Below are 144,179 nucleotides of genomic sequence, written 5' to 3'. Positions count from 1 at the left end.
CCAATGGAGCCTTGGCTGCGGGAGGGGAAGAGAGAGACAGAGAGGAAGGAGGGGGTGGGGTGGAAAAGCAAATGGGCGCTTCTCCTGTGTGCCCTGGCCGGGAATCGAACCCGGGTCCCCCACACGCCAGGCCGACGCTCTACCGCTGAGCCAACCGGCCAGGAAATGTATATTTTTTAAATATCCATAATAAAAAGACTGGAAGGCAAGACACCAAATCATTTACAGGGATAGTTTCCAAGTGTTGAGATTGTAAATACGTTTTTTGTTTTGAATTGTCTGATTATCCACATTTTCTAAAATGGGTACATATTATTTTTATTATAAAGATTAAAATAAACCTTTAAAAACAAAAATCAAGGTTTGATCTCTAAAAATCCAATTTGCACAAAGCTTTTCAGAATTGTCTCTATTGGGGTATACCTGTGGGAGAAGGAGAAAAGTTCCAGAACAACTGTTTATCAAGTCGTTACCTATTTCTTTCATTTGCTTAAGAATAGATTTATAATAATCCGGAGCTAAGGTAGAAGAGTGGGGGGGGGAGACCCTGATGACCACTTTAAGAAAATGTGAGGCAGTTGCTTCCCTGGGGAATGAGAGAGGAGACTGTGTCAAGTGATTATTTAAAACCTCTATATCATTTTGCAGGCTGAAAATGAATTTAAAGGGTGACTTATTTGTTATTTTTATGGAATGGGAGAATTCTGCTTAAATGTTCAAAACTGTTAACCAGGGCTATACAAGAAAAGGTGAAGGCGGTGATGACAAACCAAGAAAATAAAGGAGGCCAATTGAGAAATCGCTGAGTCATGAGTTGGTCAATCACGTAAAGTTTTTAATAAAAATGAAACTTAACCTGAAGTAGTTGGCTGTCCCTCTTCTTTCTACCCTTCCTTGGTTTTGTTACTGGAGCCCAGAGCATCGGTTCAATCTATCCTTTGGATCCTGGACTGGGCGGACCCCGGGAGGACTAGAGCGAATGGGGTGGCGGAAGGAGGGGGATCTGGGACGGCTGGCGCGCCATTGGACTTGTGGGTCAGCGTTTCGAGAACACGAACACAACGATGTGGGCAAAACATTAGCTTTTTGTGTCTCCTGCGTTTGGTACTTTTGGAGGGCCAGCTGCAGCTGTGGGAGACCGCGCTCGCTGTCAGCGGTCAAGGCGACCTTTCTCTGCAAAGCGCTTACTGTATTGTACTTTGAGCGAGTGACTCCGGAGGCTTTGCCGCTGTCTAGGCATTCCTCCAGGACCTTTCTCCCCCTGGAGGCCTGGCCTGTAAATGCAGTTTGTTTTTGCAGTGTGATGCTGCTTTATTCTTGGCGTTGGCTCCAGGAGTAGCATGTAATCCTTACCAGTTAATGATGGATGGCCTCTTGGAGAAAAGAACAATAAAACTCTGTCCTTTATGTCTAAAGTTGGTGCTTCTGAGTTCACTGGCAGTAGTTGTTTTGAAGTTTTACTCCAACGTACTGACTTACCTCGTGTCCTTTATGACCGAAAGAACCTGCACCAAAAGCCTGTGGGATTCTGACATACGGACATCTGAAACACTTTAGCATTTAGAGCTTAGATAGAGGTGGGGGAACATCAGAGCGAAAATCAAAACTCCCCAGAATCCACGAGAGGGAGGGACACTTTAAAGTAATTATATTAATTACTCTATGATACTGGTTAGGAGCATGTGGAGTTAGTTATTAAAGGGGACCCAGTTTAAGAAATAATAATCTGGCCCTGGCCGGTTGGCTCAGTGATAGAGTGTCGGCCTGGCGTGCAGGAGTCCCGGTTTCGATTCCGGCCAGGGCACACAGGAGAAGCGCCCATCTGCTTCTCCACGCCTCCCCCTCTCCTTCCTCCCTGTCTCTCTCTTCCCCTCCCGCAGCCAAGGCTCCATTGGAGCAAAGTTGGCCCAGGCTCTGGGGATGGCTCCACGGCCTCTGCCTCAGGCGCTCGAGTGGCTCTGGTCGTAGCAGAGCGACGCCCGGGATGGGCAGAGCATCGCCCCCTGGTGGGCGTGCCGGGTGGATCCCAATCGGGCACATGCAGGAGTCTGTCTGACTGCCTCCCTGTTTCCAGCTTCATAAAAATACAAAAAAAAAAAAAAAAAAAAAAAAAAAAGAAAAGAAAAGAAATAATAATCCAGTGAGAAGTAGTGTAACTGGGATGAGTATGCATTCTTGGTTTGTCAGGCCAGCCTTAATCTACACTACTGTCTAATTCAGTATTTGTCTCTATTTATTTATTTATTTACTTATTTATTTATTTAGTGAGAGGAGGGGAGATAGACTCCCACATGTGCCTCAACTGGGATCTATCGGCAATCCCCATCTGGGGCCTATGCTGGAACCAATCAAGCCACTGGCCATGGGAGGAAAAGAGAGAGAGAAGGGAGAAGGAAGAAAGGGAGAGGAAGAGAAGCAGATGATCATTTCACATATGTGCCCTGACCAGAAATGGAACCTGGGGTATCTTCAAGCAAAGCCAACACTCTATCCACTGACCCAACTGGCAAGGGTCAACTCATATTTTTTTTAAAACTATGTATTATAATTGATAGTTGTGCTACAATAATTTGGTTTGAGTTTAATAGATCTCCTTGAACTTCTAGTTTCTACAGAGTTCTTTCCTTTGGTTCTTATATGATTAAATCCAGAAGACAATCTGTGCGAATTCATCGCTTTTTCTAACCCTTTTCAGATATAATTAGCCTCCTCATCAGGGAAAACAGGCAGGAAGCTCACTGATAAAAGCAAAGGTTCCCAGATAACAGTGGCTAAGGACAGCTAACAACCTCAGTGCTCAGGTAGTGGTGGAGCAATTATTTGACACTATCTGGCTGCCACTTGGAATACTGGCCTGTGAGTTCCAGATGTGAGTTGTAGAGGCTGTTGGGTTGCCAGTTAGCAGGGTCAATTGGACATGTGGAAAACTACAGGTGAAGTACCTAAAATAAGTGCAGGAAATAGGGGTTAAGCAGTCCTGCCTACAGTATATAGAGAGCATACTGAACATGCTTGCAACAGCGGTTGCGTAATTTATGCATGGTGTAAATCCACAAATACTTGCTTTATTGTTTGATAATGCTTTTTTATTTTGCAGTAAATCCTCTTAGGTACTGAATGTGATGATGTATATCAACTTATGAAAATGTTCATTGCCGTTTATCACCCATGGGAGCCACAGTGATATAACTGACCACACAAAAACCAGGAGACACCTATTTGCTGAAAAAGCATCAGCATATATATCTCAAAATTTGCTATCTTAATGTGTTCAGGGATTACACATACACGTAGCTACAGAAGGTTTACATATAACAATGTGAAGCATACCTTTTCATGTAAGTCAAATGGTTTTTCTAAATTCATTTTGCTCATTTTTTATTCAAAATTTCCTTGTACATGTATGAAAAGTGAAGCAGTAGCTCTTAAAGTGTTTTCTGAATTAGCCAAAGAAATGTTTCCATGACACTGACTTTATGTCAGTGTTTTCAGGTGCTTCAAATAGACAAGAAGTGAAATTAATAATGGTTCAGCCCTGACCAGGTAGTTCAATTGGTTAGAGTATCATCCCAGTATGCCAAGGTTCAGGTTCGGTCCCCGGTCAGGGCACATACAGGAATCAACCAATGAATGCCTAAATAAGTGGAACAATAAATCAATGTTTCTTTCTTTTCCTCCCCCTTTCCTCGTTAACTCTAAAATAAATAAATTTTAAAAATCTATATATGGCCTGACCTGTGGTGGTGCAGTAGATAAAACATTGACCTGGAATGCTGAGGTCGCTGGCTCAAAACCCTGGGCTTGCCCGGTCAAGGCACGTATGGGAGTTGATGCTTCCTGCTCCCCACGCCTGCTCTCTCTCTCTCTCTCTCTTCTTTCTAAAATGAATAAAGTTTTAAAAATAATGGTTCAATTATTTCATCCAAAATATGCAATAAAAATAACAATTTTGAAAGTTAATTCTGATGAAGGTAAAACAAAAATGCTATTTAATAAGTTCAGTAAAAAGTTCATCATTGAAGATAAAAATATTTGGGTTTTTTTCATATAAACACAAATAATATAAACACAAAATTTAGCATAGGAAATGTTTTATATAAAAATAATATTCTCACTTATTTAAGAAATTCATACAGCAGGAACGTCATTGAGATTGATTACAGTGCACATATAACACTGGGGAACATTTTTTTTTCTATTTTCTGTTGCATGAGGTTTAAGAACTGTTTCTATATATTTCTGCATCGCTGATTCCAAATCTGAAATCCATTTTTTGGTGCATGCTCCAGTTTTTATGCAATTTTAATTTATTTTTGTTACAGTTAATGGCATGCATTGGTTTTTAAATTGGAGTTAAAGGGCAACAACTCTTGGATTGAACATAACCACAAGGCAATTAATATTTTACAAACATCACTTTTACATAATTGTACTTGTTTTTAAATGTAAAAAATTATTATCTGATAAAAACATCCTCTTATTTTGTTTTAAGATTGAATCATGGCTTCGTCAACCAGGCGTAAATGTAAGAATAGTCCTGACATCTTCTGTTATATATGTGGCTGTTGCACACTTCAACGTCAAAGGCTCAATATTTCATCATTTGTGACACATGCATATATTGGTTATTTTCAAGTTCCCCTTGGTGATCAAGACAGGAATTGGGCTCCTCATGCTGTGTGTTATAATTGTGAGTAAATGCTTCATGACTGGACAAAAGAAAATGCAAAGGAATGCCTTTTGGTATTCTCATGATTTGGCGTGAACCTAAGGACCACAGCAGTGACTGTTATTTCTGTCTGATCCATACAAAGGGCGTCGGCAAGAAAAAATGACAGATGAACGCATATCCTAATATTCCTTCAGCAATACGACCTATCCCACACTCTTAAACACTCCCGGTTCCAGTTTTCAATAATTTTATTTCTTCTAAGGACGAAGAAAGTGAACATGGTGATCAAATGTATTTTGATAAGATGCATGAGGAAATGGTTGTAGAATATGAAGGATTTTCTTCTGATGCTAAGCAACCATTAACCCTTCAGCAGTTTAGCCAACCCGAACTGAATGACTTAGTAAGAATGACAAAAAAATTGTCCTAGACTTTTTGAAGTATGAGGAGCATAACTGGATCATTTGTGTGGATCTTAAAATGGTAAATTTCCTGCTTGGACAACAGAGAGGTTTCATGAAGTATCCTTGCTTTCTGTGTTTGTGGGACAGCCGAGCTCGGGAGAAACACTGGACACAGAAGGAGTGGCCGAAACGTGAAGCTCTGGAAGTAGGGATGCAAAATATTGTGAATGAACCTGTAGTTAATTGAGACAGGATCATTTTCCCCCACTTCACATCAAACTTGGCTTAATGAAGCAGTTTGTTCAGGCTTTGAATAGAGAACATGAATGCTTTCAACATATTCTGCTTTTCCTGCTTTGTCTTTCGAGAAGATAAAAGCAGGTGTATTCGATGGACCTCAAGTTCAAACCCTCATACGTGAAGAAGAATTTGCCAGGAAGATGAATAAGGAGGGGAAAGCAGCATGACAGTCTTTTGTGGCAGTTACAAAGAACTTCCTTGGCAACAAAAAGGCAGAAAACTATGAACTTCTGGTTCAAAGGATGTTGTTGGCTTTCCACGACATTGGATGTAACATGAGCATTAAGATTCACTTCCTGAACAGTCACCTTGATAAGTTTCCCAAAAATCTTGGAGCTGTTAGTGATGAGCAGACTACTGCTGGAGCATCAGACAAGATTGTCCTCAACAAGTACACAAATGCAAGAGCTACAAACGCAAATTTTTGCCTAAATAGAATTTAAATAAGTTTTGCGCAAATTTTATGATTAAAATAACTGTTTTAATATGTTCTATTTTGAAATTGTAGACAAATTCTGATGCAATTATATCTTTTAGTGTATTAGTGTATTTACTGCATTATATAAATTATTATATTTTCACAAAGATGATGCCCAAGAAGACATTCTACTTCATTATGTTAAACTAAATGTTGCAAATTTTACAATAAGATGAAAACCTAAAATCTTGAATTGCAAAAAAACCTGTAGCTTACAGAGAAAAACTAATTTCAGATTTGAGATCAGCTCACTCGAATTAGGTTAGAACAAGTGTTTTTGTGAATGCAACAAAAATGTTGTTCCCTACTGTAATTGAAAACTGCACCAAACCAACTGCAATATTACCCCAATTGTGAAAGGATCTACAGTGTCAATTTCAACAATACATTTTTCGCCTGACCAGGTGGTGGCTCAGTGGATAAAGCATCACACAGGGAGACAGTTGACCCAGGTTCAAAACCCCAAAGTCGCTGGCTTGAGTGCAGGCTCATACAGCTTGAGCGTGGGCTCACCAGTTTGAGCGCAGGGTTGCTGGTTGAGCGTGGGATCATAAACATGACCCCATGGTCGCTGGCTTGAGCCCAAGGTCACTGGCTTGAAACCCAAGGTTGTTGGCTTGAGCAAGGGTTCACTTGCTCTGCTGCAGCCCCCTGGTCAAGGCACACATGAGAAACCAATCAATGAACAACTATGGAGACTAAGGAGCTGCAACAAAGAATTGATGCTTCTCATCTTTCTCCCTCCCTGTTTGTCCCTATCTGTTCTTCTCTTTGTCTCTATCTGTCTCTCTCTCTGTCACAGACAAATAAATAAAAATACATTGTTCTATAGACACAATTAGTAACTGAACTACATTTTTTGATGTGACAAAGTTTATACAGAATATCCTAAAGATAATAAATAAAAACTTAGCATGCAGCATGTGCTTTCTCTTCTTGATGTTCATTATCAGACTCTAGAAATAGTTGAGCCTTTGAAGAACTATTTTATTAGTCCACCTATGTGTCCTACAGTAGTACTGGACTTTTTTTTTTAGTTCTTTAAATTTTGGGTTATTCTGCCCTACATCAGTTGAAAATATTTAATCAAAATATTCAACAAATAGAGTGCAAATATTTCTTTGGCTTTTAAAGCTTTAAGCAAGTTATATTTAATGAAAACAGGAAGGCATTAAAATGTATCCTTAAAACAGTTTAAATTATGGTGAGCAATTAATGGGATTTAATTGTGAAATTTTGTAATTGTGCTTTGAGATAGCTTGACTTGTGAGAAAACATTTGACATTTAGATAAAACTACTATTTTTTAATTAGATAAAATTTTAATTGGGTACATTTCTATTCTGCATCTTAATGGAATGAATTTGAAAAGGCTTATGATTTTCAGCATCCACATTCAGTGAAAAATTTTTAATTGAATTTATTGAGGTAACATTGGTTAATAAAAGTACATATGTTTCAGGTGTAAAATTTTATAACATTCTCTGTACACTGCACCATACATTCACTACCAGTCAAGTTTCCTCCTATTCAAAAGGAACATAGACACAACTTTTAAATTTTTAATTTTTTTAAATTAAATTTATTTCCTGATCTGTGGTGGCAGAGTGGATGGAGCATCAATCTGGAATGCTGAGATTGCCGGTTTAAAACCCTGGGCTTGCCTGGTCAAGGCACATATGGGAGTTGATGCTTCCTACCACCCCCCTTCTCTCTTTCTCTCTCTCTCCACTCTAAAATGAATGAATTAAGTCTTAAAAACTTAAATTTATTGAGTGACATTGGTTAATAACATTATATAAGTTTCAAGTGCACAATTCTATACATCAGTGGTCCCCAACCCCTGGGCCACAGACCAGTACTGGTCCGTGGGCCATTTGGTACCAGTCCACAGAGAAAGAATAAATATCTTACATTATTTCCGTTTTATTAATATATATTTAAGTCTGAACTTGAATATAAATAAAAATGACCAGATTCCCTCTGTTACATCCGTCTAGGACTCACTCTTGATGCTTGTCTTGGTCACATGATACATTTATCCATCCCACCCTAAAGGCCGGTCCGTGAAAATATTTTCTGACATTAAACTGGTCCATGGCCCAAAAAAGGTTGGGGACCACTGCATTACATCATCTGTATATTGCATTGTGTGCTTACCACCCATTGACTAGTTTCCATCAATCACCAAATATCTGACTGCTTTTACCCTCTCATCCTGTTCCCCATTCCTCTTCCTTTTGGTAACCTTCATAATATTGTCTGCATCTATGAGTTTGTTTGTTTACTTGTTAATTTATGTTTTATACCCCACATATGAGTGAGATCATATAGTTCTTGTCCTTCTCCATCTGACTTATTTCACTTAGCATAATAATCTCAATATCCATCTATATTGTTGTAAATGGCACTATTTCATCATTTCTTATGACTGAGTAGTATTCCATTGTACATATTTACCACATCTTCTTTATTTAATCAGCCACAGAAGGACACATGTTGTTTCCATATCTTAGTTATTATGAACAAGGCTGCAAAGAATATAGGGGTACATATATCTTTACATATATATGTTTTCAAATTTGGGGGGCAGATACCCGGAAGAGGGATTGCTGGGTAATATGGTAGCTCTAATCTTATTTTTTTGAGTAACCTCCATACTGTTTCCCATAGTGGCTGTACCAGTTTAACATTCCCATAGCGTATATGAGGATTCCTTTTAGAGAGAAATTTTTGAATGAGTTTTGTTTTCTGAAAATATTTGTTGAAGAATGTTATGTTAAATAGACAATTTCTATAAGAAGATTTGAGATTAAATATTTACACATTTCAATACTTTAAAAATATAATTTTAAATGTCCTCTATTTAGTAGACTTGATGATGTGCAGGGTACTTCAGCACCTGCAGATGTAGTATTTTCTCAATTAAAAATAGTTTGATTGCTGACCAGGTGGTGGCACAGTAGATAGAACATCAAGCTGGGACACTGAAAACCCAGGTTCAAACCTCCAAGGTTGCTGGCTTGAGTGCGGGCTCATCTGGCTTGAATGCCGGCTCACCAGCTGCAGTGTGGGATCATAGACATGACCCCATGGTCGCTGGCTTGAGCCCAAAGGTCACTGGCTTGAGCAAGGGGTCACTGGTTCAGCTGTAGCTTCCCGGTTAAGGCACACATGAGAAGGCAATCAATGAACAACTAAAGTGCCACAACTAGGAGTTGATGTTTGTTAACTCTCTCCCTTCTAGTCTTTCCCTATCTGCCCCTGCCTCACTCTCAAACCTCCCTAAAAAGTATGATTTACAGATATGAACCAATGGAAAGGGTTAACAATTTCAAATTTATTATCCTTAAAATGAAAGCTTGAAAATTACTACAGATAGTTTTATTTTTAAAAATAAAAAAAAAGACAGATGGTGATGGAGGGAGACTTTACTTGGGGTGGTGAACACACAATGCAACTTACAGATGATGTATTATAAAATTGTACACCTAAAACCTGAAGAAAAAAATAAAACCATATTGGAAAAAATACATTCTTTACAAAAGTACTAGTGATTATTATAAAATGCAGGACTAAGAAACTGATCCGAGTATGCGAATATGTACCAATAATAATTTACTTATGTTATTTTAAGTGTTCAGACAATCAATATAAAGAATTTATCTCTTTAATATATACAGATAGATTTTTAAATGATGGATATTACTTTTGACAATGGTTTTTGCACACCAATATAATAAAATCAATTTTAGTTGAAAAAAATATTTAAAGACTACCTTCATGTAGGGCCTGACCTGTGGTGGCACAGTGGATAAAGCATTGACCTGGGAACACTGAGGTCACCGGTTTGAAATCCCAAGCTTGCCAGGTCAAGGCACATATCAGAGTTGATGCTTCCTGCTCCCCCCTCCTTCTCTCTCTCTCTCTCTGTCTCTCTCTCTCCTCTAAAATAAATAGTCTTAAAATGTATTAAAAAATAAAGACTATGTAGTATTTTTATTTTTTTAAACAAAACTATGTAGTATTTTTTAGAGCCCTCTTCACTCTTAAAATCGCCTCAATTTGGACAATTATTACTCTAACTGTGACATACTTAGCACATTAACTTTGGCAGCAGCCAGTCAGGGCTTTAATTCCACCTCTGCAATTTAGTAGTTATGTAACCTTAAGTATGTTAATAAATCTCTCTCAAACTCAGTTTCTTCATCTTAAAATAGGCATGATAATAATGGCAACTTGTTCATTGGGTTGTGAAGATAAAATGAGGTAATGTGTATAAAGGCACTTAGAACAATGTTTTGGCAATAACCCTCTCAATAAATATGAAGTGTTATTATCACTGTTGTCACTATTATTATAAGAAGTTTTGGTCATGATTGCTGTCAGATTTTTTCTTTTCCTTTCTTTCTTTCTTTTTTTTTTATAACTCAAAAAATTTTATATTCCAATGATTGACTACCAGGACCTGTTTTTATTCCCTCTGAAAGAGCTCACATCATACTACACACAGCATTTATTCCCTCTCTGGTGACATGGCCTTGGGTCCAGTGTGGGGCGAGGGAACATACAATCAATGACTCTAGGTCACCCTCAAGTTTGAGTTCAAGTTTTTCTACAACTGTGGTATCATCTGAGGCCCTCCCACAATAACATTTTAGTACTGTGAAAGAGTATCCTTCCAAAAATGTATAATACAAAATTTGACTGAGCCCTGTACCCCTTCTTACCAAGCACATTTTCTGCAGTATCAAATTATCCATAAGTTTAATTAATAACAAGTGTGAATTCTTCTTCTGCAGCTGCTATCACAACCTGTCCATCACTACTACCAATGTCCACCAGAAGTCCTCTTCTGCTTTGTAACATTTGCACGTTTTTCAATCTGCTTTGTAGTTGCAGATACAAATGGAAAACAAATTTTTCAGAGGGCTTCTGTTATAAATAGAGTGGCCACAGGCACACACATCCATCAGTGTTCCACCAAATCCCAGCAAATAAGAAGCTCCAACTGCTCTTCTTCAGACTGTTGGCTTTGGACTTGTAAGTAGTACATATTCTGACTGAATTTCTTTTTTTAAGTGTTTCCAGAGGTGTAGACCCTCTTCTGCTGTCACGGTTTCTTTATCACTGACTTAGTGTCCTAACTAACATTAGCAGATTGGTTGTCTGATCTTGACTTTATCTAGAAAAGAGACCCAGTGATCAGGAAGATTCACCAAATTTTATTATGGCATAGATCAGCATTCTCAAGACTATTTTCCTGAGAATCCAAGATGGCTACAGAGTAAGTGAAAGCTACACTCACATGCTTCCGACCCCAAACCAGATTTGCAGCTAAAATGTAGAGCAATCTACCTGAATAACAAAATGAAAAACAGCTGGACTGAAATATTACTACCATCGACTTACAGAAGAAGCTACATAGAAACTGGTAAACACAGAGACACAAAAAAGAGTAGCTGCTGCACCCACATGCAGTAGCTGAAAAGCCAGAGGGATATCACAGCCATAGAACTCCATCTTCTCAGGAGAGCAGGGTCTCAAATTCACACAGGGATCCCCAACCAAGAACAACAGAGATGAAAAGAAGAGACTGCATAGCATCTGTTGGTAAAACTCAGAGACCTAGATGACACCTTCCCAGGTACTATCATTCTGATTATTGCAGCCAGGGGAGTACATAGCCCATCACCAACTGGCTGCAGGGCCGCTCCATTGCTCTTAGTGCTAGCAGTTCCTCTTGTGGCACCCTTATTCTGGGGAGGGGGTTTGCCAGAGATTCAGACAGTGACTGAACTGTCTTGGAAAGAGGAGATATCTCCACTACCTCCAGTGCACAGCTGTCTCCACAGAAGCTTTTATCCAGGAATCAGATGGGTGGGAGCTGGGGTGTGTAGCTGCACTCTTGGAGTAAAACTCCTATCTCCTGTGTCAGCACAGACCCTGCTACCCCAGGAAAAGGAAGAGGTCTCAGCCCCACTTCTACAGGCTTGTGGGCAACATCCCCAAGGGGGTCTGGTTGTGGGTCTTTGGGAAGAGGGCATGGTGGGCTAGAAGAGCAGAGTGCCACGCAGAAAGCCAAGACTTTAGGACCAGGCCTCACCCGTTTTGAGTGCACAGAGCACTGGAGAGCAGAGTGCCATTGAAGAGTCAATACTTTCTGAGGCTATTGCCCAGGGAAGTTTTGGTCTGGGAGCCAGATGGGTGGGGGTTGTAGAGTGTTTCTTCATTGTTGTGGGAGGTAACTCTGGCCTCCTTTGTTAGCTCAGCCTGAGTTACCACAGGAAGGAGAAGAAGTGCCTGTTCCCCTTCTACAGGCTTTCAGGCACCATCCACAAATGGGAGCTGATTGTGAGGCCTTGGAAAGAGGGCACAGTGCACTGGTAGAGCAGAGCACAGTGGAGAGAGCCAGGATTTTAGGACTGTGTCATTGGTGGAAGCTTTGGTACAGGAGCCAAATGGGCAGGGGCTTGGAAGTATGGCTCCTTTTCAGTGTGTGTGTGTGTGTGTGTGTGTGTGTGTGTGTGTGTGTGTCCAGCCTGCCCTGTGAGCTCAGCCCTCACTGACCTGGGAGGAGGAAGAAGCGCCCCCACTCTATAGATACACAGTCACCAACCTCAAGAGTAGGCTGTGTCCCTGCCAAGTTCTGGATTCCCCACCCCCTCCTGTGTGTTGTGCTGTCATCGTCTCCATGAGAGACTCTTTTAATCTGTCCCCCTGAGTCCAGTGGCTCCTCAGATCAAAGTACTCCACAGAGAGGAGCACCAGCCACCCATCCGAACGTGTGGCTCACATCCTTCTGGGAGAACTAGAGTTGGAGACTCTGGCAATGACTACGTGATTTGGCTCTGGAGTAGGGACACTTCCCCTCATTGACTGCCTGACCGAGTAACCGCCAAGTAGGGAATTCACTACCCTTGTCCTCCCAACCCTGGTTGCCCATCCTACCAAGCTTGTAACCTGCAGAAGGGTCTGTGGGGTGAGGCCAGTCTGGGCCCACTCTACAGTCTTTCTTCAAAAGGCTCTGTAGGAAGAACAGGCAATCACAAGGGGAGGTGAAGCAGCTGACAACTAGAGATGAACTTGAAGGAGTTTGGGTCCTTTCCCACAGCTGCCTTCAGCTCTAAGTGGGAGGAAGTCGACCCTTATACACAGATTGACCTCTCCCACTCATACTGAGACATAGTAAACACAACCACAAACAGTAAACAAAGTGGTAGCTCTAGACAGGTAACCCACACCTGGTTACAAACAATATCTGATATTGAACTGTACTTGAACCCTTTCCAAGGGGACCTAGAACCAACACAGTCAGTGGTGAACTTCAGACTGAACCAGAGATAGATCCAATTAGCCACACAAGGAGTTCATTACCACCAAACCAGCATTACAAGAAATGTTTAAGGGACTGCTTTAAAAAGAGGAAAGGAAAAAATAAATCAAGAGAGAGAAGATTATGCTTGTAAAAAATAAAATGGAAAAAATAAATACACATTGATAATAGCCTTAAATGTAAATGAATTAAATGCTCCAATCAAAAGACATAGGGTAGCTAAATGGATATGAAAGCAAGATATATATATGCTGTGTACAAAAACCCCAGCTCAGAACAAAAGACACACACAGATTGAAAGTGAAGGAGTGGAAAAAAATATTCAATGCAAAGATATATCCATGAACATAGCAATATTTATATCTGACAAAATAGACTTTAAAACAAAGGCTATAGGAAGAGACCAAGAAAGACAATACATAATGATAAAGGGAGCAATCAAACAAGAGAATATAAACATTGTAAACAATTATGTATTCAATATAGGAGCACCTAAATATCTTAAGCAGATTTTGATGGACATGAAGAGAGAGATCAACAGCAATGCAGTCATAGTAGGGGATTTTAACACCCCATTGACATCAATGGATAGATCTTCCAGAGAGAAAATCAACAAGGAAACAGCAGCCTTAAATAACATAACAGATCAGCTGAATTTAATCAATATCATCAGAACACTTCACCCAAAAGCAGCAGAATATACATTCTTTTTAAGTGAACATGGAATATTTTCTAGGATAGACAACATGTTAGGAAACAAAACAAGTTTCAATAAATTTCAAATTGAAATCATATCAAGTATCTTCTCTAGCCACAATGGTATGAAATCAGAAATCAATAAAAAAAAATGAAGAAACACTCAAACACATGGAGGCTAAACGGAATGTTATTAAACAATTAATAGGGTTAACAATGAGAGCAAGGAAGAAATCAAAATTTACCTGGGAAAATATGAAAATGAATGCACAACAACCCAAAATATAGGGGACACAGCAAAAACAATCCTGAGAGAGAAATCCATAACATTACAGGAATACATTAAGAAGCAAGAAAAATCTCAAATAAACAATCTCTCCCTACATTTAAAAGAACTAAAAAAAAAAAAAAATCCAGAGTAGATTGAAGGAAGGAAATAATAAAGATCAAAGTGTAAATAAATGACATAGAGACTAAAAACCATACAAAAGATCAATGAAATTAAGAGCTGGTTCTTCACAATGGTAAACAAGACTGATGAACAACCTTTCAGCAGACTCATCAAGAAGAAAGAGGACTCAAATAAATAAAATCAGAAATGAAAAAGAAGTAAAAACTGACATCACAGAAATACAAAGGATTGTAAGAAAATACTATGAAAAACTGTATGCCAACAAATTGGATAACCTGGGGGAAATGGATAAATTTCTAGAAACATACAACCTTTCAAAAACTGAATCAGGAAGAATCAGAAAACCTGAATAGATTGATTACAACTAATAAAACTGAAGCAGTAATTGAAAAAAATAATAATCTCCCAGCAGGCCCTGGCCAGTTGGCTCAGTGCATAGAGCGTCAGCCTGATGTATGACTATCCCAGGTTTGATTCCCAGTTAAGCATGCAGGAGAGGTAACTATCTATTTCTCTCTTCTCCCTCTCTCCCTTTCATTCCTCTTCCCCTCACTCAGCCAGTGGCTCGATTGGTTTGAGTGTTGGTCCCAGGCACTGCGGATAGCTTGGATGGTCGGAGCATGTCAGCCTCAGGTGCTAAAAATAGCTCGGTTGATTTAAGCATTGGCCCCAGATGAAGGTTGCCAGGTGGACCTTAGTTGGGGTGCATGTGGGATTTCTCACTGAAAGAGAGAGAAAGAAAGAAAGAAAGAAAGAAAGAAAGAAAGAAGAAAGAAAGAAAGAAAGAAAGAAAGAAAGAAAGAAAGAAAGAAAGAAAGAAACTTCCAGCAAACAAAAGTCCAGGACCAAATGACTTCACAGATGAAATTTTCCAAACAGTTAAACAGTTAAAGAAGAACTAAAATTTATTCATCTCAGCTATTCTAAGAAGTTCAAGGAGAGGGAAGACTTCCACCCTTATGGTATGACACAAGCATTATCCTAATTCCAAACCAGAAGACACCGCAAAGAAAGAAAACTATAGGTAAATATCCCTGATGAACATAGATGCCAAAATCTTTAACAAAAGACCTGACCTGTGGTGGCACAGTGGATAAAGCATTGACCTGGAATGCTGAGGTCACCGGTCCAAAACCCTGCATTTTTCTGGTCAAGGCACATATAGGAGTTGATGCTTCCTGCTCCTCTCTCTCTCTCTCTCTCTCTCTCTCTCTCTCACACACACACACACACACACACTCCCCTCTCTAAAATGAATAAATAAAAAAAGAAAAAAATCCTTAACAAAATATTAGAAAACTGGATTCAATAATACATTAAAAAGATCATACCCCATGATCAAGTGGGATTTATTCTGAGATGTTAGGTTGATGCAATATTCTCAGATCAATAAACGTGGTACATCACCTAAGCAAAATAAAGGATAAAATAACATGATCATATCAACAGATACAGAAAAAGCATTTGATAAAATCCAGCATCCATTCACGATTAAAAAAAGAAATCTCTCAGCAAAGTGGGATTAGAAAGAACATACCTCAACATAACGAAGGCCATACATATGACAAACCTACAGCCAACATCACATTCAATGTGCAAAAACTAAAAGTGTTTCCCTTAAGATCAGGAACAAGACAGGGTTATTTATACACTTTCACCACTCTTTTTAAAATTTTTATTTTTGTATTTTTCTGTAGTGAGAAGCAGAGAGGCAGAGAGACAGACTCCTGCATGTACCCAACCGGGATCCACCCGGCAAGCCCACCAGGGGGTGATGCTCTGCCCATCTGGGGTGCCGCTCCAGTGCAACTGGAGCCATTCCAACCCCTGAAGTAGAGGCCAGGGAGCCATCTGCAGCACCCTGGCCAACTTTGCTCCAGTGGAGCCTTGGCTGCAGGAGGGGAAGAGAGAGACAGAGATAAGGGAGAGGGGAAAGGGTGGAGAAGCAGATGGGTGTCTCTCCTGTGTGTCCTGGCTGGGAATCGAACCTGGGACTTCCACACACCGGGCCGATGCTCTACCACTGAGCCAACTGGCCAGGGCCTCACTTTCACCACTCTTATTCAACATAGTACTGGAAGTCCTGGCCATAGCAATCTGACAAAAAAAAGAAATAAAAGATATCCAAATTGGAAAGGAGGAAGTAAAACTATTATTAAATACTGATTAGTGGCACTTTTATATACCAATAATGAACTATCTGAAAGAGAAGCTAAGGAAACTATCCTGTTTACTATTGCAAAAAACAACTGAATAAAGTACCTAAGAATACATTTCACCAAGGAGGTAAAAGACTTGTATTTGGAAAATTATAAGAAATCTAAGAAAGAAATTGAAGAAGATACAATAAGTGGAAGCATATACCATGTTCATGAATTAAAAAAATTAACATCCTAAAAATGCCCATACTTCCCAAATTAATCTATAGATTCAATGCAATTCCTATTAAAATATCAATGCCATATTTCACAGATCTAGAACAAATATTCCAAAAATTTATATGGAAACAAAAAAGAACCCAAATAGCCACAGCAATCTTGAGAAAGAACAAAGTGGAAAATATCACACCACCTCATATCAAACTATACTACAAGGCTATAGTAATCAAAACAGCCTGGTACTGGAATAAGTACAGGCATATAGATCAATGGAACAAGACAGAGCCCAGAAATATACCCATAATTTTATGGTCAACTAATATTTAACAAAGGAGGCAAAAGCATACAATGGAGTAAAGCCAGTCTCTTCAATACATAGTGTTGTAGAAATTGGACAGGTAGATGCAAAAAAAAGTGAAACTAGACACCATCTTATATCACACACAAAAATAAACTCAAAATGGATAAAATATTTAAATGTAAGTTGTGAAAACATAAAAATCCTAGAAGAAAACATAGGTAGTAAGATCTCAGGCCTCTTTAATAGCAATATTTTTGCTGGTATATATCCTTAAACAAGGGAAACAAAGGATAAAATAAACAAATAGGACTACATCAAACTAAAAAGCTTTTGCACAGCTAAATAAACCATCAACAAAGTGAAAAGATAACCTACTGAATGGGAGACTGTATTGACTGATACATCTCATAAGGTGTTAATATCCAAAATGTTTAAATAGTTTATAAAATTGAATATTAGGAAGACAAAAAATCCAATTAAAAAATGGGCAAAGGTCCTGAATAGACACTTCTCCAAAGAGGACATACAGATGGCCAATATGCATATGGAAAAATGCTCAACATCACTAATCATCAGAAAGGTGCAAATTAAAACCACAATGAGATATCACCTCACACCAGTCAGAATGGCGCTCATCAACAAAACAACACAGAATAAGTGCTGGCGAGGATGTGGAGAAAAGGGAACCCTCCTGCACTGCTGGTGGGAATGCAGACTGGTGCAGCCACTGTGGAAAACAGTATGGAGATTCCTCAAAAAATTAAAAATGAAACTGCCTTTTGACCCAGCCATCCCAAGAATATATCCCAAGAATCCCAAAACACTAATTCAAAAGAATATATGTACCCTATGTTCATTGCAATGTTATTTAAAATATCCAAAATCTGGAAGCAGCCCAGGTCCTTCAGTAGATAAATGGATGCACAATGGAATACTGTGCAGCCATGAAAAAGAAGGAAATCTTACCGTTTGTAACCGCATGTATCTGGAGATTATTATACTGAGTGAAATAAGCCAGTCAGGGAAAGACAAATATCATATGATCTCACTTATATGTGGAATTTAATGAATACAACAAACTGAGGGATAAAATAGAAACGGAGACATGGACACAGGGAACAGATTGACAGCAGTCGGGGTAGGGGACAAAAAGACTAGTTGAAACAAAGTGAAGGGATTATCCAAAAATATATACACATAACACATAAACACAGATAACAAATGGTGATGGACAAAGGCTTGACTTTGGGAGTGGTGAGCACACGAGATGGTGTTCAGAGATGTGTTGTAGAATTGGGCACCTGAAACCTGTATAATTATGTTAACCAGAGTTACTCCAGTGAAATTCAACTTAAATATATATATATTTATACGTAACCATAGACACAGGCAACAGGGTGGCAATAGCCAGAGGGAAAAGTAGATGAGGGTAGGTAATGGTGAGCAAAGGGGTGGGGGGAATTGGGCTGGAAAGAGACTTTGCTTGGGATGGAGGGTGCACAATGCAGGGTGCAGATGGTGTTTTAATGAGGTGCACACTTGAAAATGTGTGGTTTTGCAAACCAATGTCACCCCAATGAATTCAAATTTTAAAAAAGAGAATATCTTCCTTAGAATATTGGCACTGTGAGATGCTCTGCCAGAAAAGGTTCCACAGCCAACTGATAATGAAAAGCCATAGCCATGTATTGCAAATTCGTAACACTGTATTAGCACTGCATAAGCTCTGAGAGATCATGTAGTGAAAAAAATATTTTATTGTGTTTAACCCTCAGTTTCCAAATTTACTTTATAATCTAGCCTCTCCTCTCTCATCTGTATATATGTGATGCCTCAACATTAAAAGAATATTCTACAAAACATACTTTGTAACACGGATCTAACTTTTTCATTTCAGAAATAAGAGGTCCAATTGAGAGGACGACTTTCCTTAGGCCACACAGTAATAGTGGGTACGTCGGCCTTGATTCCAGGTCTTCAAGTACTTGCACCTTTTCTTCTAGGAAAGTCTGTTAGCATATGATAATCTTTGTGCACAGATACATTTTTATGGGCTATATATTAATTAGTAGCTGTATGATACCTTTGAAAGATCAAAGACAAGGACATTTTACAATTGCCAGAGGTTTTGTATTGTGAAACCTACAGTTTGTTTTGTTTTGCTGTTTTTTTGTTTCGTTTTGGGTTTTTTTTTAAAGGGCAGGGGACAAGAGGGAAGCAACTCATAGTAATTGCGTCTCTTATGTGCCTTGACCAGGTAAGCCTAGGGTTTGGCGATCTCAGCATTCCAGGTTTACACTTTATCCAGTGCACCACCCCAAGCCAGGCAAAACCTACAGTTTTCATTATTATTATTTTCTAAATCTTTATTCCTCTGAAGCTGGAAACGGGGAGAGACAGTCAGACAAACTCCCGCATGCGCCCGACCAGGATCCACCCAGCACGCCCACCAGGGGCAACGCTCTGCCCACCAGGGGGCGATGCTCTGCCCCTCCGGGGCGTCGCTCCGGGGCAGAGGCCAAGGAGCCATCCCCAGCGCCCGGGCCATCCCGGCTCCAATGGAGGGACGAGAGAGGAGGGAAGAGAGAGATAGAGAGGAAGGGGGGGGGTGGAGAAGCAAATGGGCGCCCCTCCCATGTGCCCCGGCCGGGAATCGAACCCGGGTTCCCCGCACGCCAGGCCGACGCTCTACCGCTGAGCCAACCAGCCAGGGCCCCACACCCTCTTCTTCACTGAGGGTCACTGTTCATAAGCAATAGACAGGGACCAAACCCCACAATTAATGGGGACACTGTCTCCTGAACTGATAAAACTTGAACACCAGAGGGCGCTCCTTCCTCAGGATATCAATTTAGATTCAAGGAGCAGGAAGGCACAGAAGCGGCAAGTTTCAAGTAGACCACCAAACTTACACCATATACAAGAATAAACTAAAAATACATTGACGACTTAAATGTAAGTCATGAAAACATATAAATCCTAGAAGAAAACCATTAAAAAAAGTAAAATAATCTGCCTAAATTCACACTACTCAGTAAAAAAGACAGCTGATACTCTAAGTGTCTCCCTCCAGACTACCCAACTACTCACTTCCTCCTCATGGCTTATAAGGCCCAGTGAAGCCTGGCTTTCACTTACCTATCCAGTCTTCCTCATTATAATTTGTACTCAGCAGGACAGAAGTATCTTCAGTTCCTTGAACAGGTCATGTTCCCTGCATAGGATACCCTTCTCTCCATCTTTACCTGAGTCAATCCTGCTTGTCTTTCTGGTTTTAGCTTAGACATCACTTCCTCTGCTTTTCAAGTCCAGATTAGGTGACCTGCTTTTGTGCTTCTATACCTCCCATCATCTCAGTGCACTGAATGGTAAGTGCCTATTTCCTGATCCATGCCCTCTGTTACACTGAAAACTTGGGCAGAGCAGAGACTAGGTGTGTCTTGTCCCCACTACATTCTGGCTCCTTGCACAATGTCTGGCAGAGTGGCATAGGATAAGTTCACCACACATATCTCAAGGTACCACTGTAGTGCCCTGGCCAGATAGCTTGGTTGGTTAGAGTGTCGTCCTGATATACCAAGGTTGTGGGTTTGTTCCTGGTCAGGGCACACTGTGGAACAGATTGATGTTCCTGTCTCTCTCTCTCTTTCTCTCTTCCTCTCTCAAATCAATAAATAATTTTTTAAATTTAAAAAGTAGTAAATTCCTCCCATTATGCACAACTTTGGTCTATTTAAATAGGATTTTAAAAAACATTATCATCTCAATTTAGTAATGTTAAAACTACTGCTTGAGTGCTTATTAGAGGTCAGGCACTTTTTTTTTAATTCAGTGAGAGGAGAGGCAGAGACAGACTCCCTCATGCTCCTTGACCAGGATCCACCCAGCAAGCCCACTAGGGGGCGATGCTCTGCCAATCTGGGATGTTGTTCCGTTGCTCAACAACTTAACTCTTTTTAGTGCCTGAGGCAGAGGCCATGGAGTAATCCTCAGTGCCCGGGGCCAGTTTGCTCCAGTCGAGCCATGGCTGTGGGAGGGGGAGAGAGAAGAGAAATGGGGAGGGGTGAAGAGGCAGATGAGTGCTTCTCCTATGTGCCGTGACTGGGAATCGAACCTGGAATATCTACATGCCAGGCCGATGCTCTACTGCTGAGCCAACTGGCCAGGGGACAGGCACTACTTAACACTATCTTCTTTAACCCTCACAATGTCCCTGTGAGACACATATTATTTATCCAATTCTACAGGCTAGGAAACAAGGGTTCTGAAAGGTTAAGTATCTTGCCCCAAATCACACAACTCTGAAGTGTTGTTGGAATTGGAAGCATCATTTTGTTGGGTCCAACATGCTTATTACACTACACTAGTGTGCCTCCTCTATTATCTAACCTTATCCCAACAACAATCATGTGAATGAAGATAAGAAAATTATTTTCCCTGTTCTCAGATGAAAACACTGAAGCCCAGAAATGCTCAAGGTCCCACTACCAGGTACTAATAAGATAGAAGTTAAACTAAGCTCTTTTGTCTCTAAGTTCAATGCTCTGTTCCTACCACCATATCTTTAAGTAAAGGTATGATTTCTTAAAGGATAGTGGTTGGAGACTTTACAAGGGTTGGACCTTCTTATTGGCCAAGGTGTGTGTGCTTGGGGGGAGGTAAAGAAAAGGCTGGATTACTCTGTTGGTGGAATGAGGAAGGGAAGCTATAGCCATTGGATTTTGTCCGCCAGCTAGTAGGCATTTCTCACTGCCCTGGCCTTTAGTTACATTCCTAATTTGTCCAGTGGAAATTGCCCATTGCTGACCTTTAGTTTTGAAATGTAATTCATGGAATATTATTCAGTGATGAGTAAGAAGAAAATCTTGCCATTTCTGACAACAGTGATGGGCCTTCAGAGCATTTTTTAAATGAAAGAAGCCAAACAGAAAAATAGAAACTTTCAGCTATAAAAAGAATAAGATCTGAGGATCTAATGTAAAACCTGGTGACTATAGTTGATAACACTGTTTTATAATTGAAATTTGCTAAGAGAATTTAAACGTTCTCATAGGAAAAAAAGGTAAATATATGAGGTGATAGATGCATTAATTAACTAGATGATGAGAGTCCTTTCACAATGTATACATATATCAAATCACCACAATGTACACTTTAAATGTTATACAATTTTGTGCCCTGGCCAGTTGTCTCAGTGGATAGAATGTTGGCCTGGTGTATGGACATACCAGGTTCGATTCCTGGTCAGGGCACACAAGAGAAGTGACCATCTCATCTGCTTCTCTCCCCATGGACCCTGGACGCTGAGGATAGCTTGGTTGATTTTAGCATCAACCCCAGATGGAAGTTGCCAGGTGGATCCCACTTGGGGCGCCCATGGGAGCCTATCTCACTATCTCCCCTTTTCTCACTTAAAAATAAAGTTATACAATTTTGTCATTTATATTTCTTTAAAGCTGAAATTTTAAAATTTAGTTGTTAAGAGGATGTCACATGAGAGCATGTATGCTTTAATTTGACTGAAGACTAATCAGAATATGAAGCATCAACATGTGTAGTGTTCAAGTAAACAATTTGGGGCTGATTGTACAGCATTTAAAACTTTTCATCTTATTTGTAATATACAATACACAAAGAGGAAAAGAAGCCCTGGTTGGATAGCTGGGTTGCTTAGAACATCATCCGGAAGCACAGAGGTTGCCGGTTCAATTCCCCAGTCAGGGCACATATAGAAACAGATTAATGTTCCTCTGTCTCTGTCTCTGTCTCTCTCTCTCTACCTCCCTTCTTCTTTCACTAAAATCAATCAATAAAAATTATTTTAAAAAGAAAGAGGGTTAGAATTCTTTTTTTACAGAGACAGAGAGAGAGAGTCAGAGAGAGGGATAGACAGGGATAGACAGACAGGAATGGAGAGAGACAAGAAGCATCAATCATCAGTTTTTCGTTGCAACACCTTAGTTGTTCATTGATTGCTTTCTCATATGTGCCTTGACCATGGGCTTTCAGCAGACCGAGTGACCCCTTGCTCGAGCCAGAGACCTTGGGTCCAAGCTGGTGAGCTTTATTCAAACCAGATGAGCCCGCACTCAAGCTGGCAACCTCGGGGTCTCAAACCTGGGTCCTCCACATCCCAGTCCGACGCTCTATCCACTGCACCACCGCCTGGTCAGGCAGAATATTTCTGAAGAATTCTTTGGAAAGTATGTGGCCATGCTATGTATCATGGGAGGAGAGAACTAGGTTAGGAAGGAGAGTGCTTTTAATTTTGATAGCCACATATTTATTGTTACTATATAGAAATGCATTTGATTTTTACTTATCTGGTATCTTGAAACTTACCTCAACTCATCTATTAGTTCTAGGAGAATTTTTTGTAGATTCCTTGGGATTTTCTGTATAGACAAGCATGTTATCTTCAAATAAGGACAGTTTTATTTCTTCCTTTTCAATGTATATTCCTTTTATTTCTTTTTGTTTTAATGTGTTGTACTTTCAGCACTATGTTGAATAATAGTGGTGAGCATGAACATCTGTGGATTATTCACAGACTAGAAGAAAAGCATTCTTTTAAAGTTAATTGTGATGTAAGCTGTCATCTTTTTTGTAGATATTTTCTATCAAGTTGAAGTATTTCCCTTAGCAACTACTTCCTGAGTTATTATTATTAGTTCTATTATAAATGGATGTTGGATTCTCTCAAATGTTTTCTGTCAATAATATAATCATAAGATTTTTCTTCTTGAATCTATTGATATGGTGAATGTCATTAATTGATTTTTGAGTGTTGAACCAGTCTTGAATACTTGGAATAAACCCCAGTTGGTAATGGTGTATAACTGGTTTTATAAATTATTGTATTTAATTTGCTAATATTTTGTTGAATAATTTTTGTGCCTAAGTTCCTTAGAGATACTGGCCTGTGGTCTTTTTTTTTCTTTCTCTCATTTTCTTCTTCTTTCTTTTTTCCCTCTCTCTTTTTTTTTACTGTCTTTAGGTTTTATATCACAGTAACAGTGGCCTTATAAAACGAGCTGGAAAGAGTTCTCCCTTATTTTCTGGAAGAGACTGTATAATTTGGTGTATCATCTTTCTTGAATTTTTGGTAGAATTCTCCAGTAAAACTTTATGAATTTGGAGATTTATTTTTAGGGATTATTATAATTATGGAATCAATTTATTTAATGGTTATAGGACTATTCAGAATATCTATTTCATCGTAGTTTAGTTTTGATAGTTTGTGGTTTTATGGTTTGTCATTTGTAGCTTGAGGAATTGGTCTGTTTCTCCTATGTTGTTGAATTTATGAGGGTAAAATTGTTCATCGTATTCAGTTGTTACACTTTAAATGGCTGCAGGATTTGTAGTGATATCTCTTATTTCATTCTTGATATTACTGACTTGTGTCTTTTCTTTTTATTTTTGTCAGTCTTGACAGAAATGTATTGAGTTTACTGACTTTTTGTGAAGAACTGAGTTTTGTTTCATTGACTTTTTTCTGTTTTCCTATTTTAAATTTAATTGATCTCTGATCTTTCTTATTTCTTTTTTGTGCTTAATTTGGGTTTACTTTGCTCTTCCATTTCTACTTTTTGAAATAGTTACTAAGATTATTGATTTGAGATATTTCCTTCCTTTTCATATTTTCTGGCTGATGGCGCCTCTATGTGGAAGAGGGGTTTCAGACCCGGTGGGGAAAAGAGTGCTTCTCAGGCAGGTTCAACTTGTTTTGGTGAGATCTTCTAGTTTACTTCCCTAGAATGCAATTTCTCTAAGAGGGGAAGCCAAGTTTGAGGCCTAGCAGGAAAGGAGAGGCTTCTACTGACTGCTTATTGTCAGTGGGGTTTCTAATCATCTCCCTTCTGGTTCTGCTGGGCTTGCTTGGTGGTGTCAGTGGGACTCCCTTTCAATCCAGAGGAGAAATAAACCTAATTGCACCACCTTCTCTCACTAGGTTAATGGTTAGAAAAGATTAGGCCTGTATCACCCTCTTCTTTGTGGGGGGTGGTTATAAGATGCTTTGCTAATGTTTGTTCTTTCATTCCTGGGGTTCCAAACCAGTTCAACTTCTTCTTAGTACCTTTAGTGGTTCAACTCTGGTAGCTTCTTGTGTTATTTTCAGGGGTTATCACTTCATTTAGTCCAGACAAAATTACTTTTGTAATTAAGAAATGATGTTATTTTAATTCTTAAGAATAATTGTAGTCCTGGGTGGGTGGCTCAGTGGATCAAGTGTTGACCTGGTGCACCAGGGAGGTCACAGGTTTGATCCTCTGTGAGGTCACATACAAGAAGCAATCAATGAGTTCACAACTAAATTGAATAATTAAGTGGAACAAGGAGTCAATGCTCCTCTCTCTCTCTCTCTCTCTCTCTCCCTCCTTATACCCCCCAAACCAATAGAAAAATTGAAAAGAATATATAGTTGCCTATTAGTCTGTGAGAAGTAACAAGAGTCCTAGAGAATGTCAAAATATAAAGGAATTAGAAATAGTTTATATCATAATAACTGTAGTGTAGGACTTTGTATAATGGCAAGTATAATTATGATAGAAGCATTATTCTGTATAGGAATGACAGAAAAAACAAGCCTTCTTTTTGAGCTCAAGAATAAGACAAGGAGTCCAATTATCACCACTTTCATTACACATTGTACTACAAATCCTAGCCTGGAGTATAAGATAGGAAAAAGGTGTAAGAGCTGTAATGCTTGGAAAGGAAGAAACAAAACTTTATTTTTTCTCAAATAATATGATTTCATGACTAGAACATCTAAAAAATGGAGGATAAAATTTTGAGTAAAGTTTGGCAAAGTTACTATATGTAAAATTAATACACAAAAATTAATTGTATTTCTCTATACAGCAACCACAGATAGAAACATTACATACAAATCCCTTTACAATAGCATAAAAATGAAACATTTAAGTTTAAATCTAAGAAAAGGTGCGTAAAATATTCATGGAAAATATAAGAATTTATTAAAAGTCACTTTAAAACATCTTAGCTTAAAGTACAAAAGCAGATGGCTGGCCATATTTGACCTGCAAGTCATAGCTTCTTGATCCCTGTTCCAGAACACTGGCTTTCAAACTTCAGGGCGCATCACAAGTGCCGGGAAGACTTTTTAAAACAGAAGTTTCTTAGCTCCACCCTCAGACTCTCAAATTTAGTAGGTCTAAAAGGTAGCTTGAAATCTGCACTTCTAATGTTTCCCATTGATATTGATACCATACTCTGAGGCCCACTTCTGTAGAAGAACAAAGTGAGAGGCTTTTCTTTAGCCAACATCAAGATATACCATAAATGTGGTAGGCAGTTAGACAGACAATGAGCGGTAAAAGGACCATAGCCCAGGCTTAAAAGGTCACCAGGACAGAAAGCCCCAGGTGCTTAGCAACATGCAAAACTGAATAAACAAGGACTCTCCTCCAGGGTGACCTTTCCTCCCCTAGCTGGCAATCTGGTTTAAATCTCCTGATGTCACGTCACTGTTCATGGAATTTGGACCTTCCCCTCCCTGACCTTTCCTCCCGTAGCATATCGCTAGTCATATGGCTTTAGGCCCCCTTAGAGGGAAAACAAACAAGGGGCCTAGAATAGTACTTAAGCATTAACTCCTAGAGACAACATCTAGGCCTCTGCTGTGTTTCAGCTTCAGGCCCAGAAAGTCAGCAAAACCAGAAAAAAGGAAGCCATGGTTGTCCTCAGGACCAAATATATTTGACTAATGACAATGTGCTCTGGCATTGATCAATCACTGGAGACCATGACCCTAAAAGAACACCTGAATAAGTAATAAATATTATATCGAGATACTCCCCTGGGACCTCCCTTAAGATCCTTACCCTTAAAATCCTGTCTTAAGACAGAGGACCCAGGCACTCTCTCCCTTCCAGGAGCATACCCAGGCCTATTTTCTCCTCCCCTTCCTCCTCTTCTCCCAAGAGGCTGCTTCTCTTGCCTCTCTTTCTCCTAAGGTCTATGAGATCCCACAAGACTTGCAACCAGGGGAGCAGTGTACAGCAGCAGCTAGTCCTAGGCTAACCTCCTGAACCTATCTCCAAGGTCCCCCTTTCTCTTTCTTCCTGTATGGCCAATAAATTATCCCTTTACTTGCTGCACTTTGTCTCTTGATTAAGTTCTTTCTCTCAAGAGTACAGGAATTGAGGTCTCATCACTCCTCCTATAACAAAGCTATAGTAACTAAGATAGTATTGGTTTATTGATAGCAAATATACCAATGGAACAAATTGAGCATCCAGAAACAGACTCAAATGTATATGGATGCTTGAAATATGACTGAGTTGGCCTTGTATATTGGGAGACAAACACCTTTTTGCCCAATAAATGGTGCTCAACTAAATTTCAATATTGAAAAAAGAAAGAAACCTGACCCTAACCTCATTCTATTCCCCAAAAATCTATTCCAAGTGGATTATAAATATAAATGTGAATGTTAAAATAACAAAAGTTCTGGTCCTGGCCGGTTGGCTCAGTGGTAGAGTGTCAGCCTGGCGTGCAGGAGTCCTGGGTTCAATTCCCGGCCAGGGCACACAGGAGAAGCACCCATCTGTTTCTCCACCCCTCCCCCTCTCCTTCCTCTCTGTCTCTCTCTGCCCCTCCTGCAGCCAAGGCTCCATTGGAGCAAAGTTGGCCCGGGCACTGAGGATGGCTCCATGGCCTCTGCCTCAGGCACTAGAATGGCTCTGGTTGCAACAGAGAGACACCCCAGATGGCGAGGAAAGGAGAGAGAGGCAGAGATGTAGAGAGAGACAGGAAGGGAGAGAGAAGGAGGAGAGAGATGAGGAGCATCAATTCATAGTTCCTTCACTTTAGTTTTTCATTGATTGCTTCTCGTATATGCTTTGACCAGGGGAACAAGCTGAGCTATCAATGCTTTGTTCAAGCCAGCGACCTTGGGCTCAAGCCAGTGGCCATGGGATCATGTCGATGATCCTGCAATCAAGCCAGTGACTCTGTACTCAAGCTGATGAGCCAGCACTTAAGCCAATGAGCCCACACTCAAGCCAGTGACCTTGGAGCTTTGAACCAGCAACCTCAATGTTCTGGGTTGACAATCAATCCACCATGCCACCACAATTCAGGCACTGGGGGAAAAACTTTAAGATCTTGGAGTAGGGGAATATTTCTTAATAAACAGAAAGTGTTAACCATCAAGGAAAAGGTGCATAAATTGGACGAAAGTGAATTAAGAATTTCTGTTCAATAAGAGACATCATTAAGACTGTGAAAAGGAAAGCTACCATGTATAATACACTAGCCACATATAGTTACTGAACACAAGAAATGTGATTCATCCAAATGGAGATTGGCCATATATGTAAAATACACTCTGGGTTTTAAGAACCTAGTATAAAAATGTAAAATATGTCATTAATAATCTTTATGTTGATTATATGTTGAAATGAGAATATTTTGAGTATATTGGGTGTGATGGTTAATTTTATGTGTGAACTTAACTTGATCATGGGGTGCCCAGGTATTTCGTCAAACATTATTCTGGGTGTGTCTATGAGGGAGGTTTTTTTGGATAGGGTTAACATTTGTTGTTTTTTGTTTGTTTGTTTGTTTTTGTATTTTTCTGAAGCTGGAAACAGGGAGAGACAGTCAGACAGACTCCCGCATGCACCCGACCGGGATCCACCCAGCACACCCACCAGGGGCCACACTCTGCCCACCAGGGGGCGATGCTCTGCCCCTCCAGGGCATTGCTCTGCCGCGACCAGAGCCACTCTAGCACCTGGGGCAGAGGCCAAGGAGCCATCCCCAGCGCCCGGGCCATCTTTGCTCCAATGGAGCCTTGGCTGTGGGAGGGGAAGAGAGAGACAGAGAGGAAGGAGGGTGGGGGTGGAGAAGCAAATGGGCGCTTCTCCTATGTGCCCTGGCCGGGAATCGAACCCGGGTCCCCGGCACGCCAGGCCGACGTTCTACCGCTGAGCCAACTGGCCAGGGCCAGGGTTAACATTTGAATAGGGAGACTGAGTCAAGGAGATTGTCCTTCCTAATGTGGATTGGTCTCCAACCAGTTGAATGCCTGAGTAAAAGAAAAAGGCTGACTCTCCTGAGAGTAAGTGAGAATTTTTTCCTGTCTGACTACTGAGGTAGTATACCAGTCTTTTCCTGCCTTGGGACTCTATCTGAAATATCAGCTCATTTTGGGTCTCAAGTCTGCTGGTTTTATGGACTGGAACTGCAGCATCAGCTCTCGTGAGTCTTCAGTTTGTTAACTGAAGATCTTGGGACTTCTCAGTGTCCACCATCATTTGAACCAATTCCTTATATAAATCTCCTTCTTTCTCTCTCTTTCTATATATATCTATATATCTTTCTCTATATATATGTGTGTGTGTGTGTGCATGCATGCATACACACACGCATGTGTGCATGTGTATTTCTGTCCGTTTCTCTGAAGAACCCTGAGTAATAATATGTTGGGTTAAATAAAATATATTAAAATAAATTTCACCTGTTTACTTTACGCTTTTAAAATATGGCTATCAGAAATTTTAAAATTACTCATATGGCTCATAATATATTTATATTGTTAGAACTAATCTAAAATATATAAAGAACCCCTCTAACAGAATGAGAAAAAGACAGACTACCCATAAGATAAATGGCAAAAATTAAAATAGGACCAGAAAAGAGGAAATCCAAATGGCTAAATTAAAATATAAAAAAAGATGCTCAATTTTAGTTATCAAAGAAATGGAAATTAGACTTACAATGAGGATGACAGAAATTAACAAGTACACAAAGAAACAAACCACCATGAATGAGTCAGCAGAAATAAGAAAGAACAAATTATATCTCCCAAATCCTTCAGATATTAGAATTGTCTGATACAGGATACAAAGTTACTAATATAAGAAAAATATTTAATTAAAAGAAAGAGCTACAGAAATGAACAAGAAACAAGAGACAATCAAATGACCAGGTAGATCTATATAAGAAGCAAGTAAGACTTTCAGAAATAAAAAAATTTATCAATTATTAGAATTAAAAATTCATTGAAATCTATTAAACAAAGGAACTAAACAGAAAATTGGGCACTGAAAATAGAATTGGATTATTGGAAAACATATGTAAAGAAATTATCCAGAATACAAGCTTAGAGATAGAAAACATAAGAGAGATAAGAGACCTAGAGGATACATTTAGAAGCTCTATATAACATGTAAAATTTAGCTCCACAGCAGAGAAGAGAAGAAATGGAAGAAAGTCAATATTTGAAGAACAAATAATGGCTGAGAATTTTCCAGAACTAATGAAAGACAAATGAACATGCAAATGAGGCACTACTGTATACCAAACAGGATAAATAAAAACAAATCCACACTTTTCTATATTGAAACTGCAGAATACCTGCTGCAAAGAGCCAATCTTACACATAAATCATAGTGATAAATCAAATCATCTGTAATGGGAGAAAAATAAAGCTAACAGCAGCTTCTTTACTGTAATAATGAAAGCTGGAAGACTGTGCAATGATATCTTTGAAATATTGAGAAAAAATAACCAAGCAACTAAGAATTGTGACTAGAAAAATATTTCAAGACAGTTGAAACAAAAACATTCTCAGTTAAGAAAAAACAAATTTGCCTGACCAGGTGGTGGTGCAGTGGATAGAACATTGGACTGGGACACAGAGAACCCAGGTTCGAGACCCCAAGGCCTCTGGCTCGAGCAAGGGGTCATTTGGTCTGCTGTAGCCCCCCCCCCCCCGGTCAAGGCACATATGAGAAAGTAATCAATGAACAACTAAGGTGCCGCAACGAAGAATTGGTGCTTCTAATCTCTCTCCCTTCCTGTCTGTCACTATCTGTCCCTCTCTCTGTCTCTCTGTCTCACACACACAAAAAGGAAAAACAAATTTACACCAATAGACTTACACCAAATAAATTTCTAAAAGATGTACTTCAGAAGGAAAGTATATTAACTGAGAAGCTCTGAGATGCCAGAAAGAACAGTGAGGGGGGGAAAACTGGCAAATACGTAAATTAAGCTATATGTTGTATAAAGTAATTTGTTCATTTATTCAGCATGTATTTAGCACCTGTTGTAGGAGGGTGAACAATGTATACCCAGAGATACTATAACCTAATCCCTGAAACCTGTAAAATGTCATTTAATTTGAAAAGAAAGGTGGGGGGGGGCTTTGCAGATATGATTAAAGATTTTGAGATGAAATTATATTCAATTATCTGGGTGGGCCCAAAATGCCATTATAAGTGTTGTTACAGAAGAGAGGCAGAGGGAAGTTACAGATAGAAGAGAGAAAAACCATATGATGGAAGCAGAGTCAGAGAGAAGGTGCTACTTTTCTGGCTTCAAAGATGAAGGAAGAAGACAGGAGCCAAAGAATGCAAGAAACGCAGGTCTGGACATTGGTAAATATAAAGAACCAGTTCTCCCCTAGAGCTCTAGAGGGCATGTGGCCCTGTCAATATGTTTATTTCAACCCCAGCCCTGTGAAATTGATTTCTGACATCTGGCCTCTAGAACTGTGAGAAAAATTTCTGCAGTTTAAGCTACTAAATTTGTCCTAATGTTACAGTAGCCACAGGAAACTAATGCACCTACTATGCCTGGACATGGCTCTAAGTGTTTAAGATACATAAATGAACAAAACAAAGGCTTCTGCCCTAATGGAGCCTAAGCTCCATTATTGATTCTGGCTTATACATTTATTGCCCATTTTTGTTTCCTATTCTGTGAACTGCCTATTCAAAATTTTTGCTTTTTATTTTTTTTCATTCAGTGAGAGGAGGGGAGGCAGAGACAGACTCCCGCACACACCCTGACTGGGATCCACCCGGCAAGCCCACTGGAGGACGATGCTTTGCCCATCTGGGATGTGGCTCTGTTGCTCAGCAACCGAGCTCTTCTTAGCACCTGAAGCCATAAAGCCACTCTCAGCATCTGGGGCCAGCTTGCTGCAATCAAGCCATAGCTGTCAGAGGTTTAGAGAAAGAGAGAAAGAAGGTGCATGTTGTTCACCATTAGACCTCATGTCCCAAATAACAATTCTTTGTTGTCTCCAAGTAAACCCACTTTTTCTGGAGAAACATTTGAGGTCAGAAACTTATAAAATTTATTTATATTTTCTGATTATTAACCTTTTGTTGGTTTTGTGCACTATGAATATCTTCTCTTAGTCTATGGATTGTCATTTCAAGTTTTTCCTTTTTATTTAATTTACTGGGGTGACACTGGTTCACAAAAGTATACAGGTTTCAGATGCACAATTCCAAAACACATCATCTGTACACCGTACTGTGTATTCATCACCCCAAATCTCTTTCCTTCACCATTTATCTCCTCTATACCCTCTTCCACCTCCCCCAACCCACCTCCCTCATGGCAGTTACCACACTGTCATCTGTGTTGATTTTTGTTTTGAGGCCTTTTGGTTAGTTATATTGGAATTATTTCTACCTTATTATTTTGTATTAACTTTTGTTTTCTAAGCTTCTTTTCCACCCCCTTTTTCTGATTCTATTGTATTGATAACATTTCCCCTTCTACTGGTTTAACTGTTTTACATTCTATTTCTTTTATTTTTGTGCGTGTATGTGTATGTGACAGAGACAGAGAGAGGGACAGATAGGGACAGAGAGAAAGAGAGAGAGATGAGAAACATCAATTCTTTGTTGCGGCACCTTAGTTGTTCATTGATTGCTTTCTCATATGTGCCTTGATTGGGGGGCTACAGCAGACCGAGTGACCCCTTCCTCAAGCCAGCGACCTTGGGCTCAAGCTGGTGAGCTTTGCTCAAACCAGATGAGCCCAGGCTCAAGCTGGTGACCTTGAGGTTTCGAACCTGAGTCCTCCACATCCCAGTCTAACGCTTTATCCACTGTGCCACTGCCTGGTCAGGCACATTCTGTTTCATATCTGGTTACCCTTAAAAGATTTAATTTGTAAAATATTTATATATAGTAAAATTAATTTTTTGGTTTATACTTGTAAATTTTGACAAATGCATAGTGTAACCACCACAATTAAAACAGAGTAGTTCCTTTGCTCCCCCAAATTTACTCCTACAGTCCCCTTTTAGTAAGCCCCTCCACAACCAACCCCTGCTAGTCATTCATCCCTTTTCTGTTCCTGGTTTTGCCCTTTGCATAATATAATGTAAATGGAATTATACCAAACACAGCCTTTTGCTTCTGGCTTCTTTTACTTAGCATAATGCATAGAAGATTTATTCATGTTGTTGAAAAGTATCAATAGTTCATTCCTTTATGTTGCCAAGTAGTAATATTCCACTGCACAGACATACCACTGTTTAGCTATTCACCAGCTGAAGGACATTTTGGTTGTTTCAAGTTTCTGGCAATTATAAATAAAACTGCTATAAACATTCACATATAGGCTTTTGTGTGAACATAAGTTTTCATTCCACTTGGGTAAATTAGGAGTGGAATTTCTAGTTATTCTTGAATTTTCATATGCATTTTATCTTTATCCTCCTTCTGAACAAAACAAAGACCTTAATACATTTAAATTCCAAACTCTCCTTTTCCATCTTCCATGTTAGCTTGATTAGTATTTAAGTGTCAATTTAATTTTTACCTTCTCCAACAAAATGACAATTACTTTGATCACCGTTGCTTCTTGCAGCCCACTCCTTTCATCTAAGTAGCACATTTTGATGGTCTGCTTTGGATCAATAAATTAGAAATTAAAGGAACAGAATGTTCTAGTATTATAATAAAACTTGATAGCCCTAAAATACACATTCTCAGATGAAAGAATCTAATGATCTGTTCTATGTGGCGATTATACATATTGGTTTAGAACAATTTTTTTTTTTTGGTGAGTGGAGGGGAGACAGTGAGGTAGATTCCCACAAGCACCACAACTGGGATTCACCCAGCAACCCCATCTTGGGCCAATGCTTGAGTATTGAGCTATTTGTACTGCCTGAGGCTGATGTGCTCCAGTGGAGCCATCCTCAGTGCCTGGAGCCACACTCAAACCAACAGAGCCACTGGCTGTGTGAGAGGAAGAGAAAGAAGGGGGAATTGGAGGGGGGAAGAAGCAGATAGTCGCTTCTGTATGCCATTACTGGGAATCGAACCCAGGATGTTCATATGATGGGCCGATGCTCATTCCACTGAACCACCACCTAGGGCCTAGAACAACTTTTCTAGCTCACTTCAATTGTGAAGGAAATGGCCTTCTGTTTATTACTGTCTACGGAAGAGTGGTGCGAGGCTAATATAGGCCCCGTGCGTCTGATTAAAACATCCACCCTATTTATACCTAATTTCCTCTTAAAATAATCAAATTCAAAACCATGTTAATCGAGACACTCAATATTCTTAAACATTTTATAAATTATATTGATAATTTAATATTTTTGAAAGTTAATAAAAGGGAAAAGTGTTTCTGCAATATCTTTCTGCCTCATAATCAGAGCTCCTTAACAGAAAGGTGAATTAGAAACAAATCTTTGGCATGACCAGGCGGTGGCACAGTGGACAGAGCATTGGCCTGGGGTGCTGAGGACCCAGATTTGAAGCCCCGAGGTTGCCAGTTGAGCACAGGCTCATCTGGCTTCAGTGCAGGCTCACCAGCTTGAGCACGGGGTCGCTGGCTTGAGCGTGGGATCAAAGACATGACTCCATGGTCACTGGGTTGAGCCCAAACGTTGCTGGCTCAAGCAAGGGATCACTGGCTCAGGTGCAGCACCCCACACCTCGGTCAAGGGACATGTGAGAAAGCAATCAATGAACAACTAAAGTGTTACAAGTACAAGTTAATACTTCTCATCTCTTTCCCTTCCAGTGTGTCCCTCTATCTCTCTATCTCTCTATATATAAAGAAAAAATTTTTAAAAAGAAACAATCTTTGAAAATTGCCAACTCCAAGACTATATTACAGTTATTATTTTAGGACAGAAGCTTCATTCATCATGTAATTCTAAGAAAAAATGCCTTTGCTTTTGTGTTGTCTTAAAAAATCTAGCAGTTTTCATATTTGCAGTTTTCATATTGTCCTTTTAAGTATAATGTTAACCATCACGAAAAATTTTCAGACAACTAATTATCTTTAAAAAAATATTTTCACAAGACATAATGATTTAAAGAAATTAACAATGGAATAGATAGATGTCTTTGTACTTAATCAAAACTTTCTGTCTGCAAAATTTTTTAAAAATACCCTCTGACATATAGTGATAGAAAAAAACTAAAATATATTCAGAAAAGGGAATAAAAAGGAAATCAAAATGGTATACAACAAAAAAATAAACACAAAAGAAGGCATTAATAAGGGTACTAAGGAAAAAAAAAGGGCATAAGATATACAGCAAACAAAGAGCAAAAAGTCAGTTTTTCCTTATCAATACAGTGGTACCTTGAGATACAAACAGACCAACATTCTTTTTTTTAAGATACGAGCTGCAACTCGGTCCGTATTTTTTTGTTCAAGATCCAAGCGAAATTCCAAGATATGAGTCATGATTCAGGAAGCTGCCACTAGTTGGCGTGTTGGCGACGGGTCCAGTATTGGCAGTTTGATATACGAGTTGACTGACTTATGAGCTCGGTTACAGAACGAATTAAATTTGTATCTCAAAGTATCACTGTAATTATTTTAAATGTTAACAGATTAAAGTCTCCAGTTTTAAAGGCAGAGGTTGAAATAATGGATTTTAAAAACATTAACTATAGGCTATCAGAGATTCACTTTAGATCCCAGGACACAAATAGGTTGAAAGAGAATAAATGGAAAAAGTTATTTTATGCAAATAGTACCCAAAAGAGAGGTAGGGTAGTTCTACTGATATCAGACAAAACAGACTTTTAAGTAAAAAAACTATTATTACAAGAGACAAAGAACAATATACAGGGTGAGCAAAAGTAGGTTTACAGTATGAGTATGTGAAAGACTTTATTCTTGTATTATTTATAAATTATTGTATCACTTAACATACAAAAAACTGTAAACCTACTTTTGACCATCCCTGTATATTAAAGGCCAATCCATCAAGAAGCTATAACAATCTTATACATATACACACCTAACAGAGTCCCAACATGTATGAAGCAAAAATGAACAGAATTGAAGGAAGGAATATATAGTTCTACAATAATAGTTGGAAATTCAATATTCCATCTTTCAATAACGGGTAGAATAACTAGACAGAATATCAGTAAGGAAATAGAGAACTGAACACTATAACCTGCTTTATTTAGCAAACATATAGAGTACACTCCACCCAAAATAGCAGAATACACATTATTCTTTTTATTTTTTTATTTTTTTATTTTTCTGAAGCTGGAAACGGGGAGAGACAGTCAGACTCCCGCATGCGCCTGACCGGGATCCACCCGGCACGCCCACCAGGGGCGATGCTCTGCCCCTCCGGGGCGTCACTCTGCCGCAACCAGAGCCACTCTAGCACCTGGGGCAGAGGCCAAGGAGCCATCCCCAGCGCCCGGGCCATCTTTGCTCCAATGGAGCCTTGGCTGCAGGAGGGGAAGAGAGAGACAGAGAGGAAGGAGCAGGTGGGAGTGGAGAAGCAAATGGGTGCTTCTCCTATGTGCCCTGGCCGGGAATCGAACCCGGGTACCCCGCACGCCAGGCCGACGCTCTACTGCTGTACACATTATTCTTAAGTACACATTAAATATTCTCCAGGATAAATCATATGTTAGGCCACAAAACAAGTCTCAATGATTTTAAAAGACTGAAAAAATATACAGTATAATATCTTCTCTGACCATAATGGAACATAATTAGAAATCAACAGAAAAAAAAATCTACAAATTTCATATGTGGAAATTAAACATCAAACTGTTAATCAATGGATTAAAGGGGGGGACACAATGGAGATTAGAAAATACTTTGAGATTAATTAAAGTGAAAACTACATGCCAAAACTTATGGAATGCAGCAAAAGTAGTGCCCAAAGGGAAATGTATGGCTATAAATGTCTAGACTACAAAGAAAGATTTCACACTTAATAAATTAACTTTACACCTTAGGGAACTACAAAAAGAAGAGAAAAATAAACCAAGAGCTGAGTGAAGTGAATAATAAAGATCAGAGTGGAAAGAAATGAAATAGAGAATAAAAATTTTTAAAAAGTCAACAAAGTCAAAAGTTGTTTTTTTTTTTTTTAAAGATCAATAATCTATCACCAAAAAATCCACAAATGGCTTGACCAGGAAGTGGCGCAGTGGATAGAGCATCGGACTGGGACGCAGATGAAGCCTGTTTGAGTGTGGGCTCATCTGGCTTGAGCGCAGGGTCACTGGCTTGCGGGTGGGATCATAGAAATGATCCCATGGTCACTGGCTTGAGCCCAGAGGTCGCTGGCTTGAAGCCCAAAGTTGCTGGCTTGAGCAAGGGGTTACACGGTCTGCTGTAGCCCCATGGTCAAGGAACATAAGAGAAAGCAATCAATGAACAACTAAGGTGTCGCAACGAAAAACTGATGTTTCTCATATCTCTCCCTTCCTGCCTGTCTGTCCCTATCTGTCCTTCTCTCTGACTCTGTCTCTGTCACACACACACACACACACACACACACACACACACACACACCCCAAAACAGCTTAGGAATACAGTCAATATTGTAATGACTATGTATGGTGCCAGGTGGGTACTAGCAATATCAGAGGGAAGACTTTGTAAAGTATATGATTGTCTATCTAACCACTATGTTGTATACCAGAAACTAACACAAAATAACATTGGATGGAAACTGTAATTGAAAAATAAACAATAAATAAAAAATATAAATGCAACTGACAAATCTTTAGCTAGACTAAGAAAAAAAGAGGGGGCTTAAATGAGTAAAGTCAGAAATGAGTGGGACATTACTATCAATCTTAAATAGGGAAAGGACTATAAAATAATGCTATAAACAATTGTATACTAACAAACTAGGTAACAAAGGTGAAATTGACAAATTCCTAGAAGGGAATGAAATACTAAAACTTATTCAAGAAGAAATAGAAAATCTGAACAGATCTATAAGAGATTAAATCAGGCTGGCCAGGAGGTGGTGCAGTGGATAGAGCATTGGCCTGGGATGCAGAGGACTCAAGTTTGAAACCCCAGGGTCATCAGCTTGAATGCGGGCTCAGCTGGCTTGAGTGCTGACTGCGAGGTCACCAGCTTGAGTGCGGGATTGCTGGCTTAAGCATGAGATCATAGACATGACCCCATGGTTACTGGCTTGAGCCCAAAGGTTGCTGGCTTGAAGCCCAAGATCACTGGCTTGAGTCCAAGGTCACTGGCTTGAGCAAGGGGTCACTCGCTCTGCTGTAGCCCTCTGGTCAAGGCACATATGAGAAAGCAATCAATGAACTAAGGTGCCACAATGAAGAATTGATGCTTCTCATCTCTCTTCCTGTCTGTCTGTCCCTCTCTGTCTCTCTCGCTAGGAAAAAAAAAAAAGATGAGACTGAATCAATAATCATAACCTTCGTATAAAGTCCAAGACCATGTGGCTTTCACTGGTGAATTCTATTAAATATTTAAAGAAGAATCACTATGGCTAGTTCATTTGGTTAGAGCATTGTCCCAATATGCCATAATTGTGGGTTTGATGCCCAGTCAGGGCACACACAAGAATCTATCAATGAATGCATAAATAAGTGGAGCAACATAATTGGTGTTTCTCTCTCTTCTTCCTCTAAAATCAATAAATAATAATAAAAAAAGAACACCAATTCTTCTCAAAGTTTTTCAAAAATTATTAGAGGAAGTAATACTTTGCTTCTAGGAGGCCAACATTACCCTGATAGCAAAGCTAAAAATACCACAAAAATACTATACACCAATATCCCTTAGGAAAATAGATGCATAAATCCTCAACAAAATACCAGCAAACCAAAGCCAGCAAATATCAAAAGGACTAAGTGAGATTTATGTGAGGAATGCAAGGATGGTTTGACATATGAAAACTAATCAATGTAATACAGTAGGGCCCCTTTTGCATGGGGAATAAGTTCAAGACCCCAGTAGATGCTTAAATTTGATAGCACCAAACTCCATGTATACTATGGGTTTTTTTCCTATACAAACATACCTTTTCCCTTAAGGGAAGCACTTCATAGCTGCTCTTGGCATATTTGAATTGCTAGTATCACTACTCATGCACTTAGGGACCATTATTAAGGAAAAATAAGGATTACTTGAACAGAAGCATTGCAATACCATTACAGTGGATCTCATAACATTCATGGCTACTGAATGACCAATAGGCAAGTATTGTACACAGTGTGGGTACACCAGACAAAGGGATGATTCATGTCCTGGGCGGGGGGCTGAGGGCTGGGATGGTACAAGATTTCATCATGGTACTCATATACCATTTTTTTTTTACAGAGACAGAGACTCAGAGAGAGGGATAGATAGGGAAAGACAGACAGGAATGAAGAGAGATGAGAAGCATCAATCATTAGTTTTTCGTTGCAACACCTTAGTTGTTCATTGATTGCTTTCTCATATGTGCCTTGACCGTGGGGCTACAGCAGACCGAGTAACCCCTTGCTCGAGCCAGCAACCTTGGGTCCAAGCTGGTGAGCTTTGCTCAAACCAGATGAGCCCGTGCTCAAGCTGGCGACCTTGGGGTCTCGAACCTGGGTCCTCCGCATCCCAGTCCGACGCTCTATGCACTGCACCACTGCCTGGTCAGGCGGTACACATATATCACTCATATACCATTTAAAACTTATAAATTATTCCTGAAATTTTCCATTTAAAATTTTTAAACCACGATTGATTGGATAACTGAAACTATGGAAAGTGAGACCACAGATAAGGAAGGAGGAGACTACAGTACACTAATTTAATAGAACAAAGGGGAGAAAAGAAGTATATGATTATCTCAATTAATGTGGAAAATGCATTTGACAAAATGCTACATTCTTTGGTGATAGAAACATTCAAGCCCTGGGTAGCTTACTCAATGGATAGAACATTGGCCCAGTGTATGCTTTTCTTCCCCTCCCTCTCCCTCTTCTCTTTGTTCCCCTTGGTTGGTCTGAGCATAGGCCCTGGTGCTGAGGATAGCTTGGTTGACTCGAGCATCAGCCCCAGACAGGGGTTGCCGGGTGGATCCCGGCTGGGGCTCATGCAAGAGTCTATTTTATTTTTTTTTAAAAAAGGGAGAAAATAAGGAAGGAAGGAAGGAAAGAAGGCAGGCAGGCAGGCTGGCTGGCTCTGGCTGGATAGCTGGGTTGGTAAAATGCGTCATCCCAAAGCACAGAGGTTGCTGGTTCGATCCCTGGTCAGGGCATATACAGGAACAGATTGATGCTCTCTCTCTCTCTTCCTGCCTCTCTCTCTCTCTCTCTCTCTTCAAGATCAGTCAATAATAAAGTTAAAAAGAAATACTCAAGAAAACTACGAACAGAAGGAATCCTCCTCAACATGATAAAAGGCATTTATGAAACACCCACAGCTAATAACACAGTCAATAGGAAAAGACTGAAATCTTTATCCCCAAGATGCAGAACAAGTCAAGGGTGTCTGCTTTAGTCACTTGTATTTGATACTGCATTGGAAGCTCCTGCCAGATAAATTAGACCTAAATAAAAATAAATAAATAAAACATACCCAAACTGGAACGAAAAAAGAAATATCTCTAGTCATAGATCAGCAATTATCAACTTTTTTTTTTTTTTTTTTTTTTTTACCTCATGACACGCATAAACTAATTACTAAGGAGAAAGAGATCAGTGCCTCTTTTCCCTTAGCAATTGCATACTTCAAAATTTGGGGTGTGCTGAAGCACACTAGTTGAAAATAACTGTCACAGACCACAAAGATGCTATATATAGAAAATCCTTAAAAATTGACAGGAATACATTAGAACTAGTAAATGAATTCAGCAAACTTTCAGGGTACAAGATTAACAAAGAAAAATATACATTAGCAATGAACAACACAAAAAGCAAATGAATAAAGCAAATTCCATTTACAATAGCATCAAAAAGAACAAATAGTCCTGGCTGGTTGGCTCAGCGGTAGAGCGTCGGCCTAGTGTGTGGAGGACCCGGGTTCGATTCCCGGCCAGGGCACATAGGAGAAGCGCCCATTTGCTTCTCCACCCCTCCGCTGCGCCTTCCTCTCTGTCTCTCTCTTCCCCTCCCGCAGCCAAGGCTCCATTGGAGCAAAGATGGCCCGGGCGCTGGGGATGGCTCTGTGGCCTCTGCCCCAGGCGCTAGAGTGGCTCTGGTCGCAACATGGCGACACCCAGGAGGGTCGCAACATGGCGACGCCCAGGATGGGCAGAGCATCGCCCTTTGGTGGGCAGAGCGTCGCCCCCTGGTGGGCGTGCCGGGTGGATCCCGGTCGGGCGCATGCGGGAGTCTGTCTGACTGTCTCTCCCTGTTTCCAGCTTCAGAAAAAAAATGCAAAAAAAAAAAAAAAAAAAAAAAAGAACAAATACATAGGAATGTATGTAACCAGGGAGATGCAAGACTTGTAAAGTAAAAGCAATAAATGTTATTGAAACAATTTTTAAAGAACTAAAACAAATGGTTTTAAAAATGGAAAGGCATATTTGTTCATGATCTGAAAGATTTAACATAGTTAAAATGGTAATATTCCCAAAGTGATCTATAGATTTAATGCAATCTCTATCAAAGTCCCAATGGCCTTTTTTTGCAAAAATGGAAAAGTTGGTCTTAAAATCCGTATGAAATAGCAAGTGACCTGAATAGCTAAAACAATATTAAAAAATAAGTGGAAGTCTCACATATTACAATTTTAAAACTTACTAAACATCAACAGTAATCAAAAGTGTAATATTGGCATAACAATCAATGTATAAATTGATGGAATAGACTTGAGAGACCAGATGTAAATCCACAGAAATATGGTCAACTGACTTTCAACAGGGTGACAAGACCATTCAATGGGGGGAACAAGTCTTTTCAACAAATGGTACGAGGACAAGTGGACAGCCACATACAAAAGAATAAATTGGATGCTTACTTGATACTATATGCAAAAACTAAATCAAATGAGATTAAAGAGCTAAATGTAAAAAATAAAACCAAAAAACTCTCACAAGAAGATATAGGGGTAAATCATCATGAGTTCAGATTTTGTGATGGTTTTTGTAGCTATAACATCAAAAGCACAAAACACAAATGAAAAAAAAAAAGGTTAATTGGACTTCATTAAAATGAAAACTTTTCAACTATAATTGAAAAATAAATTTTAATAAAGGTATATCAAGTGAATGAAAAGACAACCCACAAAACAGGAGAAACTACTGGCAAATCATTGTATCTGCTAAGGGTCTAGGATCCCTAATATATAAAGAACTCCTCCAACTAAAGAACATAAAGACAAATCACTTAAAACATAGCAAAGGACTTGAATAGACACTTCTCCAAAGATAATGTTCTCATGGCAGACAAGTACATGAAAAGCTGTTCAACATCATTAGTCACTAAGGAAATGAAATTCAAAAATCACTGTATACTCAGTAGGATAACTATAATAGGAGAAATAAAACATAACAAGTGTTGATGAGGGTGTGGAAGAAATCCTTGTACATTGCTGGTGGGAATGTAAAGTGGTATAGCTACTATGGAAATTTTTGATCATTTCTCAATAAGTGAAACATAGAATTACCATCTAACCCAGCAACGCACCCCTGGGTATAGACCCCAAAGACCTGAAAACAGGGAATTGAACAGATATGTATATACAAATCTTCATAACAGCACTATTCACAAATGCCAAAAGGAGGAACCAACCCAAATGTCCATCAACAGATAAAAAAATGTGGTATATACATTTTAAATGAAGTACTGAAACATGGCAGGTACATCATGGAGAAACGGCACGTGCAAGGCAAAAGAAAGCAGAAACAAAAGGTCACATATGGTATGATTCTGTCAATATGAAATATCCAGACTTGGCAAAACCATTGAGATAAAAAGCAGATCATTGTCTTCCAGAGGTCGGGTAGAGGAGTAATGGGAGCTACTGCTTCATGAGTCAAAGTTTTCCTTTAGGGATGATGAAAATATTCGGGAGAATTGTGATGGTTCCATGAAATGGTGAATGTACTAAATGTCACTGAATTGTACACTTTAAAATGGTTAAAATGATGAATTTTATGTTATTTATGCATTTTACAATAAAAGTATTTTTAAAATTTAAAGATCTTAAAATATTTTATTACAAGAATGAGAGGATATGAGAAGAATCTTTTTACAGTTTGCAAAACTATTAAATTCTAATGTGTCACTGTAGCATACTTATACATCAAAAAAGGTTCTACAAAGGAAAGGTTCGGTTTAATTTTTTACTATGCTAGACAAAAATTCTAAGGATTGTTAAATATAGCACCTTTCCAAAAAAAGAGAAATAACTGTGTTTTAATAGCAAGAAAGATAATTGAACAAAGTACTCAATCTGAATCAAGTGTTTCCAGGTGAACAAACCTCTTCATTATTCAAACATAAAGAGATTTTGTAGAAAACTGAAAAATGCTGATTAATGAAGCATTAGCATTGGTACCATATACAGCAGAATTATCCAAATTCCCATTAGTAATGCTCTTTTCTTTTTAATAAACAATTTGTTTTGGCAATTTTATGAAGATGAGAGAACAGAACAGGTTTATAACTCTCCTGCCATTCACAGTGTTACACAGAATGGCCTTCAAAACAAGCAAACAACATACACACGCGCACATGTACGCATAAAACCAGCCCATGTAAAAAAAAAAAAAAAGACTTCTGAATGTGAAGATTAAAACACATTTTCTGAAAATCTTGAGACGCAGATGCCTAAGTAAACAAATTTCCTGAACTTTACACACATGTACAAGACAAGAATTTCAGGAGTATGCCAAGACGTCATGTTGAGACCTTCCAGCAGACTCAGGAACCGGGCTCAAAGAAGCTTCTTGATCTCTGGTTTGGTCAAGTTCTCGAGGAGCATCTTACTGTGAGGGTACTGGTATACTGCTCAGGCTTGTAAGAACAGAAAAGGCACATCAAGCCATAACTAAACAGAAGTATTTAATCTTTCATTCTCCCTCAGTGTAAATCTAGACTAGTTTCATGTTGATTTTATGCAACTTTTTGACTTTGAGGATTTGAATGAAGCAATGTTTATACTTCGTCTTGATTTTTCTAAAATGCCATTTAAGAATCTGTAGCTACCCTGAGGATTCCGGGGAATTTTACTCACCCTTACCACACCCTCCTCCCTCTTCTACTTTCCTATGGCATTATCACTAAACCAGCGCAAAAATAAAACCAGTGTAAAAATAACCAAATTGACAAATGTGAATCCAGTTAAAGAAATCACTAGGAAGATTTTAAGGTCTGTGCTTTTATAACTTTCTTATAACATTTGAATTTTAAAGGTCTTCTCTAGAAACTTTTTTTAAATAAAAGTTTTATTGGAGAAAAATAGAACCACCACGTACACAGGGAAAAGAGCACAAAAATTCAACTGATACAGAACTGAAAAGTCACAATTATCCAAAGTTTGCAATTACTTTTCGATTTCTTAAACATCTCCTCTCAACTTGTTTTTTAATAGTTTTGCTAATTTTTTAGCTGAACCAGTATCAAGTTTTAAAAAAATCAAGAGCCTCAGGGCAGTGACCAACTTTCAAGATGAAGGTGACACAAAGAGTCTCCTCCTAACAGAACCAATGTACTGAAAAATTCCCTAAGGGCAACTACTGAGTCTCGTGGAAACAGTCTGCATATCTCAGAGCCCATCAGGGATGAGTTAGAACACTGACGCAGATGGCCCAGTATGGACAAAGGGCAAACAAAATAGCAGCATTTCCTTGTCAGATGAGCTCATATAAGGAAATGCCAGGAGAGCTGAGAATAGGTAATGGCTGTTCAAAACGAAATCAGGAAGGCATTCCAAATACCACATATTGTTACACAACAGTGTGCAATGAACATTAATGCAATTAGACACAGGCAACTTTGTTTAAATAGCTGTTCACAGGTCTTTGAGAACTCAAGTTAATCAACAGCAGACACAAAAACCAAGTCTCCAGGTAGGGCCTAAGTATTCTTCCTAATGGCTCCAAGTAGTCAAGGAAATGGACTGCTACAAAAAAGCATTAAAGCAGTTCTGATTTTAAAAAACCTAATCAATATTTTCTGCTTTTCCTTCATGACCAATTCGTTTCAAAGCTTCAAGGAAAAACAAATAAGAAAGAAAAAAAATAAACCCAAAACAAACACCCTCCCTCCCAACACACAAAAAAAATGGTGGTAAAGAGAAGCCTTTTACTCACATTATCAATTCAAAGAAGAATACTTTTGCTATTTTCTATGTCTGATTGATCCTAGGACATTCCCCTGAAAAGTAGTGTCCAGTCGTTATGAGGGCTCCTCAAACAATTTTGAAAGGAGTAAGATCAGCATAATATAGAATTAGAAATTCCTAACTAGGGGATGTGTGGAGAAAATGAGAAAGGACCTTTACATCTAGGGTGTTAGGAACTTAGAATAAAAATGATAGGAAAGGCTTATTTACCAACAAAGAGTTGGGGTGCTTCCAAAAAAAAAAACTTTGGTAGAAAAAAAAACAGGAATGCTAAATCCTAAAAAGCCTGTAACAATCCATAATTGGTCCAAGTTAAAGACAAAACTGTTCAAACAACATTAAAGTCTAAAGGAAGCTGAAGACTAGTTGATGAGTTTTGAGTTGTGTACAAATTTACAAAATATGTGGGTTCTGGTCTCTTTTGAAATGTTCATATTGAATTCCTTTTTAATATGAAGGAGTTGGATTTTTCTTTCCTACCGTGTTCTTCTAGTACAAATGATCAGAGATTTTCTATTTCAGCTATTTTTATAAGTACTTATTACTCGGCACAATAAACTCAGGGCTAAGCCATAAACACACATCCCATAATCTTAAATGGAACATTTGAGGATGTGTCTATACAAGAGAGTATATAAGCAACTGTCCCTCTACTTGAAAATTTGTTTACAAATAATTTTTGTGAAAACATCCCTTTGAGTGTAAGAGAACATTACTTAGTAAAATATCAATAGCTATGACAACTCATTTTTCTTTGCAAGGGAAATCACAAAACAGGTGAACAACCAAGTCCAGGGTGGTTTTTCTATTTGATAAATACATCCAGAACTCTGTACAGTAAATAAAGTTTGCATGCAGTTTAGGTATCTTTAAATGACATTTTAAGCAAATAAACCTTTGCTTCATAATTAACGGTGTACAAGAACCCTTCTTTTTTAATAGCCATAGGGACCTCTTCCCCAGTTCCAAAGAGGAATCATGAAGACCAAGTACTTCCTTAAGATTTTTCTGCACATCATACTAAGTAACATGCAAAGAGTTCAACAACATTCTTCTTAACGTAAGTATTACTCTTTTAATGGGCATGTTAACCACTGAAAAGGTCCACTCAACTATTCCCATTACACTGCTTCATTTGGTCATCGGTAGTATAAAAGAAGTCAAACAATATAGGATCAACAAGTTAAGTTTATCCACTGGCTACAGCATGAGACACAAAATGCTTCAAGGCCAAAATTTTATGCAATGTAGTTGTACTGATTTGGGTTTTCTTTATCTCTTTCCATGTAGTCCCGGTCAATTAAGGATTCTATTCTCTTCTTAAGATCAGCAGGCTGTAAGAAAAGGCAAATTCTCAGTGCAAAGCTCATATTCATTGGCTCAAGCCCATTTACCAACACCCCACGAAAAAAAGAAATGTTTTGCCCCTGGTTGGTTAGCCCAATCAGTTAGAGCATAGGTAGTCCCAAAACACCAAGGTTGCAGGTTCGATTCCTGGTCAGGGCACGCACAGGAAGCGGCCAGTGAATGCACAACTAAGTAGACCAAAAAAAATGAATGCTTCTCTCTCTCTCTCTCTTTGTTCTCTCCCCCTTCCTCTCTAAAATCAATCAATTAAAAAAAGTTTTAGCTCATTGATAATGTATTTAATCTCATCTTTGTGTGTGAGAGACAGAGAAAGGGACAGACAGGAAAGGAGAGAGATGAGAAGCATCAGTTCTTCGTTGTGGCAGGCACTTTAGTTGTTCACTTATTGCTCTCTCATATGTGCCTTGACGGGGGGAGGGGGCTACAGCAGAGCGACTAACCCCTTGCTCAAACCAGTGACCTTGGGCTTCAAGCCAGCGAGTGACCTTTGGACTCAACCCAGTGACCATGAGGTCATGTCTACAATACCAAGCTCACGCTGGATGAGCCTGTGCTCAAGCCGGTGACCTCGTGGTTTTGAACCTGGGTCCTCTGCATCCCAGTCTGATGCTCTATCCACTGTGCTACCATCTGGTCAGGCTATTTAATCTCAGTTTAAAATTTTTTAAGTTTCAAAATCCCAATTTTAAAAGATAAAGTATAATAAAAATAAATTAGGTGAAGAAATGTTTTAAACTATACACAAACTATTATGCATTATATTATTTTATTATACTTTCTATCACTTTTCTCTTTTAGAGAGGTCTTTTTAAAATTATTTTTATTTTATTTATTCATTTCAGAGAAGAGAGAGAGAGAGAGAGAGAGAGAGAGAGAGAGAGAGAGAGAAGGGTGAGGAGGAACAGGAAGCATCAACTCCCATATGTGCCTTGACCAGGCAAGCCCAGGGTTTTGAACCAGCAACCTCAGCGTTCCAGGTCGAGGCTTTATCCACGGCACCACCACAGGTCAGGCATAGAGAAGCAGATATTCACTGCACAAATACAAAAGACTATCTCAACCACATGAGAAACACATTATCAGTTTAGGGAGATAGGATGCTATTTAATTTTGGCAAGAGAGTTTGAGAAAACAGGTAGACTTTAAGTCTGGGCAAAAGCTAGTTCTTAAAATCACGTTGTATTTTTGTTAAATAAAAAAAATGTACTAAAGAACAAAAAATGTACTGCAGATATCACTATTTGTAAGAATACTACAACAAATGGTTTGATAAGTGAAGTGTCATCTAATAATTCAAATCTTTGTATTTCAGGTTTAATATAAGATATTACCTACTATAAATGATAATGATTTAGATTTTTGAATCCTTTTGGTTAAAAACTTGAGAAAGCTTTTAAGTTTATTTTCATGGTTGTATTCTGAGCTCTGAGACGACAAAATTCCACTGGATTTGTATCTAGCCTATAAAAAATGTAATCATGCTTGCTAACAGAGAGCTTTTCAGACTGAGAAAAGTAGCCACTTGATCAAGTTAAAGAGGGAGAGTTGTCTGATGGAGCAGCCAAAATGTCAGCCATAATACTCCGCAGTAATTCTAAGGTTTGAAAATCAAAATGGCTTTCTCTTTCTTACGGTGAATCTAAAATACCAGCACAATATTTATTATAGTGATCCTCTTACCTTCTGCAGCGTGAGTGATCTCTCTGGCTGGAGGTGAAATGGTTGTTAGGCAGAGCATGCGGGTGAGAGTATGGTAATGAGGACAGTGTTAGGTTTGGAGAAGACAGAAAGTCTACCTTACTAGCATTGAATAGCTAATGAGCACTTATTATGTGCCAGGTCCAGTGCTAAGCTTTTTCATATATCATCTCATTTAAGCCTCACAATAATCCTACAAGGTAAATACTGTTATTTTCCCCATTTGACAAAAGAAAAAAAAAAAGCTCATGAGAACCTCAATAGCCAAATTGTATCAAGTGTTTAACACCACAAGGGTTTGGAAATCTTATAAAACTTGGAAAACAGTGCAGTGCACCACCACATTGGCTACGCCTCATTATCACTGGGCATTTACAGTGGAACATCCATTTAATAAAAGATTCCAATTTGCCAGAATTGCTGCTAAACTTTTCAAACAGATGGCTAGTTATCTATATATATAGAGTTTCTAATTGACACTCAAGATAATCCAACTAAACAAAAGATTTAACCAAATCTGTCAAATACCAAGCTATTTGTATACGTGCATGTATTTTTACATTATACAGCTGGCATTCAGTATTATTTTATATTAGTTTCAGGTGTACAGCACAGTGGTTAGACATTTATATAATTTATGAGGTGATCTCCCTGATAATTCTAGCACCCACCTGGGAACATACAGTTATTACAATATTATTGACTATGTTCCCTGTGCTGTAACAAAGTATCCCAAGGAGAAAAAAAAAAAAGAAAGAAACAAAAGAAATACAGTGAATAAACTTGAAAATTTCAAAGACTCATTTAACTTTCAAGTATAAGAGCTTTTATAAATTGTTTTCTCTCTTTTGTCACAGCCGCCCACATATGGAATCATATATATGAACAGGGGTCCCCAAACTTTTTACACAGGGGGCCAGTTCACTGTCCCTCAGACCGTTGGAGGGCCAGACTATAAAAAAAACTATGAACAAATCCCTAAGCACACTGCACATATCTTATTTTAAAGTGAAAAAACAAAACGGGAACAAATACAATATTTAAAATAAAGAACAAGTAAATTTAAATCAACAAGCTGACCAGTATTTCAATGGGAACTATGCTCCTCTCACTGACCACCAATGAAAGAGGTGCCCCTTCCGGAAGTGCAGTGGGGGCCGGATAAATGGCCTCAGGGGACTGCATGCGGCCCATGGGGACTATAGTTTGGGGACCCTTGTATATGAACATGATAAATTAAAACTTTGGTCCCTCCAAATGATCTTGAGGCTTTAGTCTACATTTGTCAGATCCATGTTTGAAAATCCAATATTAGCTCTTTTATATATAACAAGTTCAACACAAAAACACAGAGGTACTTACCTTTACTGGAAATTTCAACTGGTTGTACACTTCTGAAACCAGGAGATTGTGGCTAAGTGTCTTCCTCATCTTCATAATTCGAACAATTGCAGCATCAATTTGATACTGTCTGTCTTGAAATACTCTTTCTGTAGTGCTTGCTTGTTCTTCAACCTAACAAAAAAGTTTCAACTGAGGAACTTTATCTTAAGTAAAATGTGATAACTTACACAAATTGTGTATTTTAGTAACATGGCATATTGTTAATGCATTAGATATGCTGAATTATCTAAAGGAACTTTATAAATACAGAAAATGACAGAAAAAAATAATTATATTGCCTTGTACCTATGAAGTAATTGCAATATTAGTTAATAGAAAAATGCCATCTTTGAGTTGCTTTTATAGAAGTAGAGACTAGCTGATACATAATTTATCACTTTCTTTCACTGAATCCTTAAAATCTAAGTGTGTCACAAGGGGTTGTTGACTAGATTTCTGTATGACATTAGCTTCTCCATAAAAATCATTGACTCCAACGCAAAGTATGGCACTAACTAGCTAATCTAATAGAGTCAAACTTTTTCAAAAATAATTTTTGTAATATATAAATCAGAAATACACACTGTCAGGACTTATATTCATTCAAGACTAACAATTTTAGGAGTTCTAGAGTCAGTTTACCAATTTTAATGCTAAAGCAAAAATGTTCATCTTTAACACCTAAATCAAAAGAATAGTTTGGGCTTTTGCCAGCAGTTTCTTTCTGATACAGCTAAAATGTTTTAAAAGGACACAGTAATCTTTCAAGGAAATACACACTACCTTTGATGTGAAGACGAACTCATTTGAGATACTGACCTCTGTCCTACATGAAAACATTTTCTCAAGTCCTGCATTAAACCAATTGGAAAATTGGAACTAAAACCAACTGGTTTCATAAAATGTTATACTTGTTGGTTTTCTTTTTTCTTTCTTTTTTTTTTAAACATTATTTTTTTATTTATTCATTTTTTAGAGAGGAGAGAGACAGAGAGGGAGAGAGAGGGGAGAGAGACAGAGAGAGAGAAGGAGGGAGGAGCTGGAAGCATCAACTCCCATATGTGCCTTGACCAGGCAAGCCCAGGGTTTCGATCCGGCGACCTCAGCATTATTAGGTCGATGCTTTATCCACTGCACCACCACAGGTCAGGCCTGGTTTTCTTAATAACTCATACAAACTGAAAAGGCAAAATCCAACAAACTATTCACTGTTAATGGAAGAAATACTAAATCATTGAGATTTTTCATCAAGCAAGTTGGCAAAGCTTTAAAAAAAAAGGACAATCTTTAGTAATGGCGAGGGTAAAGTTAAAGCAGGCAGGCTGCTAGATAGAGTGTAAATTGGTACAGCCTTTCTAGGACACAGAATGACATAATGTATTAAGACTCTTAAAACAGCCCTGGCTGGGTGTCTCAGTGGATAAGTATTGACCTTGCACACCAGAGGTCAGGTCATGGGTTTAATCCCCGGTTGGGGTTCATATGAGAACCAATCAGTGGGTATACCACTACTAAATGGAACAACTAAGTGAAACAACAAATTGATGCTCTTCTCTCTCTCTCTCTCTCTCTCTCTCTCTCTCTCTCTCTCTCTCTCCCTCTCTCTCTCTCCCTCTCTCTCTCTCTCTCTGCCTACCTCCCCTTCCCCTGACTCATATCAATGGAAAAATAAAAAATGTTAATAGGTTTTGACCAAAAAGTCTACTTCCATGAATTTATCATAAGGGAAAGCTCAGAGAGACTAAGGTTTAGATACAAAGAGGTTTCTTACAGTTTTATTTAGGATACTAAAAAATCATACATTTAATGGCCCCATAATATACAATCATACAATCATTGACTAAAGTATAATAGCCATGTAAAAGAAAACTATGTGGACATCTGTTTTATCAAGATATTTAATGGTATGAAATAAAAGTCTAAAGATTTAATGGTGAACATAAAAAGCAGGCTATAAAACTATGTTGAGTATCATGTCCAACTGTGTGCCCTCCCTGCAAAAGAACTGCAAAATCAAATACTGAAATACAGTGCTCCCTCGTCTATTGGGGGTCAGGTTCCAGAACTCCCTGCGACAGGCGAGAATCCACGGAGTAGCCACCTTATATTTATTTTATTATTTATATATTTTAAGGCTTTGTTTCGATTTAATACTATTTTAATGTTTTAATTAATATTTTTATATTGTTTTCAATTTTTTAGGCTAGGAAATGCTTACTTTACCAAAAAATAATTAAAATAATATATAAAAATACCTATATAACGCAAAATCCCGCGTTATAGCGAAAAATCAACGAAAAAAAATTAAATATATACAATTTAAAAATCCACGATACAGTGAGAATGCAAAAAGTGAACTGTGATATGGCAAGAGACAACTGTACATTGAGCTAGATATAGGCATAGAAAATGTTTATGTTATTGGTAGTATAATAGGTATAAAATCTTCTTTACACATTTTTTTATGAACACATATAATTTCAGTGCAGAATGAGAAGAATGCAAAAGAAATACCGTTTCTTTCATCTGGATTTGATTGATCTTTATCCTGAAAAGCTTGTGTTTGAAATCATCATTACAAATGAACTTGTCACCATCTTCGATATCTTTGCCTTTTGGATTTTTCGCCAGGACTCGAGCTTTGCCACAGGCCAAAGACTGCAGTGTTCTCCTTAACTCGCCATCCTCTGAAGAAGAAATAGTGGCTTAGGCATTGACTACTAGCTCATCAACAAGAACAGCTATGTTCAGCCTCACTCTAGCTTCCACCCACCCCTCCCTCTGTTAAAACTGCTTCCTTCTGACTGCAAGGTCACCAGTGACTCTCTCTCTGTTCTACCCATGGATTTTTTCCCTGCTCATCTTCTGAAGAGGTCAATTAACATCCCATGTGGATAGCTACCAAATCGTCAGAAACGTGGTGGTGTCCACCTTTAAAGGACACCTCCACCTGGCTGTTGTTATTATCATCAACTCCAATATTTCAAGATTTTATTCATCATCTTCCCCACAACACTGGGTTCTCCTTCCAACTGTTAGTTGTGAAACTACCAACCTACTCGGATGAGGAACCCTGGATTCATCTTTGACTCTTCCTTCTTCATCCTCCACTTACCTAGTAAGTTGTTGCTCCCTTAGAGATGCCTCTTCTCCATTCTCACTGGCCTCTTTCTAGTCTAAGCCCCCGTCACCTTGTGCCCAAATCACCCCACTACATTCTGGACTGAAACCTCTTCATTCTCCAAGTTGCTCTATTGTCTACTGATTCCAGGTCAGTTGTCCATGTAAATCACTTCCATTATGTCACATACTTGTGATCCTACAGTGTAGGTTTTATCTGCTAGATTTCTAAGGCTCTCCATGATCACAATCTATCCCCCTTACCTAACGAACTTTTTAGCTCCCTGTTCTGTGCTTCAGTTAAACTCTTCATGACTCCTGCCACACTGCGCCCGTTTCTACCTCCAGGCCTTTTCTCCTATCATTTCCCCCTGCAGCCTATGCTTTCTCCTGAACTAAAACTTGAAGGTCCAGCTCAGGTCCCACCCCCTTCACGAAGTCTTTCCTCACTGTACCAGTCCACAGTGAACTCTTGCTTCACTGAATTCCTAACACACTTCTAGTCTGTACCACGTTAGGTCCTGAATGGTTGTGGAATTATTTCAAGTGTCATCTTCCCCCCTTTCCAGTGGTTACATGATAAGTGCTGAGGGGAGGGATTACTCCTTTGTATCACCCCAGATCTCCTAACTAGTGGAGTGCACACAGTAGACACTAAATAATGCTTGCTAATTGACTGATTCAACACAAACCTATTCCGGTAGCCTGCTTGATCTCTTCTAAACTGAACTCCTCTCCCTCATTAAACATCAGCAGCACCAGCGTTTGAAAAAGAGAGACCTGGAGTTCCTTTTTACCCTGTTGGAGAAACAGAAGTGTTTAGCCTCAGTCATCCTTTAAAAAAAAAACATGAAAAATTAATCAAATAACTCATTGCTTTTAGGAAAAGCATGTTTTTTAATTAGTGGATATAGAAACATGGATTAACAGTATCCAGAAAATTCACCGTAGGGCTTAGGTGTGGTCCTACCTAAAACAGGAGGAAGGATTTGGTGACACTGCCACAGGTCTTTTCTTAAAACCTTATAATTAAAACTAAACAACAAAGTAATGAAAATGAATAATTTAGCCTCCTCATGTGTCATTACAGATATTTGTCACAAACAGCAAAAAATCACTATTTCAAAAGCATTTTTGACTTGTTTTGATTTGTATAGTTGTAAAAAGCTGTAGGAAGTCTATTCTCTAGCCCCCAGCAACAAGAACAGAAGTTTCCTGTAAAGAATTGGCAGTGAATTCTGAATCCACAGGTAGGGAAAGAACGAGAAAAAGCATTGTTGTTTTGGTTTTGCAGCAGGGTCAAATCAACTGTGGAAAAGACCACGTTCTTATACTACGCACAAAGCTGTGACAAGCTATCGCTGTCATGCAGCTATTAAGAGTAAATTTATAAACAAGAGGAATGACCTCAGTATCTAAGATGAAGGTGAAAACTACACTTGGAGAAGATCCACTTACCTCTTTAAATTCTGCCTTTAGCACACAGTGTCCTAGGGTCGACTGCCACTGAAGTTTCCTGCCACTATGTTTGCCTAGGTAAAATGTCTTGAAAATCTCCTGAAGTTTTACCATCTACAGTGAATAAAATAGAGCTTTATTTAAGTTCTGTTTCCAATATCACACATTCACCACTTTTTTTTTAGTATGTTTATTAAAGCTGAAGACAGTGAAATAAGGGCCTAGAGCAGTGGTTTTCAACTTTTTACACTTGGGGACTGCTGAAAATAGAGGAGAATTAGCCTGACTGGGCAGTGGCGCAGTGGATAGAGCATCAAACTGGGACACAGAGAACCCAGGTTTGAAACCCCAAGGTCGCCAGCTTGAGTGCAGGCTCATCTGGTCTGAGCAAGGGGTCACTTGGTGTGCTGTAGCCCCCGGGTGAAGACACATATGAGAAAGCCATCAATGAATAACTTAGGTGCCGCAAGGAAGAACTGATGCTTCTCATTACCTTCCCTGTCTGTTCCTCTGTCTCTGTCACAAAAAAAGGAGAATTATTTCAGGGACCACTAAGGCAGAAATCACCATAAACATAAGCAAATCCGACTAAGATCGGTAGGGCTGTAATCTTCATACAACATCGGGGTAGTTAATGGATGGGCACAACATTCCTGGCAGACCAGCAGCAGAGGCTGAAAAAACATTGGTCTAGGATAAAAGAAGCAACAGGAGAGAGACCAGGCAGGCTACCTTGGCTCTCTAGAAAGGCTATGAGAAAGACGGGAGCCAAGGCAGGGCTGCTGTCAGTTCAATGGAAAGTCAGGGTAAAGAGGGCCTCGGGGACAGGCTCTGGGGGTTAGCCCAGGATGAGCTGCCGCTGCCCACTGCTCCCTGGCTGCACGTCTTGTGGGGTCCCTTAGAGTTTAGGAGATGCTCGCCTGTGGCAGAAGAAGAGGGGAAGGGAAAGGCATGGTCGTGCTCCTGGGAGGCAGAGCGTACATTCACCATTCTTTATATTTACCTCATGTATAATTTCTGAATGTTCTTAAGACTATCCAGTAGGTCCAGGGATCACAGATGTAAGGCAATTATCCCCCAACTACCAGATCTGATGGCATTTATCAGTCTTCACTCCTGCTTTCTCTGCAACATCTCATCACCCCCTCTTCTGACACATTCCCCTCCAGTGCCTTTTGGGCCTTTGCGCCGTGCAGGTTCCTTTCTCTCACTACTGCTTCTTCCCTGGTTTCCTTCACAGGTTCCCCTTCCAACCACCTGCCAAATGGGAGCCCATTCCCAAATCCTGCCTCAGCCTTTTTCTTCCTGCTTCCACATTCTTCCTCCTAATAAGGGATGTCTACTCCCTGGGTATCCATGATTATCTCCGTGGAGGATTCTCAATAGCTAGCTTTCTATCCTCAACCCCTTCCCTTAGCTTCGGTCCTGAGGTAGGCATTTTCCCAAGGAGTCAGGGATTTTTCTCAATCACCCATTGTTCAGCTATCCAACCCCCATGTGACATACAGGCAAGAATTTCTGAGAACTTGGCAGAGTGGTTCAGTACAATCTGGGGAACTGAGAGAAGAGTCAGGGAAATCAACCCTGAACCCAGAAACGTGAATGTTCAGCTATGTTCTAATACAGGGGTCGGGAACCTATGGCTCATGAGCCAGATGTGGCTCTTTTGATGGCTGCATCTGGCTCACAGACAAATCTTTAATAAAAAAATAATGTTAAAAATATAAAATATTCTCATGTATTACAATCCATTCATTTCCTACCACTCATGTTCATGGTTGAAGGCGGCCGGAGCCAATCACAGCTGTACTCCGGGACAACACCAAATTTTTATTGGATAATGTGTAACATACACAGGTCGTTGTATGGCTCTCACGGAATTACATTTTTAAATATGTGGTGTTCATGGCTCTCTCCGCCAAAAAGGTTCCCGACCCCTGCTCTAATGGTATTAATGGAAAAGTAATATAAATAGGAGAGTAAAATATTAAAACAGTTGGCATTTGGTATTGGTGTGCTTACTGACATAAACTTTTAGAAAAGTATTTCTCAATGACAGACAAAATACAAGTGTCCTTTGATGTATTTCTATGCGTGTATCTCAAGTCCTAAGCAGCAACTCTTACCTCTGGCGGTAAATGGACTTCCATAGGCACGTATGTTGGCCAATAGCCCATCGTGAGAATATTCACAGTTAATTCGATATTCCCAGGGACATTCTGGTTCTGCATATACTGCAAGAAGATCAAACACACATATTGAGATCTTAAAACTAAAAGTGCACACATGTCATGTCATAATAACAACCCATTCAAGAAGTTTCCCATTATAAAATCACATGCAAATACTGGCCAAGGCATCTCTAAAATAAAAGGCAACTATTAAAATATTATAAATGAATCCTATATCAAATGCACTACAAAAGCGCACTAGTTGACATTACAATGGCACACAAGGATCATGTGGCCTCGTTAGAGGCATTATCGACTTAAGTAGTTTCTCACATACAGCTGGGCTGTTACAGGACCTCCTCTCCATTGTGTTCCCCATAGCACCTGCAGTCCCCACCTTCGGAGACCCCTATGTGGTTGGAACCCCTTGCAGCAACCCCCATTCCTCACCCCACCAGCCAGCCCAAGTCTCCGGTATTTCACTTGCTCCACCGCCTGCTTGCAGGAGGTGACCTGAAGTGGGGAAGGAAGAAAAAGGGGAGAGGGCAAAGCAGATAAACCCTATTCTGTAGCTACACAGGACCCATGATCCTACTGACCTTGATTTTTCCCCTGTCTTCAACTCTCATTTCCTACCATAGCAATATAGTGGCAAGAAGTCATTATTAAAATCCTAACAGAGTAAAATCTAATTTGCTATTAGTATACTTTTGCTCTTAAATATTTCAAAACCACCTTCTAACAATATCTGTAAAACTGTGGATCTAGCTTTTCACTCCCAACGTCCCCAAAGGCCTTACACAACCACTCTGTCACTTCTCCTCCCTCTCCACTGCCAGTTTTGAACATGCAAACCAACGGTTGCTAGATGCTGGAGAAAGTCCTGTTCTCACTATCTAGCTACAGCTCTCGTCCTGACTTTAGCTCAATACATTTTATTTCTACTTCTGTGTTATCTTGGGTGTACGCTGAGAATACTGAAGGTCAAATATACTTACATTTCATTGGTGATTTTTTTCTCTACTATGAATATCATTTAAATTGCTATGAAATATTTACAACAAACACATTTCTATTTATCCTTTTCTATACAAACCACAGCAAGGAGATAACAATATATTTAAGTTTAAAGAATTAAATAAGAGTTTAACTCACTTTTACCTGTTTGAACTGAATCATGATGTCTTTAGAAAGTTCCATGTCTTTAAACATTCCTTCAAGTTTGCTGGTGAAGGCAGCTCCACATTCTATTAAAGAAGTTTATACATTTATTATACTTCAAAGTGTTTAAAAACAAAGAATTTAAAATTGAAAACATGAATGTAAAACTTACTTCAGCATGAAATACGATCGGTAACTATTCATAACAATAATCCCTACCCCAAACTGTATGGCTCACTAATTGAGAATCAAACTCGTTAATCCTATAGTAAACTTATCTCCTATTTAGGCATAAAATAAATGGCAATTTTTTATACAGATCATAAAAACAAGAGCAATATGTTATTTTTTAAAAATCACAACAGCTCTGGATATGTTTCCAACAACAGGTTGGGAATTTCATGAGCTTACTCAATTTACATTTTCATCATACAAACATGGAATTATTGACAAAGTAGTAAAAAATTAAGCTAGTATTTCCCCCCAGAAATCAAAGCAGAAAATGAACAGAAAGAATGACAAACATACCATGTTTAAGTTTGGACAGCATTGATTTTTCGGCATCTACAGATGCACTCTTTCCAACTAACAGGCGCTTAGCTAAATCTTTCTTATAGAAGGCCTCAAAGACATCCTTGCCTATGTTAAATAATAAAACACAGGTCTCATAACATTGCAATAAAAAGTTCTGAGAAAAGTACTTCAAAGTATTTAATAAATCATACTACTACTCCAAGTTATTTATACTTATATATTCTATCCAAGTTTGTAAATGCAAGAAACATTAGAGGCAGACATTTGTATCAGACATTTCAAAAGTTCTTTGCTACAAAGAATTAAAACTGCATTAGTTTTTCTTTAGAAAAGATTTAGTCAAATAGTACCTTTCATATCAATGCCCTACAGATTCAAATGAGTAAAAAAACCAAGCTCCTGCCTAGCCTGTGGTGGTGCAGTAGATATAGAGCATTAACCTGGAATTCTGAGCTCGCTGGTTTGAAACCCAGGGCTTGCCTGGTCAATGCACATGTTAGAAGCAATCAATGAACAATTAAAGTGAAGCAACTATGAGTTAATACTTCTTGTCCCCCACATAAAATCAATAAGCAAGTCTTTTTAAAAAAAAATAATAAAAAATCCCTGGCCCTGGCCGGTTGGCTCAGTGGTAGAGCGTCGGCCTGGCGTGCGGGGGACCCGGGTTCGATTCCCGGCCAGGGCACACAGGAGAAGCGCCCATTTGCTTCTCCACCCCTACCCCCTCCTTCCTCTCTGTCTCTCTCTTCCCCTCCTGCAGCCAAGGCTCCATTGGAGCAAAGATGGCCCGGGCGCTGGGGATGGCTCCTTGGCCTCTGCCCCAGGCGCTAGAGTGGCTCTGGTCTCGGCAGAGCGACGCCCCGGAGGGGCAGAGCATCGCCCCCTGGTGGGCAGAGCATCGCCCCAGGTGGGCATGCCGGGTGGATCCCGGTTGGGCGCATGCGGGAGTCTGTCTGACTGTCTCTCCCCGTTTCCAGCTTCAGAAAAATACAAAAAAAAAAAACAAACCCCACAACGTTCCTAATAATAGAAAAGTCAAAACACAGGGCAATAAAGTAACATTCCTCAAGAATCCTAATGAATTAAATGCAAGGAATATAATACTTTTAATATCCTAAAGTCTATTTACATTAATGCTCAAGTAATATTCCATCCAGATAAACTACTCTCTAATTTCTCTGTGGAGTTCTTCGTTTTAAAAGAAAAATATTAAAACAAAAATAAACTTACCATAGATAAATCTAAATATGATCATAATTTTATCCAACATTTTTTCAAGTTCCTCGTCCGTAGCTTCTTTGTTGCCTGCGCGAAGCTTTGAATCTACATACTTAGCTAAAAAGGGGGGAAAGTTTGTTGTTTAGTGCTCGTGAGTATCCACAAGGGGCTGGGCATTACACACACCCAAACAGGAGTGTGATATACTGAGTTTTTCAATGCTTCAGAGGTATACATCCATTTTTTAAAAACAATGTCACAGAGTTAGTAAACAGCACAGCCTTAACTCAAACACAAGTCTTCTGGCTCTAACGTACTTTCCTCTAAAGTGCCCATTTTACAACGATGGTAAGCCATCTTAGACACTGCTTTTCTATTAAAGCAAACCAGATACATTACAGAGTGGGAGGCAAAAGATACAAAAATTTTAAGTAAAAGAAGTAGACCAATGAAATGTCATCCTTCTTGCAGAGGGCCCTAGACCTCCTCAGAGTACCTCCTTTTCTGACATTATGGGATCCTGGGTGGGAAACCAGAGCAGCACTGCAGTACACCAGGCCCTTCTGCCAGCTGGCCCCAGGTTATTAGGCTGGATTTTGTCCTGGACATTTTCCTTTTCTCCCTGGCAACTATAATTTCTGCTATCTTTTCTTGTACCCCTAACTGTGGGCCTCTCGAAACAGCACCTGGCCCCACCTCTAAAATTCTGTGGGCTTATAAGACAGATTTCAAGCTATTATAATTAAAAGCAAATGAAATCCAATGTACTGTCTTACAGTGAAAGAATATTACGTTTGACAGGTTGGCTTTGAGCCATTCGTTAGCTTCAAGGCCTTACTCTTTATATCCAGGCTCTTAGAAACTACCAGCTGAGCGACATCAAACAAATGGTGTTAATATATTACAACCTCATCAAAATCGCAGATTATCTGAAATTTTATGAATAAAAGAAGAACATTAAATAACTGGAAAAAGACTGGAAAATACCTATGAGTTCGGCAGGTTTGTTTGGTCTCTTGTTAATGAATGTTTCAAATGCTTCTTTCATGGCGTTGATAAATTTTTCATTCTTCAGAAAACAGATATCAATTATATGGTCAACCTTATCTTTAAAGTCCAGCAATTCTTGAACCATGGTTTTATCTTTTTCAGGATTAATTACAATAGTGCTGCCAAATGCCTAAACAACAAAAATTACCACATTTTACTAGAATTATCCACAATGAAAACAATCCCCAAATCATATTTTAAGTAGGCATACATATTTTTAAATCTCAGAAAGTAAAGCTGTCTTGAAGTCAGGACAGAAAATAAAGTGATAAAACATCTAGACTGATACCATTCATGAGTATCACGAAATAGGAGATGACCCCTGGGTGTACAATATCATAATGGGACATGATTCTAAGTTTCTAGGCTCTTTTCCCTACTTCTAAAGAAGTCAGCTTTAAGGGGTTTTTTTTTGTCTTTTTTTTTTTAATGGCAGTCTGGCATTAGTGTAAGATTTAAAAAAGGAAAGAAATTTTGGATCCAAAAAATGTCAAATTTCTATATTCACTGCTATAAGCACTGGAGTTGGAAATCATGGCAGACATCAAGAGGGTACATGTCTTGCCTGACCAGGCGGTGGTGCAGTGGATAAGCATCAGACTGGGATGCAGAGGACCCAGGTTCAAAACCCCGAGATTGCCAGCTTGAGTGCGGGCTCATCTGTTTTGAGTAAGGCTCACCAGCTTAAGCCCAAGATCACTGGCATGAGCAAGGGGTTACTTGGTCTGCTGAAGGCCCATGGTCAAGGCACATATGAGAAAGCAATCAATGAACAACTAAGGTGTCGCAACGAAGAATTGATGCTTTTCATCTCTCTCCCTTCCTTATCTGTCCCTCTCTCTGTCTCTCTGTCTCTATCACACAAAAAAGAAGGTACATGTCTTACTGCTGACCTGCCACACGGCTAGCATTCTCAGGTTGCTGCTCTCAAATGTCTCATTAGTTAAAAAAATATATTCTGGATCTAATAAATAAGAAGTGCTTGCGGATACATATTCTGGGTGCATAGATTATAAGCCACAACAAAGAAAAAGAATCACAGGTTGACTGTTAATACCTTAATGTATTCGATCCACTGCTGCAAAAGAACCTGAACTCCCCCGCGCACTCGGCTGAAGAGCTGATACAGAAGAGATAAGTCTTGAATTCGGTTTTCATCAAGAAGGTTATTTAAGCCTGAAATTTCAAACATTTTGGTATTAAAAAGGTAAACAAAAATGTCAGATATTTTAATGAAAATTAGGTTAAATTATTATTGCAATACTGAACTATAACTAGTCTGTGAGTTTTAAATACAGAGAGCTGCTTTGAATTAAGCCCAAATAGACAATCAATCACCTTTCCAAGTGAAAACTAAACATAGGAAACTTCAGCCTATGTAAAAATAAAAATAATTGTGTAATGGTGTGTACCATTTAGCATACTAGATCAGATGTATAAACCAATTTATAAAAAGTGGTTTACATAAGTGCACATTATAAATGCCTCATATGTGCAGTAACCATATTATATCTGGCATTACTGTACATATCTGTATTTCAGAGTCGTGGATATGGCCTGTAGTATAGCAAAAACCATACATTAATAGTCAAGTTTAAATGAGGTTCTAATGTATTTGATTTTCAAAATAAAGTACCAGCACAACTGCATTAGAGTTCTAAAATAAAGTCATTTTATACAAAAGATGGTTACAGAGAAAAGTAAGGCTTTTGCCTATCCCTGGCACTGCCAAACAAACACAGGGTATGCTCTAAGATCACTCAGTAGCGCTTTGTAGAAGTGCTTGGTTTCATATGCTACAAAGGAAAACACGTTCATTCAAAATGGAGTGCCTTTCCTTACTATAGTGCAGGGGTCAGGAACCTTTTTGGCTGAGAGAGCTATGAACGTCAGATATTTTAAAATGTAATTCCGCGAGAGCCATACAATGACCCATGTACTAGGCATTATCCAATAAAAATTTGGTGTTGTCCCGGAGGACAGCTGTAATTGGCTCCAGCCACCCGCAACCATGAACATGAGCGGTAGGAAATGAATGGATTGTAATACATGAGAATGTTTTATATTTTTAACGTTATATCTTTTTTATTAAACATTTGTCTGTGAGCCAGATGCAACCATCAAAAGAGCCACATCTGGCTCGCGTGCCGTAGGTTCCAGACCCCTACTGTAGTGCTACAAATTAAGTCAAGAATTCTCAAATTCCAACTGTTTCTTTACCAGCATTGCTAGACCCCTCTAATCGCAGTTTCTTTATCTTTAAGTTAAGGAAAGAAGCATCTCTTGAAAGTTGACTATGATGAATAGGAAAAAAGTACTGTGGCCATCTTCAAAAATGCAGCTGCCACAGGCTATCAAGCTTTTCAAAGGGCAATATTAACATTTGTTTCTAAGTCTTTGCTGTCACCATTTGAAAAGTAATCTGATTTATAAATCGCCAATTACCTTTCTGAAGAATTGCTGTTAAGTGTTCACCTAGAAGTTGTTTTTCTACAGTAGCAATTAATGATTTCCTACAAGGAAAAAAAGTTTAGAATTATTGAGATTTGACTTCGCTGAAAATGTAGCGCCTCTTCTGGGTGAAAAAAAAATCAAGTAGCTCATTTTATGTGCATTTTAATATTTCTATGCTATGTATAAATTTATTGGTGTTCAGAATTACTCTACTTTATGCCTAGCAGGAGGAAAAGAATGCCTATTTCAAAACTTGATTTACATTATGAAGTAAATATTTCCAAGGTCTTGATGTGGCTTGTTTTTTCCAAGTTTCTCTGCTTTTATGAGAAAGTAAAAAAATGATCTATGCTGCTTACAGGAACTCCTGCTTGCTAATATTTAGGAAAGCACAGAAATGTTTCTTGTATAGACACCCACTGAATTTTAATCAGCCTGAAGATTTCAAAGATAACATCAGATTCTAATACTATTTTTTTAATTATATCCCAAACTCATATACACAACCAATAATCATATCCTTAATCAAATCTATTTAACTAGGGAAAATAACAAATTGAAGTGTGCATTATGAAAACATTGTTAAAAAAAACCTCAACTCACACCTGAAAATAGTTACTAGCATGTTTGGGGATACCCGAAGTGCATTTTTTTTTTTTACAGTGACAGAGAGAGAGAGAGTCAGAGATAGGGACGGACAGACAGACAGGAACAGAGAGAGATGAGAAGCATCAATCCTTAGTTTTTCATTGTGACACTTTAGTTGTTCATTGATTGATTTCTCGTATGTGCCTTGACTATGGGGCCATAGCAGACCGAGTAATCCCTTGCTTGAGCCAGCGACCTTGGGTCCAAGCTGGTGAGCTTTGCTCAAACCAGATGAGCCCACGCTCAAGCTGGCGACCTCAGGGTCTTGAACCTGGGTCCTCCGCATCCCAGTCCAACGTTCTATCCACTGCGCCACCACCCAGTCAGGCCCGAAGTGCTTTAAGAGATTCAACAACAAAGGTTAGGGCTATTGGGAAGAGCATGTCATACTTACTGGGTGGTCTGATCTAAGTAAGTAATAAGTCTGTCTGCTTCTTCTTCTAAACGTTTGTTAACATGATGAAGATATTCAGGAACCTGCAAAGATAGTTTTTTATATTATTGTTTTCCTCCCCATAAAGCATTCAGAAAATGTCAAGTCCAAAAGATCCTGGGAGCAGTCCTGTCAAATGCGACAGGGTTGAATCATATGTAAACTTATAGGTAGAGTTTATGATCCCGAATCCTGGCCTTTAGGAAGAGAGAAAAGGAAGAAGCACCTCAGTGAGAGGAAAGCATCACAATGTGGGAAGATAAATGCGAAGGGCAGCTTGTTCTTGTCAGTATGGTCTACTGTGAGACACGGTGGAGTTATTAATCATGAATCATGAGCTTTAAATACCTCTCTTTCCTGCATTAATTTTTGGCCTTCGGCTGCATAAAGCCGGTTAGTTTCTTCCAAAAATCGTTGTTCAAAAGAATCCTGATAAATCTGGGAGGGGAAACAAAACAAAGGAGTTCATTTAGTCATTAACTATTTCCTGAATGTTCCTTAGGTCAGGGTGTTTCAAACACTACTACACAGACCAGTCCTCCAGAAACGTTGTGCCAGTCCCAAAAACGGTTAAGTGCCTTCATGCTGTATGAAGATTAGAGACCCAATGGTCTTAGCTGAATTTGCTCAGGGTGATTTCTGCCTCAGTGGTCTCTGAAATAATTCTCCAATTTTCACTGGTTCCCAATTGTAAAAAGGTTGAAAATCACTGCTCTACGTGAACAGTGCTATGAATTTGGTTTTTACACATCAAACTAGGGATAGCTATCAGCTCTGTAGTAAATGAAGTAGTTAACTTACTTGCAAATCAGAGAGCATGCTTAAAAGGCTTCGGAGTAAACTTCTATCAATTGCTTCACCATTCCTTTCCCGCTCAATCAACAGAAGAATGCCATCAATTGTCTTATTCTGGACTTTCTGATCACTGATAATATGAGCCCTGAATAACTCCAGTCCCATATCCCTAAAATAAAAAAATATATATATAATGTATATTAATTAACAATACCACTTCTGAAAAAACATACTTAACATCTAATCACATGTTAATTAAGGGTCCAGGCTTTGAAGCAGCAATTGTAAAAGGATAAAATCTACACATTTAAATTTAAGTAGCATCCTGAATCTAAAGTATACAGGAAACTCATTTTGTCTTTAATGAGAACCAAAGCTAAACTCCTGTCTTCCTCCATAACTAAGTTTCGTTATATTGTCCCCATTCCTGGATTTCTTCCTTCATCAAATTAAGACACAAAATTGGTTCAGAGTTATAAAATGGTCTTCACTGTATTGGTAATGAAGGCTTAATTGGTTATTTGTCATCTGGTTTTTGCTCAAAAACCAGCAAGCTCTGACAATCGTTGCAGGTAGGTGTTAGGGTAGATGGTGGGGGAGGAGCTCATTCTACTATTCTATTTTCCTGTATACATGAAATTGTCCATAATAATTAACAGATAATGAGCAAATCCTTGATCAGCAACAAAATACCCATAGATTGCTTAGAGAAAACTTCCATTCCCTCAATAAATACTCCTTCATAAATTATTATAGGCTCAGGAAATGTTAGCTATCTCCAATATTAGCATAGGTAAAACATAATTAAGGAGGTAAAACTGCTACACAAACAAGTTTAGAAGGCAAATGTGAGTTTTTAGGAGAACATTCACAGTATCATCACTCTCTTCAATTAGTTTAATTAAGATTTGAATATGATTTATAACAAATCCTTTCATATTTTTTCTGTCATCCTTACCAAATGGAGGGTAGCATTGAATTCTGAAGAACGTAAGTTCTATCCAGAAACAAAAAAATGCTCCTGATCATGATCTGCCAATAAAAAAAAGAAATCAAGCAATTTTGATATTTTGCAACGCTGAAATATTTGCTCTCAATAAAATAAGAATAAAATTGCAGGATTCACTCGAGTATATACTAGAGGACTACTAGGATCAAACATACAGATAAACAGATCTACCTGAGGATATGCCCATATCATTTTTATTAAACTAGTCTATTGTCTTAATCCTTGCTGTAGTTTCCAGAAAAGGGACACTTTAAAATGGTCCTACGATTTCTTTGAAACTTGAGAAGTAACTGAAAATATAAAACAGGAAATCAAGGGAACATGCATATAATTCTTACTCAGCAACAGCACTCAGGGTGAAGCTGCCTTAAATTGCACTGTGGGCTTTGAGGCAGGGGAGACGAATTTTATTATTTTTAATTTGCAGAACATAAGGTATAAAATAATAACAGATTAGGGAGAAAGGAAAAGGTTATGACATGAATAAGCTAAAATATTGGACCATCAAGCATCTTCACAGGTAATCAAATAGTGGGTAGACTATCCATGAAGACTGACAAAAAGTAACTCTTTCAATGAGATAAATACTTTTCAGTTAAGTTTGACAAAAGGAAAAATGATCCTGAGATGCAAGCCATTCTAAAATGCTTGTTTACTTATTATAACTTTCAGTTTTAAAACAGAAAACTAAACCAAAACTAATTTCCAATTCAGAACAAGAGCAGATATTGAGGTAGGCCCCTATTGCAAAGCTTTAAAAAAAATTTTGTTTTTCAACTACAATATTTAGCTGAAATGTAATACTTTTTCCAGCTTACCATTTGTCTACAGTGGTTCTGCCAGCATCTATCGATTTTCTTTAGAAAAAGAACACTATCCAATGAATCCATGAGATGTATGTCAAGGATATATTAAAGTGCTTTGTACAGTAATACAGGAAATGCAAGAGCACATTTGTCTTAAACATGGAATACCCTACATACTAAATGGCACTTAATTATAAAACCAAATGCCATTTTGTAAACTGTAAAAAAAAGAGATCTCACTAAAAATATCTTTAAAAACAAGTCTTAGAGATATTGACTGTTGTGTTTTCAGCTTACGATTTCTCTAGAAAATTATCTTTCCTCAAATGGAAATTTGTTAGGACAAAAAGGATAAAGATGTCAGGATATCTCATTTACACTGATACCACAAAGTAGACTCTAATTAAAGCTGCAAAAATTAAGAAAATTGTTTCTTCTTTCTCTACAAGCAAAACAAAAATAACAAATCTACAAAACACAGGCATTCCTGCTGAATTAAATAGTGAGGGATAGGAAGGGAGAAGATAAAAATACAAGATGTTTGTTTTTAAAAGGATATTCTCTGAACTGATGAATTTGTGCTTTGATGTGATCTTCACAAATCTGTCTCAGCTGTTTGTACAAGTTTGCAGAAATCTTGTAAGAACAGAGATTTTCTACAGCCTGTAAGATTAAAGACATACATGTACTTGCTTAAGGAAGGGGAGAGGTTCTCAATTATTTACATAAGATTATTATTTTGCTATTTCTACCACATAAGTTATTAGAAAGGTTTTTTCATCCACTTAAAACATTAAGTAAAACAACAACATATCAATATGGGTGGTGAACGTTTTCAATGTACTGTAACAAAAATGCAAATTAATACTCTGATTAAGGCTGTAAAGGTTAAGGATGAGGGAAATTAAGTCCTCCCACCCCGTGAATACATTCAATTTATAACAACTGCTACATATACTGTAAATGCTGTTTTGTTCTTTAAAATGTTCACTGTTTTCATAAGCAGAGGTCCATTTTGAGTTTAAAAAATAATTTGACCAAGTGTTTATCAGAACAGTTGGGAAGTCTGACCACTGTTGAATACAAATTTATTTATACTTTGGTTTTCCTGAACAGAACAATGCAGAAATTACTGCTAGCAGTGTAATAATAAGTATGATATAATTAATCACAAAGAATTTTTCTCCAACATTTCAGTTTTAAAATATTTAAATAAATATAGGTTTTAAAATCTGAACAATGGAATAAACATTAATTACAAAAGAAATGACTGTATTTTTACTTCATGGCAATAGTTGAATTGGTCTTCTTTTGTCCTCAGAACCTACAAGGACAAACTTCAGATTTCAGTGAGTTTGTTATTGTATATCAAAAGATTTTCAAATTTAAAACAACAGCCATGGTAAAACTCTCTGGATGAGCTCTGATATAATCTACAACTCCACCTAGTAATGACGTAAATATACCACCAGGATTCCACTCTTATCACCACAGAAGGCAAAAATTCCGTTAAAATGGACTCTATGGGAGCATTCAAGTTCTGTTGGTTGGAGTGGAATTTTATAAATATGTAGTTGCAAGTCATATTGCCAGTACTTAGTTCCAATAAATGAATTAGCAAATGAAAATAAAGCTTAAAATAAAACCATTTATACCATTGGAAGAAAGAAGTCACTACACCTCACCAGGAAACAGCAGTCCAATTAGATCCAGCAACTAACGAGGAATAAGAAGGCTGAGTCTCAACTGGCCACTTTCCAAAGGGCCTTGGGTTAGGCCACAAATGCCTAAAGGTGTCTTTATATTTATTCATGTGCCTTTGTGTTCATATTGGTCCTCTACGGACACTCCCCCTCCTCCTTTAGTGTTCTTGTTGTAGCTCAGTGTTCCTTTTCTTTCTTTCTTTTTATTTAACAGAGACAGAGAGAGAGTCAGAGAGAGGGATAGATAGGGACAGACAGGAATGGAGAGATGAGAAGCATCAATATTAGTTTTTCGTTGCGCACTGCGACACCTTAGTTGTTCATTGATTGCTTTCTTAACATGTGCCTTGACCATGGGCCTTCAGCAGACCGAGTAACCCCTTGCTCGAGCCAGTGACCTTGGGTCCAAGTTGGTGAGCTTTTGCTCAAACGAGATGAGCCCACGTTCAAGCTGGTGACCTCGGGGTCTCGAACCTGGGTCCTCGGCATCTCAGTCCAACGCTCTATCCACTGCGCCACCGCCTGGTCAGGCTCAATGTTCCTTCTGAGTGACTCATTTTTCTCAGCACTTCTCATTTCCCTGCTTAGATTCTGTCTTCCTAATTCATCTTCTCCACATTTCCCACTTCCAGTACTTCTCCAAGTCCTATGTCTTCATTCCCTTCTGCTGTGTTTCTCTTTCTCCCATATAGTAGTTCTCAATACATCCATCTATTTATCTTCTCACACAAGATACCATTATTCCATTACTACTCAATTTGTCCCACTTCTCCTACTAAAGCTTTTCTTAATTGCCTCAGCAACCAGTGACTCACCTGGCACTACCGTCCATCATAGAACATTGACTTGTCATTGAGTCAATACCATATGTCTTCAGGTGTACATCCTGTCCCCCAATATGACAGAAAGAGACCATATGCTCAAATCTCTGTACTTTAATACTTTCTGGGCTTTGACCCAGGTGAGTATAGTAAGTCCTCAAAAAAATTAACACACCTATATCTAGCAATGTGTTCTGCACATAGAAGAGGCTTTTACAGTGTAAGGAGAACACTGGCCAGAAAACATAGAGTTACAATACACTGTGCTAGGTGTTGTGATGGGGATAAGCATAGAGGTAAGACCTCTAATCCAGTCTTTAGGACTAGGGCAAATCAGGGAAGGCTTTGAGGTAGAGGTAAAGAGGTGGAGTCCCCATTATCCTAATTCCAAAGCCAGGAGAAGACACTACAAAGAAAGAAAATTATAGACCAATATCCTTGATGAACTTAGATGCTAAAATTCTCAACAAAATATTAGCAAACGGGATGCAGCAATATGTGAAAAAAAGTATACATCACGATCAAGTGGGATTTATTCTGGGGAGGCAAGGCTGGTACAATATTTGCAAATCAATCAATGTGATTCATCACATAAACAAAAAAATGATAAAAATCACATGATTATATCAATAGATGCAGAAAAAGCATTTCATAAAATCCAGCACCCATTTGTGATAAAAAAAAAAAAGCTCTCAGCAAAGTGGGAATACAGGGAACATACCTCAACATAATAAAGGCCATCCATGACAAACCCATAACCAACATCATACTCAATGGGCAAAAATTAAAAGCAATCCCCTTAAGATCAGGAACAAGCAGGGGTGTCCCCTTTCACAGTTCTTATCCAACATAGATCTGCAAGTCCTAGCCACAGCAATCAGACAAGAAGAAGAAATAAAAGGCATCCAAATTGGAAAAGAAGAAGTAAAACTATCATTATTTGCTGATAACATGATACTGTACATAGAAAACCCTAAAGTCTCAAGTCAAAAAACTACTAGGCCTGATAAATGAATTTGGGAAGGTGGCAAGATAATACTGTATTCAGAAATCAGTGGCATTTTTATACACCAACAATAAACTGTCTGAAAAATAAACAAACAATCCCTTTCACTATTGCAACAACAACAAAAAAAAATAGAGTACCTAGGAGGAAATTTCACAAAGGAGGTAAAAGACTTGTACTCAGAAAACTATAAGACATTGAAAAAGAAATCAAGGAAGATACAAGCAAGTGGAAGTATATACCATGTTCATGGATAGGAAGAATAAACATCATTAAAATGTCTATATTACCCAAAGCAATCTATAGATTCAATGCAATTCCTATAAAAATACCAATGGTATAATTCAAATATATAGAACAAATATTCCGAAAATTTATATGGAATCAAAAAGAACATGAATAGCCTCAGCAATCTTGAAAATGAAGAATAAAGTGGGAGTTATCACATTTCCTGATATCAAATAATACTAAAAGGCCACAGTAATCAAAACAGCTTGGTACTGGCATAAGAACAGGCATACAAATCAATGGGACAGAACAGTGAATCCAGAAATAAACTCACGTCTTTATGGTCAACTGATATTTAACAAAGGAGGTAAGAGCATACAGTGGAGTAAAGACAGTCTCTTTAATAAACGGTGTTGGGAAAACTGAACAGGTACATGCAAAAAATGAAACTAGACCACCAACTTATACCATTCATAAAAATAAGTTCAAAATGGATAAAAGACTTAAATGTAAGTTGTGAAACTATAAACATCTTGGAAGAAAACACAGGCAGTAAACTCTCCGATACCTCTCACGATCAACATTTTTGTTGATTTATGTCCATGGGCAAGTGAAATAAAGGACAAAATAAACAAATTGGACTATATCAAACTAAAAAGCTTTTGCACAACAAAAGACACCATGAACAAAATAAAAAGACAACACACACAATAGGAGAACATATTCGCCAGTACATCTGATAAGGGGGTAAGAACCAAAATTTATATAAAAAACTTCTAAAACTCAACACCAGGAAGGTAAACAATACGATTAAAAAATGGGGGAAATAACTGAATAGACACTTCTCCAAAGAGGACATACAAATAGCCAATAAGCATATGAAAAAATGTTCAATGCCACTAATCATCAGATAAATGCATATTAAAACCACAATGAGATACCACCTCACCCCTGTCAGAATGGCGCTCATTAACAAATCAACACACAATTAGTGCTGACGAGGGTGTGGAGAAAAGGGAACCCTCCTGCACTGCTGGTGGGAATGCAGACTGGTGCAGCCACTGTGGAAAACAGTATGGAGATTCCTCAAAAAATTAAAAATGGAACTGCCTTTTGACCCAGCTATCCCACTTTTAGGAATATATCCTAAGAAAACCAATTCACTGATTCAAAAGAAGAAATGAACAACCAAGTTTATTGCAGCATTGTTTACAATAGCCAAGATCTGGAAACAGCCCAAGTGTCCGTCAGTGAACGAGCGGATTAAAAAGTAGTGGTACAGGCCCTGGCCGGTTGGCTCAGCGGTAGAGCGTCGGCCTGGTATGCGGGGGACCAGGGTTCAATTCCCGGCCAGGGTACATAGGAGAAGCGCCCATTTGCTTCTCCACCCCCCCCCCTCCTTCCTCTCTGTCTCTCTCTTCCCCTCCCGCAGCCAAGGCTCCATTGGAGCAAAGATGGCCCAGGCGCTGGGGATGGCTCCTTGGCCTCTGCCCCAGGCACTGGAGTGGCTCTGGTTGAGGCAGAGCGACGCCCCGGAGGGGCAGAACATCGCCCCCTGGTGGGCAGAGCATAGCCCCTGGTGGGCGTGCCGGGTGGATCTGGTCAGGCGCATGTGGGAGTCTGTCTGACTGTCTCTCCCCGTTTCCACCTTCAGAAAAATACAAAAAAAAAAAAAAGTAGTGGTACATATACACAATGGAATACTTTGCAGCCATGAAAAAGAAGGAAATCTTACAGTTTGTGAGAGTATGGATGGACTTGGAAATTATTTTGCTAAGTGAAATAAGCCAGGCAGAGAAAGACAAATATCATATGATCTCACTTATATGTGGAATCAAATGAACAAAGTGGACCGAGGAACAGAACAGAGGCAGATGTGGGATCACAGGGAGCAGAGGGACAGCTGTCAGAGGGAGGGGGGATGAGGGGATGGGATCAGAGAAGGTGAAGGGCTTAGTGAAATTATATACACATAACACAGAGATACAGATTACAGGGCAGCAAATCCCAGAGGGAAAGGGGGGAGGGCATTATGGGGATGGGGCAAAGGGAGGGTAATGGGGGACCAAAGGGTGGGGGTGAGGGAACTATATTGAGTGGGACACTTGAATTCATGTTAAGAAAATGAATTAAAATTAATACAAATTTTTAAAAAATTTTAAAAAAGAGGTGGAATCCCACAGAGCCAGAGGGAAATGAATACAGAGCTAGTGGGAATAGTGAGAAACAGAGAAGTAAACTGAGCTTTATATGCATACAGCCTCACCTGTGTTTAGCTGGAGGATGGTTTAAGACAGTGTTTTTCAACCACCTGTACCAGTTAACTGTTAACTCTTTCGTGGACCAGCACAAAACTTCTGGTGGACTGGCAGTTGAAAACCACCTGCAGGACCATCGTTTGAAGGTCAAGTTGGAAGAGAACACTGCTTCTCTAATTTGGCCTTGACTACTTAATATAGAGACCAGATCTAGTATTTTCCCTTCCTCAGCAACCTTCCATAAAGCTCTTCAAGTACTATTATGGTGAAATTCCATATTAGGTATAAAAAATACAAAGAACTGAACAGCGTAGTGTGGTGCATGGCCTGCTATCATCTATGTAAAATAGAAAATGAAGACATACATGAAGCGCCTCTGTCTAGTAATGTTTGTGGAGAAGGCAGCTAGCTGGGAGCTGGAGGAAGGGGTGGAAGTGAAACTTTTCACCACAGACTCTGTAATCCTTTTTACACTGTGAACCAGGTAAATATATTAAGTATTCAAAATGCTTAAATACTTGCCTTACTCCAAAAACCCTTTTTCTCTCCACCACCCTCTTTATTTTAGCATGACTTTCAAGGGTTAATCTTAACATCTTAGTCTCATGTCTGTTTATAATCTTCTAAACACTCTTGATTTCCTCACTTTTAAGCAAGGTTTGTTTGGGCCAGTCATGTGTATCTCACACAGTGGCTTCCAAAATCTTTTGAGAAGCCACAGTAAGAAATACATTTTATGTCACAATCTATTGTACATAAAATAAATATATGTAATCAAAACAAAGTCTTCATGAAACTACACTTATTCATTACTGTGTGTGATGTACCCTGATATTTTCTATTTTATTTCTTAAAAAGAATGCTAGTCACAAACTACTAATTTCATGGACCCACTAGAAAGAATATAAGCACTTCAGAGGCAAGAACTGAGTGATCTCTATATAACCATGGTTTCTTTCCAGTTCTCCACACAGTAAACAATCAATGATTCAGCAAAGATTGAGTGTTTATGGAGAACTCTGAATTCAGTTAGGTACTGGGATAGAAACATGAATAAGAAAGTCAAATCTGGCCCTGGCCGGTTGGCTCAGCGGTAGAGCGTCGGCCTGGCATGCGGGGGACCCGGGTTCGATTCCCGGCCAGGGCACATAGGAGAGGCGCCCATTTGCTTCTCCACCCCCACCCCCCTCCTTCCTCTCTGTCTCTCTCTTCCCCTCCCGCAGCCAAGGCTCCATTGGAGCAAAGATGGCCCGGGCGCTGGGGATGCCTCCTTGGCCTCTGCCCCAGGCGCTAGAGTGGCTCTGGTCTCGGCAGAGCGACGCCCCGGAGGGGCAGAGCATCGCCCCCTGGTGGGCAGAGCATCGCCCCTGGTGGGCGTGCCGGGTGGATCCCGGTCGGGCGCATGCGGGAGTCTGTCTGACTGTCTCTCCCCGTTTCCAGCTTCAGAAAAATACAAAAATGAAAAAAATATTAAAAAAAAAAAAAAAAAAAAAAGAAAGTCAAATCACTACTTAGGAGTTTGAGATAAGCTCTATTTTATTCCAGATCTTTGAAATGCACTTTTAGAAATGTACTAGGTTAGTTTTCATTTCACTAAACATGTTGGAAACCCCTGTCAATTTGATCTAGTATAATTGTTACAAAGCTAACCTCATTTCACAAGCACCTATTTGTATTAAACAGATTCTAGACACAGTTATACAAGTTCCTTAAATAAAACTATCCTTTCACTTAAGCTCATAATCATTACTGGTAAAAATGCTACCTTAAATCCTTTTTAAACAGAATCAGGTATAAAATAAACACATTCTAGCAAGGTTGTGACCTTTATTCCACCAAATCCTAGCCCCTCTCCTCGAAAATCCAAGTCACATCAAAAATGTGTTTTGAAAAAAAAACACTCCAAAGAAAATCTAAACATGCAGCTAATGAAATGCAAAACTACAGAAGGCAAAATGTGATGCTTTGGAGAATATAGAATTTAAGAAACAGCAAAGGCAAAGAACATTACATTTGAGACAAAGGAAGGAACAGAAATGAGAGTAAGATTAGAATAAAAAAAGAGTATTAAAATAAGGATAAACAATACAAAGAATACAGAAATAAAGAATTAAAGACTAGTGCTGGCCGGGTCGCTCAGCTGGCTAGATTATCGACTCAATATGTCATGTTTGTGGGTTTGACCCCCAGTCAGGGCACATACAAGAATCAACCAATGAATGCATAAATAAGTTGAACAACAGATTGATGCTTCTCTTTCTCTTTCCTGAATGAATGAATGAATGAATGAATAAAACTATAAAAGTAATGTTGTAGTAACTCTGTATGGTGATAGATGGTAACTAAACTTATTATCGTGGTGATCATTTCTGTTTTCTTTTTCTTATTTTTTTTTTAAGTGAGAGGAGGGATAGACAGACTCCTGCACCCCACCCAGCGTCCACCCGGCAACCCCCACCTAGGGCCGATGCTTGACTAAACAGAGCTATCCTTAGTGCCAGAGGCTAATGCTTGGACCAATTGAGCTACTGGCTATGAAAGGAAGAGAGAGAGAAAGCGGAGAGGGAAGGGATGAGAAGCAGATGGTCGCTTTTCACGTGTGCCCTGACTGAGGATCGAACCTGGGACTTCCATATTCCAGGCCAAAGCTCTACCCACTGAACCAACCGGCCAGGGCCATTGTGGTGATCATTTCATAAGGTATAACAAATGCAAGTCACCATGTTGTACACCTAAAACTAATATATCAACCATTCTTTAATAAATAAAGAGGAGCACTACATAATGTGATAGACTACACTTAAAAACACCAACAGAGCAATAAGTTAAACAAACTTACAAAGAATACAGTACAGACTAGCCATCCATCTCTGCTAAGAATCTAACTGCTCTCCTCTAACCACTGACTGCTTCATTAAGCAACCAGATTTTACAATGGATAATGACCTATACACTGAGATGGAAGAACTATTTGTGTCATTTATCTACTCCATAAATGAATAATTAATGGAAAGATTCATTGTTTAATATTTCACAAAAAACTAACTGAACAAGAGTTCCCGTTATTAAGACAGACAAAATTATTTTCATCAGAATTGAAGTATGGACTAGTATTGCCAGGGCAATGTTACTTAGTAAAAAAGTCCCATGCCAATATAAAAGTTTCAATTATTAAGCTACCACATATAAAAACAAGATATATTCTTGAGAAAATGCAGAGGACACTGTTCCTAGAGAGCTCCTTTCTTTTTCTATTATTTTTTCAATTTGGCTAATGCTGTTTACTAATACATATTTATAACATAATCTATTTATAAGCCAGCTGTTCTGGCTCAGTGTGGATTTAGAATTTGAAAACTTGTGGCTCTAGAGCTGTATAATAAAATGTAATCTAAGATGAACATATCTTTTTAAAGACTCAAATATTTATGATCACTATCATCATCAATGACACCAGTATAGATAGCAGACACTTCCAGTATTTTATTTATAATTAAGGAACTCTTCCATATAAGTAATATACCAACATAGTCAAATGAGGTGGGTTTATCCTGAAAAATAACCTAGGTACTATTACTGCCTGATGCTTACATAGCATTATAACATGATATTATCAGCATTGTAACGCTTACAGTGTTACATAGCATTATTACCATGTGTGGGCATTGTGCTGAGTGTTTTGCCTGCGCTGACTCATTGAATCTTCACAGCAACAGAAACTCGTGATCTTAATTGACAAATTACAAGTGATAAAGCCACACTGTGGCTTATGAAAAAGTTTTTCCCATATTTCTGTATCAGTGCTTCAAAGTGTTTTTCACATTTGAATTATTTTTACAATTTCTTATTGGTTTTAGAAAGAGAGGTACGGAGAGAGACAGAGACAGAAACATCAATCTGTTCCTGTATGTGCCGGGATAGGGGAATGAACCCACAACCTTTGCGTATCGGGACTGGACTGTCTAACCCTGTGGTTTTCAACCTTTTTATATGTGGGGACCCATGAAAATGAGGGAATTATTTCAGGGACCACTAAGGCAGAAGTCACCCTGAGTGTAAGTGAATTCAACTGAGATCATTTGGTCTATAATCTTTATACAACATCAGGTGGTTAACTCTTTTGTGGACTAGCACAAAATTTCTGGTGAACCAGCACTGGTCTGCGGACCTGCGGTTGAAAAACACTGCTCTAACCAACTGAGTTATCCAGACAGGGTTCATTTTATTAGATGGCAGGTTTAGGTCTTTGCTCAAGCTCACAAGGGTAACAGCAACTAAACTAGATCCCAAACCTCTGTCTTTTGGCTCCTAATCCAAAGCTTGTCCATCACCATACTACCTCAGCAACTAAAAGGAATAAATGAAAACTATGAATTTTGATAAACTGAACAACATATTTTTTTTTTCCGAGACAGAGTGTCAGAGAGAGGGATAGACAGGGACGGACAGACAGGAACGGTGAGATGAGAATCATCAATCATCAGTTTTTAGTTGCAACACCTTAGTTGTTCATTGATTGCTTTCTCATATGTGCCTTGACCGTGGGCCTTCAGCAGACCGAGTAACCTCTTGCTCAGGCCAGTGACCCTGGGTCCAAGCTGATGAGCTTTTGTTCAAACCAGATGAGCCCGCACTCAAGCTGGCGACCTCGGGTCTCGAACCTGGGTCCTCCGCATCCCAGTCTGATGCTCTATCCACTGCGCCTGGTCAGGCCATAATTTCTTGCAATGTACTCATTAACACAAACACTGGGACTCTGAAATATTTTTTACATGAAGCTGCTGAGGTTATAATGGAAAATAACTTCTTGAACTGGTTGTGTCAAAAATGCAGTATAGCAGCCCTGGCAGGTTTGCCCAATCTGTTAGAGCATAGTCCCAAAACACCAAGGTTGCTGGTTCAATCCTCAGTGAGGGCAAATAATGGGAAGCGGCCAATGAATGCACAACTAAGTGGAATAAATACTTCTCTCTTTCCCTTCCTCTCTGTGTCTCTCTAAAATCAGTAAAAAAATTTAAAAAATACAGTATGGCAAAATATCTTGGTAGTGAGAAGTCTAAACCAGTAATTGTCCTTAACAGTATATTTAAATTAAATATTTCAAGTACAGACCTACTTGTTATACAAAAGAAACAAACCTGAACCTAACACCGAGTTGCTGGGCTACAACTTGCTCCTTTTCTTGGCTAAGGTGTGGCTTGTAGCCCATTAGGTAAGACGAGCATAATAAGAAAAAGAAGTGACAAAAGGCTACTAGAAGGGAGGTATGAAAAAGTATTATGGAGAATATCTGCATTTCTTGAGGTCTTTCCCGAAGGTGAGTAACACAACTTAGCAAAAAGTACCACAACAGAATGACAGGTCACCAGAAATCATCTTTGGCATTTAGGCATAGGTAAAACTTCTATTATACCAAAGTACTTCTAATTGTAAACCCTCATCAGAAGGGTCCAAGATAAGCCAAATGTATGCCAATATGACTGTACACAGCTTTTTAAGTGTGCATCAATTTATCAAGAAATTAAAATTAGACAGGAACCAAAAGGCTGCATAAGGACTAATATCAGGGGGGACACGCTGTAAAGTATATGACTGCCTAATCACTATACTGTACACCTGAGACTAGTACAAAATAATATTAAATGTAAACTGTAATTGAAAAAGAATTAAAAGTCAAAAGTGTAAAAAAAAAAAAAGAAAGTGAAAGCCACATATATCCACCTCAATTTATGTTGACCAAATGAGGTCCTCTATATGAATACATACCTGATAGAGTTCTTCTAAATTGTACTTAATCGAAGTACTATTCTGGATAGCTTCCACTGCTTCTTTCAGTTTCTGCCATGTTTCATCTGTGTAGTTTTCTGGTAATTTAGGCTTATCTAAATAGTATGTAAAAGGTTGATATCAGAATAATATGTAGGACAGAGCAACAGAAGGATCTATAAAATACAACAATAATATTACTACTTTGTAAGGTTGAATTGTGATATTTATAATTATTACACCTAAATATTAAAGTAACCACTATATTTAGCCTTAGTATAAAGAATAAAATTTGAAATGCCACAATACTATTTAAGTCATTTTGACTCACCTATTAAAATTGAAGGAGAGGTTTTTTTTCTCCTATTGACTGTATTGCTTCAAAAAATAAAAATTCAAAAATGACAGATAAAAAAAATAGCAATCCTGATCTTATTCTATCATGCGTAAAACCTAAAAGTCATTCAACATAAATTTTGTACCTGAGACTTAAAATACTGAATACCTATTATGTTCAAGGTACTTTATTAACGTCTTAATTTTCCTAAGAATGCCCTAAGCAAGGTATTATCATCTCTATTTTGTAACTGAGCAAACTGAGGCCGGAAGATCCATTTACTAAGATCTGCCCAAGGTCACCATAGCCAGCCAGTGGCAAAATAGGGATTCTAACTCAAGACTGTTTGACCCCACATTGATGCAGCATCTACATAAATGGAGAGGACCATTTTTAATGCAAGTTTAAATCTAAACTACATTTGTGAGCACACTGAAATGGAAATAAATAAATAAATAAATAAATAAATAAAACACCCAAATGACTCCAGAATCCATGTAGCATTTTCAGGAAGAAAAGGAACATCTTAATCTAGACTTTAAATTTCCTTTACAAGCAACAAATATTTTTTTAATTAAAACATCCAAATGCCTTAAGAATGTGTTTTGAGTTTAAGAGAGGAAAAAGCCAAACCAAATCTCTGAAACCAGTATGCCAATGCAATTAGGATCATAGCCCATCTCTTTACAAATCCTCGGCTGTTCAATCGATATATTTTAAGTGAAACAGCAAACACATTACTCAATTACAATTTATATTTACTTCAGAAAGGTCTACTATTGAATCAGGAAGATTACAACACTCTTGAAAGCCTGGGAATAGAAGAGGAGTGATAGAAAGAAGAAACGGTTAAGAATAAACAACACTGTAACCCTCTGCTTGAGACCAAATAGAGCATATTCCTGATTTCCACACTAATGCTGGAAACATAAGCATGGAAAAGCTAATTTTCTCGATACTGATATTTACTCACAAAGCATTTATCTGGTAAATATACTTTAGTTCATTCATTTACTTCTCCATTAAACAAACAGTTTAGCATCTACTACCTGCCCGTTAAGAGTGTTGAAAAAATAAATCAGAAAACAGAAACAGTCAACATATACAAAGCAATTCAGCTCAATTCATTTTTTTCAATTCATTTTTAATTGCTAATTTTATCTTAGTCTCAATGCATTCATAATACTCTCAATCACCTATCTGAAACACAAAAATGAACACATTTTCTGAAAAGCTGGTCAGTACTTTAAAACTCATTTTAATGGTAAATTATAGATGTAGTAATTGTTTCTGTCTTTAGACTAGTGGTACACAAAAGTTACTACTTCTGTGTATACCGTGTATACACAGTATTTTTCACTTCCAAACCCTACCTTTGGAAAGAAATGCAGAGACCATAAATATTTTTCTCCAAATATTGCCTTCACAATGAGTTTCAATATAGTATGCAACATTATAAAACTAACTATATATCTTCTTTGAGCATGAAAAAATCATCATTGCTACCTGCATTTCTAGGGACTGGAGACTGTGGCCTACTGAAGCATAAAAAGAAAAATCCCAGCAGTGCCAAGACTATGCACCTGAAATAAACATAGCTCTTTAGAATACAAATTTCTCACCTGTAAAATCCGGATCACTCATACTGATTGTCAGTGTTATAAGGAATAATAGATTAGAAATAATAGGCTGAGGCAGACCTCAAAATCCTGAACAGAAACACCTGGTGTATGCTCAGCACAAGCATACCAACCACCCCCGGAAAATGAACCCTCCACCCAAAAAGGACCTCCCTCCACCTCATTGATTATGCATAAAACATTAGGCCACCTCTATACTCTTTAATATATTAACATAAATAGAGCACGTGACCGCTCAAGTGTCAAATCTTTAGTAGGTGATTATGGATTTTGGCCTTGGTTACCTTTAAAGTTCTTGATCACTAACTTCTTAGCAGAACCGGGCTTGCTGTTAGCAAAGCTAGAGACGGTGGTAGAAGATTTGGCCAGGCCGTTTGCGTGATGCACCGAAGCCACAGAAGAGATTAATATACTCTTATTTTTAAGTTGCTGCTGTTGAGATGTTGCAGCAGTTGGGGAAGATGAGGAGGAGGAAGAGGAGGATTCCTCAGCCATCTTCGCATCAAACCCTACAAACTCCAGGCTGTCTTCAAAACGCAGCTTCTTCTGTATCGGTACGTGGCTGGAAGCAGCCAACGAAACCCCCACGCAGTAAGACGAGGTTGAAGGGGATGCCGAATCCCTAGGTGGTAAAGGAGGAGTGGAAGAGGAGGGAGAGGTGGAATCAAAGTCTTCTCTCTCGTTACTACTGTTACTGCCGCTACTGCTGCCGCTGCTGCTGCTGCTGCTGCTGTTTAACTTTCTCTTCTTGGCAGAGGTGGGCGGAGTGGTGCTGGTATTACCATCAGTGGCAGATCTGACCTCCTGAGCAGCAGCAGCAGCTGAGGGATTGGGGGAAGAAAAACCTGTTGGAAACATGAAAATAGCGGGGTCAACAGGCAGAGGAGCATCAAAAACCTACGTTTATATGCCTGCGTGCGTGTAGGAGAGAAGGTGGCAATGCTAGAGGGGGAAGGGAAGAAAGAAGAGAGGAGAAACACAGAGGACGAGAAGGAAAGTGAAGGGGGGGGGCTACACCGGGGGAATGGGAGGGTTTGGGAAGGCGGATAGGCTGACACCGAGGGAGCAGAACAAGGGGGGAGAGCGAATGAGAAGGCAGACAGGTAAACGGCCCTGCCGTCCCCTTTCCTGCTTTTCGGTCTCTCTCCCCCGTTTCTGCTGGAGCGACTCAGTGAGTCTGTGAGGCTGCAGCTCCTCCTCCTTTTCTCCCTCTCTACGGGAGGGGAGATGCTGTGGTTGAGGGGGAGGGGAGATCCAAAGCTTGTTATTGTCAATAGCACAAGAGGCTAAAGATGGCGGCACTTCCGGTCACGCGGCAGCGAGGGCGGGGCAGCGCCTGAATGACAGAGTGGGAGGGGTAGAGAGCGGCACTGCGGGCTCCCGGCGGGGGGCCCGGCCGGCGGCGAGGCGGCGGGAAAGCGGCAACTGAGGCGCCCGAGACGCATGGGCTCCTAGCTCTCGCTCGCTCTCCTCTTTCCCGCTCCCTCACCCGCTCCCACTCCCCTCCTCAGGCTGTGTTCCCCTCCTCCGGCCCACCGATAACTCTCACCCCCTCCTTAAAGGTCCCGCGGGAAGCTTCGCGCTGCAGCGCCCTTACCGGAAGTGACTGAGCAGACACTTTTCATAGTGCCCCGATCCTGAAGCCCCCAGGTCCGCAGGACTTGGGGGGGGGTGGGGGCGGGGGAAAGGGGGGTTAGAGATGTAGACTGGGAAGAGGGGGCGGGCCTTCGGGACACCTTTGTAGCTCCTGATTGGAGCTATCTGAACGCTAGGCCCGCGGGGGTGGATGTGGGGGGTGCGTGGGGGGGGTGGTGGGAGCTGGAGCGGGAAGGAGCTTGAAGGGGAGGGAAGGTGGTGACGATGAGGGGCGGGGTGAGCTAGCTGGGAAAATAGGGGAGGAGGGAGAGAGGGATGGAGGAAGGGAGGAAGTAAAAAGTAAGTGTAGAGAGGGTGGAAACTTTGAAAGAGATAGAGGAATAAGGAGGGGTTGCCAGGAGAGGGAGGGAGCAACCCAAAATGGAGAAAAAAACGTAATCATGCCATTAGCTCTGCTGCTACAGAGGAATGTCAGGTTAAGATAGGAACGGATAAGAAATAGTTTAGATACCAAGAAAACGAGTTTTTGACTTGCTCTAGCTGTAAATTGTTTCTCTTATATGTCGAGGACACCAATGACCCCAGGCCTGAGTTTTAATCCTTTTTTCAGTAATGTAGCTGCAAACCTTTTTACCTTCCTAACAGAAGCATTTTCTAAGATGGCTGGCCACAGTTCAGGGTGCATCCTTTTTTTAAAAAAAATTATTAAATTTATTGGTGTGACATTGGTTAATAAAATTATATAGGTTTTAGGTGTACAATTCTATAATGCACCATCAGCGTATTGTATTGTGTGTTCACCACCCCATAAGATGCACTATTAAGCGAGGACTGACCTGGCACAAAATAAGATGAGATTGCAAATGTCAAAAGGAAGACTATTACTAATCACTGGATGGAAGGAGTCAGGGCTCCTTCCATAACCATTCGTCCTCCCTTTACCTTCTTCTACCTCCCCTATCCCCTTTCCCTCTTAAAATTTCCATACTGTTGTCTGTCTATGAGGGTTTTTTTTTTTTTTGCCTAATCCCTTCACCTTTTCCCCCCAGCCCTCCCAACTCCCATCTTCTCTAACATCTATCAATCTGTTCTCTGTATCTATGAATCTATTTCTATTTTGTTTGTTAGTTTATTTTGTTCATTAGATTTCCCATATAAGTGAGATCATATGGTACTTCTCTTTCTCCGACTGGCTTATTTCACAAAGGTGCATTCTAAGGCCAAGAAACGAAAATGTAACAATTCCAACCCCCCCCCCCCCCACACACACACACAACACAACACAGCACAACTCCCAGGACCAACCCTGACCCCATCAGTCATTAACCAACAGTTTACAGACTATATAAAGCTACTAATTTTACCCAATCTCATCTCACTTATTTTGTCTCAAGAAATTTTAGGAGAATATTGGAAAAAGTCAATGATTTCTACTAATATATTCCACAAGCCAAAAATTTGAAATGGATTACTTATAAGACCAAACCTCTATATTTGGTTAAATCAGCCCTGGCTGGGTCGCTCAGTTGGTTAGAGTATCATCCTGATACGCCAAGGTTGTAGGTTCGATCTCTGGTCAGGGCACATGTAAGAATTAATCAATGAATGCATAAATAAGTATAACAAAATTGATATTTCTCTTTCTCCGCCTCTCTAAAATCAATAAATTAAAATTAAAAATTTAAATTTGGTTAAGTTAGCAACAATAAAACTTATAAGTTCCCTGTTGGGAGGGCCTTGGAGGGGACAGAGAACACAATATGCAATAAAATTAAATATGCCAACCTGTTGGTCATTCTAACTGCAGAAAAATTCAACAAGCATACATTGAAAGTCTTATATGCCAGAAAGTATACTAGGTACCTGCCACTGAGAAGCCAGTAGAGGAAGCAGTTTCAAAATTAATTTCCATACCAGTACTATAACAGATGCACAGATTGCTGTGGAAATAGGTGAAACAAGAAATTTGAGGGAATTTTGTAATCGAATTTCAAAGACGAATTGACATTTATGCTCGATCTCAAAGTAGGAGTTGCCAAAAAGAGGAGAGAGGATAAAAGGCATTCTGGGCAGTGGGAACAGGCAAAGCAGGCCGTTGTGAAAGGGCCTGTCCCTTTTAATAGAAATCAAGAAATGTAGTAGGGCTGGAAAGTAGGATGTCTGGGTGGAAGAAAGGAAGATGGGACTGAAGAGTACCTAGCGCAGAAAGCCAGCAGCCTTGGAATCTACCCTGTAGGCGAGGATAGATAGCAAGGAAACCAACAAGCAGGCTGTGCTTTAAAAGCAGGAGAGTGACTGGCTTGTGGGTGGAGTAAAAGCGGTTTGTATCCTAATTTGAGATAGGCCAGTCAGAACCCTAATTATAAATCAGTTTTCTAACTTTGTTTACACAACCTCCCTTTGTTTTTGTCTTGAAAAGTGCTTAGTTAAAATGCAAATCCTCCTAGAAAAGATACCTCCTGGGGCCACCATCAGCTTCCTGCTGTTTGATGACCCAGCTGAGAGCAAGGCTCTATGGAACTTAGGCTCCAGGGCCACAGAAAAGGGGATAGAGGCCTGGAAGGAGGAAGAGGGACTCCGTTCTGTTTGAAATGTACCGTATCTTTCTTGCTGCCTCAGATGAAACTGAGAGACCAGGGAAGGTATCCTAAAACATTTAACCCTCCTTTATTGTGTCTCCTATTTCACAGGATGCTGAACAACTGGGTAAATGCAGAGTAAATACTTACTGAATTGAATATTTCATTGAATGAGAATAAAATTATGTCATATCTTTATCAGAGAGGATTAACTGGCTAATTTTCAGGATTATGAACAAGGTTCTAATTCATACAGTTATATTCCTAAGAAAGGTGTATGAATGGACCACCTGATAGTGACCCAAAAGTACCTCTTCTAGGAGGATTTGCATTTTAATCAAGGACCTTTCAAAATAGAAAAAAAAGTAGGCCCTGTTCTAATTCATTAATTATATGCCTTAAAATGTTGTATGCAAGTGCTAGCTGTTTTTAAAATTACACATATTAGTGCAGCTAAAAGGCAATGGACATAAAGATAAAAGAAAACCACTTTGCTGTACAAAGATAAACTTTTACAAGTAATATAAAGGATAGGTGAGCCCTGTTAATATTCAACTACATTCTAGTAATAATAGCTCCTAATCTGACACGGTTATCGAGGCCCTTTCCTCTCTGGACTTACCTGTTAGTTCTAAAAGTGCAGAGCCTTGGCTCCTGAGCTCTGACTCACTCTCATCGGCCCACTAGTCAAACCTACTGTCTAAGTTTTCTACGAAATATCTAAAAGTGAATTTTGTGGAGAAATCTTTTTTCCTTTTTTTTCCTGCTATTAGTAATAGTCTTCCTTTTGACATTTTGCAACATCATCTTATTTTGTGCCAGGTCAATCCTTGCTCAATAGTGCATCTATCTTATGGAGATGTGATTTTAATAGTGATTTTAAAAAAATAACATTTACATGTTGTAGCACAAGCTAACTTAGATATTATTACATGATATGTAAAGATCAGAACTTTGTGTCTTCTTGGCCCCTGAGACTAATTTAAAGGAAGAAAAACCTCTCATATTGTTTTGTAAAACATCATTTACATCAATAATCAACTAACTGGGGCTAGCTAAAACATAAGCTTATATTCTATACGCCCAAACATTTGCCAACCAACATTAAACACATTCTCAACATAAAAATACATGTTTCAAGGTTGAAGTCACTGAAACCACAATAATAGAGTCACACAATGTAGGGCAACATACAATTATGTCCATTATCAGACTAAACCAGATTGGGCACCTAACATATTTGATATATCAGAATCTTTCATCTTATGAGATCAATTCATACTTTAGAAACATTAAACTTTACAATGCTACCAAGTGAAGTATAGTTATGGTTGATATTTTAATCAGGTAAATGCATTATTAGGTACCATATTTCCCCATGTATAAGATGCACTTTTTTTTGAAAAATTTGAGGTCTAAAAACTGGGTGCGTCTTATACAGTAGTTGCAGAGCTTTTTACTTGCATTTCCTTCTTTTTCGTGCTTGTTTTTGCGCTTACTGTTGAAGATGGTGATTCGTCATCAGACACAGATGAGGACAAGCTTATGGATGTGAGTTTTGACAATGATGAGAAGTTGTATGAATTTTGTAGTGAATAAAACTTAAGTACAATAACTTTATTTTTCTTTTTTTTTTTTTTTTGTATTTTTCTGAAGTTGGAAATGGGGAGGCAGTCAGACAGACTCCCACATGCTCCCGACTGGGATCCACCCGGCATGCCCACCAGGGGGCGATGCTCTGCCCATCTGGGGCGTTGCTCTGTTGTGACCAGAGCCATTCTAGCACCTGAGGCAGAGGCCATGGAGCCATCCTCAGTGCCTGGGGCCAACTTTGCTCCAATGGAGCCTTGGCTGCGGGAGGGGAAGAGAGAGAGAGAGAGAGAGGAGAGGGGGAGGGGTGGAGAAGCAGATGGACACTTCTCCTGTGTGCCCTAGCTGGGAATCGAACCCGGGACTCCTGCACGTCAGGCCAATGCTCTACCACTGAGCCAACCGGCCAGGGCCAAGTACAATAACTTTATGTAATACATTAAAAAAAAATTTCGGGACTAGCTCTGGCCGGTTGGCTCAGCATTAGAGCGTCAGACACAAAGTTCTGGTTTTTACATATCATATAATAATATCTAAGTTAGCTTGTGCTACAATATGTAAATGTTATTTTTTTTAATCACTATTAAAATCACATCTCCATAAGATAGATGCACTATCGAGCGAGGACTGACCTGGCACAAAATAAGATGAGGCCCAGCATGTGGAAGTCCCGGGTTCAATTCCCAGTCAGGGCACAGAAGAGAAGTGCCCATCTACTTCTCCACCCTTCCCCCTCTCCTTTCTCTCTTCCCTTCCTGCAGCCAATGTTCCATTGGAGCAAAGTAGGCCCAGATGCTGAGGATGGCTTCATGGCTTCTGTCTCGGGCACTAGAATGGCTCTGGTTGCAGCAGAGCAATGCCCCAGATGAGCAGAGCATCGCCCCCTAGTGGGCGTGCTGGGTGGATCCCGGTAGGGTGCATGCGGGAGTCTGTCTCTCTGCCTCCCTGCTTCTCATGTCAGAAAAGTACAAAAATAAATAAATAAATAAAAATTTCGAGCCCAAAATAACGGTGTGTCTTATACATGGGGAAATAGGATATTTATAAAGGTAAATATATGCATAAAAGAAGAAATACAAACAAGGGGGACTAGTTATTCTAAATCCCATTCCTCTATTTCTATAGGCATCTCTCAGAAAAGACAAAGTGTAACCTGTTTCCCTTTTTTCTGATCAAGCGTATTCCCTTGAGTATTTTATTTTTCTCCAGACAGCTCATACTAGGGCAGGGGTCGGGAACCTATGGCTCGCGAGCCAGATGTGGCTCTTTTGATGGCTACATCTGGCTCTCAGACAAATCTTTAATTAAAAGAATAATGTTAAAAATAGAAAACATTCTCATGTATTACAATCCATTCATTTCCTGCCGCTCATGTTCATGGTCTTGGGTGGCTGGAGCCAATCACAGCTGTCCTCCGGGACAACACCAAATTTTTATTGGATAATGCGTAACGTACACGGGTTGTTGTATGGCTCTCAAGGAATTACATTTTAAAATATGTGGCGTTCATGGCTCTCTCAGCCAAAAAAATTCCTGACCCCTGGACTAGGGGCTTGTGGCTGGATAGACACTCCTGGAAGCCATGGGCGCGATTTTCTCTAACAAGAAGATACTGCTTGCTCAGAATAGCAAAGATGTTTCTGCAGCATGCTTTAAGAACGTCTCCAGAAGAAAAAAAAAAACCTGCTGGGTAAAAAGTGGCCCATGTTCTCTATCCACAATTCTGTAGGTCCACCCGTGAAGCAGGGAAAGACAGCAGCAAACGCAAACCAAGCAGTGATTAGGTACATTAGGTCATAATAAGAGCTTTGTTTTGCTGTCTTCAGCAAGATGCTGCTATGGGGTGACTGAGTGGGCCAAACCGAGGAAAGGTGAAGCAACTACACAATGTGAACTCAATGTTTCATCCTTCGTGGATTGCTTTATAAAACAAGCAACTAGGCCTGACCTGTGGTGGCGCAGTGGCTAAAGCGTCGACCTGGAAATGCTGAGGTCGCCGGGTCGAAACCCTGGGCTTGCTTGGTCAAGGCACATAAGGGAGTTCATGCTTCCAGCTCCTCCCCCCTTCTCTCTCTCTGTCTCTCCCCTCTCTCTCTCTCTCTCTGTCTCTCCCTCTCCTCTCTAAAATGAATAAATAAAAAATAAATAAAAATTTTAAAAAAAGGGAAAAAAAAGAGACAAAGCTAAAAAAAATAAATAAAAAAATAAAGCAAGCAACTTAAATGATGAACCCTTGGTGGTCAGTAAAAGGTAAATAAGTAACACAGATTTCATTTGTATCAAAAATCATTCATTAATCTTCCCATGTAAAAATATCTACTGAAGAGGCCCTGGCCTGTTGGCTCAGGGGTAGAGCATCGGCCTGGCGTGCAGGAGTCCCGGGTTCGATTCCCGGCCAGGGCACACAGGAGAGGCACCCATCTGCTTCTCCACTCCTCCCCCTCTCCTTCCTCTCTGTCTCTCTCTTCCTCTTCTGCAGCCGAGGCTCCATTGGAGCAAAGTTGGCCCGGGCGCTGAGGATGGCTCTATGGCCTCTGCCTCAGGTGCTAGAATGGCTCTGGTTGCAACAGAGCAGCGCCCCAGATGGGTGGAGCATCGCCCCCTGGTGGGCATGCCGGGTGGATCCTGGTCAGGTGCATGCGGGAGTCTGTCTGACTGCCTCCCCATTTCCAACTTCAGAAAAATACAAAAAAAAATCTACTGAAGAATTACTGACTCAAGTACATCAAGAACCATTTGAGGACTTAACTCCTTAGCTCAGAGATTTTATCTACTGTCATACCCATGAACCATCTGGAAAGCAGATTTAAGGACTAACAGGGCCAGGCCATTTGATAGTGGGGGACTGAATCAGCCAGATTACTTCCTCCTTTGTTGCAGCCAAGCACTTGCTTATTATGGAGTTGCTGGGCCTATTTTTAACCTTCTGCTCACTTTATCAATGGCTCTCACAGTCCCTCCACGCTCACCCTGCTTTAAGGTCTGATCTTCAAAAGGCATTCAGCTTTTCCTTCTCTCTAGAACAAGGCCAATTTAGGTTTAAATCAGTGGTTCCCAACTCTCACTGCACAACAGAATTGCCTGGGGAGTTTAAAATAACAACAACAGAACCACCTTTGCTCACGTCTGAACGTGGACTAACTGAATTAGAATCTCTGTGAGTAGGGTCTCAACCTGCAATATTCTTAAGGAGCTCTGTGGGTGTTTCTACATACCTCCAGGGTTGAGACCACAACTGAAGGTGAAGTTAAGTGCCTTTGTGATTTGAATGGGGCTGATAAGCCTTTGTACTCCTTTTAAAGACCGAAATTTCAATTATTTATTCATTCCTTTTGATAAGGAAAAAAAATGAGCTCCCTTCTCTAGAAATCCTTTTCTTTTTGAAGTGCAAATTAACCAGGAGGACTTTAAGGTGAATGCTTCTTTGGAACTGGGGATAATATTAAAGTCCTAATAGGTTCCTGGAGGTAAACAGAACAGGAGTAGGCATTGAAAAGGGGGAGGAGGGGCTAGAGGTGTAAAGTTACCAGTAAGGGAGCAAAGATTTCAGAGACTACATTGTGGCTGACTACACAGTATTGCCTGGGGCCAACTCAGCTTTGTGAACTAAATATTTCAGACTAGTCAAATTTGACAGCTTATTTTACCTGACAAAAATCATGTTAAAAGAACATTAAAATATTTTTAATAATGCAAGCAAAGAGTAGACATTAGGAATGTAGGTTTGGAACTATCCATAAATGCCCAGTCCATAAATTACCAGTCACCATAGGGATGTTTCTTATGCCAAGTGATCTGTTTTCCCTGATTCTACTAAATGTTCTTTATTCTCACCAATAGCATTATTTCTCTTGCCAGTTCATTTGGTCATTCAACAAAAATGTATTGAGCAACTAACTACTCTGGGCAAGGCATGGTGCTAGATGTCATATGGGAATACAAAAATAATAGAAAATTTCATTTGCAATTGGTTTACAGGTTTTCAAGGCACTTTCTTTTTAAAAAATTATTTATTCACTTTAGAGAGGAGAGAGACAGAGAGAGAGAGAGAGAGAGAGAGAGAAAGGGGGGAGGAGCAGGAAGCATCAACTCCCATATGTTTCTTTCTTTTTTTTTTTACAGAGACACAGAGAGAGTCAGAGAGAGGAATAGACAGGGACAAATAGGAAGGGAGAGAGATGAGAAGCATCAGTCATCAGTTTTTTGTTGCAACACCTTAGTTGTTCATTGATTGCTTTCTCATACGTGCCTTGACCGCAGGCCTTCAGCAGACTGATTAATCCCTTGCTCGAGCCAGCGACCTTAGGTCCAAGCTGGTGAGCTTTTGCTCAAACCAGATGAGCCCATGCTCAAGCTGGCGACCTCGGGGTCTCGAACCTGGGACCTCTGCATCCCGGTCCGACGTTCTATCCACTGCGCCACCTCCTAGTCAGGCCCATATGTTTCTTGACCAGACAAGTGCAGGGTTTTGAATCAGCGACCTCAGAATTCCAGATCAACACTTTATCCGCTGCGCCACCACAGGTCTGATTCAAGGCACTTTCACATGTGATCATATTTTGTCCTCATAGCCACAGTGTGAGATAGGTCAGGGCCATCCCCGTTTTTCTCATGAAAAGCAGGCTCAGGAAAGGAGGTTAAAATGACTTGTCAAAGTCACAAAGCCCGCACTCTTCAACCAAACCCATTATTTTTTCTGATTTCAAATACAGCACTTCCCATAGTTTATAATTTAGTAAGTATACATGCCATAAAATCATCTCAAGTAATAGTCAAGTTAGGAAAAGACATTCCGAACCCCATTCACCAGGAGAAATGAACAAATGAGGAATAATAGAATGACTCTTGTATTAAAATGAGCCACATCACAGTGCCCAAAATGAGCCCAAACTTGGATTCAGTTTGGGCCATCATCAAGCAGACAGGACACGGCAGTTAGCAATGTACATTCAGGGAGATAGTGGCACTTTGGTCCTAGGGAACTGCTTTATTTTCTGGCTGGACCTTCACCCAGTGGCTGATCTTCACTGGAGTAGAATCCAGCGCCTTCTGCTACCAAATCCAGGCAAACACTGAATTAACCTCACCTGAGGACCCGTTGTGATGCAGTCACTGAGTATAGAAAGGCAACCCTTGCCCCCAAACAGGTCTCAGTTGGCCTGGTGGGCGAGGGAGACGATATGATGATAGGACCAGGAGGTAAAGGCTGCTAGAGGAACACAGAAAGATACCTGCACAGCCAAGGAAAAGAAGGTGCGATGGCGAGGTAGGGGTGGGGAGTTAAGAAAAGCTTCCAGAAAGAGTAATTCAATTTAAGTTGTTGAAGGTAAGTGGGAATCAGCCAGGCTAGGGTAGTAGGAGGAAGTAGCGGGCACAAAAAAGGAAAACGGGGAGCGCACTTAAATCCTGAAGGCGAGAGAATAAGGCGCCTTCAGGAAACCGCAAGGAGGCTAGTTTTCAGGGAACAGTTTTATTCCTAACCAGAAACTCCGGAATATGCTAAGGAGAGAAATCAAGGCAGCATTCCAGTCTCATATCCCGTAAAGCAGCAATTTTTGACCTTTTTCATCTCATGGCACACATAACTAATTACTAAAATTGTGCAGCACACCAAAAAATATATTTCTTGCTGACCTGACAAAAAAAAAGAGGTACAATTTTGATTGATTTACCAAAATAAATAAATAAATAAATAATAATAGTAATTATGTAACCTTTTTGCTGCAAAGTGACTTTCTAGAAAAATAAGGTACCTATACTTGTATATAAGGATTTCTGGTACCAACAATTAACCAATGAATGCAACCTTATTATGTGACATTACCAATAAGATGCAACTCTATTATAGACCTATATATTTATGGTTCAGGACAAAGCATTCACACTGGACTGCTGTTGTGTTGGCTGTTGTCATTTTTTTTATTTGGCAGTCTAAGGGAAAAGAGGTTAGTGGCTCTGACTAAATAGTCAGGTGTTGCGTGTTTTCAAAATTCTTGTGGCAGAGCGGTTGAAAATGACTGCTCTAAAGCAATCCCTAGGCCTCTTAGCACCAAGCCCTACTGCTACACCTTACTTGCTATTGGAGCTGTGGCTACTGGTAATAATTCTTGCTTTGATCCACAGTAGTTCAGAAATTTGACTTATAGATTGGGTTTATCTTAGATATAGGAGCTCAGAATCACAAAGGTGGGGGTAGGGGGGACTAATGAGGCATGGGAAATAAAATTCTGAGATAGAAATGAGATAATAGAAATGCACATATGATCACAAGACTGGACAATGCTTTAGGAATTCAGATGAATGAGACCAGGAATTGGGAAATGACGACCAGTGGAACAAATCCAGCCAAGTGCTTGTTTCTGTAAAGAATGTTTTATTGGAACACTGCCATCCTCATTCATCCACATATTTTCTGTGGCTGCTTTTGTGCTAAAACAACAGAGTTTAGTAGTTGCAATAAACTTTAAGGCCTAAAGAACTGGAAATAGTTTCTATGTAGTCCTTTACAGAAAAAAAAAAAAAAGAAAGAAAGAAAACTGACCCTTGCCCTTGAGTATACTAAATGCTAAAAATAGAACTATGTTGGCTCAGTGGTAGAGCGTCAGCCTGGAGTGCAGAAATCCAGGGTTCGATTCCCGGCCAGGGCACACAGGAGAAGCGACCATTTGCTTCTCCACCCCTCCCCCTCTCCTTCCTCTCTGTCTCTCTCTTCCCCTCCTGCAGCGAGGCTCCATTGGAGCAAAGATGGCCCCGGGCGCTGGGGATGTCTCCTTGGCCTCTGCCCCAGGCGCTAGAGTGGCTCTGGTCGCAACAGAGCGACAGCATCGCCCCTGGTGGGCGTGCCAGGTGGATCCCGGTCAGGCGCATGCGGGAGTCTGTCTGACTGTCTCTCCCCACTTCCAGCTTCAGAAAAAGAAAAAAAAATAGAACTATGGAGAATGTTTAGTGGTGGCACAAATAAAAAGAAAAATAGAATAATTTTTTTAAATGGAAAAGATAATCAAAAACGTGCTAAAGATGTTTCTAGTCTGAATCACCTTTGATACAGACTTCAAAGAATAGCAAAAGAATATTATTTGATAGAATGGCTAAATTAGCCAGGCTGGGCAGCTCAGTTGGTTAGTGTGTCATTCCAATACACCAAAGTTGCGGGTTCAATCTCTGGTCAGGACACATACAAGAATCAACCAATGAATGCATAAATAATTAGAACAACAAATTGATGTTTCTCCCCCTCTCTCTCTCTCTCTGTCTCTGTCTCTGTCTCTCTCTCTCTATTTCTATCTCCCTTCCTCTCTACCGATCTAAAATCAATTAAAGAATTTTTAAAGAATGGCTAAAGAAATTGTGGTATAATCATACAGCAAAATATCACACAGCATTGAAAAATAAATTGCAGTTACATGCATAAATCATAGAAAAGGCAAATCAAAGAAGAATACATACAATTTGATAGCTTTCTCATAAAGCTCAAAACAATGGAAAAACCTATGGATATATATGATAAAACAATGAAAATTTAGAAGGGAAATAATAAACACAAAATCCAGGTTAGGGCATTGCTCTAGGGAGAGCAAGGGGGGAGAATTTAGGTAGATTCGAAAGCATCAGTAGTGTTCTAGTTCTTAAGCTGATGATGGGTTCATGGGTGTTTGTTTTATTATTATGCTGCACAAAATCAAGTCACAAATATTCTTTTTTATGTATTAAAATTATATAATAAAACATTTTTAAAAGTCAATGTAGCAAGTGGTGACCTGTCAAACTCTGCACAATAGCAGTTTGGAGAAAGAATAGCTGGCAAGGTTGGCAAATGACAATTAAGGCTGATTTTCAAAACGTTTAAGAATTTCTTGTGGATTCCCTGAAATTACATGAGGGTTCGGGGAAGCACCACTCAACCTGGTTGAACAATAGACTTTCATTGAGCCACAAAATAGGGGCTTAGAGTTTAATTTGCATATTAATTATTAAATCTAAATTTAGTTTATAATATCGGGATGTAAGATTTGGAGACCTATGTATTACTTGAAAAGGGAACATTGTGGGCCCTGGCCGGTTGGCTCAGTGGTAGAGCGTCGGCCTGGCGTGCAGAAGTCCCGGGTTCGATTCCCGGCCAGGGCACACAGGAGAGGCGCCCATCTTCTTCTCCATCCCTCCCCCTCTCCTTCCTCTGTCTCTCCCTTCCCCTCCCGCAGCTGAAGCTCCATTGGAGCAAAGATGGCCCGGGCGCTGGGGATGGCTCCTTGGCCTCTGCCCCAGGCGCTAGAGTGGCTCTGGTCGCGACAGAGCGACGCCCCGGATGGGCAGAGCGTCGCCACCTGGTGGGCGTGCCGGGTGGATCCCGGTCAGGCGCATGCGGGAGTCTGTCTGAATGCCTCCCCATTTCCAGCTTCAGAAAAAAAAAAGGGGGGAACATTGTGTACAAAGGAATGGAGGTAGAGAAAAATCGTGGCTCGTGTAAACAAATGCAGTTTATTACCATGCTGTGTGACTGACTTGTGGTAGGCTTTTTTGGGGGAATGGTGGAAGATAAGGCAGAGAGGCAGGTAGGATTCTGATCCTGCCAGAAATTGTAAGCCGTGCTTTAGTTAAGATTCCATCCAGTATTGAGGGCTTCAAGTAGGGAAGGGAGTAATATGATCAGCTGTACATTTAGAGATATCCAGGTCTCATCAACCTGTGACTACAAAATCAGGTGACATCTGCCCCCACTCTATTCCCCCCTAACGAAAGTCACTCCCCAAAGATAATCTTACAGTTAATAGTTTGCTAGTTAAAGATCTTTTTCAGCCTGACCATGCGGTGGCGCAGTGGGTAGAGCATCAGTCTGGGATACGGAGGACCCAGGTTCGAGACCCTGAGGTCGCCAGCTTGAGCGCAGGCTCATCTGGCTTAAGCAAAAAGCTCACCAGCTTAGACCCAAGGCCCCTGGCTCCAGCAAGGGGTTACTCGGTCCGCTGAAGGCCCGCGGTCAAGGCACATATGAGAAGGCAATCAATGAACAACTAAGATGTTGCAACAAAAAACTGATGATTGATGCTTCTCATCTCTCTTCCTTCCTGTCTGTCTGTCCCTATCTATCCCTCTCTCTGACTCTCTCTCTCTGTTCCTGAAAGAAAAAAAAAGATCTTTTTCATTACATTTAGCAATATACAGAGTTTTTTTTATTTTTATTTTTTTAATGGGACACACTAGCCCTGGTCAGTGGTACAGTGGAGAGAGCGTCCTCCAGGAGCATGGAGGTTGCTGGTTCCATCCTGAGATCCACAACTCAACCCCAAGATTGCCAGTTCCAACTGGTCAGAGCATGTATGGAAAGCAACCAATGTGAAAACATGAGTCACAGTATATTAATTCTTCTGCTTCTGTACTTACTTTCCTTAATAGTATATCATGGACATTTTTCTTGTCTGTATACCTGGATCTACCTCACTGTTTTTAAGGGCAGCATAATACAGATGTATATAGATGAACATACTCCAGTCACTTTTATTTTATTTTATTTATTTTTTTTTTGTATTTTTTTTTCTTAAGTTGGAAACGGGGAGGCAGTCTGACAGACTCCCGCATGCGCCCGGCTGGGATCCACCCGGCACGCCCACCAGGGGCGACGCTCTGCCCACCAGGGGGCGATGCTCTGCCCCTCCGGGGGGGGGGGAGGTCACTCTGCCGCGACCAGAGCCACTCTAGCGCCTGGGGCAGAGGCCAAGGAGCCATCCCCAGTGCCCCGGCCATCTTTGCTCCAATAGAGCCTTGGCTGCGGGAGGGTAAGAGAGAGACAGAGAGGAAGGAGGCGGGGGTGGAGAAGCAAATGGGCGCTTCTCCTATGTGCCCTGGCCGGGAATCGAACCCGGGTCCCCCACACGCCAGGCCGACGCTCTACCGCTGAACCAACAGGCCAGGGCCCCGATCACTTTTTAAAAATTCTAATCATTAGACTTGATTATGGTTTCTTCCTCTTTTCTTACTTTTGCTGCACTGACTGAATTTCCCTTTTTTCTTTTTTACAACTATTAGTGGAATTTTTAAGTTTTTAAAAATTGATTTTAGAAAGAGGGAAGAGAGAGAGAGAAAGAGGAGAAGAGCAGGAAGCATCAATTTGGAATAGAAGCTTCTGGAATGTGCCTTGACTAGGCAAGCCCCCGTTCCAAACCAGCGACCCCAGCATTCCAGGTCGATTCTCCATCCACTGAGCCACCACAGGCCAGGCTATTAGCGGAAATTTTGCACATCTTTTACATTCTATTGATGGTTATCCTTCAGTTTTGTTTGCTTATACAAATGACACACATACACGTTCTTGTAAAAATAAACAATACAGAAGAAGACAGGGTAAAATGAGAAAGTGTTCGTTCACTATTAATCTTCCTCAACATTTATATGTTTATTTGCATATATACTAATAAGAAGCTTTGGTGTTTCTTGTAATGGTATTATTACTGTACATATAGCTCCACAATTTGCTTTGTAAACTTAATATACTTTGAAGATCTTTCTATGATAGTACATAGAGATCTATCTCATTCTGTTTAAGGGGTACATATTATTTTGTAGTAAGGATATACCTCATTTTAGCCCTGGCCAGATAGCTTGGTTGGTAAGAGCATCATCCTGAAGCACAGAGGTTGAGGGTTCTATCCCTGGTCAGGGCACATACAGGAATATACCAATGTTCCTGTCTCTCTCTCAAATCAATAAAAAATTTAAATATGTATATATATATTTATATATATACATGCATTTTATTTAACTATTCCACTATTTTTGGATATTTGATTATTTCTATTTTTTTGCTATGACAATCACATGACAGTGAACATCCTGTAACATAGTCTTTTGTGAATGTGTAAAAGTATTTCTGAGGATATATTTGCAGAAGTAGTATTGGGCCAAGGGGAAGGTATATATAAAAGGTTGATAGATTGCTGTTTTATTGTTCAGACTTGTGCATACACTTGCAGTTTCAGAATGACTGCTGATTGCCCACATCATTAGCAACATTAAATATTATCAAATTTTGCAAGATATTTTTTGTCATAATATTACACAAATTCATTCTCATTATAAAACAATGGCAGCAAAACAAAAGCAGAAGTGCCCTTTTGACCAACATCACCTGATAACAATCCTCTGTCAGGAAATTTATTTCCATCTTGCTATTAATTTTCTGTCAATGGTTTCATTATGATTTATCTTCTTAAGAATAATTTCTTAATAATTTGCTCAAGCTTCCTAGACATATTCCTAAAAATTATTTGGACTTAAAGTTTTATGAGTTCATTGACTCACCATTGTCTGCTGAGATGGCCTCATCGTCACCCTCCTCCCCTGATCCAGATGACTGTGACATTGTCTGTCTTCAGAAAGCTATGCTAAAAACAAACAAACAAACCGGAGAATTCACTTTTATAGCAGCCCTCTCCCATCTCAGTATGGTGTCATGGATTCACTGACTCTGATTTCTCAAGCAATTTTGTGCTATTTGTTTCATATCTTCAAGAAACGCTCACAGTTTTGGCCTGCTAATCACACCCTTCGCCATTATCCCTTGTAATTATGGCTCCATTCTTATATTTTCTTCTTTCAGTTAAAGCTAATTTGGGGAGAAAACCACATTTGTTCAGATTAACATCTTAAACTGGAAGTGTGACAGGTCCATTTCAACATGGTGGCTTAAGCCATCGCTGACTTAAATGCCAAGAAATAGTCACCCTTCACAGTGTCCTCCAGCTAATTGGGAGGGTTCTCCAAAGTACAATCTCACTTGTGATCTTAACCAGGTCCCTAATTATCTCTATTTTGGTCTTTTCATCAGGCTGCAGCGCTGCGGTTGTTGAGGGTCCTCCTGTGGTCACCACTTTGCTTAGGAGGGTTTTGTTCACAAATAACTATGGTTCTAACATGATTTTATCTAAATTCTCTTTATCGCAAGTGAGTAAAGGCTGTAATTCTAACATATCGTTTCTAAACGTTCAGGAATAATGAAAGGAAGTAAACATAGAGAATAATTAAATATTGCCCAAATATGTGACATCACTTGAAATCTTGCAGGAAAGCAGATCAATAAGTTCCTAAACGACACCCTCTCTGTGTTTTACCATCTCCAATGGGGGGCTAACTCACCTTCCGGGGAGGATTTGTTGTCCTGCTCTTCGATATCTAATTCCATCTGAGACCCGAGGGCTCAAAAGAGGAGCTTTAGTAAACAGTAATCACCATAGCAACGCTGCTGCCCTTTCTTCACGTGAAGTTCTATCCATGGATTTTCGGTATATTTAATAATTCCAAGGATGATTGACAGCAGATCTGACCAATCGCTTCAAGGGAAACCCCCCTAGCTGAACAGGGGCCTGGTTGGCGCCAAAAGCAAAAAATAAAATCCAAAAAATCTGAAATAGATACATTTCCCAAAGTCTGGGTTCTTCTAGCTTTAATAAGACCACCTGTAGAACATGGAAGATCAGCAGAGGTTGTTCTGTAGGAAGACTGACAGAGTTCCTACCAAACACGGCTAGGGACTCCCTCCTGCCTCTGTGACACCACTCCACTGCGGAGTAAGTGGGACTTCAGGCTCCCCACTTAGTTTCCACTGAGGGGAGAAGTGTGAGGACAGTGGGGGATGGGTGCGAGGATGGGAGCCTGCCAAGGGTGGAAGTCTACGCTCCCCACTTGTCTATTCCTGGCATGGGTGGGAGTGGGGCCGCATTTTTCCATAGTGAGTGGCTAGAGTAAATCAGTTAGATAAAATTTTCTGTCTTGTTAGGTTACTCCTTTCCTGATCTTTTGTCTAGAGAAAGCAGAATTTTGTGGGGATTTTAGTTGTCTGTGCTGGTTAGTGTTCTATACATATCTTTTTCCAGTATTGTGAATGAGATACAGTTTTTCCTGCCTCTATTTCTGTTATTGCTAGAATAAAAGAAAACCATTGGAATATAATAATAGAATGCCAATTGTAAAATCTGAGTGGTGGGTATGTTGGTGTTACTATTCTTAAAACTTTTCTGTCTGCTTGAATTTTTTATAATAAATGTTTTAAAGAAAAAGAGGAAGCTATGGGATTCAATATAGTATTTTACATCACCTTGTATCAGTTAGGACTCTTCTTTGCAGATGACAGAAACACATCTTGAATAAGCTTAAGAAGAAAATGCAGTTCATTCATTTATATAACTAGAAAGGACAGGGCGAATCTCAGACAGGCCAGGATCCAGAGACTCAAATACCGTTAGGCTGTCTGTCATCTCTTTCTCTCCGGCTTCTCCTTTTTCTGCATGGCCTCATTCTCTAAGATTCTCCCATATGGTAGAAACAGGGCTAGCAACTGGTCTGGGATCACATCCTTATTGTTCAAGATCCAAAGAAAAGACAAATCTACTTCTTTACCTCTAATTTGGAATATTCTACAAAAGGTCTTATATCTCTTGCCTGGGTAACATGCTTCCCCCTTTGAGCTGCCACTCTGTCCAGCAGAATTTGATATGAGGATTAGCTTATCCTGGGTTAGGTGCCCAGCTGTGTGTGAATGTGTGTGTGTGTGTGTGTGTGTGTGTGTGTGTACAGAGGATAGGGCAGGGTAGTCTCATTGCCTGTCCTACCGGGGCTATATTGAAAGGACAGCAAAGGGAGACCAGACTTCCACAGGAAGAAGAGTGCTGTTACCCGAATCAGAAAGAAAAGAATGCTGGGCAAACCAAAACAGCTGATGTCCACTACATAGACTTCTCAGTTTTAATAGATTTTAAATTGCTTTTCTTAGATTCTCAATGCATATAATCATATCATCTGAAAATAATTATATATATTATTTTCTTTTTGTCTTTCTTCCTTTTAGATCTGTACAGTTTATTTTATGTTCTTGGTTAATTACATTTCAGAAGCTTCAAAACACTATGGAGGACATCTGTGCCTTATTCTGAATTTCATGGGAAATGACTTGATTATAATGTTTGCTCATGGCTTTTTGACACTCTAAAGAAAGTTTTCTTCTATTTTATTGTAATCACAGATTTTAAAAAAATAGGAAACAGCTGCTTATTTTTATTAATTTATTTCTATTGGGGCAACATTGGTTAACATCATAAAATTCAGGCGTACATTTTAATTCGATATCTGTATACTCTATTGTGTGCTCACCACCAAAAGTCAAGTTTGCGTTTGTTAGCATATATTTGATCCCCTTTATACATTTCATCTTGCCCTACCCCCTTCATTTCTGGTAGCCACCATTCTGTTTGTATCTATGAGTTTGTTTCTGTTTTGTTACATTTGTTCATTTGTTACTTTTTTGTTTTATATTCCAAGTATGAGTGAAATCATACAATTTTTATTCTTTTTTGTCTGACTTATCTCATAATTGCTGATGTTTATCCAGTGCCTTACCATTGACAGGTAGGGCTACATAAAAATTAAAACTTTTGTGAAGATGTGCTCTTTCAGCTATAGGTCAAGGTCCAAGGGCGAGGCTCTAGCTACAGGGAGAGAGAGTGGTTCCCTGTGTGTACTGCATTTCTGTGAACTATGAGACTTGCATCTTGTTTGGGGCTCAGATACATTAAAAAATTTTGTAAGGAGTATGAAAGTGAAGTACAAAAACTACACAAAAACAATTAGGAAAGGAAAAACTGGAATGTACACTCTACCTCCCATGAAAGTAGAAGAAGAACGTTACATGAAAGCACATTTATAAAGATGAAAAGCAGGTGATCAGGTGCCTGAATGATAACTACCATGAGTAGAAGCACTTACAATATGCCATGGACAGTTTTAGTTTTTGCAGTTATGTTACCCTAACAAAGAGGTTTCTTATTTGTAGAAACTGAACCAGAGATGTATGGATGCTCATGATACAACTGGTTCTGCTAGTAAAAACTCACTGAACTATACACACTTATCATTTGTACATTTCTGTATTTACAACCAGAAGTTGTAAAAATATATAAATGAAAATAAACATGAGAAGTTACAGATTTGGAGACAAATAGGGTAGTAAGGTATGCTAGATTGAAAAGGGAGAATAAAGGAAAGTCAGGGATTGTTCCCACAGGTAGTTCCAGCATGTAGGTAGTCAGGCTTGTATTCCAAGTAGATAATTTAAACTATCCTTTTCTGGAGGACTGAAGCCCTAACCAAAATGCATGCTGTCATCCAATCAACATGCAACAAAGCCCTCCCATCACCCATACTAGGCACACAGGACTTCTTATAAGCTTTATAGTGCCTTATTATTCAATATGAACAGAGGATCAATGATTTAAGACAGTTCAAGGCAAGTTACAACATGAAAGTCAAAGGCTAAAACAAAACAGAACACAAGACAAAAAGGGTAGAAGGGGAAACTTGAATAAAACAGAGGCAATGCAAGGAACAGGGAAAAACATACAGATAACTGGTATGCTTCTACTTCAATTAATTTTTTTTTCAAAGAAATAAGAGATAATGTGAGTGACCAGGTGGTGATGCACTGGATAGAAAGTCAACCTGGGATGCTAAGGACCCAGGTTCGAAACCCCAAGGTCACCGGCTTGACTGCGGGCTCATCTGCTTTGAGTGCAGGGTCACCAGCGTAAGTGTGGGATCATAGACATGATCCCATGGTTGCTGCCTTGAACCCACAGGTCTCTGGCTTGAAGCCCAAGGTCACTGGCTTGAGTAAGGGCTTCACTGGCTCAGCTGGAGCCCCCTGGTCAAGGCACTTATGAGAAAGCAATAAATGAACAACTAAAGCACCACAACTATGAGTTTAATGCTTCTTATCTCACTTCCTCTTTCTCTCTCTCACTTAAAAAAAGAGACAATGTTATACTCATAAAAGGTGAAACAGGAATGAATGGAAAAGAAGACCCACATAGAAGCATTCCATTGTTAAAGGGTTTACCTTAAAAGTTTCTGGAAATGAGAAAAAGTAAAAAGTCCCATGCAAAGGATTAGTTATAAGAATGACATTGAACTTCTAATCAGAAATAGGCAAAGTTGAAACTCAGTGGAGCCATGACTTCAATATTCTTAGTGAATATCATTTCCAAAATAGAATTCTATATTTAGCCAAACTACCAATTGAGTATTAGAATAGAATAAATACATTTTTCTCAAAATATTTCTTTCCATACACATGCTTTCAAGAAACAATTGAAGGACATGCTTCATTAAACCTAGAGAGTAAACCAAAAAAGAAGACGTGGAATCCAGGAAACAAGATCTGACACAAGAGACTGTAATATGAACATAGGGGGCTCTAAGAAAAAAAGAAAGAAACTGGAATCTTATCTATTGATTTAACTGTGTGGCATATTATGCTGAAAGTTTGTTGGCTAGTTTGGGAAGACTTAGCCATAAGCACAAACAGGGCTGCCATATATAACTGCTCAGGCTGTATGGAACACCATAAAAAACTAAGCAAACGAGAAGGAAAGACAATTATCAAATCTAGGAAGATAAAATGTTTAAGAAAGGAAATGTGATTGTATTATACTACCTGGCTCATTGGTAAATTATTTATACATAATCATAATAAAGTTCATGGAAGGAAATTTGGCTTGAGGTGGTGAACACAAAACAAAAAACAAACGAAATCATCATAATAATGTAAACATAATGATTTATCCCAGAGCTGCTATAACTCTTTTGAGGTTGTGAGGAGAGGATGGCAGAAATTTAAGAGGGCTAAATAGCCTACAGCAATACCACTTTGAACAACCTGACTCTCCTCTAACCTGGGAAGCTAAGCAGAGGTGGGCCTGGTTAGACTGGATGAGAGTGCTACATAAATCATAATACTATGCAATATAACACTATGCAACCATTAAAAAGAAAGTTTTGGAATTGTATGTACCCATTTGAAAGGTGTCTATGATGCATTGAATGTGAAGTAAAATAAGTTGTAGGTCAGTGTGTATTGTAATCTCATTTTTATTTAAAAAATATAAATAGATATATTGGCCTTATATATTTGTGTAAGCATAGTAACAAATCAAGAAAACAATGCACCTGACCAGGCGGTGGCGCAGTGGATAGAGTGTCGGATTGGGATGCGGAGGACCCAGGTTCAAGACACCGAGGTGGCCAGCTTGAGTGTGGGCTCATCTGGTTTGAGCAAAGCTCGCCAGCTTGGACCCAAAGTTGGTGGCTTGAGCAAGGGGTCACATGGTCTGCTGAAGGCCCACGGTCAAGGCACATATGAGAAAGCAATCAATGAATAACTAAGGAGCTGTAACAAAGAATTGATGTTTCTTTTTTTTAATTTTAATTAAAAAAATTTTTTACAGGGTCAGAGAGAGAGTCAGATAGAGGGATAAATAGGGACAGACAGACAGGAACAGAGAGAGATGAGAAACATCAATCATCAGTTTTTCGTTGCGACACTGTAGTTGTTCATTGATTGCTTTCTCATATGTGCCTTGACCATGGGCCTTCAGCAGACCGAGTAACCCCCCACTGGAGCCAGTGACCTTGGGTTTATGCTAGTGAGCTTTTTTTTGCTCAAGCCAGATGAGCCCGTGCTCAAACTGGCAACCTCAAGGTCTCGAACCTGGGTCCTCCGCATCCCAGTCTGACGCTCTATCCACTGCGCCACCGCCTGGTCAGGCGAATTGATGTTTCTTATCTCTCTCCTTTCCCGTCTGTCTGTCCCTATCTGTCCCTCTCTCTGACTCTCTCTGTCTCTGTCACACACACAAGAAAAGAAAACAATGCAACAAACTGTTGATATAGGTAATTTCTGGGAGACCGTATTAGAGAAGGACACATATATTTCTACATCTCCATCTATATCTGTATATCTATTTATCATCTCCCATAGGGTTGCCAGGAGAATTACTTCTAGTAGATATGATGATGGCTCAGATTTGGTGAGTTGCGGCAGGTTGTGGGAGCAGCAGAGGGAGCTCGATAGAGTCCTTGTCCCTAGTTCCTGAGCACAATTCTTGGACAGGTTAGTGATTGTTAATAGTCTCTGAGCAGGCTGTTGGTGACATTTGCATTAAACACTTCTCCTGTTGGTGCTGATAGTGGCTATATTAGAGGTGAGGAGGGCCTAATCTTTAAAACCAGAGTTCACCAGATGTTCTAGGCAAGATCTCTGGGCTGCTTTGAAATGTTAGTTCTGCAAGTGCTCAGGGAGGTCAGAAGCCTATCTCTTGGTATGGTGAATGGCTGGGATCAAAAGCTGCAGCATTGGAGGCTCCCTTGAGCAAAATATCTCTGGCCTTGAACTTGACCTCTCAAGCCTGTGTTTGGAATTGGAAAAACCCCAGAGGGTGGAGGCATTATCACTGAGCATTGTTATTGGCACTGGCAGATGCTATTGTTTACTATATATGGTTCTACAGGATATGCCCTGCACAAGGGTGCATGACTGAAGGGCTACATGTGTGTTGGGTGGGGAGATTAAATATAACATATGTTGTACTAGTCAACAAGCCTTGTGCCTTAATGTAGGGATGCCACTGTCTGTAGAGAAAGGTGAGCATCTTTATATATACTTGGACTACCCACCTGGGTGCTTTCCTTTTAATTAATTCACCCCAAGGGGGCATTTTTTCTTTCACTTTCTTTTTTTTCTCTGCTCAAGGGTACTGACTGTTATTGCTGCCTTGGCTCTCTGAGAAGCACTGATATGCAGATACTAGATTTATAAGTCCTAATGTGCCTCTATTGGAAGTCCTGAGTAATCAAAAGCCATCACTGCAAGAGGCCCTTTATCCCTTTGCCTCTCAGAGTGAGCCCTGGCCACTCTCCTTGCCTCAGGCAGATTTAGATAAGAAAATTACTTCGGTCAGATTAGATCAAGATGGCAGCCTAAATGATTGTAACTTTGTTTCCAGACCCACCTCCCTAAATCCTTTAAAACATCAGAATAGCAAAAGGACTAAGAGTGGTATAATTAAAGGAAAATATAACATCAGTAGTTCAGAAATTGAGACAAATTCCTTGAGGATAGGAATCAGAAATTATCATATTGAGAAGAGAGCAGGAGTTGTCCTGTCCAAAACCCACAAGAGAAAATTATTCGAGGAAATCAAATCTCTCTCTCTCTCTCTCTCTCTCTCTCTCTCTCTCTCTCTCTCTCTCTCTCTTTTACAGAGACAGAGAGTCAGAGGAGAGAGGGATAGACAGGGACAGACAGACAGGAACGGAGAGATGAGAAGCATCAATCATTAGTTTTTCGTTGTGTGTTGCAACACCTTAGCTGTTCATTGATTGCTTTCTCATATATGCCTTGACCGTGGGCCTTCAGCAGACCAAGTAACCCCTGCTCAAGCCAGCGACACTGGGCTCAAGCCAGTGAGCTTTTGCTCCAACCAGATGACCCGGCACTCAAGTTGGAGATCTCGGGGTCTCAAACCTGGGTCTTCCGCATCCCAGTCCGACGCTCTATCCACTGTGCCACCGCCTGCCTGGTCAGGCAAAATCAAATCTCATAATGAATAAATAAAAAGAGTGAGGTGGCAGGACCCCGTGGTCAATTGAAGAATTGTATTCAGAAAAGAAGAACCAGTTGGGCCCCACTGTGATTAGCCTTCTCCATCCTTCCCCAAACCTATCCTAAGGTTAAGACAAAAACTTCACCACAAAGAATGTGACCTATTGCTTCCAAAAAGTGTGCTGGTATGGTATACAATCCTGAGGCAGGGGAACAGAGCAGACTTTGGTGTAATTTGTACTTATGCAAAATATATGTAAAAACATAAGAAGAGAAGCAGCTTTGGCCAGTAGAGAAATACACTGGAGTTATCCTCTGTTGCAGTGAAATTACTTTAGCAATTTGTAGGGGTGGGGGAACTGCATACCCTCCCATTTTAAAGTGAAGCCTGAAAAATCAACACAGACAAACCATTTACACACAGGCCTCTTGATCAGGACACAGGCCATCTGGGAACACATAACTGCAGAGTAAACCCAGGCAAGCTACCCTTGCTGATGTACTTATCCCCTATTCACTAACATGCATAGATCACAAAGGATAACCAGAAATATTTGAAGGAAATCTACAACATAAAAGAGAAGAACCAAAATGAATATATAGAACAACTGACCCTGAGTCAGGAAAGAGGTAAGTGAAATAATACACAGAACAAAACCCCCATTTTTAGATATTAATTTTCCTACATATTCAGAACACATGGCAGACATATTCAGAACCTACGCAGGGAGGTATTATAGAAAAATAAAAAATGAGTTCTAAAAAGAGAAATGTGGAATACAAGAAATAGTGGTGAGCAAAGAAAGAATAAAACTGAGTTGTCCAAAAAAAAAAAAAAATAAAGCCCTATTTAAATCAGACAAAACTAAAATTCAGAGCTAAAAATATTAAAAGAGACATTTAATATTGATAAAAGGTGTACTCCACTAAGAATATGTGACAATCATGGACCTTTATGCACATGACAATATAAATTGGAGATATAGTAAGCAAAGTCCATAGAAATACAAAGAGAATAAAACTTTACAAATAACTAGTCAGGGGTTGGGGAAGAGTCCCATTTTCTGCTCTCCCTTTTCTCCTTCCTCCCTTCTCCCCTTCTTCTTCTTTTCCTCTACTTTCCTCCAAAAATATGGTTAGCACCTAATATGTTCCACACATTGTGTTAGGTACTATGAGTATAATAGCAAGCAAAACAACCTTGGTGCCTGCAGCCTGAAGCTTATAGTCTAGTCAGGGAGACAAACATTCAAATTTTTATTGAAATATGTACATGAAAACTTACAACTGTAACCTGACCAGGTGGTGGCGCGGTGGATAGAACGTCGGACTTGGGATGCCGAGGACCCAGGTTTGAGACCCCGAGGTCGCCAGCTTGAGCGTGGGTTCATCTGGTTTGAGCAAAAGCTCACCAGCTTGGACCCAAGGTCACTGGCTCGAGCAAGGGGTTACTCGGTCTACTGAAGGCCCACGGTCAAGGCACATATGAGAAAGCAATCAATGAACAACTAAGGTGTTGCAATGCACAATGAAAACTAATGATTGATGCTTCTCATCTCTCTGTTCCTGTCTGTCTGTCCCTGTCTATCCCTCTCTCTGACTCTCTGTCTCTGTAAAAAAAAAAATTACAACTGTATGAGTGTTTTGTAGAAGTGGTACATAAAGGTATGAGAAGTCAAAGAAGGTTCCCTGAGCAAATGAAACCTCCCCAGAGATCTGAAGAATGCATTGGAGTTAACTGAGTGAAGAGGGATAGTAGGCATTTCAAGCAGAGTGAAAAGCAATGTACAGAGGCACACACAAAAGTCCTGTGGCAGGAGGAAGCTCAGTGTATATGAGGGATGAAAGAAAACTGGCGGAGCTGTAGCTCAATTAAAAGTGCAGAATTTCATAAGATGAAGCTGAGATAATATTGACCAGGTTAAGCAGGGCCTCACAGGCTGTAGTAATGATTTGTGTCCCTATCCTGAGCACAATGGGGATTATTGAAAAGATTAAAAGTGAAAAAGACTAATTTCTCTGTAAAAGGTATTGGATGAGGGGCAAAAGTCAAAGCAGGAAGTTCAATTAGAAGGGTGTAACTATATGCCTGGTTAGAAAAGAAGATATCTTACAGGTGGTGAAGGTAGACGTAGAGATATAAGAAAGCTTTACAAGAGATATAGTAGGCAAGATTGATAGGGCTTCAGGATGGCTCGCACATGAAGATGAGGGGACACAATAAGGATGATTCCCTGCTTCCTGGCTTTTGTAAATGGATGAGTAATGGTTCCATTCACTGAGAGAGGGTATACTGCAAGAGCACCCATTTATTCTTTTGGGTTTTTGGGGAGGAGGAAAAGAACAGTTTGGTTTGAATATATTGAGTTTGAGGTGATTTTGAGACATTCAAGAGGAAATGCATAGTAGGCATTTGGATAAAAATGCTTGGAGCTCAGAGAAAATCTGGAGATAGGCCTGACCTGTGGTGGCGCAGTGGATAAAGCGTCAACCTGGAAATGCTGAGTTCGCCGGTTCGAAACCCTGGGCTTGCCTGGTCAAGGCACATATGGGAGTTGATGCTTCCTGCTTCTCCCCCCTTCTCTCTCTCTGTCTCTCTCTGTCTCTCCCTCTCCTCTCTAAAATAAATAAATTAAAAAAAATTAAAAAAAAAAAAAAGAAAATCTGGAGATATGTTTATGAGGTATATGAGGAGGTGGTAATTGAAGTCCAAGATATAGAAGAGATAATTTAAAGAGAGATTATAAAGTGAGAGGAGAGGCTATAACAGTTGAATGTTAACATTTAGTGGTTGAGTAAAGGAGGGTAAGAAGAATCCAGAGAGTCAGGAGAGTGATGTGTCAGATAAACTAAGGGATGGGAATGTTTCAAAAAGAGGGAATGGTTACTTGTGACAAGAGCTGTTGACAGGTCAAGTAAATAGGGAAGAAAACATGTCTATAACATTTAATAACATGAAGGTCATTTTAATTTCCAGTTATTTATCTTTATTATATGCGGCTTAAGTGTCTGTTTGTCGCCAATAGCTTATTGGTTGCTTGCGTAACTGTACTAGCTAATGGGGTGAAGTTGCCACGGCATTCAAATAGTCCCACCTTCTGGCATGCCACCTCACAAATTGAGGTTAAAGATTGGAGCAATTATTATGCTGTTAAGAAATCTTAACACCAGAAGGGGTCTTTGCAATGGTACAAGACTAGAGGTTCTCCAATTGAAAAATAATGTCATAATAGCTAAGTCTTTGACTGGATCCTCTAAAGGTGAAATACATGTCATTCCAAGAATTGATTTGGCTCCATCTCAAACAGGATTGCCGTTTCAATTGAGAGGTAGACAATTTCCTGTAAAACTTGCCTTTGCTATGACCATCAATAAGTCTCAGGGCCAAACGCTTAAGTGTGTTGGCATTTTTTTACCTGAGACTGCATTTGGACATGGTCAACTTTATGTTGCCTGTTCAAGAGTTCGTGAAAGAACAGACGTAAAATTAAAAATAATTGGGCCCTGGCCGGTTTGCTCAGTGGTAGAGCGTCGGCCTGGCGTGCAGAAGTCCCAGGTTCGATTCCTGGCCAGGGCAGACAGGAGAGGTGCCCATTTGCTTCTCCACCCCTCCCCCTCTCCTTCCTCTCTGTCTCTCTCTTCCCCTCCCGCAGCGAGGCTCCTTTGGAGCAAAGATGGCCGGCGCTGGGGATGGCTCCTTGGCCTCTGCCCCAGGCGCTAGAGTGGCTCTGGTCGCAACAGAGTGACTCCCCGGAGGGGCAGAGCATCGCCCCTGGTGGGCAGAGTGTCGCCCCCTGGTGGGCGTGCCAGGTGGATCCCGGTCGGGCGCATGCAGGAATCTGTCTGACTGTCTCTCCCCGTTTCCAGCTTCAGAAAAGAAAAAAAAAAAATTGATGGTCCTCTGCAAGGCAAGCTTAAAAATGATGGAAAGATCTACACAAGAAATGTTGTGTACAAAGAGATCTTTGACATGTGAATTAACATTTTATTATTTAAATCACCTTTATTTATTGAGCTCGCGGAGGCTCTTAAGAAATGTACCGCCAGTGGTTTCCTTCATTGCACTCTACTTTAAGCAATTAAGCAAGTAGAAGGGGGAAACCCCGTGGGGCAGTAAGCAAAGGGGCGTCCTCGCTGCCTGCCCTGGGTAATTCAGTGAATTAGCAGACACCTTTTCACAAATCATTTTAATTACAATTTATAATATCTAGAACAGCGGTCATTTCGTATGACTGCCGGGCTTTCTAGTTTCTGTATAACACACAATCCCAATATTTAGTTACTTAAAACATTATTATTATTATTAATTACTATTATTATCATCATCATGTCTCATGATAATTTGGGTCAGAAATTCAGAAAAGGAAAAGCAAGGATAGCTCATTTCTGCTTCATGACATCTAGGCCCTCAGTTGGAGTACCCTGAATGGTTAGAAACTAAAATTTTTGGTAGTGGTTGGCGTATCTCTCGCTCCAGATAGCCTCTCCACATGGCTAGCTTGGGTCTTCTCACAGAAAGATACATGCTAGATAGGAACACTTGTTACACTGTACCTGAAGAGTCCAAGAGTGAGTCTTCCAAGAGGCCCAGGTGGAAGCTGCAAGGCACTAAGACCAGCCCAGGAGAGGAGAATTAAACTTCACCTCTGAGAGAGATATAGATAGCAAGGTGGGGGGCAGATAGAAAGAGAGAGAGAGAGAAGGAAAATGGATAGGCTATGTTTCTGAGAAAGTGGAAAAAGTATAGAATTCAAAGGTCAGGTGGAGAGATCAGTCTCAGAAAGGGGGAGAGCTATAAGAATAGAAAAAATTAAGTGGAATGGAATGGGGTAGACAGTTTAAATTTTAAGTTTTGTGTTTGGTAGCATGCAGATTCTTCTCTTCTATTTTATGTATAAAGTAGGATGTGATGGAGCAGGGGAGGGTGGTGGAAGTTTGGGAAAAGAGGAAAAAATTTGAAACAGTTCAGAACGACTTGACAAGAGATAAGTCTTAAGATAGCTGGCAGAATTTGGGGCATATTTGAGGTAAAATAGTTCTTTCAGAAATCAACAGATTAGTTGAATAAGTAAGAATATAGAAATGTTCATAACACTAATAAGGTTGATTATATGTGAGAAATTACCCTTGCAAGCATAGAATGTATTTTCTTTGCAAATACAGAAATCATACAAGTAACATTCTCTGAGAACAGAGCAATAATATTAGAAATTAACAACAGAAAAAAAAGCCAAAAATATCAACACACAGAATTTTTTTTTCTGGTTACATTCCCTTAAATAACAGCTTTCTTCAGCTATAATTTACATAAATTATTTTCTTCAGTTAGAAATTTACATACTCTGAAATTCACCCTTTTAAAGCATACATTTCAGTGGTTTTAGTACATTCAAGAGTTGTGCAACCATGGCCACATTCTAATTTTAGAAAATTTTTATCATCTTCAAAAGAAACTCTATTCCTTAGCTGTCACATCCTATACCTTCCTTTCCCCATACCCTGGCAACCACTGATCTACTTTCTGTCTATGTAATTGCCTATTCTGGACCTTCCATGTAAATGCACCCATACAATATGGGTCTTTTGTGTCTGGGTGCTTTCACTTCACCTATAATTTCAGTACTCATCCATTTCATAATATGCATTAATACTTCATTCCTTTTTTATGACTGAATACTATTCCATTGTATGGATAGGCCACATTTGTTTATCCATTCACCAGTTGAAGGATATTTGGGTTATTCCTACTTTTTAGCTATTATGAATAATGCTGTTATGAAATTCATGGGCATATACTTTTATTTTTCTTGGGTATAATACCGAGGAATGGAATTGCTGGATCATGTGGTAACTATGTTTAACATTATGTAGAACTGCCAAACTATTTTCCAAAGAGGTTGCACCATTTTATTTTCCTACCAGCAATGTTTAAGGGTTCCAGTGTTCCCACATCCTCTCCAATACATATTGTTGTCTTTGTTAACAAATAAAGTTTACAGTATGCTATGGAAAATTTGAACTGAGTAAAGAGATGAGGTAAGATGGCATTTTTTTTTTGTATTTTTCTGAAACTGGAAACGGGGAGGCAGTCAGACAGACTCCCGCATGCGCCCGACCAGTATCCACCAGGCACGCCCACCAGGGGGCGATGTTCTGCCCACCAGGGGGCGATGCTCTGCCCCTCTGGGGCGTCGCTCTGTCGTGACCAGAGCCACTCTAGCGCCTGGGGCAGAGGCCAAGGAGCCATCCCCAGCGCCTGGGCAAGATGGCATTTTCTAATGAGGAGAGTAGGGCAATACCTTATCGAGAAGGTAACATTTGAGCAAAGGAGGTGAGGGAAGTAGTTATGTGGAAATTTGGGGTAGAGTTTTCCAGGTAGAAAAAAACAACTAGTGCAAAGAGCCAAGCTGTATGTATGCCTGAAGCAAGGTGGTCAGTGGGACTGGAGAAGAGTAAGAAAAGACAAGGAGAGTAGTAAGAACTGAAGTCAAAGCAGTAACAGGAATCCAGGCAATTAAAGACCAAGTAAGCTATTGTGCACATAATGGTTTTACTCTAGTTGAGATGGGGAGCCATTGGAAAGATTTAAGCAGAGAAGAGACTTTAATTTGACTTTCATTTTTTAATAGGAAAATCTGGCATCTGTCAAGAATAGATTGTGGTGAGAGACAGAGGTAAAAGACCAGTTTGAAGGCTATTACAATAATCTAGGCAAGAGATAATGATGGGTTGAACTGGGATGATAGCTATGAAGGTCATTTAGAAGTGGTTGAATTAACACTGGGAAACAAAATTTTTGTTACATCCACAAAAACACTTGTTTTTACCTAATTTGAGTGTGCTGATCTCAAATATGACATTAGTTTTTCTCTGTAAGCTACAGTTTTTTTGCAAATCAAGATTTTAGGTTTTCATCTTTTTGCAAAATTTTCAACATTTAGTTTAACATAATGAAGTAGAATGTCTTCTTGGGCATCATCTTTGTGAAAATATAATAATTTATATAATGCAGTAAATATACTAATACACTAAAAGATATTATTGCATCAAAATTTGTCTACAATTTTGAAATAGAAATATTAAAACATTTGTTTTAATCATAAAACTCCAGCAGTTGTCTGCCATTATATTTCTGTCCCATCGCCCCTGATAACATGCTTCCATCATCTTCAGATCTTGATGAAAGCGATATCCGTGATCATCACTAACAACTCCAAGATTTTCAGGAAGCTTATCAAGGTGACTGTTCAGGAAGTGAATCTTAATGCTCATGTTACATCCAAAGTCGTGGAAAGCCAACAACATCCTTCAAAACAGAAATTCATAGTTTTCTGCTTTTTTTGTTGCCAAGGAAGTTCTTTATAACTGCCAGAAAATACTGCCATGCTCCTTTCTCCTCCTTATTCATCTTCCTGGCAAATTCTTCATCATGTAGGAGGGTTCGAATTTCAGGTCCATCGAATACACCTGCTTTTATCTTCTCGAAAGACAAAGCAGGAAAAGCAGAAATAATATGTTGAAAGCATTCACTTTCTCTATTCAAAGCCTGAACAAACTGCTTCATTAAGCCAAGTTTGATGTGAAGTGGGGGAAAAATGATCCTATCTCAATTAACTACAGGTTCATTCACAGTATTTTGCATCCCTACTTCCAGAGCTTCACGTTTCGGCCACTTCTTCTGTATCCAGTGTTTCTCCCGAGCTCGGCTGTCCCACAAACAGAAAGCAAGGATACTTTGTGAAACCTCTCTGTTGTTCTAGCAGGAAATTTACCATTTTAAGATCCACACAAATGATCCAGTTATGCTCCTCATACTTCAGAAAGTCAAGGACAATTTTTATGTCATTATAATCTTCTCGCAGATGAGTTAAATAACCAATTGGAACTGCTGCATAAACATTACCGTTGTGCAGGAGAACACATTTCAGACTCTATTTAGAGCTGTCAAGAAATAACCACTATTCTGTTGGATTGTAAGTGATAACACCTAGCTGACTGAGAAGACTGCTGATATCATGACAGTAAACAGAGTGTTTGTCTTTGGAAAAAAAGTCCATAAAAATTTGTTCATGCTTCCTGAAATGGGATACTTTAGCTGACCGGTGAAGTACATTCTTTTCTTGAAGCCTGGAGGCTAGTAACTTAGCTGCTTTCTCTGATAGGCCCAAATCTCTTACTAAGTCACTCATTTGGGTTGGCTGAACTGCTGAGGGGTTCATGACTGCTTGGCATCAGAAGACCTTTCAGATTCTACAACTATTTCCTCATGCATCTTATCAAAATACACTTGATCACCATGTTCACTTTCTTCGTCCTTAGAAGAAATAAAACCATTGAAAACTGGAACTGAGAGTGTCTCAGAGTGTGGGATAGGTCGTATTGATGAAGGAATGTTAGGATATGCGATCATATGCCTTTTTTTCTTGCCTGTACCCTTTGTATGGATCAGACAGAAATAACAGTCACTGCTGTGGTCCTTAGGTTCGCACCAAACCATGGGAATACCAAAGGGCATTCCTTTGCGTTTTCCTTTTGTCCAGTCATGAAGCACTTCCTCACAATTATGACACACAATATGAGAAGCTAAATTCTTGTCTTGATCGCCAAGGGGAACTTGAAAATAGGCAATATATGCATGTGTCACAAATGATGAAATATTGCACCTTTGACGTTGAAGTGTGCAACAGCCACATATATAACAGAAGTGTCGGGGCTATACTTACATTTACTCCTCCTCGAAGAAGCTACGATTCTATCTTAAAGCAAAATAAGAGGGTGTTTTTTATCAGATAATAATTTTTTACATTTGAAAACAACTAAAATTATGTAAAAGTGATGTTTGTAAAACATTAATTGCCTTGTGGTTATGTTCAATCCAAGAGTTGGTGCCCTTTATCTCCAGTTTAAAAACCAATGCATGCCATTAACTGTAACAAAAAGAAACTAAAATTGCATAAAAGCTAAAGCATGCACCAAGAAATGGATTTTAGATTTGGAATCAGTGATGCAGAAATATATAGAAAAAGTTCTAAAACCTCATGCAAAAGAAAATGGGAAAAAAATTGTTCCCCAGTGATATATTTTGAAGAGTTAATAGGATTTGCTGAAGACTTGGATGTGGATTGTAAGAGAAAGAGAGGAGTTTAAAAAATTTCCACAATTTTGGGTCTGAGCACATAAAAGGATGTAGTTGTCAATTACTGAAGATAATGGGTAAAAAGGTTTGGGACTTGTGTGTGGAGGCTAGGGGATGGAATGAAGAGAGTCTAGAAGTACGGTTTTGGATATGAATTAGAGATGTCTTTTAGATATCCAAATAAAGAAGTCAAGTAGGCAGTTGCATATACAGTCTGGAGTTAAAAGGAGAGGTCGTGGTTGGAAATATAAATGTGTGTTTCATTGGCATATTCAAAGCTCTGAGACTCGATGAGATATCAAGGGAAGGAGTATGGACAATGAGAAGGCCAAGGACATGTCTAGGCCCCTCTTGACCATTGTTGTCTGTAGGTGAAAACCTTGAGTATGGTATGGTTTCAGTCCAGTGTGTAAGTTTGTTTTTGACTTATTCCAGGGACAGAGCTGTGTATGGGTTCCCCACTGACCTCCCACTGATACAGTTGTGGATTTTTAAGGTTAAAATAGGTGTTAGAGCACAGGGCCCTGACCCCTGATGATGGCAAGCCAGTGGAAGGTCTGAGGAGCACTTGAGTTCTATGACTCCATCCTACCCTTTAATCCTCTTGTAGGTGACTAAATGACTATCAGAAGGGGCTGGGTAAATAAATTATAGTACATTCATACTATAAAATACCCTATAGCCATAAAAAGCAATGAAGTTAGTCTATCTATCTAGCTACTTATCTGACATGAAAATATCTCCAACATATATTTCACCCATAAAGTGTAAAAGCAAAAGCAAAATAGCATGTACAGTGTGATTCCCTTTATGTTTCTTAAGCATATGTAAAAAATATATATAAGCATGCCATTTTTTTTTCTGAAAGGATGCATACAAAACTATTACCAGTTATTACCTATGGGAAGGAAAGTGAGGGAAGAACTGAGGGGTGTGGGAGGGTCAGGGCATGAAACACAGGGAAGGCAAGGGGGACTTTAAGTGTTGTGATTTAGAGAGGAGAGTTCTGTCTACTTGGACTCAAATCCAGATTCTGGTACTTCATAGCTTGGTACTCTTGGGCAAGTTACTTAACCTCCTTTATTTTTCAGTTTCTTCATCCATAAAATGGAAATAACAATATTTATTTCATAAAATAAATATTCACTCTGATAATTCAATGCATTAATATATCAAAGCACTTGCAATGGTGCCTGACTTAGAGTAAGTATTCAGTAGAAACTATTATTATTGTTATACTTCTGTGTTGTTTAGTGTTATATAAGAATATTAATATATTTTCTCTGAAAAATCTTAAAAGAAGGAGCTAGTATATATAGAAAGGGGTTGAAGATATAGGAGGCAGGTAATAATAGACTGAGTAAGGTAATGAGTACCCATACTAAAATGGGATTTGGAACACAGATAGAGGAACTAAACCTATATTGCAAGTGGGTTATCTCTCATTTTAACAGTAGAAAAATGGCTGTAAGTGTGTTACTACTTTGGTAATAGTAGGTAGTAGAAAGTTGGTTTCCTATGTGAAGACTTCTGGAGGAATTAGGAAGTACAAATTGGCAGTTACAAAATAGTTACAGAGATGTCAAGCACAGCATAGGGAATATAGTCAATAATATTGTAACAACTATATATGGTACCAGGTGGGTACTAGACATTTCGTAAGTTATACAACTGTCTAACCACTATGCCGTTCAACTGAAACTAATATAAAATTGTCAGCTGTAATTGAAAAAATAAAAAATAAATAGAGGTGAGTTATTTCCTAATATTTAAGGGACTGTTGAGGACTTGGAGTTTTGAGCAGAATGGAGAAGCTTTGAAAGAAAAATTGGGCGAAAAAGAGAGTGAGCTGAAAACATGGAAATATTCCCGGGGACAGTTGAACATCCACTTGAGATTGGCAACCATGAATTCAGAGTGGTACCAGTTTATTCAACCGTGTGACTTTTCTTTTGCAATGGTTATCAAGTCAACAGTGGAGAGCAAAGGCTGTGACCCAGATGCGAGAATCTTCAGTGAATGAATAGAGGACAGCAAAGAAGGGGTTGAGGTGTGACCAAAGGTTTTAAACTCAGAGGAAGAAGACTCAAGGTTTTTTTCTCTTTTCTTATCATAATAATTTTATTCTTCTATTTTTCAATTACATTTGACATTCAAGATTATTTTGTGTTATTTTGGGGTGTACAGCATCGTGGTTAGATAATCATATACTTTGTAAACTGTTCCTCTCACTATTTCCAGTATATAGTTATTACAATCTATTGACTATATCCCCTAAAGCTGTACTTTACATCCCATGACTATTTTGTAACTGCCAACTTGTACTTCTTCTTCTTCTTCTTTTCTACAGAGACAGAGAGAGAGTCAGAGTGAGGGATAGACAGGGACAGACAGACAGGAATGGAGAGATGAGAAGCGTCAATCATTAGTTTTCGTTGTGCATTGCGACATCTTAGTTGTTCATTGATTGCTTTCTCATATGTGCCTTGACCACGGGCCTTCAGCAGACCGAGTAACCCCTCGCTTGAGCCAGAGACCTTGGGTCCAAGCCGGTGAGCTTTTTGCTCAAACCAGATGAGCCCACGCTCAAGCTGGCGACCTCAGGTTCTTGAACCTGGGTCCTCAGCATCCCAGTCCGACGCTCTATCCAGTGCGCCACCGCCTGGTCAGGCCAACTTGTACTTCTTAATCACTTCACGTTTTTCACCCAGCCCCCAACTCCCATCCCCTTTGACATCTGTCAATCTGTTCTCTGTATCTATGAGTCTATTTACATTTTGTATTTTAGTTTATTTTGTTCATTAGATTAAAAATATAAGTGAAATCATATGGTACTTGTCTTTCTCTGACTGACTTATTTCACTGAGCATAATACCCTCTAGGTCTATCCATGCTGTTGCAAATGGTAAGATTTTATTCTTTTTATGGCCAAGTAATAGTCCATTGTATATGTGTACCACAACTTTTTTATTCACTCATCTACTGATGGACACTTGGGTTGCTTCCATATCTTGGCTACTGTAGATAATGCTGCAATGAACACAGGGATGCATATATTCTTTCTAATTAGTTTTTCAGGTTTCTTTGGATATATTCTCAGAAGTGGAATTGCTGAGTCATAAGGCAGTTCCTTTTTTTTTTTTTTTTTTTTTTTTAGGAAACTCCGTACTGTTTTTTCCAATAGTTGCACCAATCTGCATTCCCACCAACAGTGCATGAGGGCTCCCTTTTATCTAAATTGTCATCAACTCTAGTTGTTTGTTGATTTATTTATGATGACCATACTGATAGGTGTGATACATTGTGGAGTTTTTTGAGAGATACAAACAGAGACAGAGAGCGATGAGAAGCATCAACTCATAGTTGCATCACTTTAGCTGTTCATTGTTTGTTTTTCATACATGCCTTAACCAGTGGGCTCAAGCCAAGCCAGTGACCCCTTGCTCAAGCCAGTGATCTTGGGCTCAAGTCAGCAACTGTGGGCTCAAGCCAGCAAGCACCCATGGGCTCAAGACAGTGACAATGGGATCATATTGATGATACTATACTCAAGTCAGCGACCCCATGTGTAAGCTGGCCAGCCTGTACTAAAGCCAAATGAGCCCATGCTCAATCTGATGACCTCAGGGTTTCGGACCTGGGACCTCAGTGTACAAGGTCAACACTATCCACTGTGCCACTGCTGGTCAGGCATACTGTAGTTTTAATTAGCATTTCTTTGATGATTAGTAATGTTGAACATCTTTTTATGTCTGTTGGCCATCTGTACGTCCTCCTTAGAGAAGTGTCTAGAATCAATTATTTTTATTTTTATTTTTTAACCTGAGGGTGAAGAAGATGTTGTCTGGAAGTTGTAGCGCGTCTGGAAGAAGATGCCCACCTCACCTCCTCACTCTACAGTACATGCATTGTATTGGTATGAATCACTTTCACTTGAAAGGGTTGTAAGGGAAGCTCCATCTTCATGGGAAAGCCAGAATATCAGTGGATATTCAGAGATGAGTTGGAGGAGAGTTGGGGAACTTGTTAATCATGGTGTCCAGAAGGCACAGCAGAAGCACCTGGAAGTTAAAGTAGAAATGAGAGCTCAGGTGAGGTGGAAAAGAAGCACAGGGAAATATGGGAATGGGGTTAGAGGACAGCAATAACAACAATAATAGCCATTTAATAATAACAATAATTATTATTGTTATTATATAATAACATATTGTTATTGTTATAATAATAACAATAATTTAACAATGCTTTGCGTGTATTATCTCACTTCCATAAAGTAGAGACTTCATTTTACAAATGAAAAGATAGTCACAGAATTTACTTACTTTCCAAAGGTCCTATAGCAAATAAGTTGAACTGGGTACTTGCATATTGGGTAATGACAAAGGAAACAGGGATGTGAGTGAGGCACAGTGGATTTAGCTTACCACAAGTTTGGCAAGATGGTTAGTCCTTACAGTCTTCTGATAAATAGAGGGATTTCAGCTCTTTCCAAATTTACCTGTGTTTGGGACTCAAGGTGGAAGCTGCTGTGTCATTGGTGTTCCTTATATTGCTCAGTATGGAAGAGTCCAGGCAGAGGCCAGGCTATGTATTTTCTCACATGTGCTCCCCAGAGTAACTGATGTTGGGGACAGTGGTACAATTCTTAAGTATGTCTTGTCCTTGTGGGAAATATAAAATCAACCATAGGGGGCTCTAAGGTGTGAGACTGAGAGGCAGTTTGTGGGAAATGTGACCCTAATGGAAGACTTCATGGGCTGTATATTCATAGAGATGTGAGGCCCAGCAGGAGTCTGGCAGTGGCCCAATTCTTTCTTGCAGGGAAAACAGCTTTTCCAGCGTTCAAAGCTGAGGTCTACCTCCTAAAGAAACCTTTCTTTATTGGACACCCTGAAGTTCCCGGTGCCACATTTCTTGCTCAAGGAAGCTTATAAGGATGAAAAGGAGGCCTACTGCAAACTTCTTTGGGCAGCATTTTATAGTCTTATGTCAAGATGACCCTAGAAAATCATTTCAAAATTCTAAGACGGTAGATACAATCATTAACTATGTAATGCTTGTGCTAAGTTTCTTATTGTATGTATGATAGATTTGGGTTTTCTGTGTTCTGTGCTGCATGTGCATTGATGACCCTTGTAAAATAAATCACACAGAACACTTATGCCCAAATTATAGTACAGAACATGGATTTCTAAAACATAAAGGTCATTTCTAACTATTCAGTGTATGAATAAATGAACTTTATTATTTTAATTTTTGAAGAACTTTATTTTGAGGTATTCTCTTATGACATATTGTTTATTGTAATGATGAGTTATTTGAAGATGGGTCCTTTTGGGGGAGAAAACCCCCAATTATAACCTTGGGAAAACAGAATCCATTTTATGATACCATTTATAACACCAAACCAGAAACACATTGTGATGAGAAGTGGGCCCTGCTTATGTATCTGTGTAGGTGGGTTATGATCAAAGGTATTCGTGTATACATATAGAACTCAATATACCACTAATACTAATGACCTAATTGACATTTGCTTTAATTCAGATTCAGTTTCTGTGATTATCAGAGTGTATTAAAGTGTATTAAAATATGTACATCACCTGAAATTAATATATTATCAAACGTCAATTGTAATTGAAAAATAAAAAATTAAAAATGTATGTATGTACATATAGCTGCATGGTTATTTCCATGCATATGGGATTTGTCATCATTTAGACAATGTCTAAGTTTTACAGAATTAAAAGTTAGCTATCATTTCTTTCTTTTTTTTTACAGAGACAGACAGAGAGTCAGAGCAAGGGATAGACAGGGACAGAGAGAGATGAGAAGCATCAATCATTAGTTTTTTGTTGGGACAGCTTAGTTGTTCATTGATTGCTTTCTCATATGTGCCTTGATCGTGGGCCTTCAGCAGACCGAATAACCCCTTGCTCGAGCCAGCGACCTTGGATCCAAGCTGGTGAGCTTTTGCTCAAACCAGATGAGCCCATGCTCAAGCTGGCAACCTCGGGGTCATGAACCTGGGTGTTCCACATCCCAATCCGATGCTCTATCCACTGCACCACTGCCTGGTGAGGCTAGCTATCATTTCTAACACTGCAAATATTTAGCATAATACTTAAAATTTTTTAAAATTATTGATTTTACAGATACAGGAAGGAAGAAAGAGAAACATCAATTTGTTGTTGCACTTATTTATACATTCATTACTTGATTCCTGTGTGTGCCCTGACCGGGGATGGAACCTGCAACCATGGTGTATGGGGACCTTGCTCTAATCAACTGAGCTACTGAGCAGGTCCCAGCATAATTCTTCAAAATAAGTCTAAAATTAGTAGGTTTCTCAAGCCAAAATTCAAGAGATTAGGAAGTCCATCTAGGTGTTATTCATTTTGGGGTCCACTAAGTTAAATTTTATTTACTAGTGCAATATATAGTTATTACATTATATTGTATATAGATAGAATATATAGTTATTACATTGTATTGTATATAGATAGAATATAAGTTATCTATTTTTACTCATTGTAAACTGCTTAATAGTAACTGTTTATTGCTGTTACAATATATTTATTGTTACATGGCAGGCTACCAGGGTGATGTGAGAGTTGCCAGGGGAGGAAAGCTATTTGGCAACAAGCTTGCTGCTGTAGCACTAACTACAGCATAGGGTCTGGGCTTCAGTTTTGCTTGTTCATAAACTCTATTCTAAAGGTCCCCCAGTTGATTGATGCTGGGAATGCTAAGTCACGACAAGGATGTTCACAAGAGCCCAATGTGTAAACTAGAATGCCAATGTATTAATTTACAAAGACAAACAATTGTTCACGAGATTTGATTTGAAAGTAGAAAGTTCTTTCCAGACTGATATTTATGGGGAACTAAATTTTAATCAGAAGATTGTTGCAACCATAGTATCAAGGCGAGGGGAGTTAGTTACACAATTCAAATACATAGTGGCATTTGTTATGATTGCTCCAAGTGTTCACTTTCCCAATAGATAACTAGAGTTTTTTCTCCTTGGAAGGACTGGTGTATTTGTTTTACAGGTCAAGGCACATCTATCCAAATGCCGGGGTAGTGTCTGTTTAAGTTTTGTGTTTTTCTATGCTTTCTTTGCTGATCAAAACCCATGATTCGCTCTACTTTTAAAAATTACATAAGTAAAACCTGTTTCTTTAGCTGTTATCTCTTACATTAGTCTTCTATTGCTCGCCTACGGGCTATTTATCATTCAAGGAAATTATCTGTCTTGATTTATAGCTGAATTTAAAGGTAAGGGGTGAGACAGGGGATGGTAATCTACTGGATAATTCTATGGCAGTGAATGTAGTTGCCAGATTGAAATGCAGGATGCCCTATTCCTATTCAATTAAGTTAAGAAAAATTATTTAGCATAAGTTTGTCCCAAATATTACATGAGATACAGTTATACTTTAAATTATATTCATTGTTTATGTGAAATTCAAATTTAACTGGATATCCCATATTTTTATTTGCTAAAGTTGACAAGCCCACGAGTACATTTACATGGGAGTATAAGGCTAGCCTGAGTTTATGCTGGTCGTTAAACACTAATCCATTCTTTGTGTCGGGAAACGAAAAACCTTTCCCACTAAAAATTTCTTTCGGTTAATAGCAGATCGCAACGAAACAGGGAAGGATCTTGATCTTTTGAGGAAGCCGTAATGACGCAACTGTCAGACCTGCTGCTTTGCTTGATTTCTCCGCCCCCTCCCTTCTTCTTTTCCTGCAACTAAAATGATTACTGTACACTGTATTTCTTCTTCCTTCTCAAGTCCCGCCCTTTCAATTACTTGCTCTGGAGAGCAATCGGTTGCCCAAAAAGGGATGGCAAAAGCGCCGACGTGTTCAGAGGGGGCGGAAGTAGTCAAATTTCACTGAGAACCGTAAAGTACAGCTCTCGGTCTCTCTTTCCGGAGAACGACCACAGCTCCGCCTGTCAGTGCCGGCGTTCCTCGTGTAAGGGGATCTGTCGGACCCTTGCTAATTCAATTTTCCCCCCATTCTGGGCCCTTCCCTATCGTCGCCCCCTTCAACTTGGATCATGTTCAAGAAGTAAGGACACGCTGTGGCCTCCGTCCGCTGCTCACAAAGGTGGTGGGGGTGGGGGTGGAGAAGAGGGCGAGAGCTAAGATCCTCTTTCTCTCTTCTCCGCCCCTGCCATCCTTACTCCCTAAGGTTTTCTATAGTCCTTTGCTCTCACTCCAATTTACAACACTTTTTTAAAGCTTTTTATCCCTAATCCTCAATCGGGTTTCAGTTCTCCCACCTTTATTTTCTTTATCCTCACCTCTCTTTTTCTTTTGCCCCCTCTCGCAATCCTATCTCCATTTCTAGGGTTCTACCAATCACATCCTTGCACTGTGATTTAGGGGTATATCTTCTTTAGCTGAGAGGAAGCACTGCACTCACTGCCATATGTTTATTAGTTATGAACTGAATAAGGGAAGGCTTGACTTCCTGGGTCATGGGAGTGAAGGAGTCTGGGTGACAGGAAGCAAGCGGGCTGTCATGCCGATTGCCTAGCTGCCAGATTAACCTTGTCTTGAAAACAGCGTGATTGTCCCATAGGCTTTTCAGTGTAAGGAAGAAAAAACTCCTTGGGAACCTACCTAGTGGGTTTGCCTTCCAGATTTGGTAGACGCAAAAAACAAAGGGGGAACATGGGCAAAGGAAGGTGGGTTTTCTTCATGACATTTTGGGTAAAAATAAATAGGGATTTTTCAAATCTCATCACTTATAAAAAAATTTTTAGTAGATTACATAGCCTAGCAGAAACCGATTTTCTGTGTTATTTTTGTGTTGGTCTTCTGTGCCTCAGAGCTTGAGGGCTCTTTTGGTTTGCGTTGCTTTCATTTATTCACATAGGTTTTGACATAGGTGGAATCTGTGTTTCTTCCTGGGTAGGGAAGAATAAGATTCTCCAGAAAAGGCATTTATGTAGTTGATTATACATTATAATATAAAATATGTCTCATATCCTCCCCCCTGCTACTTGTGTATGTATGACAGTTTATTTTAATATTGTAATAAGATGTTGGTTGTTGCTGGATACAATAAAGGGTAAATGGTATTTTTAAAACAATTTATATTGTTATTATTTTAAACATCTAAATACTTGCTTGGGAATAAATGAGTAATTAAAACACTACCTTTAGCTGTTCTGATATATCTACTTAGAAATGCATTTTTAAATAATTTTTATTGAATGTATTGGGGTAACATTGGTTAATAAAAATATACAGGTTTCAGCTGTGCAGTCATATAATACATCATCTGCATATTGCATAGAGAAATGCCTTTTTTTTTACTTGCAAAAATCATTTTGCAGATTTGATGAAAAAGAAAATGTGTCCAATTGCATCCAGTTGAAAACCTCAGTTATAAAGGGCATTAAAAACCAATTGATAGAGCAATTTCCAGGTATTGAACCATGGCTTAATCAAATCATGCCTAAGAAAGATCCTGTCAAAATAGTACGATGGTAAGTTTTTATTTTTTCTCTATGTAAAGTGTAGAGTAAGTAGATGAATATCATATGATTAGATTGCACTCATGAAATGGAATTATTTTCACATTAACCATTGATAGATTATGAGAGTACATAAATAGAATAACAAATACTAAGCAATATTTATATTTTCAGGTGTTTTCTATGTTTGTAAAAAGTGTGGATTTATGGATTGGTTGTTTTATCAGTTAAATGATTTTATTTAGAGTTGGATTTAGTTTATTTTAGTTTTTACTTTAGATATTTGTTTCATTGAAATCTAACAATGAATTTAAAATAATGATAGGTGAAATAAAATTGATTGTAACAGCTCATATATTTTTTATTTTTTCTCTACTGGAGTGGTATAGGTAAAACATTTTAACAATCTCTTTTTGCTTGGATCTTTTTAAAATCTTAAAATTTTTATTTACTGATTTGAGAGAGAAAGACTGAGAGAGAGCCAGACACATCGACTTGTTATTCCACTTATTTGTGCATTCTTTGGTTGCTTCTTGTATGTGCCCTGACTGGGGATCAAAGCTACAACCTTGGCATATTGGGACAATGCTCTAAACAACGGAGCCACCCAGCCAGGATTACCTATCTTTATTGAAATTTTAAAAAAATTCTGTTTATGCATATCATATTGTACATTGTTTAAACGCCCTTTGGCATATTATTTTTGAAAGAAAATACTTAACTTGGTACTTTGTGACATTTGTCTTACAGCCATGAACATATAGAGATCCTTACAGTAAATGGAGAGTTACTATTTTTTAGACAAAGAGAAGGGCCTTTTTATCCAACCCTAAGATTACTTCACAAATGTAAGTCTTGTTAGGAAATATGTATTTGGGGATACGGAAATACACAAAAGGAGCTGAAAGTGACTTTTGGTTATTAACTTATTTATTAGTACTAGAGAATTTGAAATATAAAAGTAAAATGAATTCCCATCTTGTGTTAAATCTGAAAAAATGCACATTCTCTCATGCATTCCAAAAAGTCCAAGAACAAATATTCATTTATTTATTCAATAAATAAATAAATGCTTATTTATTTATTTATTTATTTATTTTACGGATACAGAGAAAGAGAATCAGAGGGAGGGATATACAGGGACAGACAGACAGGAACGGAGAGAGATGAGAAGCATCAATCATCAGTTTTTCCTTGTGACACCTTAGTTGTTCATTGATTGCTTTCTCATATGCGCCTTGACCATGGGCCTTCAGCAGACTGAGAAACCCCTTGCTCTATCCAGTGACCTTGGGTCCAAGCTGGTGAGCTTTTGCTCAAACCAGATGAGCCCACGCTCAAGCTGGCGACCTCAGGGTCTTGAACCTGGGTCCTCCGCATCCCAGTCCGACGCTCTATCCACTGTGCCATCGCCTGGTCAGGCAACAAATATTTATTGAACTTACTTGTTCCAGGCACTGAGCTAGGTACTGAGAATAAGATGAGAAGCAAAGATAGACATGGCTATGAAACTAACAGTCTGTTTGGGAGAATAGACAACAATTAGGTAATTACACAAGTATATATTCACAAACTGTGATAAGTGCTGTGTTTTCTTTTAAATTTATATCTAGATCTGCCTCATAAAAATAATTTTATATAAGGGAAAGCATTGTCTAATTGATAGAGTCAGTTATTGTTAGTTGAGTGACAGGTTCAGGTGTTACGAAACAAGATAATGTTTATTATGTGCTTACTTTTGCACGTTGCTAGATTGAGTACATTACAGAAGAAAATCCAAAGGAAGATACAATCCCAGTGCCTAAGAAGTGTTAACTGTGAAGTAAAATTTCACCTTTTTAAACCAGTATGTATGTCTGGCTTTCTTGCCTAGAGACAGAAAGGAAGGGAGTGACTGGAGGGTTCTGTAGATGGCATTGGTGACTTAATTCACTTGTTTGATTTTTGATAAGAGGAGATAAATTGTAAATTGGTGAAGCAAAGGTCTGGAGTAGTAAAGCTGTTGGGCAAATCTTTAAAAAGGTGAAGCATTTTAATATTTATAAAGGAATATTCATAATTATTTGATTAAATACTGATTTTATCAAGTTAAAAAACTGTGCTACATAGACATTGAGTCCTGATGCAATGGGGAAAAGCTTAAAATAAAAATATTTTGGTGACATTAGGACATTTTAATGACAATGATTTCTACTCAACTAAAAGAGAACAGAGACAAAACAATCAAATGCATTCCATGAATCTAGATTGGATACTGGCTTGAAAAACAAACAAAATTCAAGCCTTCCTCCACCCTCCAAAAAAGATATAAAGACTTTCTTGGGCCTGATCAGGCGGTGGTGCAGTGGATAGAGCATTGGACTGGGATGTGGAGGACCCAGGTTCAAGACCCCGAGGTCGCCAGCTTGAGCGTGGGCTCATCTGGTTTGAGGAAAGCTCACCAGTTTGGATCCGAGGTCGCTGGCTGGAGCAAGGGGTTACTCGGTCTGCTGAAGGCCCACGGTCAAGGCACATATGAGAGAGCAATCAATGAACAACTAAGGTGTCACAAGGAAAAACTGATGATTGATGCTTCTCATCTCTCTCCATTCCTGTCTGTCTGTCCCTGTCTATCTGTCTCTCTGACTCTCTCTCTGTCTCTGTAAAAAAAAAAGACTTTTTTTGGGACTATTGGGGGAAATGTGCATATAATTTGGTTATAAGATGATCTTGTAGAACTGTTGTTAAATTTTTAGGTATGATAATAGTATTGTGGCTATGTAGGACAATGACTATTCTTAAGGGGTATGTGCTTGTTATGGTGAAGCATTATGTTCGAAATTTAAAATAGAGAAAAAATATGTGTTTAAAAAGAAAGAGATAAAGCAAATATAGCAAAGTATAAATGAACAGTTGTTGAATCTCAGTGGATAGTGTCTAGGAGTTCACTGAACTGTTCTTCCAGTTTTCCCATACGTTTAGCATTTTCTTAATAAGTTGGGGAAAAAAAAGATGTTCCTATTTAGTAGTATTTTTCTGGGAACCAACCTTTTCAAACATCTTAAAGTTATTCTTGTGCAAGAAGCAGGATAATATGGTGGTTGAAAGCATGAACTTGGAGTTGGTAGACCTGGGTTCAATTCCCAGTGCATGTAACTTTTGTCAGGCCTCGCACTCTTTTTAACATGGACATAGTTGTTTATTACTTTTCCAAGGTTGTAAGAATTAATTGAGGTAAGATATGTAATGTACCTAATACAATGCCTGGTATGTAGTAAGTGCTCAATATATGATAGCTGTTATAATTATATAGCAATAGTTTCAACAGTGTCCACCAGTATCACTTATCATCATCATCATCATCATTACTAAAAGGCAGCTATTAATGAGGATGGAGATCTAGAAAACATGTTATGGCTTATGAATAGTAAATGTATTCATTCAGGTTCCTTTTTATCAGTAAGTTGTTTAAATTAACTTGGAGTCATTTTTAAATTACTCTGTAGTCTTGGTAGGAAAAAGACTTGTTATCTGATGAATGGGAGGGCCAGTGGTAAAACATTAAAGTGAATAAGTTTTACCAATTATTGTTGTAATTATTCCTACAGAACCCTGAGTGGCCTAAAATTTTTTTTCCCCAAGGCATTGTTTTAGATCCTCCAGGGGTCATTTAATTGTTAGGTTATGAATTATTCATAGACACACATACACAAATACTGTTTTAAAAAATTACAAAAGAAATATGTGTTCATTCTAGAGATTTGAAAAAATCACCTGTATTCCTATGAGTTAGACGTAACCATTGTTGATATATATGTGTACTTCCATCCAATTTTTTGTATGTGTATGTGTGTGTGTGTGTGTGTGTGTGTGTGTATTTTTCCTTTTAAAATTGGGCTCTCTGTTATATAAACTTTGAAATTAATAGTTCTTTTTTAGAGCAGTTTTATGTTTACAGAAAAACTGAATAGAAGCAAGCAGTTCCCATATTACTTATTTCCCGTCCTTTCCTTGTTATTCATATCAGGCATTGATGTGATACATTTATTATAGTTGATGAACCAATATTGATATGGTTTTAATACCCAAGTTCATAGTTTACATTATGGTTAATTTGTGTGTGTATGTTGTACATTCTGTGGGTTTTTCCAGATGAATAATGTCCACTGTTAAAGTTTCATATGGAATAGTTTCACTGCTCTAAATATCCTCTATGCTCCACCTGCTCATCCCTCTGTTCTCCCTCTCCTGCCAACTCCTAGCACCCACTGAGAGTTTCAGGAATTTTGTCTTCTGCTTTTCCTCTTAACATTATATTATGAATATTTCCCAAGGTATTATGTATTCTTCAAAGATATGGCTCTATTACATAGATATTGTAGATAACCCTTAAGTCATTTATCTCATGCTTTATTGTTGGACATTTAAGTTGGTTCCAGTTTATTTCTTTTATGAACATTAGTGCTGCAATGAATATATTTCTACCTAAATATATTGTACATATCTCATTTTTCCTTAGGATAAAGTCTCAGAAGTAGAAATACTGGGTCAGAGAGCTTGAACCTTTTCAAGGCTGTTCATACATGTTGCCAAGTAGTCCTAAAGAAAGGTTGTATCCATTTGTAAGCCTTCTAACAGTATACGGGAATGTCAGTTTTCCTTCACTCTTGCTAGCACTAGAAATTACTTTTCTTATAAATATTTACCAATTTGGTAAGTGAAGGATGGTATTTCAGTTTTATTTTGCGTCTGTCAGAGTACTGTAATTTTGAGAAATATTCGTTCATATCCTTTGTCTTTTTTTCCTAGTTATTAGTCTTATTAATTTATACAATGTATTTCCTTTCTTCTAGATCCCTTTATCCTGCCACACCAGCAGGTTGATAAAGGAGCCATCAAATTTGTACTCAGTGGTGCAAATATCATGTGTCCAGGCTTAACTTCTCCTGGAGCTAAACTTTACCCTGCTGCAGTAGATACCATTGTTGTATCCTTCCCAGGCTGTAACTGTTGAAAAAATGTATTCATGTCATTACTGAAAGATCTATCATCCAAGGGAATATTAGATGTACTTTTTGGAGGTTACTGTTACTATTATATCATGCCTTTCAGATTACATTTGAAGATGTGGGAAGTGAAATTATTTCTTGAAACTAAATTGTGACCCACTTCAGAAGTTAAACGAGAACAAGTAATAAAAAAGTCCCAGCTGCATTTCTGCCCAGTTAGGGCCTAATGTTATTAGATTCAGGACACAATATAAAACTCTTGGTTATTAATGGAGAGAATATATCTGATATGATTGTGTCACTTCTTTGGACATCAGCTTGCTACTTTTATTTTTGACTTACCTAGATACATTGTAATAAAAACAATCGAAAGGGAAAAGAACTTAGGTGCCAGGTCGAGTGTTAGAAGTGGGTAGTGAGAAATATTGGCAATTCCCAATTTTTATATATTTTTATTTGATTGATTGATTGATTTTAGAGAGAGAGAAATAGTGATTTGTTGTTCCACGTATTTATTCATTCATTGGTTGATTCTTGTATGTGACCTGACTGAGGATCGAACCCACAACCTTAGTGTATTGGGATGATGCTCTAACTACCTGAGCTACCTGGCCAGGGCCCCCAACTTTTATTTTAAAGTTCATTTTAAGTTGGTCATTTGAGCCTCAGAACATGATTAGTCAAAGAGAAAAATGTTAAAGTTCCAGATAGTTCTTAATGACCTATTCAACTCATGATGTAGCTGAACAATTCTGCATTATTTCCATTTCTGTGGTGCTATTTCAGCTATTTTCTAGGTTACTTAGATTTTTGCCAACTAGTCTGGACAGGAGAACATCTATCTGCTTTGTCATAGATAAAGTGGCTATTTGCCTCAAGTTGAGAAAAGGAACCATACGTGGTGGGAATGGGGAAGTCACTGTAGAGTGAGAAGGCTATTGGAATGGGTTTAAGAATGTGTCCTGTACTCAAAAAGAGGCTGTCCTCTGTTGTGGCATTTGTGTATATGGGGTAGTATAAGTTGTATGTTTATATCTTAGGAACCATTTGTACTGATATAGATAGTGGTCACATAATAGTTACTCACATATGTGTGGAATGTTGAATGACTTAGTAAATGAATGAATGAATGAGTGAATTGAGAATCTATGCAGAAAAGTGTTCTGTAAGAATTAACTTATTTGCTGGTATATAGTTTGGAGTTCCTTTAACTGGGAAATATTTCTAGTACCTAGACTTTACTTCCAAATTAATTTTTATTTTTGAATAATCATAAACTTTTAGAACATTGGAAAGCTAGTTCTGGGAGGTACTATGTATCCTTGAACTTTTACTTTTAAAATATGTACTGCAGTGTTTAATAATCCTAGATGTTTCAAATGATAACTAAGGATATTCTGGTTGTTCTAGAAAGGTTGTCAAACTGGGTTCTTAAACATACATTGGAGATATAATTATTGGTTTACGGTGTCTTTTACATAAGACCACCACTCAGTGATTAACACACTAGAATAATTGATATCTACTTCACAGTTTTTAATATTTATGTACAAGATATTTCATTTCCTTTTTTGTATGACTTATTCTAGTTTTGTTGGCATAGGGTTATAGTGTTAACATTTAGCAATTATTGAGTATTCACAGTGTGCCCATAGACTCTGCTAGGTCCCTGCCCTCAAGCTGGTAATGGTATAGGTGAGGATATAAAATGAGTTCAAAGTGGCTTAACTGGTATTGTGGTCATTATTTGACACCCAGCCCCCAAGGCATTTGGATAAATAGTTCTTAGCTGTATGTTTTCAGGCCATCATGGCAGAAGGGAAGCAGCATGCTCTGTGTGTCGGAGTCATGAAGATGTCTGCAGAAGATATGTAAGTCTCACATTAGGCTCCCTTAGCTTTTGAGATATGGGTAACCTACGCAGGAAGTATCAGAATTACAGTTGAACTTTGCTCTCATTCATACCACATCTTACAAATACTATATGTAAGCATGGAAGCCTCATTTCTGATTTTTCCTAAAACTTGGAAAGCCAGTGAAACCTATTTTATCTCTAGGGTCTCAGTCTTTCTTAAGCACTCTGAAAACCTGTGTACCAATACAGTTATTTTATATCTTGTATGTGGCATTTTAGCAATTTTTTATTTAGTATGATTTAAACTGAGTGGAGAGAAAGATATTTTACTACTAATTCTTAAAACAGTGACATAGTTTGGCACCACACAGTATTTTTTTTATATTTTGACCTGGTATTAGAGAATATTAAGGAAATATTAAAAATATAATATCAATATATTTAAAAACTTTGCAACTCAATTGAAAGCCACATTATTCCTAGTGAATTTTGTTTCAGGGTTAATTGTAATACTTTGATGTTCTGATATGGGGGTACATTATTATTCTGTTTCTATAGACCCACTAGTTAGATCACTAGACTCACTTTAAGACATGAACTGCCCCAGAGTAATGTAGTTTATCTATACAGTAATGTGAGTGTAATATAAAATAAATTCCTGCCTGTAGCTCAATAATTGCAAAATAGCAGTGCACTTTGAATTATATTTACCATGAGTAAGCCTATAAAATGCTTAATAATATATTTCTGTACTTCTTTCCTTCTACAGTGAGAAAGTCAACAAAGGAATTGGCATTGAAAATATCCATTATTTAAATGATGGGCTGTGGCATATGAAGACGTATAAATGAGGCTCAGAAGGAATGCACTTGCGCTAATATGAATGTTGTGCTGTACCTGTGTTTGTGTCTGTGTGTGACAGCATGAAGATAATACCTCTGTTATGCTGAATAAATTCAACAGATGGTCAAATTCTGTTAGCTTCAAAAATTATTGTAGTTTTTCTTAAACTCAAGTTAAAATTGGGTAGTGACAGCCTGACCAGGTGGTGGCACAGTGGGGAGAGTGTTGGACTGGGATGTGGAGGACCCCCCCAAGGTCACAGGCTTGAGTGTGGGCTCATCTGGCTTGAGCAAGTGCTCCCCAGCTTGAGCTTGGGATCATAGACATGACCCCGTGGTTGCTGGCTTTGAAGGCCAAGTTCACTGGCTTGAGCAAGGGGTCCTTCACTCTACTGTAGCCTCCCTCCCCCACCCTGGTCAAGGCACATATGAGAAAGCAATCCATGAACAACTAAGGTGCTGCAACGAAGAACTGATGCTTCTCATCTCTTTCCCTTCCTGTCTGTCTGTCCCTATCTGTCCATCTCTCTGATTCTGTCTCTGACAAAAAAAAAATGGATAGTAACAAACTTGGACATTAAAAAGTATCTGCTAAGTAACCAAACTCAGACAACTTTGTGTCCTTTCTTTGGCTAATGATGTAAGCTGAAGGGCAGGACTTGATAAATGAACTTGCCATCATATGGCTGACCTCCTGGAGAATCTGACAACTTCATGAGGCTGGAAGCTAGACTGGGAATTTTACGCTATTCCAGGACACCTAGAAGTGCACCCTCTTTTTTTTTGTGTGTGTGTGTGTTGTTTGTTGTTTTTAAACTTTTCATTATTGGAAATTCCAAACATATATCAAAAGTGTGGGGAGAATTGTATAATGGATGTGTCTGTATCTGTCACCTCGCTTCAATTCACGGCCAATCTTATTTCATCCATAGCTCCCTTATACCTTCCCATCCCACTCCCTGGTTATATCGAAGGAAATCTCAGATATTTCATTTTATCCATAATTACTTTAATATGTAGCTTGAAAAGATAAATGATTTTCTTTATTAAAAAACATGACCAAAATATCATCACCACATATAAAAATTTAACTTTATTAATATGATCCAATATCTGAAATGTGTCCAAATATGTGACAAATGGTCTTGTCTCTCTCTCTTTTTTCTTTTTTTACAGAAACAGAGAAAGAGTCAGAGAGAGGGATAGATAGGGACAGACAGACAGGAACGGAGAGAGATGAGAAGCATCAATCATCAGTTTTTCGTTGCGACACCTTAGTTATTCATTGATTGCTTTCTCATATGTGCCATGACCGCAGGCCTTCAGCAGACTGAGTAACCCCTTGCTCGAGCCACTGACCTTGGGTCCAAGCTGGTGAGCTTTGCTCAAACCAGATGAGCCCGCGCTCAAGCTGGCGACTTCAGAGTCTCAAACCTGGGTCCTCCGCATCCCAGTCTGATGCTCTACCCACTGTGGCACTGCCTGGTCAGGCTTGTCTTTATTTTAACTGTTGGTTTTCTTCAGATAGCTACCAGACAAAGTCCATTTATTGTATTTGGTTGTTATTTATTTAAATCTCTTTTAACCTATAAGTTTCCCCTCCTCTTTTCCTCTTTATTTAAGAAATTTAGTTGTTTTTGTCTTGTCGAGTTTCCTTCCACATTCTGGATTTTGTTGATTATTTCACTGTAAACTAACTCAACTTGTGTTCATGCCCCTCTCCAGCCTATAAACGGATAAGCTTAGTCAGCTGTAGGTTCCATTCACTTAGTGCCCTCTCTTGAGACTATATGGATGTCCAGAACTTCCAGATTTGGGTCCCCACTATATTTCTCAAAAACTATGTATCTTCTAATAATTGGCATATAAAGACCATGGACCAACTTCAGTAAGATCAGTTAGCAGTTTTTGGAGCCACATGAGCAGTTATGAACTTATATAGTGATAATAGGACTTTCTTTCTAATATCCTTGCTATTGTTCTAGTGCCTCAGCCATCTCTATTTTGTTGGTAACAAATATGTGACATGTGGTTTTATTTTTCAGATGGATATAGACATTTACAAGATTGTGGTGACCCATGGTACAGTTAGAAGTTGGTGAGAAAGGTGAGGGACAGTAACAAGAGAGACACCGTGTGGTTGGCTCTTGCAGTTGGGCTTCCCAAGATAGGACAGGAGTGAAGGTCTGACCCTCAGATTGAGAAATGATTTCCCACTAATGAAACCTATAAGACTTGGAGAGTCCCATGTTAGGATGTAGATATATATATATTTATAGTGATAAGTCTGCTTAGGGTCAACAATTAGTAAACTGGAAGTTTCTTGGTGAACGTGACTAAGAGCAAAGGAAGGTGAATAATTTGGGGGAATATTTCACGTGGGCCGTGGCGAGGCTTGGAGAGGTTTTTCTGCTTCATCGTTAATTAGACTGCTTGTGACGGCCACAATCTCTGTTTCCTAGCCTACAGAGGTGCCCTGATATTTTACTTTCTATATCCTTTTTAAATTCTATGTAGAATATTTTCCTTTGTTATGACAGTTATATTTTACAACCTACCATATTGTTATATTATTTATTCCTGGTGAATGAAAGTAAATAATCTCATTAGTAACACATTTGGAAATCATCTTTCAGGGTAGCTTTCTTCAACAGATCGTCTCATTTTATGCTAACATACAGGTTTCAAATGCAGGTATCTCCCCACTTGGGGGAGGAAGGACCCTATTTGAGATCTACAGCTCCTTATTGTCTTAAAAAGAGCATATCTGAGTCATTATGTTAGAACTAAACTTTGAATCTTTCTTTCTTTTTTTTTTTTTTTTTTTTTTTGGAGCTAAGATGATGTTAATTTACCAAGCTTGCCTATGGAGTGTTAGTAATGAGAAATGAAGCACACACATATATTGGAGAAATTAAAACCTTTTTTGGCCTTGGTTTCTGAAATAATTTTGCCTTGTAGGGAACCCTTTAAATATTCAACATCAGCATCTGTGCTTGTTTTTCTACTATGCTAAGGTACATTGACTGCGTTACCTTGGTGACGTGGACTCAATCTGTATTGTTTCCTGCTTGCCCTGGGTCTGAGGCCTCCAGTCATCAGTGTTAATCAGGGGTGTCACTGTATATACATGGGAGCCTTATCAGTTTCTAAACATTAGATCATTCAGGGAACCCAATTTAAAGAGGTTAAACTAACAGATATATCAACCTTTTTAGTCACTATGCTTAGAGAAAACCTAATTTACCCACATTCCTGAGAGCAGGAATACATGGAGAGCCTGTTTTCTCTCAGGCAATGTGTCTTCAGTTATTTTTAATTTTAAGATTAATTCTGTGTCAAACCAGCCTACAATCTAGCCATTTCTTTATATCTGATACACTTTTACTCAGCTCAGTGGACACTTACTGAGTATTCCCTAGGTTCTGGGTGACGTAGCATAGCGTTGAATAACACACAGGGGGCCCTTGCCCTTAAGGGGCTTCCAGTCTAGTGAGTAAGTTTACATTTTTTAAAAATCTGGGTAACAGTGACAGCCTAATATCAATGTATAAAGCCAGTAGGAAGTTACTAATACTTTTCCAATTTCAGTCATCAAAATTTGCAAATTACACATGAACTAAATATAAAAATAATCATTCGATTGTATCCAATGTGAGGTTAAAAATTCCAGCTGTGTTGGAGTTTCAACAATTCAACATTCCAACTCAGATGGTTGTCCATTATACAATAATACTGTAGAAAGGCCTGATCAACCCTTTCCTAGCAGACTCTCTTATAGTGGTTTGTTGGTATTCTGTTGGCAGCTACATTTTTTCTTTTCCCCTTTTTTAATGTTCCGGATTCAAAACAACCAGCTGCATTTATCCCAGGAGTAGGCATGAGCATTTCAGTTCGAGGTATTTGATAGTCCCCGAACAGACGGTCGTGTGGCATTTGTCAAATAATGATACCCAGCCAGTTCCCTCTGTATACAAATCAGCTACTGAGGATACAGTATTTCTAAGTGCAGTGCTTCAGAAAACTGTATAAATAAAGTTTTTTGTTATTCATAAGACTATTAATGGGAATACAAAATGAATGTATGCCTAAAAAATATAAATACTTTAACTTAGTTTATCTAGGTTCCTTAATTTTGAGAATATATCTCTCAAGGCTCTTCAGGAAACTCAAAATGTTCCAATTTCTAAAGGAGTATCCACTAAAACTGATTTATAATGAAAGGAAAAAAATTAAAATGTATACATCCTAAGTCAATATAACCATCACTTCTGAGGTCTCAAGCAATCAGAAACTTATTCAAGTTATTTAATAACTTGTAAGAATTAGTCCATTACAATATATTTTGAAAGTCCTTCAGAACACTTATGTTTAGTATGTTATCAGTTGTATTAAGGAAGTAAAAATTAGACTAAATAAAATTGTATTCTTAATATCCAAGTATCAGCAATAGTTCATAATGAAGTCATACCTGTCAACATTGGGACTGACACATGTCAATGTATACTTTGTGTTTTTACATTTTGTATCTATATTATACGTTTTTATAGCAGGTAAAAGAGTGAGTAGATATAATGAACTATAACACTGACTTGTTTGCTATTTTATTTAAACTAATTAAATACTTGTAAAGGGGCTATAACTCCATTAGGACAGGTGTGAATCAAAAAGATGGAGAACCAGTTTTTAAATCTGTTGAAACTATGAGGCAGGTTTGTTGGTTCATTGGTTGCAGAGGCCGGCCCTCTTAGAGAATATAATGTATGCATGGAAAGAGAAACGTGAGATGACTCACTGGAATTTATCCTAATCATGCTCATTAGAACAGATCAGGAAGAGAAATCATTGATAAAAACATATACAATAATAAGTACTATTAAATTAGTTTAAACCAGTGAAAATTAAAGAACACATTTAATCTTTAAACACTGAGAAATAAAAGATCAATTAGTGAAATAATTTCTACTTAAAAATTTAGTTGTTACAGAGAATGAGATGCCTCATTAGTATTGTGTAATTTTTATTAAATGCGTTTTCTTATACACTTTAAAAATCACAATTTAGAAGTAAAACAAACCATGGCTTCCATATCATAATTTTGTTGTGTTTCTTGTTTCATTTTCCAATTTAAAAATACTTTAATCCTGGCCAGTTGGCTCAGTGGTAGAGTGTCGGTCTGGCATGTGGAAGTCCTGGGTTTGATTCCCAGTCAGGGCACATAGAAGAAGTGCCCATCTGCTTCTCCACCCTTCCCCCTCTCCTTCCTCTCTCTCTCTTCCCCTCCCGCAGCCAAGGCTCCATTGGAGCAAAGTTGGACCCCCAGCACTGAGGATGGCTCCATGGCCTGGGCCTCAGGTGCTGGAATGGCTCCAGTTGCAGTGGAGCAATGCCCCAGAGGGGCCAAGCATCGCCCCCTGGTGGGCATGCTGAGTGGATCCCGATCGGGCACATGCGGGAGTCTGTCTGACTGCTTCCTCACTTCTAACTTTAGAAAAATACAAAAAAAACCCAAAACCAACAAACTTTAATTTCAGCAAATATATGAATATAGTGGACTTGTAAGGCATAATCATTTACCTCCTTTCAAGTCCATTTTAAGTGTTCTCAGAACTCTACTGTGCCCATAAATGTAAAAGATACAAAGATTTAATTTTCTTTCCTTCTAATTTTATTTTAATTTTTTAAATCACAAGACTTGGTTCTCAATGATAGCTATTAACTTTATGGTAAAATAAGTAAATTCTTCTGATGTTCACAAGCATAAGAGCTAAAGACTGGATTTTAAGCAATAAATTGTTTGTTTTAACTAAGCACTTGCTCGGAGAAAGTGCCATTTCTCCAAACATGCCTTGAAAACGAATCAAATTCAGTTCCCATGGGAAAACCATATTGGAGAGACTTTCGTGGTTGTGCAATCTATTTTTATTCTTACTAACTTCTGTTTCAAAAGGGGACACTTTCTGTCTTCATCCCTAAATGCTGGGGTTGTCTTTCTATGCTGATGCATGAAGAAGCCCTGAGGCTTGGAAACTAGCAAACCAATGAGATGATTTCATGATGAAACTACATGTTTGATTGACAGTATTAACAGTCCTTGAATGAGCTTAAATTGGACGCAACTTTTTTTTAGATATTTATTTATTTATTTATTTATTCACAGAAACAGAAAGAGAGTCAGAGAGAGGGATAGATAGGGACAGACAGACAAGAACAAAGAGAGATGAGAAGCATCAATCATCAGTTTTTCGTTGCGACACCTTAGTTGTTCATTGACTGCTTTCTCATATGTGCCTTGTCCGCGGGCCTTCAGCATACCAAGTAACCCCTTGCTCGAGCCAGCGACCTCGGGTCCAAGCTGGTAAGTTTTTTTTTTTTGCTCAAACCAGATGAGCCAGCGCTCAAGCTGGCGACCTCAGGGTCTCAAACCTGGGTCCTCCGCATTCCAGTCCGACGCTCTATCCACTGCGCCACCGCCTGGTCAGGCTGGACGCAGCTTTTAAAAGCAACAGCATACACTTCTAGTTTTTCTTCCTTATCCCCAGGTCTTGAAATTTTTATTTGTGCATGTTGGCATTTTAACAATGTTTTTCTGAAAGGTTCATATGTACTTCTTACTCTGGATATGATTTCCATCAGTTCTTATACTACCCCATTCAAAATTCAGTTTCAAAGACAAAATTCACTATTTACTTAAACATCTGGACTGGATTGGGCAAGGTGAGGCGAATGAGGGAAGAGTCCTTTTTCACCCTGTAGGTTCTGGACAGCTTTCTTAGAGCTGAATTATACAAGAACAGAAAAAGTACGCTTTTGCATGACTAAGATCATTCTAAAGTTTGCTTGTGTAAGCATTTTGTATTCAGGAAAGTTCAACCTAAAATGTATTTGAACATAGGGGTAGAAATAGCTTCATTTAGTGGGATAACAGCAATATCTAACCCATCAAATTAATATCATCTATCTCTTAAACAGCTTTCAAAAAGCACAAGACTAGAAAATACACTTAATTGTTTTTATTTATTGATTTTCGAGAGAGAGGAAGGGAGAGAGATATTTTTCGAGTTGTTTTCCACTTATTTATGTATTCACTGGTTGATTCTTGAATGTGCCCTGAGTAGGGGTCAAACATGCACCCTTGGCATTTCAGGACAATGCTCACCAACTGAGCTACCCAGCCTCGCTGCAATGCTTTATTCTGTTTTAAAAGCACAGGGGCTAACATGTGGTAAAAACTTGGATGCTTATACTATACTTCTGTCGTGTTTAACAAGGTAAAAACTTTATGTTTTGTAAAGTATTTTAAAAGGTGCTCAAAAAGTAATTCCACTTTCTTGCTTCCAAATGCAGAGGGCTGAGAGAAGGCACATGGCCTCATTAGCTTCTGGGGATTGTCAAACCCAATGTTCTCTCAAGTATTAAATGCCCAGATACATTTACTAGGGATGCAGGAGTCTCATTTAACCAGTGTTTTTTGCCAATATAAAGAGAAACATCTTGATTAAAGTGTGAGAAAATAGAAATCATACCAATCTGGGCAATTTTGGCTTCAATGATGTCTAATTTGTTATGAAAGGGGAACATGTTCTAAGTTAATGTTCTTAAAAGCAACTTCTGAATTTCTCCTTAAAAGTATTTATAAAAAAAAGATGTTTGAAGAAGAGCTGTTTTATTGCATTGCACAGATTAAATGTACGGATGTTATTTTAAACTATTAATTAAGGAGTTCCCTTGTGAATTTGACTATTTAGTACCAGCTGTTATTCACATCAATATTTTCATATTTTACCATCAAGATATTTAATAAAAAGGCCTGGTACATATTTATTATTTTTGTGTGTGTGTCAAGTGTTAATTAAACTTATAAGAGGGAAACAGAAATCACATTGCCTGAGTGCCTACTATCTCCACAAGTTCTATTTCCATATAGTGTTAATTTTTATGATGATTCCATGAGGTAGATTTTTAAAATTTATTGATTTTAGAGAGAGGAATGGGGGGGGGAGAGAAACATTGATTTGTTATTCCACTTACTTATGCATTCATTGGTTGACTCTTGCATGCCCTCAACCTTGGCTCATGGGGACAATACTCCAATCAGTTAAGCTAACCAGCCAGGGCCTCCGTGAGGTAGATTTTAATTTTAATTCTTATTTTACAGAGGAAGAAACTAAGGGACCAGAGGTTTTATATAACTTTCCTGAAGATATACAGCTAATAAATGGCAGAATTGCGATTTGAATCAAGGTCGGCCTGACTCCAAAGCCTGTTTTGCAATCTCCCATCATTTTTCATAAAATGTTAACCTTGGCCCACAGTCACATCATCATCTTTGTTTATGGGTTACTGGAGAGAACAAGTTGCCAAGCCTCTGTTCCACAGTAGGCAATGTGAGTGGGATGTGATTGCATACAAGTGGGTTGTTGCTTGCACAGTCTGTGCTTCTGAGGGCTTTTCTCTTTTCCCTCTTCATCAGCAGGGTACAAATTGGACTCAATCCTGAGGTCTGAACCTTTTCTTTGATTAGTCATCTTCAAGCTGGGTGATTTGTGGCTTTTTAGAGGTTATGTCATTCAGAAGCCATGGCTGGATCTTTTTAGAAAAATATACCGGGGGAAGGGTTAGTTTAGAAGTGGGAGATGACAGTGTAGCAGGCATCCCCAAACTACCCCCGCCCGCGGGCCACATGCGGCCCCCTGAGGTCATTTATCCGGCCCCCCGCCGCACTTCCGGAAGGGGCACCTCTTTCATTGGTGGTCAGTGAGAGGAGCACTGTATGTGGCGGCCCTCCAACGGTCTGAGGGACAGTGAACTGACCCCCTGTGTAAAAAGTTTGGGGACCCCTGGTAGAGTATAATGTGCAAAGTCAGGATGGGGATCAGGATTAGTGACAGGAACAGTCTGGTTCAGTTATAACCTAAAAGAAAAAAAAAAAGGCGAGGGAGGGTCCTAGTCTATATTTTGCTTCAGATCTGATGGTTTAATTTTGAGAAAAAGGATCCAAGGATTTAATTTTGATAACAAAGATCCAGTGATTGAACTCATGTAAGGAGATTATCTGGAGCCTGCTAAAGTCAGATTGCAATTTCCATAGCATTCAAGAAAACGAGAAAATGAAATAGGACTTTTTGAAGAAACCAAGTTTTCTTTCATTCACATATCATTGCCCAGAGGTGGGGATAGAGTCCTCGCACTTATGGAATTGTTTATACCTGTGCTGTAACTGTAAAATACATGCTGGGTTTCAAAGACAATAATAAAAGAATGTAAACTATATTATCTTCTGTTGATTACATGTAGAAACAACAATATTTTGGATATGTTGGGTTAAAGAAAATATAATGCAAAAAGTCATTTCACCTCTAACTTTTTACTTTTTTAATGTGGCTACTAGAAAACTTATAACTACACACATGGCTCACGTTATATTTCTTTAAAATATATTTTTTTATTTATTCATTTTATAGAAGAAAGACAGAGAGAGAGAGAGAGAGAGAGAGAGAGAGAGAGAGAGAGAGAAGGGGGGAGGAGCAGGAAGCATCAACTCCCATATGTGCCTTGACCAGGCAAGCCTTGGGTTTTGAACCGGCGACCTCAGCATTCCAGGTTGACGCATAATCCACTGCGCCACCACAGGTCAGGCGCTCACGTTATATTTCTATTGGACCACACTGGGATGAAGAATAGGCAGTAGTCCCCGAAGCTTCCTTTTAGAGGCAAGTCGTAGAGTGGCAAAGATGGAAATGTTTCTCAATATCAGTATTGTCTTCCATTAAGGTAAGACATTTTTTTAAATTAAAAATATATTTATTGATTTGAGACAGACATTGATCTGTTCCTGTATGTGCCCTGACTGGGGATAGAACCCACAACCTTGGTGTATCTGGACAATGCTCTAACCAGCTGGCTAGGGCAAGCTAGGACCAGTTTTTCTCTTTTCCCCTCAGATGATATGGAGCTGGTGTTCTGACAGAATGTCCCTATTCAACATCTTGAGTACCTATGTGGATGTCCCATCACTAGATTAAAGCATGTGTTTTTCACATGCAAGCCTGACACATACTAAGGGCATCCTTCCTCCTTTGCTCCCATCCACCCATCCATTCATTCACCCATCCATCCATCCATCCATCCACTAAAAATTAGTCTTATTTTCAGGTCCTGCTCTTCCTGTGAGGGCTTTTTGTCAAATTACCAAAACAATGGCATAAGCATATGGCCATTCTTGCATGGCATTAGTGAAAACTACCAAAGAAATGAGAATTATGTAGGATAAAAAAAATAGCATTTATCCAGTTGAGGACTTTTAATGCAAAAGAACCACCAGATTCTAATAATAAACTGGCTTGTTTTACTGCTCAGGCAAAGCTTAGAGAAAGTATTTATTTGACTCCCTGTATGAATCATGAGTTTGGGCTCTTTTTGCTTTCCACAAAATACCGGGTCTAATGTTGAGCACATAGATACTCAGAATATACAAGAAATATTATAGGATATAGACTCCATACTAATAAAGGTGAATTTATCTATCTCTTTCTCTCTTATGATAGAGACCCTAGATATATACCATCATTTTATTTCATACTTTTCAAGCAAGTCATTGTTCCTATTATACTTTAAAATACTTTATAGTATTTTATCTTTGACAAAATGGGAATTACTGGGAGATTATATTTAAATTAAACTTAGGGGGACTCTGTTGGGAAAACAGGTGTGTTAGGCTTGCTTGCTTGTACTTTGCATGATTAGTGTGTGAGCATGTTGCAAGGCCACGTGTGTGTAGCCTATGTAAAGCTATAGTGCTTCCCTTTGGGGCTGTTTGCTGTATCACTTGCCCACCACTGTGAGGGGCCATTTTGCTGTTCATTCCCCTGCTTCCCTGAGAAGCAGCGTTCTCCTGCCTGTTTGCCCGTCTGCCCTTGCGAGACTCTATCTATTCAATGGGAACGGCCCAACGCTTTCTGGCTCCCTAGTTCCTCTACTGTCTGCCCGAATCCCATGTGAACCTGCCTCCTTTGCAGAGGGGTTAGCAAACATTTCTGAATATCTTTGTATGCTAAAAGAAAGGTAGACTTTTACGAACATGCTCTTCATGTAACCACTCAGACAAGCATTGAATCATTAATCCAATCCAGCTGGCCCTAAAAGGAACACCACATTCTTAACAAATGAAGGGCAAATTAGTGGTGCATTATTACCAGACTCTGCTTTCAGTAACTTCTCTAATATAGGTGTGGCCTGTTTTAAGAAAGCCAAATAGATGGGTTTGTTAAATGCATTATAGGAGTATTTGAGACCTTGCAGCCTGGTAATTGTCATCAGTTTGACTTAAACGCTCCAATAGAGTCACTGGGGATACTGTGAAAATGAGGCTGACAAGGTTTCTGATTTCATGGAACTACTGTTTCAATGGAGAGGCTCACAGGACACTTGCATAGATAGCCGAGGATCTCTACCTTATATGAACAATTTGGACCCAGCTGTGCATGACATTCCCTTCCCTGCCAATACTGAGACTAGTGACACCATGAGATATAAAGTCGTAAAACAACGTGGATTTGGGTCCAATGGTGGCATAGTGACCTCACTTAATCTCTTTGCTACCAGATTTGATCTGGTGATGAAATTTATTGAGAAGGCCCAGAACATGTCAAAATATATCTTGAATGACACACCTGGGCAGACTGAAGTATTCACCTAGTCAGCTTCTGGGACAATCATCACTCTGGCTTGGCATCCTCACCTCTAACAATATGTCATTTGTGTAATGGACACATCAAGAAGTACCAATACAGTGACCTTCATGTTCAATATGCTCTATGCATGCAGCATCTTGTATAAAACCAAGTTTCCTTTCACTTTGGTAGTGATATAATTGATCACAGCTTTGCAGTGGAATGGATGCAAGATTTTTAAGGCTTTCCAAGATTCCTTGAATCAAGAGACTACATATGTCAGTAACCTGACTCGTTCAATGAGGTTGGTGTTAGATGACTTTTACAGCTCACTCTGGGTGGTAGGGGTGTCTGCTGTTCTGGGTACACACTTAGATGAACTCTTTATGCAAGTCACTAGTGCTGCAGAAGAGTATGAAAGAGAGTAGCATCCTGAATATGAATGTCTGAGAAAATCTCTGGCCAGTGCACAGAGCCCGCAGCAGAAAGAACAACTGAAATGCCTTCTGAAAGATATGGGCTCTGTGGCTTTGGACACAGGAACTGCTACAGACAGCTTATCTCCTGTGCAGGACCCTTCTGAGGTGATCTTGACTTAGTGAAGCTTGAGTGAAGAGGATGAGGAAGCGTACAGT

The 144,179-nt window shown here is 39.1% G+C and overlaps 2 protein-coding genes, 1 long non-coding RNA gene and 1 pseudogene across 6 annotated transcripts; 3 read left to right on the top strand and 1 right to left on the bottom strand.

Moving 5' to 3' along the window:
- Positions 1 to 45,989: 45,989 nt before the first annotated feature.
- On the bottom strand, positions 45,990 to 82,039 carry CUL4B (cullin 4B). Of its 3 annotated transcripts, XM_066250346.1 has the most exons (22): positions 81,962 to 82,039; positions 80,649 to 81,209; positions 78,388 to 78,503; positions 67,165 to 67,268; positions 66,618 to 66,687; positions 65,749 to 65,822; positions 64,797 to 64,959; positions 64,344 to 64,433; positions 63,957 to 64,039; positions 62,906 to 62,973; positions 61,518 to 61,636; positions 60,398 to 60,590; positions 59,423 to 59,527; positions 58,187 to 58,297; positions 57,659 to 57,744; positions 56,948 to 57,010; positions 56,453 to 56,560; positions 54,327 to 54,440; positions 53,561 to 53,666; positions 52,263 to 52,435; positions 49,728 to 49,880; positions 45,990 to 46,633 (listed from the first exon to the last, which is right to left on the bottom strand). In XM_066250346.1, exons 1-22 carry the CDS (start codon positions 81,987 to 81,989, stop codon positions 46,538 to 46,540), a joined length of 2,784 nt encoding a protein of 927 aa, XP_066106443.1. In that variant the 5' UTR covers positions 81,990 to 82,039; the 3' UTR covers positions 45,990 to 46,537. The 3 variants fall into 3 exon arrangements, with proteins under 3 accessions (XP_066106443.1, XP_066106444.1, XP_066106445.1); XM_066250347.1 differs by lacking the exon at positions 56,948 to 57,010 and having other exon boundaries at positions 57,653 to 57,744; XM_066250348.1 differs by lacking the exon at positions 56,948 to 57,010 and having other exon boundaries at positions 81,962 to 82,004.
- On the top strand, positions 81,218 to 119,703 carry LOC136317560 (uncharacterized). The gene is made up of 3 exons (XR_010727893.1): positions 81,218 to 81,467; positions 118,513 to 118,601; positions 119,507 to 119,703. It is a non-coding gene; the product is annotated as an uncharacterized lncRNA (long non-coding RNA).
- A 2,835-nt stretch (positions 119,704 to 122,538) lies between these two features.
- Positions 122,539 to 132,002, top strand: MCTS1 (MCTS1 re-initiation and release factor). Of its 2 annotated transcripts, none has more exons than XM_066250357.1 (6): positions 122,539 to 122,770; positions 124,047 to 124,199; positions 124,938 to 125,035; positions 129,020 to 129,153; positions 130,979 to 131,046; positions 131,800 to 132,002. In XM_066250357.1, exons 1-6 carry the CDS (start codon positions 122,760 to 122,762, stop codon positions 131,879 to 131,881), a joined length of 546 nt encoding a protein of 181 aa, XP_066106454.1. In that variant the 5' UTR covers positions 122,539 to 122,759; the 3' UTR covers positions 131,882 to 132,002. The 2 variants fall into 2 exon arrangements, with proteins under 2 accessions (XP_066106454.1, XP_066106453.1); XM_066250356.1 differs by lacking the exon at positions 122,539 to 122,770 and adding an exon at positions 123,241 to 123,392.
- An 11,139-nt stretch (positions 132,003 to 143,141) lies between these two features.
- LOC136317343 (GPN-loop GTPase 1 pseudogene) overlaps positions 143,142 to 144,179 on the top strand; it is a 1,143-nt pseudogene continuing 105 nt past the window's right edge.

This window comes from Saccopteryx bilineata, chromosome X, assembly GCF_036850765.1.
Source record: "Saccopteryx bilineata isolate mSacBil1 chromosome X, mSacBil1_pri_phased_curated, whole genome shotgun sequence".
NCBI lineage: Eukaryota > Metazoa > Chordata > Mammalia > Chiroptera > Emballonuridae > Saccopteryx > Saccopteryx bilineata.
The sequence above is the reverse complement of the archived record's forward strand: the minus strand, read 5'-3'. Positions and strand labels throughout refer to the sequence as shown.

Excerpts from the sequence above, each read along its gene's own strand:
- CUL4B (XM_066250346.1), bottom strand. The coding sequence starts at position 81,989 with ATGAAAAGTGTCTGCTCAGTCACTTCCG. Across the intron at positions 61,637-62,905 it reads AACAGCAATTCTTCAGAAAG|GCTTAAATAACCTTCTTGAT; the intron begins GTAATTGGCGAT and ends TTGAAATTTCAG. Across the intron at positions 49,881-52,262 it reads AAATCCAGATGAAAGAAACG|GTTGAAGAACAAGCAAGCAC; the intron begins GTATTTCTTTTG and ends CTTTTTTGTTAG.
- MCTS1 (XM_066250356.1), top strand. Across the intron at positions 125,036-129,019 it reads CCTAAGATTACTTCACAAAT|ATCCCTTTATCCTGCCACAC; the intron begins GTAAGTCTTGTT and ends CCTTTCTTCTAG. Across the intron at positions 129,154-130,978 it reads CTGCAGTAGATACCATTGTT|GCCATCATGGCAGAAGGGAA; the intron begins GTATCCTTCCCA and ends GTATGTTTTCAG.